This window comes from Mesoplodon mirus (genome assembly GCF_964341445.2).
Source record: "Mesoplodon mirus genome assembly, chromosome: 3".
Taxonomy (NCBI): Eukaryota; Metazoa; Chordata; class Mammalia; order Artiodactyla; family Ziphiidae; genus Mesoplodon; species Mesoplodon mirus.
Genome location: NC_138978.1, coordinates 105965451 through 106072306, shown reverse-complemented (window position 1 = coordinate 106072306; position 106856 = coordinate 105965451). Strand labels below are relative to the sequence as shown.

General features: G+C 41.2%; 1 protein-coding gene, 1 long non-coding RNA gene and 1 pseudogene across 3 annotated transcripts; 1 reads left to right on the top strand and 2 right to left on the bottom strand.

Moving 5' to 3' along the window:
- Positions 1 to 28809: 28809 nt before the first annotated feature.
- On the bottom strand, positions 28810 to 32132 carry LOC309799183 (ribosomal protein eL22-like 1; annotated as a pseudogene). The gene is made up of 2 exons: positions 32012 to 32132; positions 28810 to 29179 (listed from the first exon to the last, which is right to left on the bottom strand). The product of its transcript is annotated as a ribosomal protein eL22-like 1 (transcript).
- A 170-nt stretch (positions 32133 to 32302) lies between these two features.
- LOC309800497 lies at positions 32303 to 69336 on the bottom strand. The gene is made up of 6 exons (XR_014293465.1): positions 69194 to 69336; positions 58149 to 58198; positions 57080 to 57262; positions 56075 to 56150; positions 32810 to 32930; positions 32303 to 32583 (listed from the first exon to the last, which is right to left on the bottom strand). It is a non-coding gene; the product is annotated as an uncharacterized lncRNA (long non-coding RNA).
- Positions 69337 to 69568: 232 nt separating this feature from the next.
- Positions 69569 to 106503, top strand: LOC309800304 (monocarboxylate transporter 1-like). Its single transcript, XM_082614367.1, has 5 exons — positions 69569 to 69604; positions 96220 to 96480; positions 97508 to 97651; positions 100931 to 101797; positions 105333 to 106503. The coding sequence occupies exons 2-5, from the start codon at positions 96264 to 96266 to the stop codon at positions 105584 to 105586; spliced, it is 1482 nt and encodes a 493-aa protein (XP_082470493.1). The 5' UTR covers positions 69569 to 69604; positions 96220 to 96263; the 3' UTR covers positions 105587 to 106503.
- Positions 106504 to 106856: the final 353 nt, after the last annotated feature.

Genomic DNA, 106856 nt, shown 5'->3' with positions numbered 1-106856 from the left:
CCTCCACGTACCTCATCGGTTGCCCGAATATATAGATTGAACTGCTGTACATACTGTTTCTCCTTGCAATGCTTTTTCTTTTTCCCTGCCATAGGCTTGGTTTTTAACATCCTCCCTGTCTTTTCTCACCACCTCCAATCCAGCCTCAACACTGCTTCTAAAATGATTTTTCTAAAAAGGCCAGATTTTCAGCTGCTTTTATAACTTCAAATAAAGGCAATAAAGATAAAAATAATAAAACTCATCTAATCACTCACTCTGCTTTAAATCCTGTAGTTTGAGGATAAAGTCCAAACTCCTTAGCCTGACCCATAGGGCTCTTCTTGATTAGCTCCCACATACCTCTTCAGTCTTCTCCTGCCAATACTCAGCCACACCCTGCTCTCCAGCCCAGGTGTTTCTTTTTCTTCTTAATAAATTTATTTTATTTATTTATTTTTGGCTGTGTTCGGTCTTTGTTGCTGCGCGTGGGCTTCCTCTGGTTGCAGCGAGCAGGAGCTACTCTTTGTTGTGGTGCACGGGCTTCTCATTGCAGTGGCTTCTTGTTACGGAGCACGGGCTCTAGGTACGCAGGCTTCAGTAGTTGTGGCGCACGGGCTTAGTTGCTCCGCAGCATGTGGGATCCTCCCTGACCAGGGCTCGAACCCGTGCCCCCCAAATTGGCGGGCGGATTCTCAACCACTGCACCACCAGGGAAGCCCCAGGTGAATTTCTTAGTTCCTTAAGTGCAGGACCTTGTTTCAGACCTCCCTGCCTTCCTACATGCTGACTTCTGCCTGGAAACCCCTCCCTCCTTTCTCCTCTGTACCAACTCCTATCCACCGTTTGAAACTTGCTTCATGTCTCCTTTTACCAGGAGGACTTCTCTGATTCCCCAATTTGTTTTTTTTCCACTGATCTGTTTTGTTCTTTTAATTGAATGATTCTTTAAATTCTATAGTGCTGTACAATTTTCAAAAGTTTCACACACATGATCTCATATAATCCCATAGCAACCCTTTTTCTTCCTCCTACCCCTATATTGCCCCTCTCTCCACTGGTAGCCACTAGGTTGTTCTCTGTATCTGTGAGTCAGCTTTTTGTTTTATTCACCAGTTTGTTGTAATTTTTACATTCCACATACATAACATATGGTATGTCTTTGTCTGACATTTCACTTAGTATAATGCCCTCCAATTCCATCCATGTTGCTGCAAATGGCAAAATTTCATTCTTTTTAATGGCTGAGTAGTATTCCATTGCATATATATACACCCACTTCTTTACCCATTCATCTGTTGATGGACTCTGGTTGCTTCCATATTTTATTTATTGGCCACACCACACAGCATGGGGGATCTTAGTTCCCCGACCAGGGATCAAACGCGAGCCCCCTGCAGTGGAAGCACGGAGTCTCAACCACTGGACTGCCAGGGAAGTCCCCATATCTTGACAATTGTAAATAATGCTGCTATGAACATTGGGGTGCATGTATCTTTTCAAATTAGTGTTGTTTTTTGTTATTTATTTATTTATTTATTTTGGATATTTACCCAGGAGTGGAATTGCTGGGTCATATGGTAGTTCTATTTTTAGATTTTTGAGAAATCTCCATACTGTTTTCCACAGTGGCTGCCCCAATTTGTTTCTGAGTGCTTTCATGGTGACAGTGCAGTTAGAATATGAATCTTAGTGTCAAATCCCAGGTCTCTGGGTACAAAGTCCAGTTAGACCACTTATTAACTCTGGGTCCTTAAGCAAGTTACTTAACCTCTAGGCCTCAGTTCCTATATCTGTAAAATGGGACTAATAAATAGAACTTACCTTATAGGGTTGCTATGAGGATTAAATATGACAACTATAAAATCTTTAGCATACTTCCTGACACAGAATAAATGCTCAGTACATATTATCACTACCTCTGTCATAGTTTTTACCACTGAAACACAATTTTCAAAATGGTAAAATCATGACTCTCATACAGAAATAAAATTAACATGTTTATATAACTCATTAATTAAGGAAAGAACCAGTATAGACAACTAGTGAGAACATACTGTATAGCACAGGGAACTCTACTTAATGCACTGTGGTGACCTAAATGGGAGGCAAATCCAAAAAGGAGGGGATGTAGGAACAATTTGCATCACACATCAGGCAGGAAACATCAGCACCATCATCAGCCCTGTACAAGTTAACTTCCATCACAGCAAAGTTATAAAACAGCCCAGCGAAAGATAATCACATGTGCAGTTAGTTCCCTAGAGAATCAGACAGCTTGGACTCCTAGACAACTCAGAGCACTCCACTAAATGAACACCCAGTGGTCCTTTGCCCATTTAAAGTCTGTCAAGCACCACAGTACATTGTACACATTAGCTTGCTTTTCTAAACCCCTACCAGACTGTGAGCTTCTTGAGAGGAGAGGGAACAACATGCAAAGTTGTTGAGCACTTTGTTGTTGTTTTGGTTTTTTTGTTTGTTTTTGCAGTACGCGGGCCTCTCACTGCTGTGGCCTCTCCCGTTGCGGAGCACAGGCTCCGGACGCTCAGGCTCAGCAGCCATGGCTCACGGGCCCAGCCGCTCCGCGGCACGTGGGATCTTCCCGGACCGGGGCACGAACCCGTGTCCCCTGCATCGGCAGGCGGACTCTCAACCACTGTGCCACCAGGGAAGCCCTGTTGAGCCCTTTTGATTTGAGAGACTGGGGAAGCTTCTGCAGGAGGTGACTTCTGAGTTGGGTAGAGAAAGGGAAGGCTACATTTCTCCCAGAGAAGAGCATCCAGAGAGCTGTGTGGAGGCATGGTAAAACTGACCAGCAAGCATGTGTTAAACACAGACCATGTGCCAGGCCCTGGCTTAGGCTAGGAAGATAGCAAAGTGAATGAGGGCCAGTCTCTGTTTGCAAGAAGCTCCGTCTGGTGGGGCAATAAAAGAAAATCAGTGCTTACAATACAGTGTGATAAGGACCCTAAAATCCAGAAGGTGAACTTCAGGAACTCGAGTGAGTTAGCAGCAGTGTTTCCCAAGCCCAGGTCTGATAAAGGGACAAACACAGGAGATCCCTGTGAACCTATGGGCAGCCTCGGAGCAATGAATGAAAAAGTGTCTGCGTTCTGTACCCTTTGTCACACTCCCTCCCCTCCCTTCCTACCTTTTGGCTGAACTTCTGCCGGCAGACCTGTGGTGGTGGAGAATTAATGTCCCAGGTACCTCAGATGTCGAGGAACGTTAAGTCCTCATTACAGGGCCGGGCAACCCTGCAGTATTACCCACGTCTCACAGGCAACTAGCACACTTAGAGTCGTTGACAAGAAAATGGTTTGCACCTGTGGAAAGGCAGGATGTTGAAAGGCACTAATCAACAAGGAAACTCAGAAGACATGTTTTCCCTTGGAACATCTCTGTGAGGCAGGGAGGATCTGTTGATGCTTCTTATGTGATAGCACTCATTTACTGAGTCTGTATAAGAAAGAAAGAATGGATACATGAGTGAAGACACCAGAGGAAGATCTGTCCAGGAAGAGGGGCTGGCCCACTGGCTGCCTTGCTCCCTGCCTTCAGATGTAGTCAGCCAAAGACTGGTGTCCTTTAAATACTTGAAGCATCAACCAACTCCTTTGATTTACTTTTCTCCTCACTGGACAACCTTTTGCCCTCCCCTATACTTTTAGCTGTCTAATAGGAGAGAGTATGCTGGCAGGAACATTCAATCTGAGTGTCTACCATGTTCTCCCTATGAATTCTGGTACATACATGAGCCTCAAATCTGTCAGACCCTCAGGCTCCATTCAACCCTGGGGGACTGACAAGAACAAACCACTACAAGTTCACCAAGGTGGTGCCACCCAAGACGGCCTCTGGGCCTGGTGACACCTCCACCTCACCATCCCCCTAATTTGATTTTGCACTGGTCACTTAAGTGTTTCTCCAGACACTGCTGATGGGCTCCAACACTGGGAACTGACTGACGTGGTGCCCAGACGGCTTGGCTTTCAGCAGCCTCCTTGCCCCACACATCCCACAGCCCCAGCCTCGGGGTCAGTCCCCAGGAACCTGAGCCGCTTGTGCTTCTCAGGAAGGAACAGACACCTTGGGGACCTGCTCAGGACCTGCCATGGGTGTCAGCCCAGCCCACCACCTAAAAGCTCACCGGGCCTCCTCCCACATCTGGCAACACCAGCACATATTCACCAGGCAAGACGGTGCAGTGGGCTCGGGGCTCAGAAAGACCTGGGTCTGGAGCCTGGCCCTACCACCCACTGGCTGTGTGGCTCTGGGAAGATCACTTTGCTTCTCTGTGCCTCGGTTTCCCATCTGTAAAATAAGGATAACAACAGTCGTATCAACCGGAGTTTAGCACAGGAAACAGGAACCACTCAAGGTATCTTGAGCAGAGAGTGACTTGATACGGGGGGGTTAGGTGCTAATGGGATGGTTGGATGGCTGGACGGGGGAGGGGAGGAGGTAAGGCTGAGTCTGCAGATCTGCTCCCTCGTCCTCGGCAGGATAGGAGGGTGGGCATCTGGACGTTATCACTGGCAACCAGAGTTCTGAGTTCAAGATACACTGTCATGGCTGTGATCCAGGGAGCAGGCAGGGGCCTCCACTGCTGCTGCCGGGGGTGGGGACCACACACTGGACACCACTGCAGAAAAAGGCACACATCTGTATGACCCTGTTTGCCAAAAGGGAACAGCCAAAGTGGTAAGAAGGTGGCCTCTGGCTTCCTTCCACCTTCCAAATCCTACATGAGGGTCTCAGCATTGGATCACCATGTGCACCCACCACTCCCGAAGGAGTAGGTCTGGGAGATGAGGCTTTAGCTTTCCACCTCTAAAGGACAGGAAACAGGTGGGAATGGACCCTGTGTGCCATTCAGGCATGTGAGGATTAACCACATTTATGGCTGGAGGCACCCTCCCGGGGCCTGGCATGCAGCGTGTGCTGAATGAAGGTGGGCTCTGGCGAACGTTACAGTGGTCATGGCTACACGCCTGCCAAGTGCCAGCACTGGGCCAGGCCCTGGAGATAAAGCAGTGAACCAGGCAGGGCCACACCCTGAAGAAGTGAGGAGACTCACTCCTCCTGAGGGGGAGCAAAAACTGGGATCACAAAGGTCAATGCAAAAGTAAAGACCTGGGGGGCACTGGGAGCTGGGAGAGCAGAGAGGGACACCCAGGCCAGCACTGACAGGGTGCAGAGGGAAGGGGGTAAGTGACAGCTTCTCAGTCATAGCGGAGTCTAACATGGGGCTTGAAGGAGAACTAGAAATTAATCAGACTAAGCAGGAGGAAACAAAGTGTGTGTGTATATGTGAGACAAATTTCCACCTCAAGGAAGCATATACATACACAAAACCCTGGAAGATAAAGGGTGCTTGGCATTCTCCACGAGTGGACAGTTCAGTCTGACCCGTGCCCAGAGTGGCAGTGGGGGTAGTGGGTAAGAAGGGAAACTGGAGAGGAAAGCAGGCGCATGGGGCTTTACATGGCATTTTTTGAAGAATTTGAGCTTTATCCTGTAGGCAATGGGGACACATAGCAGTGTTTAAGCAGGGAGAGGGATCATCACCATTCTGGTCTCAGTAATATCACTTTGATGCGGTTTGCGCAATAGGTTGGAAGCGAGGATTCCAGGTATGATACGGCAGTGGTCTGGGCTGGAAATATGGTTGCTGAGAGGAGGACAAGGAAAACAGCATAGCAGATTCAAACGAGTTTAGGAAGAGGCAGAGTGAACTGAGCAGGGTGGGAGTGGGAGCAGGGAGAAACCTAGGGTGGCTGCCAGGTTTCAACATCAGTCACACCCAGAAGGGTGTGGCCCCTATCAACTCCTGGCACTCGATCCTGGGTGGTGCCCACCTACAGGCTCCTGCCTCTGGACTGAATTCACATAAAGTCCCTTCGCTCCCAAAAACCTTATTGTCTGCATGCAATATAATTCCAGCAACATTTATTAAGCAGCTATTATGTGCCATGAACCAGGGAGGCTTCTCCTTGCCTCACCTAAGGGAGTTTTAACTGGATGCCTGAGAGGCTCCAGAGCGAGAAGGGAAAAGCTGTACACACATAGTTTAAGTTCAGGCCCTTTCTCTTCCCCCAATGCTGGAGGAACTTGAACCCTGAGCTCTCACCCCCATGATACGAAAGTTACAAGGGACATCAGCACAGCCTTACACTGAGCTCCTGGGCCCCAGCTTCTATTGGGGTAGGCAATAGAGACAAGCACCACCCCTGGTCTCTTTCTGCTCTGAAAGTTCTGTATGACTTCTGCTGTGAGATCCCTGATGAAAGGAGAGGCCCACCAACCAACAGACTAAGTCTTTGGAATCAAGGCATTTTCCCAGAGGCTCCCGTCAACAGAGAGACATTAGCCCATTCCTGTCTGGGTAACATAATAACTTCTTAGTGATTCACTATCACAGTACAGTAGTACAGGCAAATTATAGGATTGCTTTGTCGGAGCCTGGAAGAGAGGCCTGGAGCCATCCTACATGGGTCTGGGCATTGGAAAATAATGATAGCGTTACCAAACCAAACTTGGGTCTGCTTGCTCATGGCACACAGCAAAGCCAACTTACACCAGGTTGTGGTGAAGGCACGTACAGCATCTACTGCAGGGTCCAGCAAGGAATACAGGTGGCTTGTGCTCAAAGGATCCAAACTCCCAGATGGCTTTCAAGGAAGGGTTTTTTTTTTTTTTTTAATAAATTTATTGATTTATTTATTTTTGGCTGCGTTGGGTCTTCGTTGCTGCACACGGGCTTTCTCTAGCTGTGGCGAGCAGGGGCTACTCTTCGTTGTGGTGCGCGGGCTTCTCATTGCAGTGGCTTCTCTTTTTGTGGAGCATGGGCTCTAAGCACACAGGCTTCAGCAGTTGCAGTGTATGGGCTCAGTAGTTGTGGCTTGTGGGCTCTAGAGCGCAGGCTCAGTAGTTGCGGCACACAGCCTTAGTTGCTCTATGGCATGTGGGATCTTCCGGGACCAGGGCTCGAACCCGTGTCCCCTGCATTGGCACGTGGATTCTTAACCACTGTGCCACAAGGGAAGTCCCCAGGGAAGGGTTTTTTTTTTTTTTTTTTTTTTTGCGGTACGCGGGTCTCTCACTGCTGTGGCCTCTCCCGTTGCGGAGCACAGGCTCCGGACGCGCAGGCTCAGGGGCCATGGCTCACGGGCCTAGCCGCTCCGCAGCATGTGGGATCTTCCCAGACCAGGGCACAAACCCGTGTCCCCTGCATCGGCAGGCGGACTCTCACGCACTGCGCCACCAGGGAAGCCCCCCAGGGAAGGGTTTTTAAAGGCAACATTTGGGGTGAGGGCTGCAGGGGGCACGACTTTCTTCTGATTGGTTGGTGGTGAAGTAACAGGGTGATATTTCAGGAATCTTAATCACCAACCTTCTGGTTCCAACCAGTCTGGGTTGTACCTGCTTGTGCTCAGCTTGACCTCCACCTGGATAAGGGTCTTATTACTTCCTGCAGAACAATTCAGATACCTGTCAAAAAAAAAAAAAAAAAGATATCTGTCAGATTGTTATATATATCCTTAGGACTCTGTTTTATCACTGAAGTATTGTTTCTTGGCTGCTTTTCCTTTATTTCTGCCATTTCCTCACTTCCCTAATTAGTAACTGCTTGAATCTGCTCTTTGGAACTCAGGCCTAGGAGACTAAAGCTTTTTCCTACAAACGAAAAACGGAGAAATGGAAAGGCTTTTTGTACCTGGGAGATCTCTGCAGGGTCCTGCTAGGTTTCAATCTCCCTTTTTCTTTGATAATCCTCAATCCTGTGGGGAACAGATATGCAACAAGAAAGGGAATAAAATTTTGCATAGAGAGGTTAATCATAAACTCAGCAGAGGTTTTAGGTGAAGTCGGTTTCAATAGTAACAGCATTTACTGTTGACCGAGCATTCTACATTCCTAATTTCTAAAGCTTCATAATTTTGCAAGGTAATTATCGTTCCCATATTTTGCAGATGATGAAACTGAAGTTAAGTAATTTGCTCATTTAAGTTCACATGGCTCCTAGGTGGCTGAACTGGAAACTTAACCAACCCAGGACTGATGCTGATGCCTTCTTCTTAACGACTACATGGTCATTAAGCCTTGCTCCCCGGACCCCCGCTCCCCACCAGGTCCTGCTACTCCCCAGAGTGGCCCCATCCCAGAAGGATGTTGTTCTCTCACATCTTCCTCACGGTTGTTTGGCTGGACCTAGGAATGAAGCTCCTGGAAAGATGGGGTGTACAGAGCCAAGGCCAGGCCACTGGGGAGAAGTCTGGACAAGGACGGAGCGATCAGCCAGAGCCCTCTGAGGCTTGTCTTGTTCCCCCTCCCGCGCAGGGCATCTCGCGGGCACTGCAACGTCCTGCTCTCATCCCCAGGACGCCTGTGGCTTGCTATTCCTCCTCTTCCCCTGAGAAGCTGCAGGACTTTCTCTTCCCCCTGTTCTGGGACACTGTACAGGGCCTCAGCCTACTGGCCAGAGGCTCCCACCCTGGGTTTGATTTCTACCAACCCTAATGCTCTCAAATTCTGGGCTGAGACGCCAGACCAGGAGATAGCCTGCAAAGCGCATTCACGTGCAATAGCCGACCAGAGACTGGTGGGAAGGGGAGAAGCCTCTGGGTCCTCGAAGCTGTCCCCGCTGTAGGAGAGGAAAAGTAACTCTCCCCTACCCTTCTGAGTCTCAACTGAGACCTCTGTAAACAGAAGACAGATTAACAAGAAGAAAACAGAAGTTTATTCACATATACTTGTACACCAGGGACATACCTAGGGAAAAGGAGTTAACTATCAAGGTGGCCTAAACCAGCGGTTTAAATACCACCTTCAGGCAAAAACAGAAGAAACAAAGCTGAGGGTGGGGAGGAAGTCAGTTCTGAAGGGTTACCAGGAAAAGCAGAGTAAACAAGGGTAGAGTTTGTTATGCAGATTTAAGTCACTGCCTTCTTCAGGGATTTTTAAGATTCTCTGTGATCCAAAGTCAACTTCTCCACCCAGTGAGGGAGATACCCTTACAAATGGAGATTTTCTTTATAAATGTAAATTTCTCTTTCAAAAAAGTAATTTCTACTCTGTTTTTCAGAACTCCTCCTTTGTCTGTAGTTTCTCAAAATAATCAGCTCAGAATAATCCTTCTGCTCTAGAGGCGTATTTTGAGGCGGCATATTCTCCCACCCTTCCTACCCTCCTCAAACCTGGGCTCCCTGCCACTGCTTTTAGGAGAAAAAAAAAATGTTCTGGTCTAAAGTGAGATCAGCGGTGTTTTTCAGGTCACAGACCTCTGTTGGGCTATGCCCTTGGGCACCAGTTAGCAACACCAGGTCCCTGAGCAGCAGCACCAGGCAGGATCCAGGGCCTGGCAGCCGCTGTGGCATCCTAGATTTTGCTGGGTGCTGAACCACCACTAGAAGGCTTGGGGCGGGGGGCGCGTTGTCTGCAGGCCCCAGAGGAAGCCCCCAATATACAGTCCTGCTGGGCCAGACTGAGGGAGGTGCCCTCCACCGCCGGCAGCCAGGCTCATCCCTCCTCTTTCAGACCTGGGGGTCCTCTGAGAGGGAAGAAGTTCTGAGTCCTCACGGTCTGGATCTTGCTGCAGGTTCTCCTCCTTGTTAGTACCAGCCCCAGGCCGGGGGAAGCAGCAACTGCCCCTCTCCTCGCCCTGCTCCCACCCTCCACTATATTCCTGAGGAAACACACACACCCACACCCGCTAACCTACAGAGTCACTCAGGACACAGCACAGGCACACCACCCACGCCTCAATAAATAACAAATACCCACCCACCCCCGCAGGCAGCCCTGATGGACCCTCCCATGGATTCCTCAGGGCCTGAAAGCCGGCTCTGTTTCCAGTTGAACCTCACACTGACCTTCTTCAAGGCTTGACCACACGGTAAACCTGAACACAGGGGCCAGTCTGGGCGGACTGGAGGCTCTCCCTCCACCCCACCCTCCCCAGAAGGCCTCTCCCCGGCTTCCCTCCTTTCCTGCCGCCCCCCACCGTTCCCCCGCCGCCGCCTGGATGTGGCGGTGTGGGGCGCCCTCGTGTGGTCGAGAGCGGCCCTGCAGCCCCGCCACCAGGATCCCAGGCTGCCCTCCTTCTCCTCCTCCTGCACCCGTGCTGCCCTCCTGCCGGAGCCCCGGGCCCCGCTGTCCCACGCACTTCATGGCTGTGCCACCGCCCACGCCCACCACTCCAACTGGCCCGCCTCCAAGCTACACTCCCTCCTTTTACCTCTGAATGTTTTCTCACTTATATTTTAAAATTCAATGTTCTGTGCATTTTAAAAGGCATATTTAACAAAATATTACCTATAAAACATAATATGGTTAACACCCATGAGCCTGCCACCCGAAAAGAGAGCTGAAACATCAGTAATAACTTGCATCTTCCTTTGTGTTGCTCTTCACCCCACTCCCTCCTGTCTCCCTCAACAAGAAGTAAACACTGTCCTAAAGTTCATGTTTTCTTGTCTTTTTCTCCCCCAATTTTTCTTATTGTGGTAAAATACACATAAAACTTACCAGGTTAGTCATTTTAAAGTGTACAGTTCGGTGGTATTAAATACATTCATAATGTTGTACAACCATCACCACCAGCCGTCTCCACAACTCTTTTCATCTTGTAAAACTGAAACTCTGTACCTATTAACAACAACCCTCCATTCCACACTTCCCCTAGCCCCAGGCAACTGACATTCTACTTTTTGTCTTAAATTACTCTTAAGTATCTTACATAAGCAGAATCATGCAGTTTTTATCCTTTTGGGACTGGCTTATTTCACTTAGCATAATGCCCACAAGTTTCATCCATGTTGTAGCATGTGACAGGATTTTCTTCCTTTTTAAGGTTGAATAACATTCCATTGTGTGTATACACCACATTTGCTTAGCCATTCATCCATCAATGGACACTTGGGTTGCTTCAGCGTTTTTAGCTACTGTGAATAATGCTGCTATCAACATGGGTATACAAGTATCTCTTTGAAACCCTGTTACCAATTCTTCTGGGTATGTACCAAGAAGTGGAATTGCTGGATCATATGATCATTCTATTTTTAATTTTTTGAAGCACCGCCGTACTGTTTTCCACAATGGCTGTATCATTTTACAATCCTACCAATAGTGCACAAAGATTCCAATTTTTCTCCTCGCCAACACTTGTTTTCTGTTTTTTTTTTTTTTGATGATAGCCATCCTAATTGATGTGAGCTGGTATTTCATTGTAGTTTTGATTTACATTTCCCCAGTGATTAGTGATATTGAGCATCTTTTCATGTGCTTATTGAATATTTGTATATCTTCTTTAGAAAAATGTCTACTCAAGTCCTTTGCCCACTTTTTATTCAGGTTGTTTTTTTGTTGTTGTTGTTGAGTTTTAGTTTTCTATATATTCTGGATAGTAATCCCTTTGCAAATATGATTTGCAAGTATTTTCTCCCATCTGTGGGTTGCCTTTTTCTCTATTGATAGTGTCTTTTGGTGAACAAAATTTTAAAATTTTCTTGAAGTCCAGTTTGTCTATTTTTTCTTTTGTTACCTGTGCCTTTGGTGTCATATGCAAGAAATTATTGCCAAATCCAACATTGTGAAGATTTTGTCCTACGTCTTCTTCGAAGTGATTCATTGTTTTAGTTCTTGCATTTAGGCCCTTGATCCATTTTCAGCTGGCACCCTGTTAGGTTCTGCTAATAGGGGGCGCTGAAGAAAAATTGGAGGGTGGAGGAGGGGAGAAGGGACTACCTTCTTTTTATCTCTGTATATCCCTGGTTCCTTCCAGTGATTCTCTAGTGGTGGCACTTACCCCAGGCTCCAGCCCTTTCTTCACTCCCCGAAAACCTCTTGCTTCCTCTCAGAGGCAGTGGTGGGTTTTGTCCTCAGAGGTCAGGGGCCAGATTCCTTAAAGCCCCTCCTCCAAGCTTCTGGGAGGTCTGTAAAACCCTCCCTTCCTTTTTGTTTCTCCACCCTGGAGTGGGTAGCTGCTTCCTGACTTCTTATTCAGGGATTAGCTTAGCACTCCCTCTTTCTTCTTTCAGCCCTCCAGTGCCTCTGCTAACAATATCCTGTATTAAATCCTTTCTGATTGAAAGTATGGCTTCTGGGCTTCCCTGGTGGTACAGTGGTTAAGAATCTGCCTGCCAATGCAGGGGACAGGGTTTGAGCCCTGGTCCAGGAAGATCCCACATTGCCATGGAGCAACTAAGCCCATGAGCCACAACTACTGAGCCTGCGCTCTAGAGCCCGCGAGCCACAACTACTAAGCCCACATGTCACAGCTACTGAAGCCCACACGCCTAGAGCCCGTGCTCCGCAACAAGAGAAGCCCGCACACTTCAATGAAGAGTAGCCCCCGCTTGCCACAACTAGAGAAATGCCACACGCAGCCACGAGGACACAATGCAGCCAAAAATAAATAAATAAAATAAATAAAAATTTTTTAAAAAAAGAGAAAGAAAGTGTGGCTTCTGCTTTCCAGACTGGATCTCAACTGATACAGTGTGAATATGCCATAATTTATTTACCCATTCTCCTTTTGATAGATGCTGAGACTGTTTCTACTCCTTTGCCATTTGAACAATGATACCAAGCATTGAATACGTTTTGTACATGTGTCCTGGTACACAGTTCTAAAATTTCTCTATGTATGCGTAAGAAATAAGATACTAGGTGTTAGGGTACACAAATGTTCCATTTAACAAGAGACTGTCAAATTGTTTCCAGTTTATATTCTTACCTGCATTGTATACAATATCCTGTTTATTCACATCTCCGAATTCCACATATGCCTCCCTGAGGCATGTGTGTGGAGGGGCCCAGGGCCTGGGAGGTGAAAGAGGCTTAGGGCACAGAGATAGGCAGTGGGAAAACCCACATGTCCATGTCCATGGATCCCAGCCCAGCTAGATAAATTTTTGTGCCCTGGGGAAGCATGAGGCCAGCCTCACCTGAGGCAGGTTCACTGGTGCTCTGAATGGAGATAGCTACCTTGGCACTGAGATCTTGTGTTGGTCAAAAGCAAATCATATGTTCTCCCTATATGTAAGATGGGGCAACAGGCACTGTTCAATTGGTAACAATTTCATGAGAACCCTTGACAAGGAATCCTGCTGCATTTAACAGATACTCACTAAACATTAGTTTCCTTTTTTCTTGTTCCTCTCCTGCACTAAAGCCACTTCTCAGAGAAAGTTGAAAAAAATTAGAAAAACAAACTCCCAAACAAATCACAATTCTGATCTCCATCATTATTAACAGACCATTCACTAACTGCTGACCCACAAAAAAAAAGGAAATAGGATTTTAAGTTTTACTTAAGGCCTCTGCATGGTGAGAATTGGAATGAGCTGGTTTCTCCTGGAACTTTTGGATGATAATAGAAGATCGAGTATCTGACTCAGGATTCCCCTCCCTTACTCACCCCTTCTACAGGCCTCTCAGAGGAGGGCAGAGAAGACGGGGTAGAGGAAACAGATCAATCCCACCAGGACTCTGGCAGGCCCAGCTGTCTTGGGGATTGAGCCCTGAGCAGGAACTCCAGTCCTGGGGACCCAGCTGAGCTGGACCATAACCTGCATGTCTTGGCTTTCCTACGGGTCAGATGGAGACTCAAGCTTCTGCAGCCCTGAGAGACGGACTTGCAAGTGAGCACACGGAGGTCCAGGGGAGCCACTCCAGGAGAGCAGAGGACAGAGCTGAGAACTGAGCTCAGGACTCCTCTCCTGGTCTCAGCCGCGTAGGGCCCAGGGATCCCCAGAGGCTTCACCGGCTTCCCTGGGGCAGCAAGGGGAACAAGAGATGGATGATGATGCGGCATCTGGGAAAGCAAGACACGCCTCACACAGCGTGGGCTCTGTCCTCTTCTGGGAGGGGCTCAGCAGGCTGTGCTGGGAGTGAGAGGAGGCTCGGCTCAGATCACGAGCTGTGACAAAGCAAATAGGAGGCTGCATTTGCTGGGAAGAAACTCTTTTGTGGAGAAAGAGAGAAGGGTGCAGATTTAAGCTGCACCAGGAGAGATTCAGGCCAGACCCCTGAAAGAACATCCTGGCTGAGGGTGGTGAGAAAGGAAGGGCACGGAGGTGTCCACCAACTTGGCGGTGCCATCTCCAGCTCCCAGGACAAGAAATGGTGAAGCCAATTCCCTAATTAGGACCCAGTCAGAGCCAATGACATGGAGCCACAGCTGAGGGGAAAAATCAGTCAGGGCAGAGATGAGCTTTCTCCAAGACCTTTCTGGCTTTGGGCAGAGGAGAGTGTGGCAGGGATGAAAGAGAAATGTAGTTTCCCAAGCTGAAGCCCAGGCCTATTTAAAGGCTTAACATTTTAAAAGGTCTGGCGTTGGGATGAAGGCAAAGGAGGCCTAAATAATCTAGAATCAAGTGAAAAGTGGCTGATTCTGATGGATTTGTGCCTTGTCTGTTTCAAAGCAGCACCCTTGGCCTCCTGCGAGAAAGAGGGAGTAAGCACAAAGCCAGCCTTTACTGCAACTCGATGGGCTTTGCTTCTCAAGGCATTTGTATTAGCTATCTACTGCTGCAGAGCAAAGATCCTAAAGCTTAGCAGCTTAAAACGACAAGCATTTATATCTCACATAGTGTCTGAGGGTCGGAAATTTGGGAGCCAAGTCTCTGGATTGTTGTGGCTCAGAGTCTCTCGAATTTTCAAAGTTCTTTTGGGACTACAGTCGCCTGAGGCTTGACTGGGATTAAAGAATCTGCTTCTAAGACTGACATGGTTACATAATGAGGCAAAGATGGTCCCTCACAGCCAACTGGGACCGTTGGCTCCAAAGCATGCTGGTGCAAACTCAAAGTTTTACACACCCAGGGACTTCCCTGGTGGTCCAGTGGTTAGGAATCTGCCTTACAATGCAGGGGACGCGGGATCAATCCCTGGTCAGGGAACTGAGATCCCACAGGCCAGGTGGAGCGGGGGTCACTAAGCCCACGTGCTGCAATTACTGAGCCCGTGTGCTCTGGAGCCCACGTGCTGCAACTACTGAGCCCGCGTGCCACAACTAGAGAGAAGCCTGCATGCCGCGACAAAGAGCCCACAAGCTGCGGCGGAGGATCCCACATGCCGCAACGAAGATCCTGCGTGCCACAGCTGGGACCCAACACAGCCAAATAAATAAATAAAATAAAAATAAATATTAAAAAAATTTATTTTACACACCCAGTTGTTTTAAATACATCTTTAGCCATTTGGACCCTGCCTGCTTTGCATTCCCCAGGATACTGTGTGCCAAATCTGCTAGCCATTAGTACAATAAACTCTGGTGCTACTGAATATCCCAAGCCGCCGCTGCCCCTTGGAGCTCTCTCACCTCAAGACTCCCCATCATGTTGCTGGACAACATCATCTAGGTATGAAGGACCCTCTCCATCTGCCTCTCCTTGCCCTCCTCCTCTTCTGGGTGGTGGCCCCAAGCGATCGCCTGTGGAAGGTCTCATGTTGTAAAGGGCTTCCCCTGCATGCAGCCTGTGAAAGCCCAAATAAAGCTCACTGTTTGCTATTGCCAACCTCCTAGTCATCTTTTTCCTTGATCAGCCCTGAAATCTCTCAAACTCACTACAGGTGGCTCTTGGCTGGAGGGCTCCGTTCCTCACGAGGGCCTCTCCACAGGGCTGTCTGAGTATTCTCAAGACAGGGCGGCTGGCTTTCTGCCAGATAAATCTGAGAGAGAGTGTAGTCAAGTGGAAGCCACCATGCTGTTTCATGACCTAGTCACACACAAAACACACCTTTACTTCTGCTTTATTCTGTTAGAAGTGAGTCACTTCTAACAAAATCCAGCCCATATGCAAGCAAGGGGAATGAGGCTCCACCTCTTGAAGAGAGGAGTATCAAAGAATATGAAAGTACATTTTAAAAATCACCAGAGCTCTTTCTCAAGTATCCTCCCTCACCTCACCTCCTCTTCCCCAGGGCCCTGTGAGGTAAGCAGGGCAGGTCATGAGACTGAGGGAAGCCAAGTGACCTGACTGTGCTCACACGCCTAGTATGTGGGGCTGGAACCCAGGACCCAATGAGCCTCCTCTCCCCATCCCCACCCCCGACACAAGAACCCCTCACCTCTCACTTTTTACACCACTTTCTCTTCTCTCTTCTACCTTCTGGTCCTTGTGACAATCCTGTGATGCACGTCAGGGATTACTAAACATACAACAGTCAAAAAAGAACCTGGGGGCTTCCCTGGTGGCACAGCGGTTGAGAGTCCGCCTGCCGATGCAGGGGACACAGGTTCGTGCCCCGGTCCAGGAAGATCCCACATGCCGCGGAGCAGCTGGGCCCGTGAGCCATGGCCGCTGAGCCTGCGCGTCTGGAGCCTGTGCTCTGCAACGGGAGAGGCCACAACAGTGAAAGGCCCGTGTACTGCAATTAGGAAAGTCCCATCCCCTCTCTGGACCTCCTTATCCTTCTCTGTAAGATGTTAAAGGATTAATGTGCGACAACTTACTCAGATATAAAATGCACCTGTGCCAAAAACTTAACTCATTAATTAATGAGGAAACCCTGGGTTATTACGACCAAGTCGAAAAAATCTCAAAGAACCACAGGTTTATAGCCAGATAAGGAATGTCGAAATGAATTAATGAACAGTTGCAAACTGGAAGAACTGGCAAAATTGGTCAATACCCATAGGAATCAGTTGCATCCATTGTGAAATGGCCACAGGTTGCATTTCTTAGGAAGGAATTAATTGCCCTACTATGAGTAGTTAGACTTTTACCTCTACAAGTTGTAGAATAGCCTAGTCAAAGACAAAGCAGGCAACAGATGAACCGTTTTGCAAGGCAGAAATAGACACAGATGTAGAGAACAAACGTATGGACACGAAGGAGGGAAAGCGGGGGCGGTGGTGGTGGGATGAACTGGGAGATTGGGATTGACATGTATATACTAATACGTGTAAAATAGATAACTAATAAGAACCAGCTGTATAAAAAATAAATAAATTAAAAAAGACAAATCAGGCAGAGATTACCTGGATCTATGAGCCATCCAGGTCAGGACTCCCACTTAATTTCAAAGTCTTACTATTTTTCCTTACATGGATAAAAGTGTGGGCATTAATCCCTGATGCATTCCCCGGTTGTAAGCCTCATTAGCAGATAAGAAAACTGAGGCTCAGCCTGTGGGTGTTGTCCCTTCCAGTTGTCCCCTCAAGGGTCTGCCTCCTGCTTTTCCCCTTCCCCCAGGAGCACAACGACAAAGCTCCCTCTGTCTTCTCTGGACACCAAGGACTCCTTATGAGAGAACTTGAGTTTTCTGTCTCCTTCTCTTGTCTTGGCCCAGAAGCAGGGCCCTTATCCACACTGACTGAAGTAGTTAATAAATAGCACATGAGTCAAAACCAACCTAATTATCAAAGGTACTTGTGTTAATAAATGCCTTTCAATCCATACAGGGAGCTAACACACTCAAAATTAAAAAGGAAGAAAAACCATTACCTGGAAATGCCTGGGCTCCTACCTGAGCTGAGCCCTGTGAAGTCATTATGGGTAATTATGGGCTATTAGTTGCTATCATCCTAGCAAGACTAGTCCCAAATGTTAAGGCCTAGGGCAGCATGTGGCCCCTCTGAGGCAGAGAAGTTAAAGGTAACTTTCTGTTTTTAGTTCCCTTCCATGCCACTTCTTGTGAGTGACCCTACCAAACCCCTCCATTCTATTGTTCAAATTTCACCCCAACAGGCTTGTTATCCCAAATTTTCTTTTGTGACTGGGAATTCCAAGAAGCCTCAAAGAGCTTTCCTAATTCTCCACTCAACTCACTCTGAGCTGACTTCTCTGTGAGAGGAAGGTGAGGAGGCCTACAGGGCATGAGGTGGGGAGAAGAATGGGTATCTGAGTTGGGAGGGCCAGAGAGGAAAAGTGACATGCCCAAGATCATAGAGCTTGGCTGTAGCTCAGCTACAGAGCAGAGAGAGGTTGCGAGAAGGTGGAGAGCGGAGAGATGCTGGGAGCTTGGGGTGAAAATCTGAGGCTTTTGCAGATCTCCTGCTAAAGCGGGCAGAGCGGTAGGGAGGGAGGTTTATGGCTCCTTCAAGACTCCAGCTCAGTAAGACACAGGGTGATTTGCCTTCACCTACCCCATATTCCAGTCAAACGCTTTGTGGAAGATTAAGTATGGCCACAGATTCTTTGCTCTTCCTTCCTCAGAGGTAGGATCTATTTCTGCAATCTTTGAGTCTGGCCTGTTTTTGTGTCTTGCTTTGACCAGTAGAATGTAGTGGAATGGATACTGTATTGAAACCGCACAGCATGTCTCAGGACTTAACGAAGCTCAGGTTCTTTATGTCTCGGTGCAGAAAGAATTTGGTGAGAGGCAAAGTGATAGGTAAGGAGTAGATTTATTAATATAGGATGCTTGTGAAGGATAGAAGCGGGCAGGCAAAAGGGCTCTGCCCTGAGAACTAAGGTGGCTACATTTTTATAGTCAAAGGAAAAGTGAGGAGGGGAGAAGACCACCTTCTTCCTCTTCCTTTGTAAAGATGTTACAGGAAAATGGGGCGCAATTGGATGGTCATGTCCTATGTCTCGAGCGAGTTGCTGGGATGGGCCACCAAGTGAGAGTCCTTGGCTTCGCACAGGAGAGAATCAAGAGCGAGCCACAGCAAAGTGAAAGCAGGTTTACTGAGAGAGATGCACATTCCATAGGCAGAATGCGGTCCATCTCAGGAGAGAGCGGCCCTGAAATATGGGGTGGGAAGTTTTTATGGGCTGGGTAATTTCATAGGCTAATGAGTGAGAGGATTATTCCAACTATTTTTTTGGGGGGAAGGGGCAGGGATTTCTAGGAATTGGGCCAACGCCCACTTTTTGGCCTTTTATGGTGGGCCTCAGAACTGTCATGGCACAAGCGGGTGTGTCATGTAGCATGTGCTAATGTATTTCAGTGAGCACATAATAAGGCTCAGTGTCCACTGGAAGTCGAATCTTCTGCCGTCTTGGGACTAATCAGTTCTAACCAGTTTTTGTCATATCCAGTCTTTCTCAACAGCTGTGTCATTCTTTAAGGGTTGTGCCCTGCCCCCTTGCCTCCAGTCTCAGTATGTGTTCCAGAGTCTAGGTCTCAAGACATTTGCAGCTTCTGCTTTCTTTCAGAACACAGCCTGCAGAGTGCCAAATAAGAAAGCCAGTCTAGCCTCCTGGAGGGTGAGAGGTGTGGTGACCCACTGGAACTCCCAGAATTGGTAAAGTTAACATTTTAAGCTACAGAAGATACAGAAAGAAATCTTATCTGAACTTCACTTATCTGAGTAGAGGAGAGCCTCCTGAAAATACCCCTTCTTCCCAGGGAGTTTCCTGCAAATTCAGCTACCACTGCCTATTTCCATTAGCATCAGAAAGCCCAGTAGAACTTTCCCTACTTTCCCATTGAGGGTCATGGGGGAAGTTTTTGGATTAATAGGACTGTTCTCTTATCTTTATTGTGGTGTTAGTTACATGACTTTATATGTTTGTCAAAACTTGCAGTACTATACCCACAAAAGGGTAAATTTTCCTGTGTATGGATCATAACTTAATAAAGAAAATGGAAAAATACGGTCATGTAACAGGGAAGAGCTAAATCGGACTCCACGTTGGATCTGTTTCTCTGACTTTAACCTTTGCTTTTCGTTGCTTTTGTTATTATAATCATACAAAATGGCCTGCCTCAGGGAACCCTGCCCACCTCTGAATGTCTGCAAGAAAAAAAAAACTAACACATCCCCTCACCGAGGCTGGTCATTCCAGGAGATGTTTTGCAAGACTGATGGCCCTTTTACTTGACTTCTCCCCGCCTCTCCCTCTCTAATTCTATAAAATAAATTGGCATCCAGACCCAGATAAGATGGTTTATCGGAGACACGAGTCTGCCATCTTCTCGGTCTGCCGGCTTTCCCAGTGAAGTCGTATTCCTTGCCTCAGCACCTCGTCTCCAATTCACTGGCCTGTGGTGCGGCGAGCAGAGCGAGCTTGGACTCGGTAACAGTCAGATTTGAGATATATTTTGAATGTAGAGCAACAGGACCTGCTGATGGTTTGAACTATGATGGGTAATAACAGTAACATCCCATGGCTTAAGTACAATATGTCCACAAATTTTTGATATGCTTTTCTTCAAAGGTGGAGCCTAATTCGTCTCCCTTTAGGTTGTGGGCTAAATCTCACAACTCACTTCCGTTGAACAGAATGTGGCAGAAAGGATGGTGTGTGAGAGATTAGGACATAAAAAGAATAGGGGGCTCCTTCTTGCTCTCTCTCTCTGACATCCTTTTCTCCACAGAAGTCAGCTGCGACATCATGAGCACATTCAAGCAGCGCTCTAGAGAGGTCTTACAGCAAAGGGCAGGGGTTTCCTGTCAACAGCCCGCACTGACTTGCCAGGAGAGGAGGTGAGAAGATAAGGGAAGTAGGTGGAAAGTAGGGGAGTGATGAGCAGGGAACTTTGAGGAAGGCTCTCTGCAAAATTGTAACTGTCATATTTGGAACACCCAGGTTATCCTTTAGAAGCCTCTTTAACTCAAGGTACCCAAGGCCTCAAACTCTACCAAAATCGATTCTCATCTCCTTTATTCATACAAGGCTTGCTTGATGACAGATTAAAGTATTTGCCTTCCCAGGGGTATTTGCATTCTTATCAAGAGGTATACATCTGAGAAGTAAAATAGGAATTATTTGATAGGAGGTGGGAAGATTTCTTGGGATCCCACACTTGGTTGTTTGCCAACTGCCTAAGATCACTCTGAGTGGTAAAGCTTTTTCTCTCACCCTAGGAGGCACCTGAGAGTTGTCCTAGAGCCAAGAGGTGGCTGAGTAAAGCAAAGATTAAGGGAAGAGGGTAGCTGCCAGATTGGAGAAAGTGGATCAATTTATTAGCTCCGAGACCAGAATGGAGCAGCCTAGAGCTGACAGTGAAGGGGAACCCTTAGTGAAAGCACTTGAGTGGCGTAAACTGATGCAAGGATGGGACGAGAGGCAAGAGTGAGGGGAGGTCAGAATTAGAATAAGAGGGAATTCCCTGGCTGTCCAGTGATTGGGATTCCGGGCTTTCACTGTCTAGGGCGAAGTTTCGATCCCTGGTCCCCTGGTTGGGGAACTAAGATCCTGCAAGCTGTGTGCTGCAGCAAAAAAAAATTAGAATGAGAAACCATTTTGGTGTTCAGCTGGGCTTGGATTCAGGGAGTGGAGATGAGGAAGATATGTCCATCTCGGAAATCACTTTCCCCATATCCATCTTTGGTCCAGGCAGGGGAGAATACAGGGAGGCTTTAATGGAACTAACTGGCACTGCCCTTAATTTCAAATCTAATTTAAGATTAGATTATTATGGTACTGTCCCTGGGGTGGGCAGTGAGGGAAAATTCAGAGACCTGGGAAATAGGAGAAAAGGACAGGGGGACACGAGTGATGGGGGAGCCTAGGCTATTTAGTTGTCTGAAGATTTCCCTACCAGGGCCAGGATAACCTCGAGGCAAGGAGGCATGAAATTTAAGGAGATACTCACTCTCAAGGTCATACAGATGTAGAGCTGGTCCCAGAGGGTGAGTACCTCCTTAAGTTTTGTGCCCTAGGGGCCTCATTTGCATCACCCTAGTCCCAACCCTAATCCCTTTACCAACTCTTCTTTGGCTCTAACCATGTCCTAAAAATGAACAAAAGTTAGAGAAAACCTGAAAGGTCTCATTTCTCTTGCTGGACTGCTGTTTTCATCATGTTGAGTCTCTGACACTGCTCTCTTTGGTTTGTGCTCTCAAACCCATTCATCACTGGGCTCTGTGCAGGAAACAAACCACTCTCCACATGCCAGACACAAAGTCCCAGATTCACTCCTTCCTGTCAATTCACCCTTCATACTTCCCACATCCACCACCTGCCAGTCAGGACCACAGCTCCTCAGACATGACTTACAAACATGCTAACCATCTCTATTAGTGACCGGATATCTGAACTGAGCCTTCCCAAATCTCCAGGCATCCAGAGTTTCCTACACAGGATGGCATGCCTGGTAATTTGAGCTCCAATCCCAGCTATGTTCATATAGATTTCCTCCACTCTATCGTCTCCTTATATGACCACAAAAGACTGGAAACATTTTAAATGCTTACAGTAAAAAACTAGGGAACACATCCTAAAATGCCCCTATCTGGCTGGCTTCCCATGACCAGATGAGCCTCTCAGCAGAGCCAGTGTCAGGCTAGGGATAGGAATAGCCAAATGGAGGGCTCTGGCCATTCCTCCCATCACATATTCCTGCACCGCATAGGTCCCCACCTTCCGTGTGGGGTGGGCCAATTGGTGCTTCTCCTGGAACTCTTCAGTTTGTGCTCCACATCTAGCCTGTGAAAAAACATAATAAAACCTGAACTTACCACTGAACTGGACTAAAGCCCTAGTGACCATTTAAACTGAAAGGCATTTTTAGCTCTGAATATTTTATGACAGGTGATCAGAGTAGAACAACAGCATGACTTATTAATGGCTGATCACCCATTGTGTGTATTAGTATACTTTGCAGCACAGTGTCAACTAGATGGACATTAGCATCAAGGGACAAGTCTAATGTGGCCAAGTGTATTATCCAACTGCACAAAACTTATCCCAGGGACTCATCATGAGGGCCTGTCAATCACCATTCCGTGGGGTAGGGAGGGCCATGTCCATGTCCCAGGCACAGTCAGTCTGGCCTCAGATGCACCTTTCTCTAGCAGAAATGTTAATTTCTGACACCTGAATTGGAGCTCAACATTGTAGCTATTCAACAAGGGATTGACAAGAAGTAAATAGGCTTTTCAGCATTAGGAGAGATTTAGGTGGCCATGAGAGAAGCTCACAGTAATAAGCAGTTCTAGTCTCTCATGTTGGAATGCTGTTTTCATCCTCTTGAGTCTCTTAACACTGCTCCTTTGGGCAATGTTGTCAAACCCATTCAGTGCTTAGTGTTCTGCACAAGGAACTGAAACCCCTCTGGGTGTTCAAGGTGCTTTAAGTAGAAAGGGATTTATTACAGGCCACTCAAATTGGTTGGAAAAGCTGGAGCAGTAAGATAACTCAGAACTGGATTCCACAGAACTGACTACCTCAAAAAGACTGTAAGCCCAACCTGGACCTTTCTGTAGTTTGTTATCATGTACATATTAATTTACTATTAAGGAAATTAAACTATTAAACATATTGGGTTGGCCAAAAACTTCGTTTGGGTCTTTCCATACATCTTACGGAAAAACCCGAATAAATTTTTTGACCAATCCAATATATTCTGAGAGTAATATAATACAAAACCTACTCTATTCTGCATTATTTTTTTCATGAAATTGTGGCTTTTCAAGCCTATTTTGTATCAACTTGAGCTGCTGCAGCCCTACATGAGTATGCGTATTTCACCCCACCTTCATCAGAATTGGGCATTTTCATTAAACATTTTTTCTAAATTTTTTATAATTGAGACATTTTTATATAAAAAATTATTCTTAGATCATCTTAGATGACACCCTGCCCAAGAAAATCCCAACAGAATGGTGGGTCCCAGGAGCACAGACCAAGGTGGGAAATGTAATTTTTTTTCATTAATTAAATGCTGTCCCACTTGAAAAAAATTCTTAAAGATTAACATTTTCCTTTCCACTTGTGTGTAGTAGTCTACTCTTTTCATTTTCTGTTTGTGAGTTATCTCTTCTTATTCATTGCCTATCTACTGAGGGCCTATTATTATTATTATTATTATTTATTTATTTTTGGCTGTGTTGGGTCTTCGTTGCTGCACGTGGGCTTTCTCTGGTTGCGATCAGCAGGGTTACTCTCTGTTGCAGTGCGCGGGCTTCTCATTGCAGTGGCTTCTCTTGTTGTAGAGCACGGGCTTTAGGTGTGCGAGCTTCAGTAGTTGCAGCACGTGGGCTCAGTAGTTGTGGCTCGCGGGCTCTAGAGTGTAGCCTCAGTAGTTGTGGCGCACGGGCTTAGTTGCTCCACGGCATGTGGGATCTTCCTGGACCAGAGCTCGAACTCGTGTCCCCTGCATTGGCAGGTGGAGTCTTAACCACTGTGCCACCAGGGAAGCCCAAGAACCTATTTTAAGCATAATTTTATTTACTTATTTTTTCTACACATCTGGGTACTTAATTAGTGGCATGTTTCAAGTGTCAGTGCTGTTTGTCTATTAATAGAAAAGAGCTTGGAATTTGAATTCTAGAGGTACTTACGTGGCCTTGACTAGCTCCTTTATGATGTCCAGTCTTCACAGCTGCCTAGGAGAAGCAAGGAGCCAGGTCTCTGGGGATGGCTCCGAAATTAGCCATGTCAGTGGAATATGTAGAGCTGACACAGTCAAATAACCAGATGTGGCTAACCTCTGAGTCGTGCTGCAGTGTCCATCTTAGCGGGGCCCAGGAAGACTGGCCACAGGCACCGCTGCTCAGTGATGATGATGGAACTACAAACAAATCCTATAGTTTCTCATTGCAATAGCAGGACAAAAAAATACTTGGATCCAGTCAGTCTGGGCCTTTGTGCAAAAACTAAAAGCATATGAAATTTAAACGTGTTTAAAATATTAAAAATCTATTAAAGTCAAAACTACAGAAGCTTATAAAGTAATATACAGGTGGTTATTTGAAATATTCTGTCCAGGGCTGGCTGATCACCCACCAACCCCATCACTGATTTCATCCCAGCCCCACACCGCATTCCAGGCAGCAGCTGGGCAAACAAGCTCGGAGAATGGTTCCTTCAAGATAAGCCAAATAGAGCTTAGGTTAAATGTACTTCCCATGAAATTACACAGAGACGTTTTGATGGAATTCTGTACACATCAAAACTCAACGTAATTAAATATAAAATTGATACTATAGCATGCTTAGGAAACAGTATAATTTTGATTTGTGTGCCTTTTATTGTTTCCATGATTCTCATACCCAAATGTAGTTGACATGAAACATTTTACAGACGAGTTGCTTGGGAGACAGAAGTACTGTTTGCTGTGAATTCAAAAAGCACTCATGGGCTTCCCTGGTGGTGCAGCGGTTAAGAATCCGCCTGCCAATGCAGGGGACACGGGTTCGAGCCCTGGTCCAAGAAGATCCCACATGCCACGGAGCAACTAAGCCCGTGCACCACAACTACTGAGCCTGCGCTCTAGAGCCTGTGCACCATAACTACTGAGCCCACGCACCACAACTACTGAAACCCTCATGCCCACAGTCCATGCTCTACAAGAGAAGCCACCGCGATGAGAGGCCCGAGCACTGCAATGAAGAGTAGACCCTGCTTGCCGCAACTAGAGAAAGCCCACACACAGCAACAAAGACCCAACACAGCCAAAAAAAAAAAAAAAAAACACTCGTATAGGGCCCTTACAACCCCATCTCATCTCATCTCATCTCATTGTCTCGTCTCTCGATTTCTTGTTATTAATTTTGTGTGATTTTCCTTTTTCTTTTCCTTTTTTGATTAAAAAATGTATGTGTTTATTTATTATTTTTTTATAAATAAAATTTTAAAAATGAATAAAATAAAGCATAATATTAAATAATGTATTTATGTAGTATAGATTTTAACCCTTTGGGACTTCTTAATAATACAAGTATTAGTTCATCTGTTTTCCCAAACAGGTCCTTTCTTTCTATGTCTTCCACTAGTATAGTACTTTTAAAGATATATATATATATATCCTATGTAATGTTGTTAATAACAGTTATCATGTATTGAGCCCCTATTCTGTGCTAGACAGCAGGTTATTGATAAGCAGTCTCTCCTTTAATCTTCTAAACAACTCATTTTACAAAAGAAGAAACAGTCTCTGAAGAGATAAGCAACTTGCAAGAAGTTTTATGACATGATCGTAATTTGAATGCAGATCTTTCTGACTCTAAATTCTATGTTCAATTCACCCATGATCTACTCTCTCTTTCTAATTAAATACTCCTTTAATTACCTTTTTGTCAATATTTTTCTCTGCATTTATTGAGCTGGTCATAATGATTTCTCTCCTATAGGGTTAGGGCTAGGTAAGTTACACTGATTTTTTAAGACAGTTTAAAATTTCATATTAATATTTTTAAGAGATTTATAGTGAATATGAATATAATAGAAAAATAAAAATTACAAAATTAAATTAAAACAATTATGATTTAATCAATCAGCATAAATGGGCTATACGGCAGAAGAAAGTATTCAACAGAATTTTAATGACTTACAAAAACCAAAATTTAAATTCTCTGATGTGCGACTTGCCTGGTGACTCAGTGGTTAAGAATCTGCCTGCCAATGCAGGGGACACAGGTTCAAGCCCTGATCCGGGAAGATCCCACACGTTGTGGAGCAACTAAGCCTGTCTGCCACAACTACTGAGCCTGTGTTCTAGAGCCCGCGAGCCACAACTACTGAGCCCACGTGTCACAACTACAGAAGCCCGTACGCCTAGAGCCCATGCTCTGCAACGAGAGAAGCCACTACAATGAGAAGCCCGCACACCGCAATGAAGAGTAACCCCCGCTCGCCACAACTAGAGAAAGGCTGCGAGCAGCAACGAAGACCCAACGCAGCCAAAAGTAAATAAATAAAATAAATTTATAAATAAATAAATAAATGCTCTGCTGTGGGTTGGTGGGAGCTCTCTCCATCTAGCACTTCTAAGTATTCTCTTTTTTTTTGCAGTACGCGGGCCTCTCACTGTTGTGGCTTCTCCTGTTGCGGAGTACAGGCTCCTGATGCACAGGTCCAGCGGCCATGGCTCACGGGCCCAGCCGCTCTGCGGCATGTGGGATCCTCCTGGACTGGGGCACGAACCCGCGTCCCCTGCATCGGCAGGCGGACTCTCAACCACTGCGCCACCAGGGAAGCCCCAAAGTATTCTTTATCTCAATATGTTGCTATTATACTTTTAATCTTTCTGTCGTACTTTCTTCCTTCCTGATGTTCTTCCTTACAAGATTTCTTCTTCTTTTTTTTTTTTTTTCATGGTACGTGGGCCTCTCACTGTTGTGGCCTCTCCCGTTGCGGAGCACAGGCTCCAGACGCGCAGGCTCAGCGGTCATGGCTCACAGGCCCAGTCACTCCGCGGCATGTGGGATCCTCCCGGACCAGGGCACGAACCCACATCCCCTGCATCGGCAGGCAGACTTTCAACCACTGCGCCACCAGGGAAGCCCTCTTCTTCTTTTTTTAAAAACATTAATTAATTAATTTATATTTTGGCTGTGCTGGGTCTTTGTTGCTGCACATGGGCTTTCTCTAGTTGCGGTGAGCGGGGGTTACTCTTCGTTGTGGTGCGCGGGCTTCTCATTGCGGTGGCCTCTCTTGTTGCGGAGCACAGGCTCTAGGTGTGCGGGCTTCAGTAGTGTGGCACGCGGGCTCAGTACTTGTGGTGCACAGGCTTAGTTGCCCTGCGGCATGTGGGATCCTACCAGACCAGGGCTCGAACCCATGTCCCCTGCATTGGCAGGCGGATTCTTAACCACTGTGCCACGAAGGAAGTCCAAGATTTCTTCTTTTATCATTTTCTTTCTATTTAGAGAGTTTCCTTTAGCCATTCTTTTAGGATAGGTCTGCTGGACAAATTCTCCTAATTTTCCTCCCTCTGAGAAAGTCTAGATTTTTCCTTCATTCCTGAAGGATATGTTTGCTGGATATAGAATTCTGGGTTGACACTTCTTTTCTTTCAGCACATGAAAAATGTGCCACCTCCTTCTGGCCTCCATGGATTTTGATAAGAAAACCTGCTGTCATTCGAAGTGTTTATCCCCTACAAATAATGCATCTTTTCTCTTTTGCTGCTTTCAAGATTTTTTCTTTGTTTTTAGTTTTCAGATGTTTGACTATGATGTGTTCTGACATAGATTTTGAGGGTTTGTGCTATTTGGGGTTCACTCAGTTTCCTGAATTTGTAAGCTTATGTCGTTTGGACAAATTTTCAGGAAATTTAGGAAATTTTTCAGCCATTATTTCTTTGAATACTTTTTAATCTCTGCCCCCTTTCTTGCTCTTTCTAAGACTCTGGTGACACAACCACTAGATTTTTTTGTATAGCTCCACAAGTCCCTGATTCTATGTTCATTTTATTTTTCTGTCTATTTTATCTCTGTTGTTCAGATTGAGTTATTTCTATTGTTCTATTTTCAAGTCCATGGATTGTTTCCTCTGTTCCCTCATTTCTGCTATTGAGCCCATCCACTGACTTTTAGTTTGGTTACTGTATTTTATACAGTATTTTATTTAAGTTCTAAAATTTCCATTTACCCCTTTCTTATCTTCTATTTCTTTACTGAGACTTTCTGTTTTCATTGGTTTCAAATCTGTTCATAATGGCTCACTGATACATTATTATGATGGCTTCTTCAAAACCTTTCTTTGACAGATCATTCTAACATCTATATCATTTGGATATGGGTATCTGATTATTGCCTTCTCTCATTCATATTGAGAGATTTTCCTGATTCTTGGTATGAGTGATTTTTGATCAAAGCATAAACATTTTGGGCATTATGCTATAAAACTTTGGGTTTTATTTAAATTCTATGTTTTAGCAGACCTCCTCTGACACTGCTATGGTGCCACCTTGTTCATCTCCACAGAGAAGGCTTTGCATGGGGTCTAGGATTTTCAGTATGGTTTGCAAAGCTCTTGCTGATTTTTCAAAGTATTGTTATGTGCAATAATAAAACTACTGGTGGAGGGGATGGGAAAGCACAGGTAAATCAGCCCAGGTGTGCCGATCTGGCTGACTCATTTTTTTTTTAACAGATTACAATGTTTTATTCACTAATAAACTAAAAGTCCTTTTCTAGATGTTTATTTCTCCTGCATGCCTCACTTGTTTTCAAAGCCCTATAAGGGGCAGCTTCACCTAGTCCTCAGACTCAGATCCGTCTTCATCTTGACTAATCTGGAAGTAACAAACTTCATAAGTCTCCTAGTCAGATGCAACCACATAAAGTCAAACATGAAGACTGTTCTCCTTAAGATATTTTGTGGTAAGGTATTTCAAATACCTTTTAGAGAGCTATTTCTCAGGAACAATTGTGATTTTATTCTTGAAGCATTCAATGTGAATGACATTCCCAAGATCTCCAGTTTTTCCATTGACTTTAAACTTCTCTCATGGAAACTGTTCAAAATTTCCAGAATCAAAGTTCTATCTTCTACTGGATGAGTAAGGTCCAAATTAAACTTCCAGGTTGACTTCTTAGGCTTCTTGTGGCGGCACCACCTGAAGACTGGTCGGGCAATTAGAGAGAGACTGGCTGACTCATTTAAGAGAGAATTAGCCGATAGCCAATGAGAACAGGCTCTGCCATGGTCTGAATGTCTGTGAACCCCACACATTCATGTTGAAATCTTAACCCCAAAGGTGGTGGTATTAGTAGGTGGTGGCTTTGGGAGGTGCTTCAACTGTGGTGGGGATCCTCATAAATGGTATTAGTGCCTTATAAAAGAGGATCCAGGAGATCCCTAGCCATGTGAGGACACAATGAGACATCTCTGACCCAGAAAAAAGCCCTCACCAGACCGTGCTAGCATCCTGATCTTGGACATCAAACTTCTAGAACTGTGAGAAATAAATTTCTGTTGTTTATAAGCTATCCAGTCTGTGTATTTTGTTATAGCAGCTTGAAAGGACTAAGACAGGTCCCCAATGAAAGGGAGGCCCGGCCAGGGTGAATGGGAGGACAAGAAGGGGCATTTTGCAATCCACCAGGGTTTGAATGGCAGCCAATTTAAAAAATCAACATTAAAAAAGTTATTATAAAGCTATAGTTAGAGGAGGCTGTGGTAAGCAATTGGTCTCCATGCTTTTGAGTCAGAACTGAATCAGATTCCTATAAAATTGAGTCACAACACCAAGGGCCTGTCCAGGTTGCTCATGTACAAACAAAAAAAAGATTTATTATAATAATTAGTTAGTTCCAGATTGAAGGAGGTGGTTGGAGAGCTATTATATCACACAATGCCTGGTCATGTTTAGGTTTTCATAGAAGAGGGTGAGTTACTGAGAACTTCATTAAATAGCAATTTCAGAAAAGTTGGGGATCCATTGCTGGCAATAACTAGGAGTCCTAGCCAAGAATCCTCTTGTTTGATAGTGAGCCTGGAAAATGAATGGTTTGCAGATAGTCTGCAAGTGAGAGCTTTGCCTTCTTGGTATAAATCATGCCCTAGGCAATGAACTTTGGTTTGACAAAAACTTTTCTTTGGAAACTTATGATATTCTAGCTAAAAAATTAAATGGATTGATACCAGTCCTAGAGCTCACTTCATCTTTAGAATGAAGCAAAATGTTAACTATGTATTGGATGAACATAAAATAACAAGGTAATCTAAGGTCTTTAAAGTCCTAGTAAGAAGTTGTGAAAAGTAGGTGGGTGCTTAAGTAAACCCCCGAGTGACCTCTGTGGAGATCTTCAGTTTGGGCTTTATTAGGACACAAGAATATAGGTAAGTCTGGGTCCAAATGAACTATAACCTCATTATGAACTGAAGAATCCTCATGAATTTCAAGGAAGTAGTGATCAGAAGAGTGTTTATTCTGGCAATGCCATTTGCACTATTAAGTTAGTGGATCATGTCACAAGAGAAAAGAATATTTTATGGTGTGAGGTCTACTTTTTTATTATCCCGAACAGAAAATATGTATCCATTAAAAAATAACTCCCCATTCCTTCCTCCTTCCAGCCCCTGGTAACCTCTATTCTATTCTCTCTGTCTATGAATTTGCCTATTCTGGATACCTCACATAGGTGGAATCCAAGGGATATGCTCTGGCAAGACAGGGTGACAGATAAACTACCTTCTCAGGCTCATGGACTAGTGATTACCTGCAGGACTAGTGTAACCTAGTGTTAAGAGCACATATTGTCATCAGATGACTTGGATTTGAATCCTAGCTCCACTACTTCTTTTTCTCTTTTTAAAGTTTTATATCACAGTAAAATGCACATAACATTAAATTTACCATCTTAATCATTTTTAAGTGTACAGTTCAATAGTGTTAAGTACATTCACATTGTGCAACCAATCTGTGAGACTCTTTTCATCTTGCAAAACTGAAACTCTATACCTATTAAAAACAACTTCCTACTCCCTCCTCTCCCCAGTCCCTGGCAGCCACCATTCTGCTTTGCGTCTTTCTAAATTTGACTGCTCTAGGTATCTCATATAGGTGGAGTAATACATAATTTTTCCTTTTGTGACTGGCTTATTTCACTTAGCAAAATGCTTTCAAATTTCACCCATGTTGTGGCATGTATCAGAATTTCATTATTTTTTAAGGCTGAATAATATTCCATTGTATGTATATACCACATTTTGCTTATTCATCTGTTGATGAACATTTGGGTTGTTTCCACCTTTTGGGTATTGTAAATAATGCTGCTATGAACATAAGTATACAAATACCTGAGTCCCTGCTTTCAGTTATTTTGTGTATATAACCAGCAGTGGAATTGCTGGATCACATGTTTCAAATGCCAAACTATTTTTAATTCCCACCAGCAACGCACCGGGTTCCAATTTTTCCACATCCTTGTCACAGCTTGTTCTTTTCTTTCTTTCTTTCTTTTTTCTTTGTTTGATATAGACATCTTAATGGATGGGCCATGTGAAATGGTATCTCACTGTGGTTTTGATTTGCATTTTCTCTAGTGGCTAGTGACACAGTGACACTGAGCATCTTTTCATGAGCTTATTGGCCATTTGTATATCTTCTTTGGAGAACTGTGAAGTCTTTTGCTCATTTTTGTTTTGTTTTGTTTTCTTTGTTTTTGGCCACATGTGTGGCTTGTGGGACCTTAGTTCCCTGACCAGGGATTGAACCAGGGCCCACTGCAGTGGAAGTGCAGAGTCCTAACCACTGGACCTCCAGGGAATTCCCTTTTGTTCATTTTTTTAACACTTTTATTAGAGTATAAATGCTTTACCTTTTGCTCATTTTTGAATTGGGTTGTTTGTTTTTTGTCGTTGAGTTGTAGGAGTACTTTATAGTAATCCCTTTTCACATATATGATTTGTGAATATCTTTTCCAATTCCATGGGAGAGAATTCCTACTCACTTTTGCCTTCTCTAAACTCTATTTGCAAGTTGAAGTGTTCAGATACCTGCCCCCTTTTGGGACTGTCTCTGTTGTTATCAAGTAGTTCTGTTTGTGCCTGTCCTGACTTTTCAGCTGGCATATAGACTATAGTTTTGATCTCCACTTCCCCCCTCCCCACCCGCTCCCCACCCCATCACCATAACAGCACTTAGCACGGTTCTGGGATAGGTGGTATCCAGAGACACAGTCTCTTATAACTAGGAGGGATCCTACACACATCTTTTTTTTTTAAATACATTTATTTATTTTTATTTTTGGTTGTGTTGGGTTTTTGTTGCTGTGCATGGGCTTTCTCTGGTTGCGGTGAGCAGGAGCTACTCTTCGTTGGGGTGCACAGGCTTCTCGTTGCAGTGGCTTCTCTTGTTGTGGAGCACAGGCTCTAGGCACACAGACTTCAGTAGTTGTGGCACGCAGGCTCAGTAGTTGTGGCATGTGAGCTCTAGAGCGCAGGCTCAGTAGTTGTGGTGCACGGGCTTAGTTGCTCTGCGGCATGTGGGATCTTCCCAGACCAGGGCTCTAACCCGTGTTCCCTGCATTGGCAGGCAAATTCTTAACCACTGTGCCACCAGGGAAGCCCTGTACACACATCTTGATACAACTTCCTCTCTGAAGTTCAGAGACCAACAGTTAGTTGGAGATAGAAACAAGACCCAGTTCCAGAATGCAGGGTCCACTCACCTGTTTCTTCTCTTGTCTCTCCATGCTCATATTCCACCCTTCAGACACACTGAATTATGGGACGTTCTACATACTCACCATGTCAGTTCTCTCAGTGGGGCCGATGTAGATTGTGGAGATCCAATCCCAGTTCTGCCTCTTCCTGAGCTGTGTGATCTTGGGCAAGGTACCAGATCTCTCTGTGCCTCAGTTTCCACATCTATAAAATTGGTACTGTATTAATACCTCCCTCATGTAATTGTGAAGATTCATGAAGAGAGTACATATGCACAATCCCTGGTCCATAGTAAGTACACAATACACGTTAGAAATACCATTATTGCCTTTCAGACTTTGAACTTGCTGTTCTCCCTGCTTATATTAAATTCCCTTACTCTACATGTCACCTCCCACCCTAAATGCTTTCAACTATGTTGTCTCCTCTAGGAAGTCTTCCCTGATTCCTGTAGAGTGAGATGGATTAAGGGTACCTTCTCTGTATTCTTAATATCTCTTACAAAAATATTCATTCTTACTGTATATTAGGTATTGCTGTAGGCACTGCAGTTAAAATAATGGACAGCAGAGAAAAAATATTCCTATCCTCAGGGAGCTAAAGTTCTACTGATAAGTTCACTGGAAAAAAATAAAGCAGGAAAGGAGATCCAAATAGTCAGGGGTTGCAATTTTAAATGGGATTGCCAAGGACTCCCTCACTAGAGAAGGTCATACTTGAGTGAGGACCTGAGGGGGTTGAACTCTCTTTGACTAGAGTTCAACCAGAGAAACTCCTAGTTATTGCTTGATTGAATAACTCAGGACAATATCCTAGCCAAGTTGACATATAAAACTGACCTACACAGGAGGTAAATGAGCTAGGCATGGAAATATCTGGGGGAAGAGTACTCTAGATAGAGGGAACACTCATGTAAAGTCCTGAGTTGGAAGCACTTGAGGAATATTCCAGGAACAGTAAATAAGCCAGTGTGTGTAGAATGCAGAAAGCAAAGAAGAGAGTAGCAGGATATGGAGTCAGAGAGATAATTATGAGCCAGATCATGTGTGGCTTGGTAAGCCATTATGATGAATCTTCCAATCCATGTAGGCCTTTGGAAACACTGGCCAGTGGTGGTTTTAATTTTTTCAACAGCTTTATTGAAATATGATGGACAATAAACTGTGCATATTTAAAGTGTACAATATAAGTTTTGACATATGTATACTCCAATGGAACCATCACCATATTCAAGATAATGAACATGTCTATCGTAACCAAAAGTTTCCTTGTGCCCTTCTGTAATCCCTTCTCCTGCTCACCATCACCCTTCTCCTCTTCCCTCGGGCAATTACTGACCTACTTTCTGTCACCGTAGATTAGTTATATTTTCTAGAATTTATGTAACTGGAATCATACAGATATGCTTTTACTCAGCATAATTAAGATTCATGCATGTTGTTGTTTCTATCAGTAGTTTGTTCCTTTTTATTGCTGAGTAGCATTCCATTGTACTGCTATACCACAATTTGTTTATACATTCACATGTTGATGGAAATTTGTGTTTGTGGTGGTTAATTTTACATGCCAACTTGACTGGGCTAAGGGATGCCCCGATAGCTGGTAAAACATTATTTCTGACTGTGTTTGTGAGTGTGTCTCCAGAAGAGATTACCATTTGAATCAGTAGACTGAGTAAAGAAGATCACCCCTTACCCAAATGGTTGGGTACCATCCAATCCATTGAGGGACTTAATAGAACAAAAAGGTAGAGGAAGGGTGAATTCACTTGCTCTTGCTTGAGCTGAGATACCCATCTTCTACCCTTGGACATCAGCACTCCTGATCTTGGGTTTTGGGACTCAGACTGGAACTTACATCACTGGCTCTCCCCTCACCCCCCATCTCTCCCCATTCTGAGGACTTTGGGCTCAGACTGAATTACATTAGCACCTTCTGGTTCCTGGTTCTCCAGCTTGTCCACTTGTTATGACCATAAGAGGGTCATAATTCCACCTAACATGATACAAAATCTTGCCAAAAAAATTAATTGTATGAATATATTTCCAGACTCTCTTTTCTGTTCCATTGATTGGTTTAGCTACCTTTATACTAATGCCACCCATCCCAATTACCATAGCTTTATAAGTTTTAAAATCAGGTTCCTTCCCCCTCCCCGTGTCCTCAAGTCCGTTCTCTATGTCTACGTCTTTATTCCTGTCCTGCCACTACATTCTTCAGAACCTTTTTTTTTTTATATTCCATATATATGTGTTAGTATACAGTATTTGTTTCTCTCTTTCTGACTTACTTCACTCTGTATGACAGACTCTAGGTCCATGCACCTCACTAAAAATAACTCAGTTTCATTTCTTTTTATGGCTGAGTAAAATTCCATTGTGTATATGTGCCACATCTTCTTTACTCATTCATCTGTCAATGGACACTTAGTTGCTTCCATGTCCTGGCTATTGTAAATAGTGCTGCAATGAACATTGTGGTACATGACTCTTTTTGAATTATGGTCTTCTCAGGGTATATGCCCAGTAGTGGGATTGCTGAGTCATATGGTAGTTCTATTTTTAGTTTTTTAAGGAACCTCCATACTGTTCTTCATAGTGGCTGTATCAATTTACATTCCTACCAACAGTGCAAGAGGGTTTCCTTTTCTCCACACCCCCTCCAGCATTTATTCTTTGTAGATTTTTTTTGATGATGGCCATTCTGACCAGTGTGAGGTGATACCACATTTTAGTTTTTTTCAAAATAAATTTATTTATTTATTTATTTATTTTTGGCTGTGTTGGGCCTTTGTTGCTGTGCGTGGGCTTTCTCTAGTCGTGGCAAGTGGGGGCTACTCTTTCGTTGTGGTGCCCAGGTTTCTCATTGTGGTGGCTTCTCGTTGAGGAGCACAGTCTCTAGGCATGTGGGCTTCAGTAGTTGTGGCACGCAGGCTCAGTACTTGTGGCACATGGGCTTAGTTGCTCTGTGGCATGTGGGCTCTTCCTGGACCAGGGCTCGAACCTGTGTCCCCTGCACTGGCAGATGGATTCTTAACCACTGCACCACCAGGGAAGCCCCCCTTACTGTAGCTTTGATTTGAATTTCTCTAATGATTAGTGATGTTGAGCATCCTTTCATGTGTTTGTTGGCAATCCATATATCTTCTTTGGAGAAATGTCTATTTAGGTCTTCTGCCTATTTTTGGATTCGGTTGTTTGTTTTTTTGATATTGAGCTGTACTGCTTGTATATTTTGGAGATTAATCCTTTGTCAGTTGCTTCATCTGCAAATATTTTCTCCCATTCTGAGGTTGTCTTTTCATCTTGTTTATGGTTTCCTTTGCTGTTCAAAAGCTTTTAAGTTTCATTAGGTCCCATTTGTTTATTTTGATTTTTTTTCTTTCTCTTTCTTTCTTTCTTTCTTTTTCTTTCTTTTTGTGGCACACAGGCCTCTCACTGTTGTGGCCTCTCCCGTTGCGGAGCACAGGCTCCAGATGCGCAGGCTCAGCGGCCATGGCTCATGGGCCCAGCTGCTCCGCGGCATGCGGGATCCTCCCAGCCCGGGGCACGAACCCGTGTCCCCTGCATCGGCAGGTGGACTCCCAACCACTGCGCCACCAGGGAAGCCCTTTATTTTGATTTTGTTTCCATTTCTCTAGGGGGTGGGTCAAAAAGGATCTTGCTGTGATTTATGTCATAGAGTGTTCTGCCTATGTTTTCCTCTAAGAGTTTCATAGTGTCTGGCCTTACGTTTAGGTTTTTAATCCATTTTGAATTCATTTTTGTGTGTAGTGTTAGGGAGTGTTCTAATTTCATTCTTTTACATGTAGCTGTACAGTTTTCCCAGCACCACTTATTGAACAGGCTGTCTTTTCTCCATTGTATATCCTTGCCTCCTTTATGAAAAATAAGGTGACCATATGTGGGTGGGTTTATCTCTGGGCTTTCTATCCTGTTCCATTGGTCTATATTTCTGTTTTTCTACCAGTACCATACTGTCTTGATTACGGTAGCTTTGTAGTATAGTCTGAAGTCAGGGAGCCTGATTCCTCCAGCTCCATTTTTCTTTCTCAAGACTGCTTTGGCTATTTGGGGTCTTTTTTGTTGATATACAAATTGTGAAATTTTTTGTTCTAGTTCTGTGAAAAATGCCATTGGTAGTTTGATAGGGATTGCACTGAATCTGTAGATTGCTTTGGGTAGTATAGTCATTTTCACAGTTGATTCTTCCAATCCAAGAACATGGTATATCTCTCCATCTGTTTTTATCATCTTTAATTTCTTTCATCACTATCTTATAGTTTTCTGCCTACAGGTCTTTTGTCTCCTTAAGTAGGTTTATCCCTAGGTATTTTATTCTTTTTCTTGCAATGGTAAATGGGAGTGTTTCCTTAAATTCTCCTTTAGATTTTTCATCATTAGTGTATAGGAATGCAAGAGTTTTCTGTGCATTAATTTTGTATCCTGCTACTTTACCAAATTCATTGATTAGCTCTACTATTTTTCTGGTAGCATCTTTATGATTCTGTATGTATAGTATCACGTCATCTGCAAATAGTGACCGTTTTACTTCTTCTTTTCCAATTTGGATTCCTTTTATTTCTTTTCCTTCTCTGATTGCTGTGGCTAAAACTTTCAAAACTACATTGAATAATAGCTGTGAGATTGGGCAGCCTTGTCTTGTTCCTGATCTTAGAGGAAATGGTTTCAGTTTTTCACCATTGAGAACAAAGTTGGCTGTGTGTTTGTCATATATGGCCTTTATTAACTTGAGGTAAGTTCCCTCTGTGCCTACTTTCTGGGGAGCTTTTATCATAAATGGGTGTTGAATTTTGTCAAAAGCTTTTTATGCATCTATTGAGATGATCATATGGTTTTTTGTCTTCAATTTGTTAATATGGTGTATTACATTGATTGATTTGCATATATTAGAGAATCCTTTCATTCCTGGGATAAACCCCACTTGATCATGGTGTATGATCCTTTTAATGTGCTGCTGGATTCTGTTTGCTAGTATTTTGTTGAAAAGTTTTGCATCTATGTTCATCAGTGATATTGGCCTGTAGTTTTCTTTTTTTGTGACACCTTTGTCTGGTTTTGGTATCAGGGTGATGGTGGCCTCGTAGAATGAGTTTGGGAGTGTTCCTCCCTCTGGTGTATTTTGGAAGAGTTTAAGAAGGACAGGTGTTAGCTTTTCTCTAAATGTTTGATAGAATTTGCCTGTGAAGCCGTCTGCTCCTGGGCTTTTGTTTGTTGGAAGATTTTTAATCACAGTCTCAGTTTCAGTGCTTGTGATTGGTCTGTTTATATTTTCTATTTCTCCCTGGTTCAGTCTTGGAAGGTTGTGCCTTTCTAAGAATTTGTCCATTTCTTCCAGGTTGTCCATTTTACTGGCATATAGTTGCTTGCAGTAATGTCTCATGATCCTTTGTATTTCTGCAGTGTCAGTTGTTACTTCTCCTTTTTCATTTCTACTTCTGTTGATTTGAGTCTTCTCCCTTTTTTTCTTGATGAGCCTAGCTAATGGCTTATCAATTCTGTTTATCTTCTTAAAGAAGCAGCTTTTAGTTTTATTGATCTTTGCTTTTGTTTCCTTCATTTATTTTTCATTTATTTCTGATCTGATCTTTATGATTTCTTTCCTTCTGCTAACCTTCGATTTTTTTTGTTCTTCTTTCTCTAATTGCATTAGGTGTAAGGTTAGGTTGTTTGAGATTTTTCTTGTTTTTTGAGATAGGATTGAATTGCTGTAAACTTCCCTCTTAGAACTGCTTTTGCTGCATCCCATAGGTTTTGGGTCGTCGTGTTTTCATTGTCATTTGTTTCTAGGTATTTTTTGATTTCCTCTTTGACTTCTTCAGTGATCTCTTGGTTGTTTAGTAGCATACTGTTTGCCTCCATGTGTTTGTATTTTTTAGGTTTTTTTCCTGTAATTGATATCTAGTCTCATAGCATTGTGGTCGGAAAAGATACTTGATATGATTTCAATTTTCTTAAATTTTCCAAGGCTTGATTTGTAACCCAAGATATGATCTATCCTGGAGAATGTTCCATGAGCACTTGAGAAGAAAGTGTATTCTGTTGTTTTTGGATGGAATGTCCTCTAAATATCAATTAAGTCCATCTTGTCTAATGTGTCATTTAAAGCTTGTGTTTCCTCATTTATTTTCATTTTGGTTGATCTGTCCATTGATGAAAGTGGGGTGTTAAAGTCCCCTACTATGATTGTGTTGCTGTCAATTTCCCCTTTTATGGCTGTTAGCATTTGCCTTATGTATTGAGGTGCTCCTATGTTGGGTGCATAAATATTTACAATTGTTATATTTTCTTCTTGGATTAATTCTTTGCTCATTATGTAGTGTCCTTAGTTGTCTCTTGTAATAGTCTTTATTTTAAAGTTGAATTTATCTGATATTAGAATTGCTATTCCAGATTTCTTTTGATTTCCATTTGCGTGGAATATCTTTTTCTATACCCTCATTTTAAGTCGGTATGTGTCCCTAGGTCTGAAGTGGGTCTCTTGTAGACAGCATATGTATGGGTCTTGTTTTTGTATCCATTCAGCCAGTCTATGTCTTTTGGTTGGAGCATTTAATCCATTTACATTTATGGTAATTATTGATATGTATGTTCTTATTACCATTTTCTTAATTGTTTGGGGTTTGTTTTTGTAGGTCTTTTCCTTCTCTTGTGTTTCCTGCCTAGAGAAGTCCCTTTAGCATTTGTTGTAAAGCTGGTTTGGTGGTGCTGAATTCTTTTAACTTTTGTTTGTCTGTAAAGGTTTTAATTTCTCCGTTGACTCTGAATGAGATCCTTTCTGGGGAGAGTAATCTTGGTTGTAGGTTTTTCCCTTTCAGCACTTTAAATATGTCCTGCCACTCCCTTCTGGCTTGCAGAGTTTCTGCTGAAAGATCAGCTGTTAACCTTATGGGGATTCCCTTGTACACTATTTGTTGCTTTTCCCTTGCTGCTTTTAATATTTCTTCTTAGTATTTAATTTTTGATAGTTTGATTAATATGTGCCTTGGTGTGTTTCTCCTTGGATTTATCCTGTATGGGACTCTCTGCGCTTCCTGGAGTTGATCAACTATTTCCTTTCCCATATTAGGGAAGTTTTCAACTATAATCTCTTCAAATATTTTCTCAGACCCTTTCTTTTTCTCGTCTCCTTCTGGGACCCCTATAATTCGAATGTTGGTGTGTTTAATATTGTCCCAGGCATCTCTGAGATTGTCTTCAATTCTTTTCATTCTTTTTTCTTTGTTCTGCTCTGCAGTAATTATTTCCACTATTTTATCTTCCAGGGCACTTATCTGTTCTTCTGCCTCAGTTATTCTGCTATTGATTCCTTCTAGAGAATTTTTAATTTCATTTATTGTGTTATTCCTCATTGTTTGTTTGCTCTTTAGTTCTTCTACGTTCTTGTTAAAGGTTTCTTGTATTTTCTCCATTTTATTTCCAAGATTTTGGATCATCTTTACTATCATTACTCTGAATTCTTTTTCAGGTAGACTGCTTATTTCCTCTTCATTTGTTTAGTCCCATGGGTTTTTACCTTGCTCCCTCAATATTACCTTGCTGCATATTTTTCTGTCTTCTCATTTTGCTTAACTTACTGTGTTTGGGGTGTCCTTTTTCACAGGCTGCAGGTTCGTAGTTCCTGTTGTTTTGGTGTCTGCCCTCAGTGGGTGAGGATGGTTTAGTGGCTTGTGTAGCCTTCTTGGTGGAGGGGACTGGTGCCTGTGTTCTGGCAGATGAGGCTGGATCTTGTCTTTCTGGTGGGCAGGGCCGTGTCTGTTGGTGTGTTTTGGGGTGTCTGTGCACTTAGTATGATTTTAGGCAGTCTCTCTGCTAATGGGTGGGGTTGTGTTCTTGTCTTACTAGTTGTTTGGCATGGGGCATCCAGCACTGGAGCTTGCTGGCCATTGGGTGGACCTGGGTCTTAGTGTTGAGATGGAGATCTCTGGGAGAGCTCTCACTGATTGATATTATGTGGGGCTGGGAGGTCTCTGGTGATCCAATGTCCTGAACTTGGCTCTCCCACCTCAGAGGCTCAGGCCTGACACCAGGCCTGAGCACCAAGACTCTGTCAGCCACCTGGCTCAGAAGAAAAGGGAGATAAAAAGAAAGAAAATTAAAAATGAAATTATTAACATAAAAAAATAATAATTAAAAAAAAAGAAGAGAGCAACGAAACCGAAAAACAAATCCACCAATGATAACAAGTGGTAAAAACTAAACTAAGATTAACATAAATATCAGAAAGAAATCAATCGCAGACAGCAAACCCCAAGTTTATAGTTGTTCCTGAAGTCCACCACCTCAATTTTGGGACAATTTGTTGTCTATTGAGGTATTCCACAGATGCAGGGTACATCAAGTTGATTGTGGGGATTTAGTCTGCTGCTCCTGAGGCCACACCAAGAAATTTCCCTTTCTCTTCTTTGTTCACACAGCTCCTGGGGTTCAGCTTTGATTTTGGCCCGACCTCTGTGTGTAGGTCACCCGCAGGCATCTGTTCCCTGCCCAGACAGGAGCGGGTTAAAGCAGCGGCTGATTAAGGGGCTTGGCTCACTCATGCCGGGGGCGGGGAGGGAGGGGTACGGTAGTCATAACTGGAATGTGGTGGGAGCCTGTAGCAGCAGAGCCCGGCATGACATTGCAACAGTCTGAGGCTCGCTGTTTGTTCTTCTGGGAAAGTTATCCCTGGATCACGGGACCCTGGCAGTGGTAGGCTATACAGGCTCCTGCAGGGGGCGGCGTGCGGATAGTGACCTGTGCTTGAGCACAGGATTCTTGGTGGCAGCAGCAGCAGCCTTAGCATTTCATGCCCGTCTCTGGGGTCCAAGCTGATAACCACAGCTCACGCCCACCTCTGGAGCTCGTTTAGGCGGTGCTCTGAATCCTCTCTCCTCACGCACCCTGAAACAATGGTCTCTTGCCTCTTCGGCAGGTCCAGACTTTTTCCTGGACTCTCTCCCAGCTAGCTGTGGTGCATTAGCCCCCTCAGGCTGTGTTCACGTTGCCAACTCCAGTCCTCTCACTGGCGTGTGATCTCCAAATCCTAGTCTCAGCTTGCAGCCACCACCCGCCCCCGGCAGGTGAGCAGACAAGCCTCTCAGGCTGGTGAGTGCCAGTCAGCACCAATCCTCTGTGCGGGAATCTCTCCACTTTGCCCTCTGCACCCCTGTTGCTGTGCTCTCCTCCGTGGCTCCGAAGCTTCTCCCCCTGCCCAGCCCCTGTCTCCACCAGTGAAGGGGCTTCCTAGTGTGTGGAAACTTTTCCTCCTTCACAGCTCCCTCCCAGAGGTGCAGGTCCCATCCCTATTCTTTTGTCTATGTTTTTACTTTTCTCTTTTGCCCTACCCAGGTATGTGGGGATTTTCTTGCCTTTGAGGAAGTCTGAGGTCTTCTGCCAGCATTCAGTAGGTGTTCTGTAGGAGTTCCACTTGTAAAAGTATTTCTGATGTATTTGTGGGGAGGAAGGTGATCTCCACATCTTACTCCTCTGCCATCTTGAAGGTCTACCTATTTATTTTTGAGTGAGCTTTGATATTTTATTTTTTTAAAAGAATGTAAAATTGCTTTTATATTAGACAGTGGTCAAGATAATTTACCACTTAACAAATAATAGCAAAAAATCATAGGACTATCTTATAGATGCAGGAAAATAAATTAATAGAAGTTGGCAGTTTTTATAATAAAAAATTAGCAAAGCAGGAATAGGTGAGAACTTCCTTAATGTAATAAAGGATAAGTACCAATAGTGACAGGAGCAAAACAAATACTACAACCAACATCATGAGCTGAAGGATTTTCCTCTGAAATCACGCTTTTCTTCTGACTAGATTTTTGCTGTTATCCCATATATTCAACATTTGATCATCATTTCCAGTCACACAAGCTTTGATTCTCTCATTCAAGAGATATATCTATTTTATCTAAGTTGTCAAATGCATTGGCATAAAATTATTCATAATATTCTCTTATTATCCTTTTTATATGTATAGGATCTGTAATGATGTCCTCTCTCATTACTGATATTGGTAACTTATGACATCTCTTTTTATCTGATCAGTCTGGAGAGAGATTTACCAATTTTATTTATCTTCTCACATTGCAGGGTGTTGAACAGAGGAGTGACATGACATGATTTACATTTAGTACTACTTGATCTAAAATAGAATGCAGAAAAACAGCACGGTATTGGCACAGAAACAGACACACAGATCAATGGAACAGAACAGAGAGCCCAGAAATAAGCCCACGTACCTACTGTCAATTAATCTATGACAAAGGAGGCAAGAACATAAAATGGAGAAAAGACAGTCTCCTCAACAGTGGTGCTGGAAAATCTGGATAGCCACATGTAAAACAATGAAATTAGAACATTCCCTTACACCACATAAAAAAATAAACTCAAAATGCTTTAAAGACCTAAATGTAAGACGTGAGGCCATAAAACTCCTAGAAGAGAACATAGGCATAACACTGTTTGACACAAATCATAGCAATATTTTCTTGGATTAGTCTCCCAAGGCAAAAGAAATAAAAGCAAAAGTAAACAAATGGGACCTAATTAAACTTAAAAGCTTTTGCACAGCAAAGGAAACCATCAACAAAATGAAAAGACAACCTACTGAGTGGGAGAAAATATTTGCAAATGATGTGACCAACAAGAGGTTAATATCCAAACTATACAAACAGCTCATACAACTCAATACCAAAGAGATAAACAATACAATAAAAAAATGAGCAGAAAGGCTTCCCTTTTGGCACAGTGGTTAAGAATCTGCCTGCCGGGCTTCCCTGGTGGCGCAGTGGTTGAGAGTCCACCTGCCGATGCAGGGGACATGGGTTTGTGCCCCGGTCCGGGAAGATCCCATATGCCGTGGAGCGGCTAGGCCTGTGAGCCATGGCCGCTGAACCTGCGCGTCCGGCGCCTGTGCTCCGCAACGGGAGAGGCCACAACAGTGAGAGGTCCGTGTACCAAAAAAAAAAAAAAAAAAAAAAAGAATCTGCCTGCCAACGCAGGGGACACAGGTTCGAGCCCTGGTCTGGGAAGATCCCACATGCCACAGAGCAAATAAGCCCGTGTGCCACAACTACTGAGACTGTGCTCTAGAGCCCGTGAACCACAACTACTAAGCCCACATGCCACAACTACTGAAGCCCACGCGGCTAGAGCCCATGCTCCACAACAAGAGAAGCCACTGCAAAGAGAAGCCCGCACACCTCAATGAAGAGTAGCCCCCGCTTGCCACAACTACAGAAAGTTCACATGCAGCAACGAACACACAACGCAGTCAAAAATAAAATAAAATAAAATAAATAAATTTATTTTTTAAAAAATTGGGCAGAAGACTTGAATAGACATTTTTCCAAAGAAGACATACAGATGGCTAACAGACACATGAAAATATGCTCAATATTGCTAATTATTAGAGAAATGCAAATCAAAACCACAATGGGGTATCACCTAATACTTGTCAGAATGACTGTCACCAAAAAGTCTACAAATAACAAATGCCGGAGAAGATTTGGAGGAAAGGGAACCCTTGTACACTGTTGGTGGGAATGTAAATTGGTGCAGCCACTATGGAAAACAGTATGGAGGTTCCTCAAAAAGCTAAAGATAGAACTACCATATGATCCAGCAATTCCACTCCTGGGTATATATCCAGAAAGAATGAAAATACTAATTTGAAAAGATACACACACTCCAATGTTTACACTATTTACAATAGCCAAGACATGGAAGCAACCCAAGTGCCCAACAATAAACAGTTGAATTAAGAAGATGTGGTATATATATACAATGGAATATTACTCAGCCATAAAAAGAATGAAATACTGCCATTTGCAGCAATGTGGATGGACTTAGAGAGTATTATGCTTAGTGAAATAAGTTATACAGAAAAACAAATGCTATATGATATCACTTATATACTGAATCTAAAAAATAATACAAATTAATGTATACACGAAACAGAAACAGACTCACAGACATAGAAAACAAACTTGTGGTTATCAAAGGGGAGAGGGAAGTGGGGAGGGGCAAATTAGGGGTATGGGATTAACAGATACAAACTACTATATATAAAATAGATAAGCAACAAGAATTTACTGTATAGCACAGGGAATTATAACCATTATCTTACAATAACCTAAAATGGAATATCATCTGCAAAAATACTGAATTACTATGCTGTACACCTGAAACTAATATAATATTGTAAATCAATTATTCTTCAAGAAAAAATAATCTGTATTTTGACATACAAACAATAAAAAATAAATTAAATAGAATGTAAAAGAGGAAGAGAAAAGAAGGGAGTTCAATTAGAAAGGCATTAAAATAATCCAAAGAAGAGATAATGGTGGTGTAGGTCAGGCTGTTAGTAGTGGAAATGATAAGTGGGGTTTTTTAATTAATTAATTATTTTTGGCGGTGTTGGGTCTCTGTTGCTGCACGCAGGCTTTCTCTAGCTGCAGTGAGCAGGGGCTACTCTTTGTTGCAGTGTGTGGGCTTCTCATTGCAGTGGCTTCTCTTGTTGTGGACCACAGGCTCTAGGCAAGCGGGCTCAGTAGTTGTGGCTCGTGGGCTCTAGAGCACAGGCTCAGTAGTTGTGGCACACAGGCTTAGTTGCTCCATGGCATGTGGGATCTTCCCGGACCAGGGCTCGAACCCATGTCCCCTGCATTGGCAGGCAGATTCTTAACCTCTGTGCCACCAGGGAAGTCTGGATAAGAGGTTTTTGATATATTTTGATAGTAGGATAGATAGGATTTGCTGATAGTGGGAATTAAGGTATGAAGTAAAGAGAAGAATCAAGTATTGCTCCAGGTTTTTGGCCTGAACAACTGAAAGAATTGTCATTTACTGAGAGGAGAAGAAGAAAGGTTTTGGAAATGGAAAGGTTAAGACCACAGTTTTACAATTCAATCAAAAAAATGGGCAGAAGACCTAAACAGACATTTCTCTGAAGAAGACACTCAGAGGGCCAACAGGCACATGAAAAGATGTTCAACGTTGCTAATTATTAAAGAAATGCAAATCAAAACCTGACACCAGTCAGAATGGCCATCATCAGAAAGTCTACAGGGACTTCCCTGGTGGCTCAGTGGTTAAGAATCTGCCTGCCAATGCAGGGGACACGGGTTCAATCCCTGGTCCAGGAAGATCCCACATGCCGTGGAGCAACTAAACCCAAGTGCCACAACTATTGAGCCTGCACTCTAGAGCCCGTGAGGCACAACTACTGAGCCTATGTGCCAGAACTACAGAAGCCCGCACGCCTAGAGCCTGTGCTCCGCAGCAAAATAAGCCACCGCAATAAGAAGCCTGTGCACCGCAACGAAGAGTAGTCCCCGCTCACCGCAACTAGAGAAAGCCAACGTGCAACAACAAAGACCCAACACAGCCAAAACTTAATGAATTAATTAATTAATTTTAAAAAAAGTCTACAAATAATAAATGCTGGAGAGGGTGTGGAGAAAAGGGAACTTTCCTACATTGTTGGTAGGAATGTAAACTGGTCCAGCCACTATAGAGAATGGTATGGAGGTTCCTTAAAAAACTGAAAATAGAGTTACTATATGATCCAGCAATCCCACTCCTGGGCATATCCAGAAAAGATGAAAACTCTAATTCGAAAAGATACATGCACCCCAATATTCACAGCAGCACTATTTACAGTAGCCAAGACATGGAAACAACCTAAATGTCCATCAACAGAAAAATGGATAAAGAAGATGTGGTGTATACACACACACACACACACACACACACACAATGGAATATTACTCAGCCATAAAACAGAGCAAAATAATTCTATTTGCAGCAACATGGATGGACCTAGAGATTATCACACTAAGTGAAGTAAGTCAGACAGAGAAAGACAAATATGATATCACTTATCTGTGGAATCTAAAAACAATGATACAAATGAACTTATTTACAAAACAGAAATAGACTCACAGACATAGTAAACAAACTTGTGGTTACCAAAGGGGAAGAGGGGGGAGGGATAAATTAGGAATTTGGGATTAACGCATACACACTACTATCTATAAAATAATAAGGACCTTCTGTATAACACAGGGAACTATATTCAATATCTTGTAATAACCTATAATGGAAAAGAATCTGAAAAAGAACATGTCTATTTTTATATATTTATAAATACATGTATTTATATATATGAGTAAAACAGAATCACTTTGCTGTACACCTGAAACATTGTGAATCAACTATACTTCAATAAAAAAATAAATTAAAAAAAGAGCCCAGTTTTAGGTACATTAAATTTGTGATGTCTGTTAAATTTCCAAGCAGGCAGTTGACTATACAATTTGGAGCTCAGAGAAGATTACACTGTTGATATAAAATTTGAGAGTCATCAACATATAAATAGCATCAAAATTTGGGTTTTTTGGGAAGCAGATTCTGAGGCAGACTTCAGTGTTTAGGATGTTTCCCAGAGAATGTCCTTGGAATCAACATCTCTGGAAGGCAGGTGGAAGAAGCAGGATTGGGCAGAGGGAGTTGAGCTATGATGCAGGCCTGACAACCCAAGTTGATTCCCTGAGAAGCTCTGGAGCTGAAATGGCCTGGCAGAGTTGTCCTATGTGAGGTTGAAATAGTAAGCCTTTATACTCGTGCCTCAACCAGTTATCGAATGTCGACCACCTCCAGAAAGACATGGCCTCAGGTAGGAAGGCTCTGTGCAGCTGAGGTTATCCCTGAAAGGGCTGACAGATGAAGGCTGTCCACTGATGGTAGCCTTAGCAGCTGGGGCACAAATCCTTCCTTGAAGGGGTATGTGGATGGTACATAATAGTGTCCACTGCTGATAGTATTTAAAATCGTAACACTGGACGAGCTCACTAAGAGAGTGATGCATTTAAAGAGGTACAGTGACAGGGATCTGGGGCAGCTTTATGGATCAGGGGACTAAGAAGGAAGCAGCAAAAGAGATTAGGAGTAGCTAGCGAAGTAAGAAAAAAGATGAGTGAGTGTGAGATCCTGGAAGCCAACTCAAGAAAGCATATTACTACTACTACCAACTGCTACCAACTACCACCAACTACTACTACTATTATTCTTAGTACAACTTAATCTTTGCAACACTATGAATTAGATGATATTATTATCATTCCCATGTTATAGATGACATACTTGAGGCACAGAGTTTAAAGGTCTCTCTCAAGGTTACACAGCTCGTGGTGGTGAAGCTCTAATTTTGAACTTTTGCTGGCTCAAGAGTCTACACTCCTGACTGCCTCACTACCTGGACTCCAAGGAACTGTGTAAAATGCTGCCAACAGGTGAAGTAAAAAGACCAAGAATTAACCATCAAATTTGGCAGTGTGAACTTATCAGCAAAGGCAGTTTTGGTGGAATATGGGAGTGAAAGCCTGAAGAGAGTAAATTCAAACACAGTACTTATTGAGAGTTCCCTGGTGGTCCAGTGGTTAGGACTCCCCTGACAATGGACCAGACTATTGCTATCCCTTGGCCTTGAAAACTGGTTTGTTGCTATCAACTGGATTCAACCATCATTTTATTTTGATTATCAGACAATGCTTTCCAGCAAACATAATACGGAAGACTATGAGAAGAAAAGAAAAATCGCTTGAGAAACATAGTGATCTCTATTTTTTTTGGCCACGCTGCATGGCAACCTGGGCCCCCTGCAATGGAAGTGTAGAGTCTTAACCACTGGATGACCAGGGAATTCCCTCTTTTTATATTTACTGTATGACTTTGATAGTAAGGGGAAAAAAAGTTGAAACAATTTAATTGTAATAAACCAAATTATCCTTCCACCCAGCAACTCCCTCTAGTCTCCCCTTTCCTACCTCTCTGAACAGCCTCTTCATGAATTTCAGTCAGAGAGGAAACACGTGTACTGTGCTTCCCTGTGCTGGAAAGTCTCTCCTAAAATGTGTGGGATCTTTCATCTCCTCTCACCCAGAGCAGAAGCCTCTCCTTGTGGGTGGACCCACAAAAGTATCAACAGAGAAGCTGAGGGAGGAAGGGACTCACTAAAAACGGGTAAATATTAAGCCCTGCTCTTACGTACTTGAGGCAGTGCAGGCAGGAGAAAATATGGACTAGAAGCAGCACCGGTAATATGTTGCCAAGTATTAGTCAGGTTATGATACAGAAACCTCATATCTCAGACAAGCTTGAGCCAAAAAGGGATTTATTGGCTCCTGTATTTTAAAAGTCCAGAGGCACCCTCCCTTTAGGCAAATCTGGATCAGGGACTCAAAGGATATCATCATAACTCACTCTCTCTCCCTGTCTCATCTGTGTCTTCTCTGTACTGGCTTCATTCTCATACTGGCTGATCCCAAGTTGGAGCAAGTTGGCTGCCAGCAGTTCTAGGCTTGTATCTTTTTACTTTCAGGTCTACAGATAGAGAACTTCTTATTCTAATAGTCCATTGAAATTCCTAAAACTGAGTCTCATTGGTTCTGATTGGTCTAACTTGAGCACATGGCCATCCTTGAATCAATCAGTACAGCCAAGGAGATATTTTATCAGTTAGAGATGCCTTCAATTGCAGACAACAGAGTACATGATAAAACAAAATGAAGTTCATGTTCCTTATATTAAAAGATGTGGGACTTCCCTGGTGGCACAGTGGTTAAGAATCCGTCTGCCAATGCAGGGGACACGGGTTCAAGCCCTGGTCCAGGAAGATCCCACATGCTGTGGAGCAACTAAGCCCATGTGCCACAACTACTGAGCACTCTAGAGCCCACGAGCCACAACTACTGAGCCTGCTTGCCTAGAGCCCGTGGTCCGCAAGTTCTTTGGCTTTTTAGTTCTTTGGCTTTTTCTTCATTATTGCAAGATGGAAGCTGCAGCTCCAAAAAATCACATCCAGGTTCTAGGCAGGAAAAAGGATGCTACGGGCAGCAAACGTCCCTTGTTGAAGAAAGCGAAAGTTTTCCCAAAATCACCTAGCAGACTTCTGCTCATGACTCACTGATCATAACTGGGTCACAAGGATACCCTTACCCTCAAGCAAGGCTGGAGAGCCAAGTATTTTGCTCTTCCAGACTCTCCAGTTGAGTTAGGCTGGGAAGAAGGGGGTTGAGAATGGGGATTAGGTTAGCCAGTCAATGGGATCTGCCATAAATGTAATGCTCTGATTGGAAAGGTCTGGCTTACAAGTCCACTTCTGGAGCTGGTGTGGACTCTTCTCCCCCCAGGAACAATGAACTGAGCATGATAGAGGAAAACTAGGTGCTATAACATAAAAGGAGGAATGGATGCTACTCAGGCAAGAATAAAAGCTGTCCATTATATATGTTTAAGGCCAACTTGTGATCTGGCCTCCCCAGAAGTGCACAGTATCTATCATCAGACATAAGAAAGCAAAAGTTACATATATTTACCTCAGCATTATCTTAGGTGATGTATCACTTTCCTTTTGATTCTAAAAGGTGAAGTAATAATAGCTACAATTACATGAGCACCTCCAACTTATTTAATAACAGTTCAATTAAAAACTTCCTCCTTTCTTCCCTCCCTCACTCAGAGCATCTGTTGGTGTGTTAAGGAATATCTGTTTTACTTAGGAGACTGTATTCAGATTAAGTAATGTATTCTGAGCATTAGTGTCAGGTGCTTCCACGTGGATTATTTTATGAAGTTCTTACCACAACAATCCATTTACTGATGAGGAAAACTGAGGTTAGTTGACTTGTTCAAGGTCTTGTGATCCATACGTTCCAAGCTAAGTGTGTCCTTACTCCAAAAATAGTATTCTTCTTGCCATACCACAACTGCAGCACAACTTCTCAGAACAGACTGGGTCCATGCCAATGAAATCAGGTCACCGGGGCAGTTTCTGAATATTCCAGAAACTTTTTTTTTCCTCCATGTAGAAGTGAATGAAGTGCCAATCACTCCTGGACTGAATGTCCTGAGCCTCTTCAAGAGGCAATCCTCTACCTTAATTTAAGCATGGTCGGGGCTTCCCTGGTGGCGCAGTGGTTGAGAGTCCGCCTGCCGATGCAGGTGCCCTGGTCCTGGAGGATCCTACATGCCGTGGAGCGGCTGGGCCCGTGAGCCATGGCCACTGGGCCTGCGCATCCGGAGCCTGTGCTCCGCAACGGGAGAGGCCGTGGCAGTAAGAGGTTCGCGTACCACAAATAAATAAATAAATAAATAAATAAATAAATAAAAATTTAAGCGTGGTTATTTAGGATGCCTTGCATGGGTTTTGTGACTTTTTCCAGCTGGATTCTCCAAGGGGTTCCAACCAGCCTAGTGCCCTGAAGCAAAAAAAGTCTACCCAAGCACTGGCTCCCCTGGCTTCTGACAATCCTCAGGGTGGTGGTACCCTCCATTATTCACAGAGAAGCAGAATTAGTTTCCTGCCACCACAGCAGACAGTATTGAGCAGCGTGTTCCCAGGTAGGCATTAGAAAGACTAACCTGTCAAGCCTGCTGGGCCTGGCTGCCAGAGACCTCCTTTGATTCCTAAGTGTGGCATTCTAGGGTGGGGGTACGAGTGCATTTTCCTAATTCCTCCCTTGGCAGAAACCTAGCTCTTTGAATAGAGATTCTTCTCCCATTGCTGTGCACTTAATATGAACTTTTTCTTAATGTGTGGTTGACAAGGTAGATGGTAGCTCCTTTTTAAAAATCCAGGTTGTAAAATCATACACATGAGTAGATAACATAGCACACTCAATAAATGTGTAAGTTTCATCTTTTTGGAACAAATTTTCTTCACATTGCAATGATCAGTTGTACGATAACCAGTGAACACTTATAGACACTTCTAGCATTTATTGTTAGTTGGGGTAAGTTATGCCCTACTATTACATATATGAAAAAAGTACCTGAACTCTTATTAGATACTATTCTGATTACAATTTAAAAAGAAAAATGTCTAATATACTTCCTTCCAGCTTTAGAATTAATGTCATTGAAGTGTGACCTAAATTATAAAATTTAGGCCTAATTTCCTAAAATTCCATGAGCTATTTAAAAAATCTGCTACCATTTGTGACTACTTATTTTGATCAATCATCAATCATTTCGGTACTGTGCAAACAAAATAAAATGGAGAAATAAATTATTATGTAATATTCCAGTTTCAAAATTTCCTATTTATAATGATCAAAAATTTGCTGTGGTAAAGTCACTGACCTTAATAAGTTAATATTACAAATTACAACTATAAAATATATTCATTCAAATTTTCCTGAAAGGAAAAAATACTGAACTCTAGTTATTGCTATGTATGAACTATTGAGAGGGAAATTTATTTATGTTTGCAATTTCCTTTGAAAGATACATGCACACTGATATTCACTGCAACACTATTTACCATAGCCGAGATATGGAAGCAACCAAAATGTCCATCAACAGATGAATTAACAAGAAGACACACACACACACACACACAATAGAATATTACTCAGCCAGAAAAAAAAAAAGAAATCTTGCCACTTGCAACAACATGGATGGATACAGAGGGTATTACATTAAGTGAAATAAGTCAGACAGACAGACAAAGACAAATACTGTATGTTGTCACTTATATGTGAAATCTAAAAAATAAAACAAGTGAATGAATATAACAAAAGAGAAACAGACTCACAGGTATAGAGATCAAACTAGTTGTTACCACTGGGGAGAGTGAAGGGGGTGGGGAGTTATAGGGGTACGGGATCAAGAGGTACAAACTACCATGTATAAAGTGAATAATCTACAAGGATATATTGTAGAGCACAGGGAATATAGCGAATATTTTATAATAACCTTAAATGGAGTATAATCTATAAAAATATTGAATCACAGTATTATATACCTGAAACTAAAATATTATTGTACCTCAGCTATATTTCAATTTTTAAAAAGAATACGTATATGGGCCTCCCTGGTGGCGCAGTGGTTGAGAGTCCGCCTGCCGATGCAGGGGATGCGGGTTCGTGCCCCGGTCTGGGAGGATCCCATATGCCGCGGAGCGGCTGGGCCCGTGAGCCATGGCCGCTGGGCCTGTGCGTCCGGAGCCTGTGCTCCGCAACGGGAGAGGCCACAACAGTGAGAGGCCCGCGTACAGAAAAAAAAAAAAAAAAGAATACGTATGATGTCAAATAAGCACATGAAAAGGTACTAAACATCACGAGTCATCAAGAAAATGTAAATTAAAACCACAATAAGGTACTATTTCCTATGCATCAGAATGGCCACAGTAAAAAAACCTCTAACAATGTTAAATGTTAACAAGAATATGGAGCAACTTGACCTGTAACACATTGCTGGTAAAATAGTACAAACACTTTGGAGGACTTAGTAGTTTCTAATGAACTTTTTGTTTTTGGCCATGCTGCACGGCATGTGGTGTCCTAGTTCCCCGACCAGGGATGGAACCCGCGCCCCCTGAGGTGGAAGCACGGAGTCCTAACCACTGGACTGCCAGGGAAGTCCCCTCTAATGAACTTAAACATACCTTTACCCTATGACCTAATAATTCTACTTTTAGGTATCTACCAAAGAGAGAGAAAAGCATGTGTCTATACAAATAGTCACAGCAGTGTTTGTTATAAAGTTCCCAAATTGGAAACAAACCATAAGTATATAAACAGAAGAATGGGTTTAAAAAATTCTGGTGTAATCCATGAAGGAAATAATTGATAAGCTTTACTTCATTAAAATTAAAAAACTTGGCTCTGAGAAACACAGTTACCAAGAGAATTAGAAGAGAAACCACAGACTGGGAGAAAATATTTGCAAAAGACACATCTGACAAAGGACTATTAATCAAAACACACAAAGAACTCTGAAAACTGAACAATAAGAAAACCAGATTTTAAAACGGGCCAAAAACCTTAACACCAAAGAAGATATACAAATGGCAAATAATCACATGAAAAGATGCTCCACATCATATATCATCAGGGAAATGCAAATTAAAACAATATGATACTACTGCACACCTATTAGACTGGCCAAAATCCAGAACACTGAAAACCCCAAACACTGGTGAGGAGGTGAAGCAACAGGAACTTTTAAAAGTAATTTATTTATTTATTTATTTATTTATTTTTGGCTGCATTGGGCCTTCGTTGCTGTGCACGGGCTTTCTCTAGTTGCGGCGAGTGGGGGCTACTCTATGTTGTGGTGCGCCTGCTTCCCACTGCGGTGGCTTCTCGTTGCAGAGCACGGGCTCTAGGCACGTGGGTTTCAGTAGTTGTTGCATGCGGGCTCAGTAGTCGTGGCTCACGGGCTCTAGAGCGCAGGCTCAGTAGTTGTGGCACACGGCTTAGTTGCTCCGTGGCATGTGGGATCTTCCCAGATTAGGGCTCGAACCCGTATCCCCTGCATTGGCAGGCAGATTCTTAACCATTGGGCCACCAGGAAGTCCCGGAACTTTTATTCATTGCTGGTGGGAATGCAAAATGGTACAGCCACTTTGGAAGACAGTTTGGTGATTCCTTACAGACAAAATATACTTGTACCAAACAATCAAGCAATCATGTTCCTTGGTATTTACCCAATAGAATTGAAAACTTATATCCACCTAAAAACCTGCAGAAGGAGGTTCAGAGCAGCTTTATTCATAATTGCTAAAACTTGGAAGCAACCAAGATGTCCTACAGTAGATGAATGGATACATTAACATAACCCAGATAATTAAATATTATTTAGCACTAAAAAGAAATGAACTATCAAGCCATGCAAAGACATGGAGGAATTTTAAATGCATATGCCTAAGTGAAAGAAGCCATTCTGAAAAGGCTACATACTATGTGATTCCAACTATATGACATCATGGAAAAGGTAAAACTATAGAGACAGTGAAAAGATCAATGGTTGCCAGGGATTTGAAGGGGGAGTTGGGGGGTGGAGAAGATGAATAGACAGAGGACAACGAATTTTTAGGGCAGTGAAAATATTGTGTATGATATTATATAAAGATAGATACACGTCATTATACATTTGTCCAAAACCATAGAATGTACAACACCAGGAATAAACCCTTAGGTAAACTATGAACTTTGGGGATTATGATGTATCAATGTAGGGTCATCCTTGGTAGGAAAATGTACCATTTTGGTGAGTGATGTTGTAATGGGGAAGGCTGTGCATGTATGGGGGCAGCGGGTGTATGGAAAATCTTTTTACCTTCCTCTCAATTTTATTGTAAACCTAAAACTGTTCTAAAAAATAAAGTCTTAAAAAATGTGGTATATTCATATAATGAAATACTACTCAGCAACTAAAAGGAACATGCTACTGAAATTAGCAGCAACATGGATAATCTTAGAAATATGCTGAGTGAAAGTGTCCAGGCATAAAATAGTATATTACTGTATGATTCCATATATGAAGTCCAGGAAAATGCTAAACAAGGCTATGGGGACAGAAATCAGATGTGTGTTTCCTCGGAAAGAGGGGGAACAGACTGGGAAGGGCATGAAGAAACCTCCTGGGGTGACAGAATGTTCTATATCTTTTTTTTTCAGCTGGTGGTTAGAGAGGAATATAAGATTGTCAAAACTCATTAAATTGATCACTTAAGATCTACACACGTAATTTTACCTTTATTACCTCAATTTAAAATGGACAGGGGAGGGGGGCTGGAGGAGAGGAAATGTGATTACTGTGCTCTAGCAGCTCCTACCTTCAGCCTCACCTCCACCTTCTCTCTGGTAGCTCCCTAATTAGGGGATTTGTTTTTTTATTTTTTATTTGGGGGTAGAGGGGAAAGAAGAACAAATGAATGTGTTTTTATTGGATGTGGAGTCTGGCTATGGGAGCAGTACATGTTTATGTGATGGATGATTTCTGTGGAAGTATTGTTTAAAATGGTGTGTATTACTGACACCTGCAAATGAGTGTTTGGAGGAATTTGGTTGTAAGGGTAGGGCTAATGCAATCTTGTCCCAGAAAAACAAATTTTAATTCTCTAAAAGTTTTTCCAAGCAATTTTCAGAGCTGGAATAGCATAAGAATGTTTAGAACTATCCTTAGAGTTTTAATATGAAAAATATAGCTACATGATAAATGTGATTTTCTAATTTCTTATACAATGTGACAATATCTTCAAATCAACACTTTTTCTTTTGATGAAATAATCACTGCTTCTCAAGAGCACCCAGATAATGAAAATATTAAGTTTCATTTCATTTCACACATTTCACTTCATTAGCTATTCTACATGACTTCTATTAGTAAAATTTATTCCTCTTTTAAAGTAAGATGGGAATGTAAGTTAGATTCATTATCCTGTTTCTTCCAGCTATATTTTGCCATTAAAATTTTCTAAATTTTGCCAAAATAAGCATAGGTTTGAAGATATTCTTTCATATAACATCCAAATTACCTTACTTTTTTTTCTCACAAGCTTCACAACAAGCTGATTTCTCATTTCTTTTTTCATTCTATCCTCTTCAGATGGTAAAACCTGCAACAACAGCAACGAAAAACAACCATATAAACCTCAAAATTTTCATTTAACTTGCATGGGCCCTAAGTCAAAAAAGTATAAAATACTTAAAGGTTATCTTTTTGGCCCTGTATTATTCCTATTTTCCACCATATATCACAACTTGTTAAGCATAGCCATAAGCAGTGCATTTTCAGATTATTTACCCAAAACAGCAAAATGATAAAGTGCTCTAACTTGTCTTAGAAAGGAAAGAGACATGAAGCAAGGTGACGGCCCACCCAGGAGGGGTGCTGGCTGAGATGCAGGCCGCAGCTGAGCCTGGTGAGAAGCCCTCCTCCAGGGGCCAGCCTGTCGGGATCCCCTTGCTGGAGCAGGAATCCGAGGAGGCGCTAGAGCAGGAATCTGAGGAGGCGCTGGGCCCGAACCAACTTCCAGCTGAGCTGCTTCTAATGTTGCTGAGCCACGTGACCCAACACATGCTGCTCAGGCACCGGCGCCAGGTGTACAGGCACTGGCGCGACCTGGTGGACTGCCAGGCCCTGTGGCTGAGCATCCTGCCCCGGAAACACGCTGCCCTGTGGCCCATCGTCAGCACCTGCCTGCCCGCCACCGCCGACCTCAGGCCCTGCATCCTGGGCCGCTTCTGAGAGTGCAGACCCATAGGGCGCAACCTCCTCCTGAACCCCACGGGCCTAGATGGCTTCCCAGAACAGCCTATGCTGAGTGGTGGGGACAGCTGGACAAAGGAGGGAAAATGTAAGGGCATGCCTGCAGCTCCTTGTGATGTCCACTTCCTACCTGCCTACTACCTACCTGGTTACAGGTGGTTTCGAAGGAAGGAAGTTTTGGACCTGGAGAAGGAGGGTTTCTGGCAAGAACTCCTGGATAGTGGAAAGACTGAGATTTGTGTCTCTGCCTGCTGGATGGAACGAAGAGGCACTAACCGTATATGTATACATCGGCTAATTGTCCAAACTCTAGATGTCAACCAGGCTGTCCTGCGTCATTTCTCTTCGAATCCTTTTCGCATCCAGCGGTGGAGGAGAGTCCCCTTTGAGGCCAGCCATGTGTCCTCCAACCTCAAGAACGGTGTTCACTTTGTGTCTTTTGAACAATGGGTGTCAAACCTGGAGTTAGGGAATGAGCAATATGGAGTCCCTTTTACCAACTCCAGTGTGTTTGCATGGGTCTGTCTGTCCTAGTCGTGGGCTGTCCTTGGAAAACTACCTGACCGTGCCTTCCAGGAGCTGGGCCCATTGGCTGGACCACCTCAATAATCAAGGGCCTGTAGCTCCCTAGCATCCTGGGATCTCCTGGGTCCAGTCAAAATTCCTGCTGGGCCCTGTCTTCAGGTTTTGGAAGCTACTAGGAGAAAGTTTCTGCTGCTTTCTTTCTTTTTTTTTTTTTTCAGTACGCGGGACTCTCACTGTTGTGGCCTCTCCTGTTGCGGAGCACAGGCTCCGGACGTGCAGGCTCAGTGGCCATGGCTCACAGGCCCAGCTGCTCCACGGCATGTGGGATCTTCCCGGACCGAGGCACGAACCCGTGTCCCCTGCATCGGCAGGCGGACTCTCAACCACTGCACCACCAGGGAAGCCCTCTGCTGCTTTCTAAGGTAGACCCTGTTCTACTGAATGGAAACCCACGGTTGAGCACAGGGAAATGCTGGATCCTGAGAGCTCCACCATCCCCCAGAGGCTCTCTGGTTCAGCCCCGTGCCTTCTGCCCTTGTCTCCTCCTGTTTCTGCTGCAGAGGCTTTATTGGTCCCTTCCAAGAAGCCCTCTTTCACCTCTGAACTAGAAGCTCATCCCTATGGCTGGGAAAATTCCAGACCCCTTGGGTGGTGAACTTAACCTCATGGGGTTTCAAGCAAGACTGGGACCAGGACTCACAGCAGAAAGTCAAACTAGCTCAAAAAATGTTTGGAGACAGAGGGTTCTGCCCACCCTGTGAACCATGAAGTGGTCCCCTGAGCCCAACTCTGCTCTGAATTGTATGGTGTATAAAATTACTTTATTTTGAAATTCTTTTCAAACATGGAGCGAATAAATGAGCAATATATCTGCCGGAAAAAAAAAGAAAGGAAAAGTAAGAAGTCTCTGTAATTAACTAAGTTCCAGTTAATACACTTACGTATTTTAGACTACATTGATGGAATTTATAATCATGACTAATGTGAAACATTTCAGTGCTTGACAAAAATTCTGGTAGTATTCTAATAGATTAAATAGTATACAGAAAGCTTTGTTAATTTGAATTGTATGAAAGGGGGTGCAAGAAAAGAATTTCATTGAATTCATTTATCTTTATTAAATAATAATAAGGAATTTGTCAACTTTACCAGAAAAAGAGGAAGATGAGGAGGATGAAGGGAAGAGAGGAGAAGAGGAGGAAAAGAGGAAGAGAACGAAGCAAGGGGGAGTAATAAGGAAGGAAAGAGGCAGAAGGAGGAGAAGGACAAGGTATGAGGAGAAAGGGAACGTAGAAGAGGGAGAAAATGGGGAAGGAAAAGAATTAGAGAGAAAGTGACAAATAGAAAAGATCCAAAGCAAAAAACCTGAATGAACTTTTAAGTGTGGGGATTTGATGAGGGTACAAATGGTATAAGAAGTTAGGTGATGGGTAACCTGGGAGTTTATTATACTATTCTATTTACTTTTTATGTGTTTGAAACTTTCCATAATAAAAGGTATTTTTAAAAAAGAAATCAAATAGTATAATTTACCATAGTAACAGAATTAAGGAGAAAAAACATGTAATTATCTCAGTAAATATACAGACTGCATTTCGTAAAATTTAACACCTGTTCATGATAAAAACTCTTAGCAGGGACTTCCCTGGTGGTCCAGTGGGTAAGACTCCGCACTTCCAATGCAGAGGCCCCAGGTTCGATCCCTAGTCGGGGAACTAGATCCCGCATGCATGCTTCAACTAAGAGTTCTCATGGGCTTCCCTGGTGGCGCAGTAGTTGAGAGTCCGCCTGCCGATGCAGGGGACACGGGTTTGTGCCCCGGTCCGGGAAGATCCCACATGCCGCGGAGCGGCTGGGCCCGTGAGCCATGGCCGCTGAGCCTGCACGTCCGGAGCCTGTGCTCCGCAACGGGAGAGGCCACAACAGTGAGAGGCCCGCGTACCACAAAAAAAAAAAAAAAAAAAAAAAAAAAAAAGAGTCCTCATGCCACAGCTAAGGAGCCCGCATGCCACAATATCCCGCGTGCCACAGTGAAGATCCCATGTGCCGCAATGAAGATCCAGCACAGCCAAAATAAATAAATAAATAAATAAATAAATAAATAAATATTTAAAAAACTCTTAAACTAAAAATTGAAAGGAAATTCATTAATCTGATAAGGCTGTATATAAAATCTTATAGCTGACATCAAACTTAAAGGTGAAATATTTAACACTTCCCTCTAAAATTAAAACAAAGCAAAGATGTCTATTCTTAGGTCTACTATTTACCATTGTACTGGTGGGCTTAGCCAGTACAGTAAGGCAAGGAAAAGGAAAAGGGATAAAGATTGTAAGAAAAAAGTAAAACTTTCTTTTTTGCAGATGACGTGATTGTGTATGTAGAAAATCCAAGGAAATCTACAAATTACTAGAAATAATAAGTGAATTTGGCAAGGTTACAGATACAAATTCAATATGCAAGATAAATTTTATTTCTACTAGCAATGAGCAATTCAAAAGTTAAAATAAAACAATGCTATTTTAAAATAACCAAAAATACCTAGAATAATTTTAATGAAACTGTGCAAAACTTCTACATTAAAACAAGACATTACTGAGAGAGCCTAAAGGAGACCTAATCAGATGAAGAGATATAATACCATGTTCACGGATTAGAAGACTTAATATTGTTAAGATGAGAATTCTCACCATATGTTCTATAGATTCAATGCAATCCCAATAAAAACCCGAAATGGGCTTTTTTGGTTGAGATTGACAACTTATTTTAAAATTTATACAGAAGTGGATAGGACTCAGAATAACTAAAACAATATTGAAAAAGAAGGGCAAAGCTCTAGGGCAAACTACCTAATTTCAAGACTTATTAAAATAAAAAGCTGTATTAATGAAAGATAAGGTAGTAATGGCATTAGAATGGACAAATAGATCAGCAATACAGAACAGAGAGTCCAAAAATAGACCTACACATATATACCATATATTTTTTTTATTTATTTATTTTTTTTTTTGTGGTACGCGGGCCTCTCACTGTTGTGGCCTCTCCCGTTGCGGAGCACAGGCTCCAGACGCGCAGGCTCAGTGGCCATGGCTCACGGGCCTAGCCGCTCCGCAGCATGTGGGATCTTCCCGGACCGGGGCACGAACCCATGTCCCCTGCATCGTCAGGCGGACTCTCAACCACTGTGCCACCAAGGAAGCCCTCATATATTAATTTTAACAAAATAACCAAAGCAATTCATGAGGGATGAAAAAGTTTCCCAATAAACAGTGCTGGAACAACTGGATAACTGTGGGAGAAAAAAAAAAAACCAACCACCCCTCAACTTCACCGCATATTAAACAAAAATGAATTTGATATGCATCATAGGTCTAAATGTGAAAGCTAAAATTCTAAATCTTTCAGAAGAAAATATAGGAACATATCTTTGCAACCTGGTGGGAGAGGAACGGGAGGTCAGAAAACATTTTTCATATAGAACACAAAAAGCACTAACTGTAAAAAACAACAACAGCCCCCTCCCCCAAAAACAGTGGACAAATTGGACTTCATCAAAATTTAAAATTTAGCAATAAAAAAGTATCAACTGAATATATACAATAACACAGATGAATCTCACACATATAATGTTGAGTAAAAGAAGCCAGACACAAGTAGTACATATTACACAATTTGTTTTATGAATTTCAGAAACATGGAAAACTAATTTCTATTGACAGAAATAAAAATCATCATTGCATTGGGCAGAGAGGAATGGGCAACTGCACGGAAAGGGTCCCAAGGGAATTATCTGGGGTGACAAAAATATTTTTTAACTTGCCCTGGATGAAAGTTACAGGTATGTATAAATTTATCAAACTTCATTCAGCTGTACACTTAAGATCTGTATATTTTACTCTATGTAAAGTATACCTCAATAGAGGACAGTTTAAAATAAATCCTTTTGCAAACCATGTATCTTGATAAAAAGGATTTGTATCCAGAATATATAAAGAACTCATCCAACTCAACAATAAAAAGACAATCCAATTAAAAAATGGGTAAAGGATTTGTAATACATTTCTCCAAGGATACACAAATAGCCAACAAACACATAAAAAGATGCTCACCATCATTAGTCATTAGAGAAATGGAAATCAAAACCACAGTGAGATGCTACCTCACACCAATTGAACGGCTATTATCAAAAAAACAGAAAATAACAAGTGTTGGAGGATATGGAAAAATTGGAGCCCTTGTGCACTGTTGATAGGAATATAAAATAGCACAGCCACTATGGAAAACAGTATGGCAGTTTCTCAAGAAATTAAAAACAGATTTATATATGAGGCAGCAACTCCATTTCTAGGCATACACCAAAAGAATTGAAAAGAGGGTCTCGAAGAAATATTTGTACACACATGTTCATAGCAGTGTTATTCATAAAGCTAAATGGTAGAGGCAACCCAAACGTCCATCGACAAGTGAATGGATAAATAAAATGTGGTGTATATATACAATGGAATATTATTATTATTATTTGGCCGCACCACATGGTATGCGGGATCAACCAGGGATCAAGCCTGTGCCCCCTGCAGTGGAAGCACAGTCTTAACCACTGGAGTGCCGGGGAAGTCCTACAATGGAATATTATTCAACTTTAAAAAGAAAGGAAATTCTGACACATGCTACAACATGGATGAACTTTTGAGGACATTATGTTAAGTGAAATAAGCCAGTCCCAAAAAGACAAATACTATTCCATTAATATGAGATACCCTAGAGTCATCAAATTCATAGAGACAGAAAGTAGAATGGTGGTTGAGGGGAGAGGAGAATGGGGAGTTGCTTAACGGGCATAGTTTCAGTTTTGCAAGGTGGAGTTTTGGAAATTGGTTGCACCAAAATGTGAATATACTTAACATTAATGAACTATATACCTAAAATAGTTATAAAGGTAAATTCTATGTTTTGTGTGTTTTACCACAAATAAAAACAAAAATAAAGAGAAAAAATTGATTTCAAAATTTAAAACAAATCACATGAGATACTTCTTTATACCCATTAGAATGGCAATATTAATATTAATAATAAAATGGAAAAAACAAATGTTGGAAAATACGAGACAGTTGGAACATACATTGCTTTGTAGTTCTTCAAAAAGTTAAACATAGAGGGACTTCCCTGGTGGCACAGTGGTTAAGAATCTGCCTGCCAACACAGGGGACACGGGTTCAAGCCCTGGTCCGGGAAGATCCCACATGCCGCGGAGCAACTAATCCCATGCGCCACAACTACTAAGCCTGTGCTCTAGAGCCCGTGAGCCACAACTACTGAGCCCGAGTGCCACAACTACTGAAGCCAGTGTGCCTAGAGCTCATGCTCCACAACAAGAGAAGCCACTGCAATGAGAAGCCCACGCACCACAAGAGTAGCCCGCACTCGCCGCAACTAGAGAAAGCCCACAAGCCCGCGCACAGCAACGAAGACCCAACACAGCCAAAAATAAATAAACAAATTTTTTAAAAAAGTGTAAACAACTCAATACCCATCAATTGATGAACAAATAAATACAATGTGATATATCCATATACAACAGAATATTATTCAGCCATAAAAAGGAACTAAGTACTGATACATGCTATAATATGGGTGAACCTTGAAAACACTATGCTAAGTGAAAGAAGCCAGACATGAAAGTTCACATTCCATTTATATAAAATATCCAGAATAGACAAATATATAGAGACAGAAAGTACATTAGCTGTTGCCAGGGGATGGGGTGGGTGTGGAATTGGAATCAACTGCTAATCGTTTGGGGTTTTTTGGGGTGTGGGGGGAGATGGAAATATTCTGCAATTTGATAGTGGTGATGGTTGCACAACATGGTGAATATACTGAAAACTACTTAAGCTTACACTTTTAAATGGTGGATTTTATGTTATGAGAACTGTATCTCAATAAAATGAAAAGTGAACCTTTTTGATTTCACTGAGTTTGTCAGTGGAAACACAACAAAAACGTATTTTTCTTATTTTCCAGATTAAATATTTGAGCAGTGTATTCAGCACAAATTTCCAATTTTGCATTTACAAATTCCCCACCCCTTTTCCTTTAATGGTGTTTCTCATCCTAGCCCCTAATTTTTCAAGTTAGAACTTTCTTGAAACCTTGAAATCTGAGTTTGCAAATAACTGTAAGGTCCTTTTCTAAGGCAGCCTAGCTCTTGCATCATCTCCTTCTCAACCTTTAAAACAGAAATGTGAAGTAATGGGGATTTGTATAATAAAATAAAAAGCCACTAGAGGGCACTGTATCCCCTCTGGTGTGCAGTAAAGAAACACTTTTTATCTTAAAGGTTATGCTTTAGACAGTAAAGTCCAGAAAACTTGTCTATTCACCTGGTCAAACCATTCATTAGCTGAGTGGTTTGAAGAAAGTCTTCCAGCTTCTGGATTTCAGCTTCCACATCTGCATAAGGTTGGGCAATGGTTACATGATTTCCAGGCTTCTGCCAACTCTAAAATTCCTATCTTATACTGGCTTAAAACAAGGATGACATCTGGAAAAATAGTAAGAATTGTACCTGCTTTATCATTTTCTCCAGTTCACTCAAACTGTTTCCACTTCCCACGTTCTCTATTTCTATATTTCCAGCTAAAATATTAGAGTAACTCTGGACCTTTCCCCCTTAAGCACCCTTTACTGATAATTTATATTAAAAAAAAAAAAAAACACTCTCAGAGCACTTTCCCAGTTTTACCAATAATTTTCTCTTTTGAAACTCATGACAGATCAGGTTTGTAGGTATTATCTCCAACGTTCCTGGTGAGAAAACTGAAGCCTAGAAGAGTTCAGTGAATTGCCCACAGAAACATAGCTAGCAAGTTATAGCACCTGGCCTTCCAACTCCAAAGCCTGTACTCTTCATAAAAATATTCACTGTCAGTAGGAAGATACAAGTTTTGTGGGGCCTGAAGTATACACATTTATGCTGTCTGTATTAGTTTTCCATCATGGCTGTAACAAATTATCACAAAGTTAGTGGCTTAAAACAACATAGATTTAGGGGACTTCCCTGGAGGTGCAGTGGTTAAGACTCCATGCTCCTTGGGAGCGTGCAGGGGGCCCTGGTTCAATCCCTCGTCTGGGAACTAGATCCCATATGCATGCTGCAACTAGGAGTTCACATGCCACAACTAAGGAGCCCACCTGCTGCAACTAAGACCCAACGCAACCAAATAAATAAATATTTAAAAAACAACAACAGCAACCTAGATGTATTGTTCTACAGGTCAAAGTCCAACACAGGCCCCACTGGGCTAAAATCAATGTGTCAAGCCTTCTGGAGGCTCTAGAGGAGAGTCTGTTTCTTTGCCCTCCCCAGACTCTAGAGGCCACCTGCATTCCTTGGCTGGTGCCCCCCTTCCTCCATCTTAAAAGCCAATAACAGCAGGTCAAGTCCTCACACTGCATCACTCTGACCTGTCTGCCTACTCTCTCCCACTTTTAAGGACTCTTAATTATATTGGGCCCAGACAATCCAGGATGATCTCCCTATTTCAAGGTCAGCTGACTAGCAAATTTAATTCCATCTGCAACCCTAATTTCCCTTTGTCATGTAAATAACGTATTCACAGACTCCAAGGATTAGGACATGGACATCTTGGGGGAGGAGGGTGGCTTCTGACTATCACATTGGCCCTCTTTAAGATATATAAAGTTTAAATTATAAACTTAGACATGATTCTCTTAACACAAAGAAGAAACTTCAGTAAATTCATGGAAAATCTGTTTCTCCATTTATTTATTTGGTTTATTTATTGAGGTAAATTCATATAACATAAAGTTAACCATTTTAAAGTATACATTTCAGTGGTATTTAGTACATTCACAATGTTGTACAACCACCAACCAACACCTATATCAAGTTCCAAATCATTTTCATTACCCTAAAAGAAAACTCCGTATCCATTAAAAAGTCATTCTCCCAGCCCCTGGCAACATTAATCTGCTTTCTGTCTCTCTAGATTTACCAATTCTGGATATTTAATAAAATGGAATCATACAATTTCTGACCTTTTGTGTCTGGATATTCACAATTTGAGACCGTTTGTGACTGGCTACTCTCACTTAACATCTTTTTGAGGCTCATCCGTGTTGTAGCATGTACCAGTACTCCAATCCTTCTGTGACCAAATAATATTCCATTGTACGGCTATATCACATTTGTTTATCCATACATTTAATGATGCACATTGGGTTGTTTCCAACTTTTGGCTATTGTGAACAGTGCTATGAAACTCCTGTACAAGTATTTGTTTGAATACCTGTTTTCAATTTTGGGGGTATATACTTAGAATTGCTGGGTCTTGTTGTAATCTTATGTTTAACTTTTGAGGAACTTCCAAACTGTTCCACAGTGGCTATACCATTTTATACCCCAATGAACAATGTGCAAGTTTTCAAATTTCTCCACATTCTTGCCAATACATACTTTCCTTAAAAAATTATTATTATAGCCATCCTGGTGGGCATAGAGTGGCACCTTGTGTTTCTGATTTGCGTTTCTCTAATGACTAATAAAGTTGAGTACCTTGTCATGTGCTTGTTGGTCACTTACACATCGTTTTTGGAAAACACCTATTCAAATCCTTTGCTCATTTTTTAATTGGGTTGTCTTTTTGTTGTTGAGTTGTAAGAGTTCTTTACATATTCTGGACATTAGACCCTGATTTGCAAATATTTTCTCCCATTGTGTAGGTTGTCTTTTCACTTTCTTGATAACGTCCTTTGATGCACAAAAGCTTCTCATTTTGATGAAACCCGATTTATCTTTTCCTTTTGTTGCTCTTCTTTTGGTATTGTATCTAAAAATCCATTGCCAAATCCAAGGTCATTAAGATTTACCCCTCATCTTTTCTTCTAAGAGTTTTATAGTTTAATTCTTACATTTAGGTTATTGGTTAATCCATTTTGAGTTTATGTTTGTATATGGCATAAGGTAAGGGTGCAACTTCATTCTTTTGCATATGGATATTCAGGTGTCCCAGCACCACTTGTTGAAGAGACATTTCTTTTCCCATTGAATGGTCTTGGCATTCTTTTCAAAAATCAATTGGCCATAGATTTGTACATTTGTTTCTGGACTTTCTATTCTCTTGGTCTATACAGCTATCCCTATGCTAGTACCACACTGTTTTGATCACTGTAGCTTTGTAATAAGTTTTGTAATAAGGAAATGTGAGTCCTCCAACTTTGTTCTTCTTCAATATTATTTTAAGTATTCAACGTCCTGCACAATTCCATGAGTTTACCACTTTTCCCAAAAGGGCTATTGCAATTTTAATAGGTATTACATTGAATCTGTAGATCACGCTGGGTAGTGTTGCCATCTTAACAATATTAAGTCTTCCAATACGTGAACATGGATGTTTTTCCACTTATTTAGGTCTTTAGTATCTTTCAGCAACATTTTACAGTTTTCAGTGTGTCTTCTACTTTTGTGTAGTAAGGAATCTGGTCTTGTCTAAAGAGAGGTCTGGCCTTTGTCCCAGCTCCTGGGAGATGACTGCCACACCCTTGCAATTTCCCAAGTGATAGGAGTGTCTCTGTAATTCATAGTGGGTCCATCAGACCAACTCTGACAGTTTATGCTAATGAGGTGTCTAAGGGTGGGCCTCTTCTCAGTTCAGGCTAATGAAATGACTCAGGGTAGGGCTGGCAATGTCAGAAAGACCAACAATGTGATTGGAGAGTTAGGGTTTTGTGTCACATGGTAACAGCCCAAACTTCAGGGAGGCAGGTGACTGGAGATTTTAGTTTGATCACATGGACTATGATTCATGCCAAGTAATGAAGCCTCACAAAGCAATGGATACCAGGGCTTGAGTGATATCCTAGGTTGGCAATACTCTTAGAGCATTGTCACACATCATAGCTGAGAGGAGATAACTCCCCTCAGGACCTCACCTGGAGAGGACAATCAGAACTGTGAGTTTGGACCCCTCCCAGATTCTGCCCTATGCTACTCTTCCCTTGCTTGATTTCAATGTATCCTTTTTCTGTAATAAATGTGACTGTGAATATAACAGCTTTCAGGGTGTTCTGTGAGCCTTTCTAGCAAATTATTGATCCTAAGTAAGGTTATGAGAACCCCCAAATTTGTGGCCAGATGGTGTGAAGTGAGGGTGACCCTGGAGACCCCCAATCTTGCAGACAGTGTCTGAAGTAAGGGCAGTTTTGTGGGCAGTGTTTCTTCAGAAAGTAGAGTTGCCTAAAATCTTTGCAACCTCCTTAGTTAAACCTATCCCTAGGTGTTTTTATTCTTTTGGATGCTATTGTAAATGAAATTATTTCCTTAATTTCCTATTTATTCATTTTTTAAAATACTTATTGAGCACTTGCTATATGCTAGGCTCTGTTCCAAGTGCTTCACAAACACTAATTTTATTCCCCTAGCAACCTTAATTAGGTACTTTGTTGGAAACTGGGCAGTCTGCCTCCTGAGTCCATATTCTGAACCCACTATACTGTTGCTTTAAGTGCCTTCTTTGAGAAGTTTCCTGGGGTGCCTTCTTTGAGAAGTTTCCTGGGAATCTCTTATCTACCTCTTCGCACTGCCATTCCATAGTACAGGCCCTTATAAATTTACACCCGAGCCACAGTCTCCCACTGTCTCCCTAACTCAACTATCTACCATCTACTCTGAATGCTGCTGACACTAACAATCCTGAAGCACTGCTGATCTAAGTCCTGGCCACTCCAGTGACCTTAAGTGCCTTTCTTCTCTCCATTTACAAAGGTAAAAAACAATTACTGCTCACAAGCAGTACTTGACCATAGATTCTGCAATGTCTTCTACTAAATATTGAACTGTTACTGAAAACTTTGCTGTGAAACAGGCAGAGTGGTTGAGAGGAGGGCGCAAGGCCTGACCCCACAAACCCCACTCCTCCTTAACCTCAGGTTATTCATTTGCAAAACAGAAACTATAAGGCCTACCCTTAAGTGTTGTGGGAATGAAGTGTGTGTGTGAGACAAAAGGTGGAGTGGTAGGACAGGTCCTGGCATGAGCAAATGCTCAAGAAATGTGGGCTGATTTGTATCTCAGTTGCCCCAAAGAACTTGTAAATTCTTTGAAGGCAAGGGCCTTAACATACTTTTTTGGTATTTCTCAAATCAAGATTATTTAATCACTTTAACAGATACACTTTGGTATCTGGACTTGCTCAAGAACCATGGCTCTTATGACAAAAACCAGGCTCTGAAGTCTGACTTCAAATGTTGGCCACTACTAGGTCACTGGCCTCTGTAAAGTTACTCAACCCCTCTGAACCTCAGGTCCTTTATTTGTAAACTGTCAATAGTACCTACTCCACAGGGTCATGAGGATTCAGGTGAAGTGTTTAGTATATAATCAATTCCCCCAAAACTGCCAGCCATAATTACATCCTGTCCCAAACATTCAGTGTCCACAAAAATTTGGCCTCTCTGCAATCTTCATTTCTCCATCTTTCACACACACACACACACACACACACACACACACACACACACACACTCCCCCTCTTGGACCAATCTTTCCATCCTCTTACCGGCTCTTCTTTCCCGACTTCTGTGTACCTCAAAGACCATGGAAATCTCCTAAATGAGGTCGCTTCTACTACTGTTGTTATTTTAGGGAGCAGAAAACAGGCCCTGAGGGGTGGAGTAACTTCCCCGAGGTCACGGAACTCAAGCAGCGAGCCCACAGCCCACGCTCTTAACCTCTAGCCCACGGCCTCTTCCCGGGTCGGAGGTGCACCCGCGTCCACTCAAACCCCGCCCAGTCCCCCACTTCCAGTCACTTCCCCGCTCTTCCGCGCGCCCATCTCCCCTCCACACCTGAGTCAGAAGCCGGGGGCCACGCCCCATCCGTCCTTAGCGGTTTCCCCTTTTCTCCGCCAGAGACTGAGGGTGAGGCCGACATTGGCGTCCCGCACGCGTGGTGGTGTACGCGACGTTGCGGGGGAACACCCGGCGGGACCGGGAGCGCCGGCGGCCGAGGGGGAACTACATCGAAGTCAGCGCTGTGAAGGCGGGCGGAGGGGGCGGGAGCCCGTAGGGCCAACTCCGCCCCCTGCGTGCATGCTCCGGCCCCCGCGGCGTGGTATAAAGCGGTGGCGCCCACCCCTCCCCACAGTGTCTGGCGAACTCCCACGGCGTGGGGGGCGCCTGGCGCGGAGAGGAGCTCCTCCCCTAGCCGCCCCGTCACGTCACGTCAGCCTCACGAGGCGCCGCGACCCGCGCACAACGGTTAGCTGGGTAACGGCGGGTGGCGCGCTGGGAGCCCTGGCTGCTTGGGCGGGGTGGGAGGGAGCCTCGGGGAACGGAGAGCTTGGTTTCCGGGGGACTGGGGGCGGCCCTGCGAGGGCTTCGTGTCTGCAGTGCCGCGGAGCAGGGAGCGGTTGGTGAAGGAGGTGCGGACAGGTGTCCCGGGCACCGGCGCGGGGAGATGAGTGAGATCGTGGTGCCCTGGGGGAAATCTCTTCACCCCCACTGGGGATGCTTTCCATCTGGAAGAGTAATGACCTGAGGCTATAAAATCTGATAGCGTTGATTAACCTCTTGCCTCCAGGATCTCTTGGCCAAGTTGTGCCTGAGCGAGGGGTGGGGGGGTGATATGGGGTGGGAGGTTGTTTGGGCGTTGTGGCATGCCACCTGTAACCTTTTATTTTTTTTACATCTTTATGGGAGTATAATTGCTTTACATTGTGTCAGTTTCCGCTGAATAACAAAGTGAATCAGCTATACATATACATATATCCCCATATCTCCTCCCTCTTGTGTCTCCCTCCCACCCTCCCTATCCCACCCCTCTAGGTGGGCACAAAGCACCAAGCTGATCTCCCTGTGCCATGCGGCTGCTTCCCACTAGCTATCTATTTTACATTTGGTAGTGTATATATGTCCATGCCACTCTGTCACTTCGTCCCAGCTTACCCTTCCTCCTCCCGGTGTTTTCAAGTCCATTCTCTGCGTCTGCGTCTGCGTCTTTATTCCTGTCCTGCCCCTAGGTTCTTAAGAACTTTTTTTTTTTTAGATTTCGTATACATATGTTAGCATACGGTATTTGTTTTTCTTTTTCTGACTTACTTCACTCTGTATGACAGACTCTAGGTCCATCCACCTCACTACAAATAATTCAATTTTGTTTCTTTTTATGGCTGGGTAATATTCCATTGTACATATGTGTCACATCTTCTTTATCCATTCATCTGTCAGTGGACACTTAGGTTGTTTCCATGTCCTGGCTATTGTAAATAGTGCTGCAGTGAACATTGTGGTACATGAGTCTCTTTGAATTATGGTTTTCTCAGGGTGTATGCCCAGTATTGGGATTGCTGGGTCATATGGAAATTCTATTTTTAGTTCTTTAAGATGTTCTCCAGAGTGGCTGTATCAATTTACATTCCTACCAACAGTGCAAGAGGGTTCCCTTTTCTCCACACCCTCTCCAGCATTTATTGTTTGTAGATTTTTTTTTAAAGAATTTTATTTATTTATTTATTTATGGCTGTGTTGGGTCTTCGTTTCTGTGCGAGGGCTTTCTCTAGTTGTGGCAAGCGGGGGCCACTCTTCATCACGGTGCGCCGGCCTCTCACTACCGCGACCTCTCTTGTTGCGGAGCATAGGCTCCTGACGCGCAGGCTCAGTAATTGTGGCTCACGGGCCCAGTCGCTCCGGGGCATGTGGGATCTTCGTGGACTGGGGCACGAACCCGTGTCCCCTGCATTGGCAAGCGGACTCCCAACCACTGCGCCACCAGGGAAGCCCCTATAGATTTTTTTGATGATGGCCATTCTGACCTGTGTGAGGTGATACCTCATTGTAGTTTTGATTTGCATTTCTCTAATGATTAGTGATGTTGAGCATCCTTTCATGTGTTTGTTGGCAATCTGTATATCTTCTTTGGAGAAATGTCTATTTAGGTCTTGTGCTTATTTTTGGATTGGGTTGTTTGTTTTTTTGATATTGAGCTGCATGAGCTGCTTGTAAATTTTGGAGATTAATCCTTTGTCCATTGATTCGTTTGCAAATATTTTCTCCCATTCTAAGGGTTGTCCTTTCGTGTTGTTTATGGTTTCCTTTGCTGTGCAAAAGCTTTTAAGTTTCATTAGGTCCCATTTGTTTATTTTTGTTTTTATTTCCATTTCTCTAGGAGGTGGGTCAAAAAGGATCTTGCTGTGATTTATGTCATAGAGTGTTCTGCCTATGTTTTCCTCTAAGAGTTTGATAGTATCTGACCTTACATTTAGGTCTTTAATCCATTTTGAGTTTATTTTTGTGTATGGTGTTAGGGAGTGTTCTAATTTCATTCTTTTACATGTAGCTGTCCAGTTTTCCCAGCACCACTTATTGAAGAGGCTGTCTTTTCTCCATTGTATATCCTTGCCTTCTTTATCAAAGATAAGGTGACCATATGTGTGTGGGTTTATCTCTGGGCTTTCTATCCTGTTCCATTGATCTACATTTCTGTTTTTGTGCGAGTACCATACTGTCTTGATTACTGTAGCTTTGTAGTATAGTCTGAAGTCACGGATCCTAATTCCTCCAGCTCTGTTTTTCTTTCTCAAGATTACTTTGGCTATTTTGTCTTTTGTGTTTCCATACAAATTGTGAAGTTTTTTGTTCTAGTTCTGTGAAAAATGCCATTGGTAATTTGATAGGGATTGCACTGAATCTGTAGATTGCTTTGGGTAGTATAGTCATTTTCACAATGTTGATTCTTCCAATCCAAGAACATAGTATATCTCTCCATCTGTTTGTATCGTCTTTAATTCATCACTCTCTTATAGTCTTCTGCCTACAGGTCTTTTTGTCTGCTTAGGTAGGTTTATCCCTAGGTATTTTATTCTTGTTGTTGCAGTGGTAAATGGGAGTGTTTCCTTAATTTCTCTTTCAGATTTTTCATCATTAGTGTATAAGAATGCAAGAGATTTCTGTGCATTAATTTTGTATCCTGCTACTTTACCAAATTCATTGATTAGCTCTACTATTTTTCTGGTAGCATCTTTAGGATTCTCTGTGTATAGTATCATGTCATCTGCAAACAGTGACAATTATACTTCTTCTTTTCTGATTTGGATTCCTATTATTTCTTTTTCGTCTCTGATTGCTGTGGCTAAAACTTCCAAAACTATGTTGAATAATATTGATGAGAGTGGGCAACCTTGTCATGTTCCTGATCTTAGTGGAAATGGTTTCAGTTTTTCACCATTGAGAATAATGTTGGCTGTGGGTTTGTCATATATGACCTTTATTATGTTGAGGTAAGTTCCCTCTATGCCTACTTTCTGGAGGTTTTTTTTTTTTTTTATCATAAGTCGGTGTTGAATTTTGTCAAAAGCTTTTTCTGCATCTATTGAGATGCTCATATGGTTTTTCTCCTCAATTTGTTAATATGGTGTATCACATTGATTGATTTACATATATTGAAGAATCCTTGCCTTCCTGGGACAAAACCCACTTCATCATGATGTATGATCCTTTTAATGTGCTGCTGGATTTTGTTTGCTAGTATTTTGTTGAAGAGTTTTGCATCTATGTTCATCAGTGATATTGGCCTGTAGTTTTCTTTTTTTGTGATATCCTTGTCTAGTTTTGGTATCAGGGTGATGGTGGCCTTGTAGAATGAGTTTGGGAGTGTTCCTCCCTCTGCTATATTTTGGAAGAGTTTGAGAAGGATAGGTGTTAGCTCTTCTCTAAATGTTTGATAGAATTTGCCTGTGAAGCCATCTGGTCCTGAGCTTTTGTTTGTTGGAAGATTTTTAATCACAGTTTCAATTTCAGTGCTTGTGATTGGTCTGTTTATATTTTCTATTTCTTCCTGATTCAGTCTTGGAAGGTTGTGCTTTTCTAAGAATTTGTCCATTTCCTCCAGGTTGTCCATTTTATTGGCATATAGCTGCTTGTAGTAATCTCTCATGATCCCTTGTATTTCTGCAGTGTCAGTTGTTACTTCTCCTTTTTCATTTCTACTTCTGTTGATTTGAGTCTTCTCCCTTTTTTTCTTGATGAGTCTAGCTAATGGTTTATCAATTTTGTTTATGTTTTCAAAGAACCAACTTTTAGCTTTACTGATCTTTGCTATCGTTTTCTTCATTTCTTTTTCATTTATTTCTGATCTGATCTTTATGATTTCTTTCCTTCTGCTAACTTTGGATTTTTTTTTGTTCTTCTTCCTCTCATTGCTTTAGGTGTAAGTGTAGGTTGTTTATTTGAGATTTTTCTGGTTTCTTGAGGTAGGACTGTATTGCTATAAACTTCCCTCTTAGAACTGCTTTTGCTGTATCCCATAGGTTTTGGGTAGTCGTGTTTTCACTGTCATTTGTTTCTAGGTATTTTTTGATTTCCTGTTTGATTTCTTCAGTGATCTCTTGGTTATTTAGTAGCGTATTGTTTAGCCTCCATTTGTTTGTATTTCTTACAGATTTTTTCCTCTAATTGATATCTAGTCTCATAGCGTTGTGGCTGGCAAAGATACTTGATACGATTTCAATTTTCTTAAATTTACCAAGGCTTGATTTGTGTCCCAAGATATGATCTATCCTGGAGAAAATTCCATGAGCACTTGAGAAGAAAGTGTATTCTGTTGGTTTTGGATGGAATGTCCTCTAAATATCAATTAAGTCCATCTTGTTTAATGTATCATTTAAAGTTTGTGTTTCCTTATTTATTTTCATTTTGGATGATCTGTCCATTGGTGAAAGTGGGGTGTTAAAGTCCCCTACTATGATTGTGTTACTGTTGATTTCCCCATTTATGGCTGTTACACTTGCCTTATGTATTGAGGTACACCTATGTTGGGTGCATAAATCTTTCCAATTGTTATATTTTCTTCTTGGATTGATCCCTTGATCATTATGTAGTGTCCTTCTTTGTCTCTTGTAATAGTCTTTATTTTAAAGTCTGTTTTATCTGATATGAGAATTGCTACTCCAGCTTTCTTTTGATTTCCATTTGCATGAAATATCTTTTTCCATCCCCTCACTTTCAGTCTGTATGTGTCCCTAGGTCTGAAGTGGGTCTCTTGTAGACAGCACATATATGGGTCCTGTTTTTGTATCCATTCAGCCCTTCTGTGTCTTTTGGTTGGAGCATTTAATCCATTTACATTCAAGGTAATTATCGATATGTATGTTCCTATTACCATTTTCTTAATTGTTTTGGGTTTGTTATTGTAGGTCTTTTTCTTCTCTTGTGTTTCTCACTTAGAGAAGTACCTTTAGCATTCATTGTAAAGCTGGTTTGGTGGTGCTGAATTTTCTTAGCTTTTGCTTGTCTGTAAAAGTTTTAATTTCTCCATCGACTCTGAATGAGATCCTTGCTGGGTAGAGTAATCTTGGTTGTAGTTTTTTCCCTTTCAACACTTTAAATATGTCCTGCCACTCCCTTCTGGCTTGCAGAGTTTCTGCTGAAAGATCAGCTGTTAACCTTATGGGGATTCCCTTGTATGTTATTTGTTGCTTTTCCCTTGCTGCTTTTTATATTTTTTCTTTGTATTTAATTTTTGAGAGTTTGATTAATATGTGTCTTGGCGTGTTTCTCTTTGGGTTTTTCCTGTATGGGACTCTCTGTGCTTCCTGGACTGGATTATTTCCTTTCCCATATTAGGGAAGTTTTCAACTATAATCTCTTCAAATATTTTCTCAGTCCCTTTCTTTTTCTCTTCTTCTGGGACCCCTATAATTCAAATGTTGGTGTGTTTAATGTTGTCCCAGAGGTCTCTTAGAGTGTCCTCAATTTTTTTCATTCTTTTTTCTTTATTCTGCTCTGCAGTAATTATTTCCACTATTTTATCTTGCAGGTCGCTTATCCGTTCTTCTGCCTCAGTTATTTTGCTATTGATTCCTTCTAGAGAATTTTTAATTTCATTTATTGTGTTATTCTTCATTGTTTGTTTCCTCTTTAGTTCTTTTAGGTCCTTGTTAAACGTTTCTTGTATTTTCTCCATTCTGTTTCCAAAATTTTGGGTCATCTTTACTATCATAACTGAATTCTTTTTCAGGTAGACTGCGTATTTCCTCTTCATTTGTTTGGTCTGGTGGGTTTTTACCTTGCTCCTTCATCTGCTGCATATTTTTCTGTCGTCTCATTTTGCTTAACTTATTGTGTTTGGGGTCTCCTTTTCGCAAGCTGCAGGTTCGCAGTTCCCTGTTGTTTTTGGTGTCTGCTTCCAGTGCGTAAGTTTGGTTCAGTGGGTTGTGTAGGCTTCCTGGTGGAGGGAACTAGTGCCTGTGTTCTGGTGGATGAGGCTGGATCTTTTCTTTCAGTTGGGCAGGGCTGCATCCGGTGGTGTGTTTTGGGGTGTCTGTGACCTTATTATGATTTTAGGCAGCCTCTCTGCTAATGGGAGGGGTTGTGTTCCTGTCTTGCTATTTGTTTGGCATGGGGTGTCCAGCACTGGAGGTTGCTGGTTGTTGAGTGGAGCTGGGTCTTAGTGTTGAGACGGAGATCTCTGAGATCTCTCACCAATTGATATTATGTGGGGCCGGGAGGTCTCTGGTGGTCCAATGTCCTGAACTCGGCTCTCCCACCTCAGATGTTCAGGCCTGACACCCAGCCAGAGCACCAAGATCCTTCCTCATGTTTAGACTTCCATCACCCATCCGGCAGGGAGTGAGCCTCCTCAAAGCCCACGCAGCTGTCTTCCGGGAGGAAACACCAATCCCAACAGAAGCCTGCAAGACAAAAGCAACTCAGCGAGATCCCCCGGCAGCTGAGAGCACGTTTTCTTCCTCTTTTTCTTTGATCTGTTGCTATACGCACTCTGCCCGAGACAACATCAAGTTTCTCAAGCTTGCTTCCCAGCCTATGAAAAGTTGGGCACAGGGCCACCTGTAACCTTCTAATCTTTAAGCTCTTTTAAACTTTTTTCCCTCTTCCTTTGACTCATCCTGAGTTCTACCCCATTCTTGATTCTCCGTGACTTTGTCCATAGAAATTCCATTTTCTCCTCAAATCCTACCTATCCCTCTTCTCCATTGTATTTTTTTTTTTAATTATTTATTTAGGCTGCGCCAGGTCTTAGTTGCGGCACATGGGATCTTTTAGTTGCGGCATGTGGACTCTTAGTTGTGGCATGCAGACTTCTTACTTGCGGCATGGATGCGGGATCTAGTTCCCCAACCAGGGATCAAACCCAGGGCCCCTGCATTGGGAGCATGGAGTCTTACCCACTGGACCAGCAGGGAAGTCCCTCCACTGTATTTTTTTTTTTTTTTTTTTTTGCGGTACGCGGACCTCTCACTGTTGTGGCCTCTCCCATTGTGGAGCACAGGCTCTGGACGTGCAAGCTCAGTGGCCATGGCTCACGGGCCTAGCTGCTCCGTGGCATGTGGGATCTTCCTGGACCGGGGCACGAACCCGTGTCCCCTGCATTGGCAGACTCTCAACCACTGTGCCACCAGGGAAGCCCTCCACTGTATTTTTTGTATTATGTGAATCTTTACACTTGTAGTATTTTTGCTTACTTCCTCTCCTCTATTGTAAGTTTCTAAGGTAGTAGCTGTCTTTGAAGTTCCCATAATGCATAGTTAAATGGAACAGTGTGTCTTGTACCGTGACCCATGGAATTCTCTCTTCTTGTGGATCCAGTAATATCAGTTACATTATTTAAATTAGCCCCAAACCTTGTCTTCAGTAATTTCCTCTAAGGTGTAGGCCTTTGTCATGCCAATTGCCAGTAACCCCTCTCGAGGTTGATGATTCAGATTTAGGATGCAAATTAGAAATGTACAATTTTACCTCACTCTGTTGTGATTGCACCTTTCTGATGTTTGTCATTTTTCATATAGAAAACAGCCCCCTAAGGGGAACAGATTAACAATTTACTGTATTTTTTTAGGAAAGTGAAATAGATTGTTGAAATTATTTTAAGTGTATTATAAAGTGATTTTTGTTTTACTGACAGTATATTCTAGGACTTACATCGTCAGCATTTAAAGACTTAAGTTTAACCTAAAATTGTATTTTGAGGTAACAAAATTTCATATTTGATACTTTTTTAGTGTCCAGAAATGCCCTTTAAAACAACTTTGCAAATAACTATCTATCTGTGCTTAGTGTAAGTAATGCTTATGTTAGACAAACAATACTTAATTTATTAGTCTTTTGTGGATTATCAGGTACTTTACAAAAACAACTTTGTTACTTCTTTGAAGTAGTGGGCTCAGATGTAGTAGTAATAATGATGTTCAGACTCAGTGATGGACATTAAACGATTATGTATGCAGGAAAGAACTAAAAGGAGACAAATGTAATTGTCTTGAATTTAGGATGAAAAAACAATTTTTAACATCTTTATTGGAGTATAATTGCTTTACAATGGTGTGTTAGTTTCTGCTTTATAACAAAGTGAATCAGCTATACGTATACATATACCCCCATATCTCCTCCCTCTTGCTTCTCCCTCCCACCCTCCTATCCCACAAAAATATGGAATGCTTCACGAATTTGTGTGTCATCCTTGCACCGGGGCCATGCTAATCTTCTCTGTATCATTCCAGTTTTAGTATATGTGCTGCTGAAGCAAGCATTGGGATGAAAACTTGTAAGAATGATGAGTAAATCATAGAGGTAGAATTTTAATCTTTATTCATAAAAACCTATGAGATACTTTTACATAAAACCAACTATAAAACTATTAAAAATTATGAAGCTGATTATAATGTTAAATATTTCAGTGAGCAGTTCAAGTCATACTTTTTCTTTTTTCAAGAAAAGGAAGAACAACTTTCTCTGCTGTCTTCCTCCTTGTGACTACTTATTTTCCCAAATTGGCCTCAAAGAACTAGGTGTGAAGTAGATACCAGCAGTGGTATACTAGCATTTCTATTCAAAAGGAGTAATGTAGATGACCATAACCCTAACTCCATACCTGTTTATTTATTATTTTAAAGTAGTCAGTACATTTGTGCTTCAAACCCTGAGACAAAATCAGTCATATATTAATAAATAAAAATAGTGTATTTAGGTTTTGGAGAGTCTACTTTGGATTGCAGGAAACAATGTTTATAGATTATAGTCTAGATTATAATCTGGAATTCTACTGAGCAACACTCTCCTGTATAGTAAAGGACTTCAAAGGACACAGTCTGTAACTTCCCTTTCTTCACTATTACTTCAGTTTTTATGTCCTTTCTAAAATGTGAAGAAAATTGGTATTTAGAAATCATGCCAAAATAAAAAATTTCAAGTAACAAGGACAGGAATTTGGTAATTTGGCAGAATTGTGTTGAGTCCACCTTTGGGTTTTGAATTTTTTTATCCATAATTTTTCTTTTGAATGCTCGTATTTTATTCCCTTTCTTCTTCTCTCTGAATCTTTTTCTTCCTGAAGACACTTGCAGTTTTAAATTTAATTTTGACACTGTGGAATAAAGTTTTTAATATAAGACAGTGTTATTATTAAAACTGATGTAACAGTTCTTGGTGACCAAAAATTGTGACCTTAAAAAGCAAATTGTGGGAGTTCCCTGGTGGTCTAGTGGTTAGGACTCAGCGCTTTCACTGCTGTGGCCCAGGTTCAATCACTGGTCGGGGAACTGAGATCCCGTAAGCCAAGTGGCATGGCCAAAAATATATAAATAAACAAACAAATAAATAAATAAAAGAAATTGTGAGAAATCATAACCGGCAACTAAGCTCAAAGTTTAATCACATTCAATAAGTATTATATTAGCTCTTCCAACTGAACCTTACTGCATCAAACAGCTCTACTATCATGGAGTATGTATGTAAATTTAAGTGTAAATATTCTGAGATTAATTAACCTTTAATGTTTTTTTTACTCTTAATTCAAAAAAGATATGTGAAATTCATGCCATGGAGCATTTCTATTTAACCTCAGAACCCAGATTGTTTCTTTTGAACTGAGATGTTACAGCTTCTATTAACTCAAATGGAAATTTTAGAAATCTTGGAGATATTTTTATTATCCTACCTTCAGCATACATAGGTGAAATGCTCTGGGACAGGTAATCTTCATTTTCAAATGGTGGTATAGTTTTATGGAATTATTTTGCAAATCCTCAGTTTCATATGTACCCTGAATTTAGAATGAGCTCTCCTAAAATGAGACTGGATTCCTCAGGACTTCTTTAACTGACTCATTTTATGCAAATCCCCTTCTCCATCATTTTTCAAAAATTTCTTATTGAAGTATAGTTGATTTTCAATATTGTGTTTCAGGTCTATAGCAAAGTGATTCATATACTGTGTGTATGTGGGTATGTATATATATATATGTGTATGTATATATATATATATATATATATATATATATATACACATACTTTTTCAGATTCTTTTCCATTATAGCTTATTACAAGATACTGAATATAGTTCCCTATGCTATACAGTAAGTCCTTGTTTACCTATTCCCTTCTCCTTCTTTACAAAAGAAAGACTACCTCACTCATCCCTGTTCTTACTCTGTGTGCTGTTCCATGCTATAAAAATCTTTGGGGAACAATCCAAACAAAGGGAAAAACCCAGAATGCATAGCTCCAGAAAGAGAATTTTGAAGGAGACAGGAATAGGTTGTAACAGGAATGCTTTTCAACTCACTGCTTTGAATTTGTAGGGAAGAAAAACTTTTCCCTTCTTACCTTCTAAGCTCTGTGGTTGGTCTAATAATTAAATTGACATAAGGCAGATTAACAGCAGAAAAACATTTAATTTCGTACATATGTGAGCCCATAAAAATATAACACTTGAGACTTCCCTGGTGGCGCAGTGGTTAAGAATCTGCCTCACAATGCAGGGGACACAGGTTTGATCCCTAGTCCAGGAAGATCCCACATGCCGTGGAGCAGCTAAGCCCGTGCACCACAACTACTGAGCCTGTGCTCTAGAGCCTGCGAGCCACAGCTACTGAGCCCATGTGCCACAACTAATGAAGCCTGCTTGCCTAGAGCCTGTGCTCTGCAACAAGAGAAGCCACCACAACAAAGAGTAGCTCCCACTTGGAGCAACTAGAGAAAGCCTGTGTGCAGCAATGAAGACCCAATGCAGTCAAAAATAAAAAAGATAAATAAATAAATTTATTGAAAAAAATATGATACTCAAAGAAGTAACCTAAGCAGGCAGCTTTTATACCTTTTAGACAAGGAAACAATCCATTTGTGAAGAACTGACAAGACAAAGCATTTGGGCTTGGGTGGCATATTAGGGAAGAAGTAACAAGGTTTGTTTATATAGCCTTCTCAGCCCTAAACTCACTATCTCTGATAATAAGGATGCCTGCTATCCTCCTGGTACGGGGAGGGTGACTTTTGAATGGGAGATTTATTTCCTGCTGTTGGGGACAAAGGAGGTCAGAGTGTCCATCTTGTACCGGCTGTTTCTTAAGTTACTTTAATTCAAAATAAACAATATGCCAAATGGCATATTTTGGGGTGGCATATTCTATTCCCTTTCAAATTCAAATGAGGTCACACCTTTTCTGATAGTGAGGACTGGCCAGTTATATAGTGGCCATTTTCCGTAAACTGAATGAGCCGAAGTGCCAATGTTTTGACAATGATATATTTAATGCACATATAACACAATATACAATATGCCAGAAATTACATATTTGCAACTATCAAACTTATACAGTTTAGTAGTCAATGTGTAAGGAAGTACAGTTTCCAAAGTTCATTTTGGGGCAAAATGATTGAAGACCACAGGCTTGGGAGTCACTTGTACACACACTTAGTTCCTTTCAAAGTAAATCTAAGAGATTAAGAGAGGATATAATGGTATAATTCAGGACATTATATCAGCAAAGAATTTTGCTTGATTTTTTTTCTTTCTTACACCAAATGTGATTCTTATAAAAAGCCTGTAGTTGTGGAAGAGAATTAATTTGGTAGCTCTATATCTAAAAGACCCCAGGCAAAGGACACTATGGGATGTGACAGTATTTTCCAGAGCAAAAACAGAAACTAAGCTAGGGACCAAATTCCTGCGTCAGAACCAACCAGGACCAACAGAGACCTTTACCAAGGATGAGTCATGCTTTGGGAGATGAGGGCCCAGTGGCATTGGGGAAACTTTGAAATGGCTCTTACATCAATCATATCTCTTCTTCAGGTGAAATGTACTATATGTCCTATACTCACTTGAAGACTTTCACTTATCCTTGTTTGTCTCCGTCAGTGAATGGGAATGGGTAGAAAATTGTATTTCTAATAATTTCATGGTATAATCTTACCCATTCTGATGAATAGTCAAAATAAATGGAAATCTCTGAAGGAGATGAATCTGTAATTGCTACCAGGCCATAGAATAATGGTGCTTTTATGTTCTGATTTGATTCCATCAATTTCTGGCCTTGAGCAGCTACTTAGAAAGTTGTAAATGTTAGGAGGAGATATCTGGGCTATTTGTGCCAAATCACTTTAAAGGACTTGAAACAATCTGATTGTGTCTGAGCTCCTGTAAACAGAACTATCCTAGTGGAACTTGCTGGGCCTGGTCATATCCCAGTCCTGTTTATCTGACCAGGAGACCCTGGGGAAGTTTGGAACAAGGCCAGAGTCTCTTAAGGAACATTGTTGAAGTCTCAGATCCTTCTGGAGGAAGAGGAGGAGTCTGAAAAGTTTGCCCAGGCTCCTGCTTTTTTGTGGTGGCATTGCCTTGGGGTGTGTGTGTGTGTGTGTGTGTATGTATCTGTTTAAATCAGATTACAAAATATGTCTTAGATATTTGTGTTCATGTGTACATATTATTAGGGATAACTAGTTCTGTAGGAGAATTTTTCGTATCTTGTGTTTGTTTTTAATTGACAATTTAAAATAGATAAAGTATTTTCTGGATATTGTGGATGACCATTGTTTTTAAAAGGAAAGTACTTTGCATTTATATTTGATTAAAATTAATACAGGTACCAAATAGTATGGATTTAATGATGCAGGCTAGTGAAGAATATGGATGAATACTTAATATTTAAATGATAGGTTTATACAAATGTGGACCAGATGATTTTATGGCATACTCTAAACTATGTAAAAACAAATTCAATATTAGTTTAAATAGAGAAAAAGTATATAATAGGATAAGCGTATTCACTATGACAGCACTAATCTGATCACAGCATTAATTTATAATTAATTATAAATTACAATTATATAATTATAAATTAATGTTTGTAGTGCTTTTGTTTAGTGTTACTATATCTAATATGTACATATGTAAGTAGCATTACAAATAAAATAATTTTATGAACCCAGCGATCCAGAAGAATTTTTATCTTTCCTCTTTTAAAAAGGGTCTGTACATTAAAGTACATGTGTTTTGGAACCAGACTCACTTGAATTTGGATATGGGCTCTACTGTTTAACAACTTTAGGCACATCTTCACCAATTAAATGGGGCTTCATTTAATTTTCCAGATAATATATTTGCCTGGTATCTGCCAGAACCTATTCTAGATAATGGAAGTATATCATTGAACACAATAGATATGGTGTCTGCTCACAAGAGCAGACACAGTTTAATGGGAGAGCCGGGAAAACAAATTATACTACAATGTAGGTGTTATGATAGAAGTAAGACTGGGGTCCTATGGGTCCACATAGCAGAGATGACAAGCCTGCCCCTGGCAGTTCAGGAAAAATGAGACCTGAAAGACAAATAGCAGTTAGCCAAGTGATGGGAGAGCCAGAACTAGGCACAAGGAACAGAAACGTGCAAGAGGCAGAGGATGAGAGAGGATGGCACTTTGAAGAAGTTCAAGCACTCCATTAAGGCTGGGGCATAGTGTATGATGGAAATCAGGAAGAGATAAAGTTGAAGAGGCAAACAATGGTGAGATTAGAACAGGTTTTGAATGCTTTGATAAATTATTCTGAGGGTGCTATATCTGGAGCCATAGAAGAATTTTAAGAAAAAGAGCAAAATGACCAGGCTTTACTTTCAGAAGACCACTTGGACTGCAGTGTGGAGAATGAGAAAGGGAGATCAAAAGGTGGGAAGTAGGGAAACCAGTTAGGAGGCTATTGCATTAACCCATGGGAGATTGGGGACCTGATCTAATGTACAGTGGCTGTGAGGGTGGAGAGGAGGACAAATACAGAGCTATTCACATTGATTAGATATGGGACATGAGGGCAAATGAGAGAAGGATGACGCCCAGATTCTGGACTGGCTAGCTGGAACTATGCGGTTGAGTCATCACATAGACGATAAGGAAACCACTGGAACAGATAAGCTCTCAGTTTGCAGTGTTAATTTAGGGCAGCCTGTGTGTAGTACATGTTTAAGGATCCATTTTCCCTTCTGGCTATATCGGCATCCTCTTTTATTTGTTCATCAAGTATTTGTTGAGTATCTATTATTACATGCCAAAGGGCTAGAGATATATCACTATAAGAAGTCCCTGTTTTCATGCAGCTTATTTTTTGGTGTGGAGAGACTGACAACAATAAGAGGTAATGTGGTCTAGTAATTAAAAGCACAAACTTGGGAGCCATTCTGATTACGTTTGAATCCCAGCTCTGCCATGTCCTGAATAAGTTACTTAACCTTTCTGTTCTCAGCTTGCTCAACTCTAAATTGGGAGTAGTAATAATACTTACTTCATAGGGTTGTTAGAGCATTAAATTAATCAAGTAAAGTGCTTAATCTAATGCCTGCTGCATAGAAAGCACTATATAAGTATTTGCTGTTATTTTATATATTCTTTTAGCTAGGTACCATGGAGAAAAACAAAGCAAGGTAAGGAGTAGGAAGTGGGAGGTTGATCTAGGATTGATCTAGGATGGTCCAGAAAAGGCTCCCTGATATGGGAACATTTGAACAAAGATTTAATTGAAGTGATATCTGGGTTAACAAAATTCTAGGCAGTGATAACTGTAAATTCAGAAACCCTGAAGGGCAAGTGTGCTTGACATCCTTAAAGATAGTAAGAAGGCCAGTATAGCTGGAGTGGTATAAGCCAGGAGGGACAAAGGTAGGAGATGAAGTTAGGATAAATTATATAGGCCTTTGTAGCATTTAAAAACTCTGGCTTTCCATTCTATCTGTTCTGTGACTGGACCCCAGGCTTCAGAATTAGGCATATGAAATAGATCCAGCCAGTCAAGGCTCACACAGTGATCTGACCAAACCAAGTATTTACTTAAAACTAATTATGTTGCCAAAGTGAACATTCTAGGAATTCTGTTGCCTGGAAAGAAGCTGGGATTTTATGGAAAGTATGTAGGCTTGGAGTTACTGGCAGTCTTCTTGCCTCAATGAGTTGAGGACCTGCTTGAAAGTGAAATCAACACAGAAGAAAGTAGAACCACAAATAGGGAAATATCCCTGACCAGATCATTTGGTCCTTGGATCAGGCTGTGCCTAAAGCCAGAACCACTGCCTTAGCTTTCTTGGTTGCATGAGCCAAAAACATTTTCTTTTTGGTCAAGTCAGATTGAGTTAAGTTTTTAGTCACTTGCCAACCTGATTAACATAAAATAGGCAGAAGAAATGGAGTAACTGAATCAAACTGAAAAGGAGTGAATGGCCTGCAAGAAAGGAAGACAATCCAGAGAGAAGATAAAAAAGAAAGCACTTGGGCTTCCCTGGTGGTGCAGTGGTTGAGAGTCCACCTGCCGATGCAGGGGACACGAGTTCGTGCCCCTGTCCAGGAAGATCCCACGTGCCGCAGAGCGGCTGGGCCCGTGAGCCATGGCCACTGAGCCTGCGCGTCCGGAGCCTGTGCTCCGCAACAGGAGAGGCCACAACAGTGAGAGGCCCGTGTACCGCAAAAAAAAAAAAAAAAAAAAAAGCACTTGAGAGTGCATTTTCAACAATTTGAACAATGAATGAAGAAATTAATGTCCAGGCAAGGACACAAGAAGCTTGTCATATAAGCCTGGTGAAAGTATCTAGCACAAAATAGATAATTAAAAAATAGTATCTATAATGGTAATAGCTTCCTTATCTGCCACTAAATTATACATTCTTTGGGAGCAGGAAACATATTTCAATTTTTATTGCTTTTAGTAAACTAAAGTCGTCACTCAGATATTTGAATTGAATTTACTTTGTGCTATGCCTTGCATACTCGGGCCAGTAATTGGGAGGTAAGCCTGGGATCAGCAGCAAAGGAAAACTAACTTTAGGTCCCACATTAAGCCAGGATTCCTGGCTAAAATCATCCAGGTCCATAGCATTCCTAGCTTCTGGGAGATGCAAATTTTTTTTCTGGAAGAAAGTGCCCTCAGTTTAGGCCTTCAAGTTTCTCAGAGATTAAGATCAACCACCTAAGTTCATAAGCATTACCAAAGAACGACATGGAAAAATTGAGAAACACATCGTCATTAGGAGATTTCAACATACTTCTCTTCAATTATTGATAGATGAAGCAGAAAATAGAAAACTAGTAAAGATTTAGAAGAGTTGAAAAAACAAAAGTTTGATTCAACAAATAAATAATTCAACCCAACAGCTAGAAAATGTATATTCTTTTCAAGCATACATGAAATATTTTCAAAAATTAATGTACCAGCCCATAAATGCCAGTCTTATAAAATATCAAAAAATTGAATTGTACCAACCTTGTCATCTTACCACAGTGTTGTTAAGTATAAGTCAATAAAGCCAAACAAAAGATTTCCTTTGGAGAGTTAAAAACCCCTGAATAACTCTGGGTCAAAGAAGAAGGCACAGTGGAAATTTGTAAAACACTTGAAACAAACAATAGTAAAAATACTGTATATAAAACTACATAGAATGCAGTAAAGGTGATAAATAGAGGGAAATTGTAGTCTTAAATGCTCATATTAGAAAAAAATTAGGGCTAAAAATTAATCAGCTAAGTAGCCATCTTATGTTTGAAAAGGAATAGAATAAATTCCAAATATGTAGGAATACAAATGATGATAAAAAATAGTAACAGAAATCAATGAAATAAGGGGATAGTATAATAAAATATAGATAAAACTGAGAATGTTCTTTTTTATGGGTATGCTATTAAAATGTTCTTTTTTATGGGTATGCTATTACGGGTATGCTATTTAAATTTTACCATCAATCAAGTATATGCTGGCCATATGTTCACATTTTTGAAATAAAGATAAATGGACAGCTTTAAGGGTCCAATGTATTAAACACTGAACAATATATTCAACAATTAGGAAACATCTAGGGGGTGATAAAACTAAATATACTAGCACAAGTATAGGTCCCAGCCCTGCAATTGGAGGAAAAATCTGTTCAGGACAGAGAGGTTCTTGTGAAAATGTTCTTTGAAGAAAACTTATAAAATAGATAAATTCCTGAGATTAAAGGGGGAAAAAGAAGGCACAAATATCAATGATAAAGAGGATATACCTATACCCATAAAGAGATTAAAATATAAAAATTCTATGCCAGTAATTTGAAAACTTTGACAAAATGGAAGAAGCTATAGAAAAATACCCTAAAAAGACAGACTCAAAATGCAATAGAAGGAATGAATAGACCTATAATTGTTAAGAAAATTGAAGGCGGTGATATGAAATCTTCCAAAAAGAAAATAAAGTGCCCAAATAGTATTACCAGTAAATTCTACCAAACTTACAAAGACTAGATCATTCTAGTCTTATATAATCTCTCCCTGAGAGGAGGAAAAAAGAGAACATCTCCTAACTCACTTTATGACTCTAATGTAAAACTGATATTGAGGGACTTCCCTGGTGGCTCAGTGGTTAAGAATCTGCCTGCCAATGCAGGGGACATGGGTTCAAGCCCTGGTCTGGGAAGATCCCACATGCCGTGGAGCAACTAAGCCCATGTGCCACAACTACTGAGCCTGCACTCTAGAGCTCTCAAACCACAACTACTGAGCCTGTGTGCCACAACTATTGAAGCCCACGTGCCTAGAGCACATGCTCCACAACAAGAGAAGCCACCGCGTGAGAAACCCATGCACCGCAATGAAGAGTAGCCCTCGCTCACCGCAACTAGAGAAAGCCTGCATGCAGCAACAAAGACCCAACACAGCCAAAAAAAATAAATAAATAAATTTAATTAATTAAAAAAAACCTGATATTGAAATCAGAAAAGGACAATATGAGAAGGGAAAATTATATTTCCAAATACTTTATGGACACATTTCAAAAAATCCAAACAATATTAACAAATTTAACTTAGAAATGTATTAAAAAGATGTATATTGTGACCAAGTTGGGCATATTCTTCAAGGATGAATTCATCCTTGAATTCATAGGAATTCAAGGGTGGTTTAATATTTAAAAGATCTATCAATGTTACTCACTACTTGTATAGATGAAAGAAGAAATGCCTTGTGAAGGTATTATGAAAAAAAAACAAACCTGAATTCAATGGTCAATGGATTTAAAATAAATTCTTAATGAACTAGGAATAAAACTTCCTAAATCCGATAATGTATCCGCCAAACTCTGGAGTAAATACTTTTCTTGATGATGAAACACTATATACATTATTTTACTTATTAAGTAAAATGAGGGTTATTTCAGCACAAGCACTGCGATACCATGAAAATCGATCTGAAAACTGAGACAACTACTAAGTGACTAATGAGCTGGTAGCATGTACAACGTGGATACGCTGGCCCAGGAATGATGCACGTCCCAGGCAGGAAGGAGTGGGGTGGTGTGAGATTTATCATGCTTCTCAGCACAGCATGCAATTTAAAACTTATAAATTGTTTATTTCTGGAATTTTCCACTTAATATTTTCAAACCACAGTTGACCATGGGTAACTGAAACTGCAGAAAGCAAAACTGCAGATAAAGGGGGACTACTGAATACAAAAATCAATTGTAGTGGTACTTCTGGAATGGTGGAGTAAGGTCCTCTGAAATTCTGCTCTTTCATAAGAGCAATAAGAACATTGGCAAAAAAAAAATCAACTTTTCAAAACTCAAAATTAACCAGAGGCTTGCAATAATCCAAAGAGAACGTATTCAAGAAACAACTGAATCTCAGAACAGCAAGATTTGTGGTGGGTTTTTTTAAAATTAATTTATATTTTATTTTAGGCTGCATTGGGTCTTTGTTGCTGCACACAGGCTTTCTCTAGTTGCAGTGAGTGGGGGCTACTTTTCGTTGCAGAGCATGGGCTCTAGGCACGTGGGCTCAGTAGTTGTGGCTCAAGGACTCTGTAGAGCACAGGCTCAGTAGTTGTGGTGCATGGGCTTAGTTGCCCCAGAGCATGTGAGATCTTCCTGGACCAGGGCTCGAACCTGTGTCCCCTGCATTGGCAGGTGGATTCTTAACCACTGTGCCACCAGGGGTGTCTGATTTATGGTGTTTTAACATGATCTATTCCAGTTCTCATCTCCCCAACTCTAGTAGAATTGAAACAAAAAAACCTCACAATAATAGTAGCCATGAAAATCAGCAGTGTAGTGACCACTGGTGGGGGCAGAATTGTCTGGAACCTTCAAAAAACCTCATTCTTAGAGAATTATCATTATTCAACATGTCTGACAGTTTCCTCGAAACCCCCACTCACAGGGCTTGTCTTTCTCTGACCTGATTCAGAGCTTGCTCAGTGCAAACAGCTTTTTCCCCAGGACATTTGTTGAAAACAATCAGGGGCAATTATTTAAAATCTCAGCTGCCTGAGTTGGAAAAACAACTGGGGCAAACAAAAAGCTGACCAAACACTTCAAAGCAAAAACTGGGAAGTGAGATGTCCATAGAGGGCTTTGAAAAGCTCTGACATATTCCCAGGATGCTAGAAGGTCATGCACGTGTGCACACTGTGCCCATGCTCAGGAAATACCTGAGAAGGCCTGAATCTCCCTCCTCTGACTGAACTTGAAGCTCTATACAAGCAGGAATTGAAAGCTAAGGCAGAAGTGTAAGCTGCCTGCTGGAGAATTGAAAGCATGCCTGAACATACACATAATACCCTTTGGTGAAGTCTGGGAGATATACTGATTCAAGGCATTTTAAGGAAATTTTTGTCCAATCATTGGCTGATCACTAAGCTAACCAAGCAAGATTTCAATAGCCACATATGACAAAAACTACAAACTTCACAGAATTTATTTAGGAAATTCATTAAACAAACAAAAGGCAATAGGAGTAGTATCAACATGAACAACCAATAGCAATAACAACTAGCCCTGCAGAGAGAGAGAGCCTGATTTCCACAGTTGCCACATCATTTTATTTTATATTTTTAAATTAATTTTTATTGGAGTATAGTTGCTTTACAATGTTGTGTTAGTTTGTACTGTACAGCAAAGTGAATCAGCTGTATGTATACATATATCTGCTCCTTTTTGGATTTCCTTCCCTTTTAGGTCACCACAGAGCACTGAGTAGAGTTCCCTGAGCTATACAGTAGGTTCTCACGAGTTACCTATTTTATACATAGTTTCAATAGTGTATATATGTCAATCCCAATCTCCCAATTCATCCCACCCCTGCTTCCTCCCTTGGTGTCCATACATTTGTTCTCTACGTCTGTGTCTCTATTTCTGTTTTGCAAATAAGATCATCTATACCATTTTTCTAGATTCCACATATATGCATTAATATATGATATTTGTTTTTCTCTTCTGACTTACTCTGTATGACAGTCTCTAGGTCCATCCACGTCTCTACAAATGACCCAATTTCGTTCCTTCTTATGGCTGAGTAATATTCCATTGCATATATGTACCACATCTTCTTTATCCATTCCTCTGTTGATGGACATTTAGGTTGCTTCTGTGTCCTGGCTATTGTAAACAATGCTGCAGTGAACATTGGGGTGCAGCCACATCATATTATTTTAAATGTCCAGTTTTAAACAACAAAAACAACAAAAACAAAAACAACAAAATATGTGATGCACAAAGAAACTGGAAAGTATGGTCTATACACAGAGAGAAAAGTCATTTAATAGAAACTATCCCCAAGGAAGCCTAGACATTGGACTTACTAGACAGAGGCTTTAATTTAGGTATTATAAATTTTTTCAAAGAATTAAAGAAAACTATGTCTAAAGAACTAAAAGAAACTATGAGAACAAAATCTCACCAAATAGGGAATATTTATAAGAGATAGTTATTACAAAAAAAGAAAAGAGCCAAATAGAAATTCTGGAGATGAAAAGTACAATAACTGAATGAAAAATTTGTAAGAGGGGCTCAAAAGCAGACTTGAGCTGGCAGAAGAATCAGTAAACCTGAATACAAGTCAATTGAGGTTATCAAATCTAAGGGAAAAAAAGAAAAAAGAATGAAAAATAAATAGAACTTCAGAGACAAAGACAAAGAAAGCATTTTGAAAGCAACAAGAGAGAAGCAACTCATCACAAACCAAGTATATTCAATAAGAGTAATAGCCGATTTTTCTTTAGAGACCATAGAAGCCAGAAAGCAATGGGACAAAATACCCAAAGTGCTGAAAGAAAGACTGTCAACCCAGAATTCTATATCCAGCAAAATTATCCTTCAAAATGAAGGGGAGATTAAGACATTCCCAGATAAAAACTGAGAGAATTTGTTGCCAGCAGGCCTTCCCTACAAGAAATACCTAAGAGTGTCCTTCAGGCTGAATTGAAAGGACACTACACAGTAACTTGAATCCACATGGAAAAAAATAAAGAACACCAGTAAAGGTAACTACATAGGTAAATATACAATAAGACAGTATGAATGTATTTTTTTCTTTTTTCTACACAGTAACTTGACTCCACGTGGAAAAAAATAAAGAACACCAGTAAAGGTAACTACATAGGTAAACATACAATAAGACAGTATGATGTACTTTTTTCTTTGTAAACACTTTTTTTCCCCTTCTACCCGATTTAAAAGAAATAATTATACAATTTTTAATGGGCTTATAGTGTATAAAGATGAATTTGTAAGACAATAGTGTGAAGGAGGAAACTGTACAGGAGCAAAGTTTTTGTATACTATTGCAATTAAATTGGTATTAAACTATACTAGACTGTTTTAAGTTAAGATGTTAATTGTAATCCACAGGACAACCACTAAGAAAATAACAAAAAACATAGTAAAAGAAACAGCGAGGTAATTAAAGGGGCACACCAAAAATATCTATTTAACATAAAAGAAGGCAGTGATGGAGGAATAGAAAACAAAAAAGACATAAGACAGAGAAAACAAATAGTAAAACAGCAGACCTAAGTCCTACCTTATCGGTAATTAAATTAAATCTAAATAGATTAAGCACTTCAATCAAAAAGCAGTGATTGGCAAATTGGATCCAACCCTATGCTGTCTACAAGAGGCACATTATAGATTCAAAGACACAAACTGCTTTAGAGTATACAGATGAAGAAAAAATATGCCATGCAGACAGTAACCAAAGAAACCTAGGCAAAATAGACTTTAAGACAAAATTGTTTTAGACACAAAGACATTTTATAATAATAAAAGTTCAATCCATTACGAAGACATAACAATTATAAACATATATACACCTAACCACAGAGCCCCAAAATAGATGAAGCCCAAACTGATGGAAATAAAAAGAGAAATAGACAATTCAATAACAATAGTTGAAGATTTCAACAGAACTTCAATAGAATAACTAGGCAGAAAATCAACCAGGAAATAGAAGACTTGAACAACCAAGTATGTACCAAGTATAAAGCAAATAAATCTAACAAATATCTGTAGAACATTTTACTCAACAACAACAGAATACACATTCTTCTTAAGTACACATGGAACATTTTCCAGGATAGACCATCTATTAGGCCATAAAACAAGTCTCAGTACAGTTGAAAAGACTGAGTATGTTCTCTGATCATAATGAAATAAAATCAGAAATGAACAACAAAAGAAAATTTGGCAAATGAGCAAATATGTGGAAATTAACAACACATTCCTAAATAACCAATGGTTCAAAGAATAAATTACAAAGGAAATTAGAAAACACATTGAGATGAATGAAAACAAATTACAAAATACCAAAATTTCTGTAATACAGCTAAAACAGTGCCTAGCAGGAAATTTATAGCTGTATACATCTATATTTAAAAAGAAAAAAATCTCAAATCAATAACTGAAACTTTGGGGACTTCTCTGGCAGCACAGTGGTTAAGAATCCACCTGCCAATGCAGGGGACACAGGTTTGATCCCTGGTCTGGGAAGATCCCACATGCTGCGGAGCAACTAAGCCTGTGTGCTACAACTACTGAGCCTGCTCTCTAGAGCCCGCGTGCCACAACTACTGAGCACACGTGCCACAACTACTGAAGCCTGCATGCCTACAGCCCATGCTCCGCAACAAGAGAAGCCCCTGCTCGATGCAACTAGAGAAGGCCCACGCTCACCAACGAAGACCCAGCACAACCAAAAGTAAATAAATTAAAATAAAATAAAATTTAATTTAATTTCCATCCTGTTGGGAAGAAGTCTCTAAAAAAAATAATAACTGAAGCTTTTACCATAAGAAACAAGAAAAAAAGGGTAAATTAAATGCAAAGTTAATAGAGGGAAGGAAATAACGAAGATTAGAACAGAAATAAATGAACTAGAAAGTACAAAAACAGTAGAGAAAATCAATAAAACCAAAAGTTTGGTTCTTTGAAAAAATCAATAAAATTGACAAACTTTTAGCTGCACTAACCAAGAAAAGAGATAGAGAACTCAAATTACTAAAATCAGAACTGGAAGAGGATACATTATGTATAGTGAAGAATTAACCTTACCAATAGAGAGGTTTGGCCTTTGTCCTTGGCTACTGGAATATGATCTCTAGGTCTCTGAAGAGTCCTGCCTGATAAAGAGTGTCTTTGTTTGCTGGGCCCTTTAGCTACATTGTCTTATTTCCAATCTCTGAAAGAACTGGACACTAAAGTATTAGCCCCTGGTAAGGGCTCTAGTAAGGGCTGGATACTAAAGGTCAGTACTCACGTGAGCAGTATGTGATCAAGCCCTACTAAATTCTAGACACCAAAAGCTTAGGTGAGTTTCCCCGGTTGGTGGTACTCTATATTGTCACACATTGTAAGTGGGAGAAGGTAATGCTATCCATGACTCCATGGAAAGAGTATGATCCAAAGCTCCACACTTGAACCTCTCCCAGACTCTGCCCTGTGCATCTCTTCCTGTGGCTGATTTCAACCTGTGTCCTTTCCCTGTAATAAATCATGAATAAAATAGCTTTCAGTGAATTCTGTGAGTCCTGTTGAATTGCCAAAACTGTTTTGGAAACCACCCCACTCCGCACCGCCTGACCCCCGCTGCCTAAATTTGCAATTGGAGTTAGAAGTGAGGTCAATTTTGTGGGGCCTGCTCCCTCTAATAGTACTGTTGGTTAAACTCTTCATGTATCACTACTAACCTTATAGAAATAAAAAGGGATTACAAGGGCTTCCCTGGTGGCGCAGTGGTTGGGAGTCTGCCTGCCGATGCGGGGGACACGGGTTCGTGCCCCGGTCCAGGAGGATCCCACGTGCCGCGGAGCAGCTGGGCCCGTGAGCCATGGACGCTGGGCCTGTGCGTCCGGAGCCTGTGCTCCGCAACGGGAGAGGCCACAGCAGTGAGAGGCCCACGTACCAGAAAAAAAAAAAAAAAGGGATTACAAAGGAATACTATGAACAATTGCAGACCAACAAATTAGATAACCTAAATGAAATGAACACATTTCTAGAAAGGCACAAACTATCAAATGACTCAAGAAGATATAATAGACAAGCTGAATATACCTATAGCAAGTAAACATAATCATCAACAAACTACCCACAAAGAAAACCTGAAGCCCAGATGGCTTCACTGGTGAATTCTATGAAATATTTAAAGAACTAAAACCACTCTTTTACAAGCTCTTCCAAAAAACAGAAGAGGAGGGAACACTTCCCAGCTTGTTCTTTGAAGCCAGTATTACCCTGTTACCAAAACCAGACAGACGTCACGAGAAGAAAACTGCAAACCATTATCCCTGGTAAATATGGACGTAAAAATCCTCAACAAAATATGAGCAAATAGAGTCCAACAACATAAAATGGGTTATATATCATGACAAATTGGGACTTACCTCAGGAGTGAAGGAATTCATAAATGGTTCAACATATAAAGATCAGTCAAACCATACCATATTAATAGAATAAAGGCCCCAAACTACAAGATTATCTTCATAGACACATAACAAACAATTTGCTACAATCCAATATCCTTCGCGATAAAAATACTCAACAACTAGGAATAGAAGGAAGCTTCTCAAACTTAATAAAGGGCATCTACAAAAACCCACAGGTAACATCATACTTAATGGTAAAATACTGAAAACTTCCCTGTAAGGTCAGAAATAAGACAAGGATGTCCGCTTTCACCACATGCACTGGAGGTTTTATCCAAGGAAATTAGGCAATGAAAGGAAGATGTAAAACTATCACAGATGACATGATTTTGTAAATAGAAGATCCTAAGGAATCTACACACACACATATATATATATACGTAAGTCTATTAGAACTGATAAATGAGTTTAGCAAATTTGCAGGCTGCAAAATTAACATACAAAAATCAATTGTATTTCTAGACACGAGCAATGAAAAATCCAAAAGTAAAATTAAGAAAACAGTTCAATTTACAATATCATCAAAAATCATATTCAGGAATAAAATTAATTGCTAATGGGTACAGGGTTTCTTTCTGGGGTGATGAAAATGTTCTGATATTAGTGATGATAGTTGTACAGTTTTGTGAATATACTGAAAACCACTGAAATACAAACTTTAAAAGGGTGAATTTTATATGTGAATTATATCTCAGTAAAGCTATTATTTAAGCAAATCAATCGTGTCTTTATAAACCAGCAACTAACAGAAAATGATTTTTTTAAATTACCATCTACAAGAGTAATAAAAGCTACCTTGGAATAAATCTAACAAAAGTTGTGCAAACCCTGGGAATTTTATAATTTTACAAAGCTTTTAGAAACTTTACTTCTATAAAAGTTTTATTTAAAAAACCTAGTCTTGTAGCTTCTTAAGCAGAACTCTTCCTAAGAGTTGTTTTTTTTTTTTTAAAAATCACTACAGGATCACTTTCTAAATTATATTTGAAATGTTTCGATTAGTTAGAAGGTGAGCTATTTAAAAGTTGATTTCTATGGATAGGAAGGTAGGATTTGTATTAAAGAGTAAGGAATAATAAAATATGATATTGTCATTGTTGACCTGTACAGTATTAATACTGTACTACATCATTCCAGGTAATGTTAGGGTGGCCAGAATGAGTATGATAACATATTGTTGGAAGGTTTATTTTGACATAAAATAGAAGCTGTTTTAAGTAAATCAAAGGAGAACTTAATTTCTCTAAAGTAGACTGGTAAACCTTTTGGCTCTCAACTTCTCCCACCTGCTAGTAATTCATAATCACATTGTATTTCTTTTTCTAACTATGTTTTTCACTAATGCTGGGGCTTAAGAAGAAAAGGGGAAATCTTTGGTTTAAAACTACTAGTCTCTGATATCAGGGTTCATTTTTTAAAAAAATATTTTATTTATTTATTTATTTGGTTGCGCCCTGTCAGTTGCAGCAGCCGGGCTCCTTAGTTGTGGCATGTATGTGGGATCTAGCTCCCTGACCAGGGATTGAACCCAGGCCCCCTGCATTGGGAGCATGGAGCCTTAACTACTGCGTTGCCAGGGAAGTCCCTCAGGGTTCATTTTGCAGGTTTAAACAGTATTGGTCAGCCATCATTTAGGAATCTTTCTAGTCACGTATTAGTAAAAGAATACCTTAAATCTAAGCAGCTAGATGAAAACCCAACTTTACTGAGCTAACTTTCCAGCCTGTTAAATGAGAATCTAATGCTTGAAATGACCTTTTATTTAGAGAATTGCTATATGCCTTTATTTATTTATTTAATAAATGTAAGGGATTTTATGGGAGTGCTTTGTTACTGACCTACTTGTTATGTACTATTTTAATTTCATACCCTTTAGATATTTGGATTTGAACTGCATTTTAGAATTCATCTTTACTTACAATGCCACCATCAAACGGAGGTCCAGTTGGATACACGCCCCCAGATGGAGGCTGGGGGTGGGCAGTGGTTGTTGGAGCTTTCATTTCCATTGGCTTCTCTTGTGCTTTTGGCAAATCTATTACTGTATTTTACAAAGAAATTGAAGAAATATTTAAAGCCAGCACCAGCGAAGTGTCATGGTTATCTTCCATCGCGTTTGCTGTCATGTATGGTGGAGGTAAGTACTCATGACCTGCTCTTTTAACTTTCAATGGGTAGACAAAAGCTCCGTAGTAAGTGCTTTTTGTTCTTGATGGCTTTATCAGTGAGATATTTGAAATGTTAGTTCTTGGAGTTATGTGATTACAGTCATGTTTTTCATTGTCTTTTAACAATAAAAGCTACATAGCAGCTGTGTGCTCTGTTAGGTCAGTTATAAAATGGTGTCATTATAAAGGATAACTTTCTTTAAAAATGTGTTTTGTGTTGACTGCTGGGTATAGAAAGGTAATTGATGTTTGTATTTTAATCATATACCCTGTAAGCTTGCTAAACTCTTGTTATTTCCAATAGTTTATTGGTAGATTTTTTTTCAAACATTTTTGATAGACAAATCTTCTGCAAATACTGATAGTTTGGTTTCTCCATTTCCTGACACCTTTTTCCCCCCTGTCTTACTGCTGGCTCGGACCTCCAGTATAACGTTGAAGAAAAGAGGTGATGGTAGGCATTCTTGTTTTGTAGTTCTGTTTTGGTTGTGTTGTTGTTTTCTGTGAGAAATAATACATTTTAGCTAGTTTGTAAATATGCCCTTAAGTCAGAAGTTTGATCAGACTTGCTCATAAATCTCATTGTTCATGTGTGTTTGCTCTAGATGACCATCTAAAAATTTAAAACAAGCAAACTTGCTACGTATATGTGGATAATCCTAGATACATGAAGAATCCTATAAACACTTATAATCAGGGTATTTGCAGCCTCTTCTGCCTTAAAATAATTAGATTATTGTCTTGCATACTTTAGTTAAAACCCACCTAATATGTCCTAGATATATAGAAAATGTACAATCAATACTATATGTATTCCATTACACAGACCTGTGACTCTGAAATAAAGATAGAAAGTAATATTCCTTACCACTGTCTTTTGTTTTATCTGTTTATTTTCTGGGGTGGCATCCTGTCATGTTGGTAATGTCATATGCAGGTGTGGATGTGAGGGCTGGGCTTCTCCTCTATATGACTAAGCTGTTTGTTCTCTCCTAGGTCCTATCAGCAGTATCCTGGTGAATAAATATGGCAGTCGTCCAGTTATGATTGTTGGCGGCTGCTTGTCAGGCTGTGGCTTGATTGCGGCTTCTTTCTGTTCCACTGTGCAGGAACTTTACTTGTGTGTCGGAGTCATTGCAGGTGAGTTGCTACTGATGTATTTTCAAGCATTAATTTTTGTGTGGACTATTTATAGCATTAATTTGCCAATTCTTTTGAAAAATGAAAGTTGTTTGTTAGAAAAATGACTAGGTCACTATTTTTGAGAGCTGTTGATATGTTAATTTAAAAAACCCAAGTCTTTAAAGAAAGTTCTGGCACTTAATGGGTGATTATTTTTATTGAATGAATAAATTGAAAGAGATTCTTTCCTTTCTTCCTTTTTCTTCCCTTCCTCCCTCTCTTTCTTTCTTTTCTTTTCTTTCTTTTTTTGTTTTAAGAAAGAAGATAGTGGTGATAGGTAAAAAGTTGTTGAAAGGGGGGCCATTAGCTATTCCCACTCATTTCCCATTCTACCCAAGAAGGAATTGGCTCAAATTTGAGAAAGAGAGAATGTCAGATACAAAGCAGTTTCTGATAGAAAAGACAGATACATTTTCAAGGGATAAAGTACATGCATGAGGAAACCCCCTTTCTAATAACTAAATTAAGAAAATAAAATTGCTGAATATAAATACAATCGACACCCATAGCTCTACAGTTCAGATTAAACTACCATTAATATTTTGATGCCATATCCACTCACTTTTCTATGCACACATAGAATTTTTAGAACAAAAAGGGATGAGATTAGTGAAGTCAAACAGAAAGACAAATATCATATGATATCACTCATATGTGGAATCTAATTTTTTTAAATGATACAAATGAACTTATTTACTAAACAGAAACAGACTTACAGATATTGAAAACAAACTTATGGTTACCAAAGGGGAAAAGTGTGGGTGGTATAAATCAGGAGCTTGGGATGAACATACGCACACTACTATATATAAGATAGATAACCAATGAGCACCTACTTATAGCACAGGGAACTCTATACTCAATATTCTGTGATAACCTATAAGAGAAAAGAGTCTAAAGCAGAATGAATGTATGTATATGTATGACTGAATCACTTTGCTGTATACCTGAAACTAACACAGCACTGTAAATCAACTATACTCCAATAAAGTTAAAAATTTTTTTAAAAGGGTGAGATTATGTATAATGTTTGTAACCAATTTTTTCACTTAATAATACATCATGTATTATACATAGTTTCTCCATCTCAGTAAATATACTTTAGCAGCGATTATTTTTTCATGGGATAGATGGATATACCATAATTTATTTCACCATTCTCTAATTGAAGGACATTTAGATTGTTTATATTTTCACTCTTTTTTTTTTTTTTTTTTTTTTTTTTGTGGTACGCGGGCCTCTCACTGCTGTGGCCTCTCCCGTTGCGGGGCACAGGCTCCGGACGCTCAGGCTCAGCGGCCATGGCTCACGGGCCCAGCCGCTCCGCGGCATGTGGGATCTTCCCAGACCGGGGCACAAACCCGGGTCCCCTGCATCGGCAGGCGGACTCTCAACCACTGCGCCACCAGGGAAGCCCCTATTTTCACTCTTAATAAGCAGTATTTGCATGATAGTGCTTCTGTATGCATCTTTGTGAAAATGATAATTTCCTTTGGATAAATTTGTAGAAGAGCAATTACTGGGGAAAAAGCGTTTTGATATCATTGGCCAAATACTCTTTTGGAAAGGTTATAATAATTTACAGTCCCACCTGCAGGACCTGAGATAATGCCAATAATGGGTATTATCTTTTTGGATCTATACTTTTACTACATTAATTAAATTTTTAAACATTTAACTATTTTAACTCATCTGGATTATTTGAATAACATAAGGAAGGAATAGAACTTTACTTTTTCCCATGTGATTATTCAGCCTGTTCATTATTTCATTTATTAATTCACTCAACAAATATTTATTGAGTCCCTAACTATATGCCAGGCACTGGTCCAAGCTCTGTGGGGAGAGCCAACATGACAGGCAAGATTCCTGCTGTTTAGTGGAGGGAAGCAGACAATAAGCAGACCAACAAATAAATGAATAAATAAGAAAAATATTGGGTAGTAATAACTGCTTTGCAAAGACTTAAAACAGAATTTTGATAGAGAAGGATTGAACAGTCCCTTAAGGGAAGGCTTCTCAGAGGTGGTGATTTTAAGTTGAGATCTGAATGAAAGCTAGGAGAAGGCTTTGTGAAAATCTAGAACAGTTACACTTAGCACAAGTAAGAATAGACTGAGATGAGGGCAGGGAGGTAGGTTAGGGCCAAATCATGGGACCTCTAAATCCAGAGTGAAAAGTTATGGACAGGCAGTCATTAGAGAGATTGAAATGTGCATGCATCCTAACCTGGTTTACCTATTAGGGAAGCAAGATTGGGAGACCATTTAAGAGGTTATTGGGATAGTTACTGTCCCAGCCCCATTAGCTGAAAAATCCATTCTTTCCCTATTAATTTAAATGTATCTTTTGGTTCTGTTTCTGGACTTTCTGCCCATAGTAATCAGTTTTTCTAATTTTGAATAAGTGCCACACTATTCTAATTACTGTAGCTGTACAATATATTTATATCTCTGTTAGGGTAGGCCCACCAGTTATTTATCCTTTTCCAATAGTTCTAATGCATTTGTTCTTCAGGTGTATTTTAGAGTCATTTTACCCCATTAGAAAAATAAAACACATTGAAATTTTCATAGAAATTTCATTCAATTAATGGGTTTACTAAGGTAGTGTTAGCATCTTGACAATGTTGTGTTTTACTATCCAAAAACTGTTTCTCTCTCTCCCTCCCCCTCCCTCTCTCTTGCTTCCCTTCCTTCTGCCCCTTCTCCTATCTTGCTTTCTGAATTTATAAGATTTATCCTCTCTCCTTTTTGCTTTCAATTCCCTATTCCTCAGGAAAGCTAAAATTATGAAATAAGACAAAGGATCTTACATTTATTGTTCTTTTTGTTACTAAAGGAAAAAGAATTATGTTTTAAAATATACATTTTTTAGGGACTCCCTGGTGACCCAGGGTTAAGACTCTGTACTTCCACTGCAAGGGGCCTGGGTTTGATCCCTGGTCGGGGAACTAAGATCCTGCATGCCACATGGTGCGGCCAAAAAATATATACATATATATATATACACATATATACATATATATACATTTTTTATATTATAAATCTAGTATTTGCTGCATAAAGACTTTATGTCTGTATTTATTTGATAACAGTCCACTTAATGACCTACTAGTTATAATAGCCTCTCCTGATTTTGACCTCTTTCCACTTCATTTCTTTGCCTAGTTAATTAATTCCAAATATGTTTCTGACATTTACTGGAGTATGTGATTCTTTTTTCCTCTCTCGCCAGGTCTTGGGCTTGCCTTCAACTTTAATCCATCTCTGACCATGATTGGCAAGTATTTCTACAAGAGGCGACCATTAGCAAATGGACTGGCCATGGCAGGCAGCCCTGTGTTCCTCTCTGCCCTGGCCCCCCTCAACCAGGCTCTTTTTGCTGTCTTTGGCTGGAGAGGAAGCTTCCTAATTCTTGGAGGCATCCTACTAAACTGCTGTGTGGCTGGAGCCCTGATGAGACCAATAGGGCCCAAGCCAACAACTGCAGGGAAAGAGAAGTCTAAAGAATCCCTTCAGGAAGCTGGCAAATCTGATGCAAACAAGGGGGCAGGTGATGCAAATACAGAAGTTAATGGCAGAAACCCCCCAAAGGAGAAACAGTCCGTTTTCCAAACAGTTAACAAACTTCTGGACTTATCCCTATTCAAACACAGAGGCTTTATGCTGTACCTCTCTGGGAATGTGATAATGTCTTTTGCGCTGGCTACACCTTTAGTCTTTCTTAGTAATTATGCCAAGAGTCAACATCACTCTAGTGAGAAGTCTGCCTTCCTTCTTTCCATTCTGGCTTTTGTTGACATGGTAGCCAGACCTTCTATGGGATTTGTAGCCAACACAAAGTGGATAAGACCTGGAATTCAGTATTTTTTTGCTGCTTCTATTATTGCAAATGGAGTGTGTCATATGCTAGTACCCTTATCCTCTAGCTATATAGGGTTCTGTCTTTATGCGGGATTCCTTGGATTTGCTTTTGGGTGGTTTGGCGCTGTATTGTTTGAAACGCTGATGGACCTGGTTGGATCCCAGAGGTTCTCCAGTGCTGTGGGATTGGTGACCATTGTGGAATGCTGTCCTATTCTCCTGGGGCCACCGATTTTAGGTATAGTATGTCTCCCTATTTCTATGGTTCTATTAACATAAAACAGGCAGAGAAGATTAGGAAGGTGACAGAAAGCAGAAATCAGCGAGCTGCTTGATAGTCTTTCTTCGCTTCTGTACCCTCAGTGCTGGCACAATGCTTGGTACAGCGTAATTTCTCAAATACTTAATAGAACTGAATTAAAGTGAATCATCAAGCTGAAAGAGGAATAAAAAACTATTACACACTTAAGTATGTATAATAATTTTTCCTGATAAAAAACCTAACATGTTTATTGTAGAAAAATGTATAACCACCTTTAACATACTGTTGGTGATTTCTTTTTAATTGTGGAGTTTATCTCAGCAGTAATATTTAAAATACTAACAATAGGTACCAGGTGAGGGCTAACAGTATACCAGGGACTGTCCTAGTCATTTTCTATATTCTGTCATATATTATAAGTCTGTGATGTAGGACAATTATTGTTCCCGCTTTATAAATAAAGAAGTAGAGGCTTCTAAAAGTGAAATAACTTGTCCAAGATCACACAGCTAGTAAGTGACTATAGAACTTGATGTATTATTCTCTTAAGAATGCTAAATGATGAATGGATAAAGAAGATGTGGCACATGTATACAATGGAATATTACTCAGCCATAAAAAGAAATGAAATTGAGTTATTTGTAGTGAGGTGGATGGACCTAGAGTCTGTCATACAAAGTGAAGTAAGTCAGAAAGAGAAAAAAAAATACTGTATGCTAACGCATATATATGGAATCTAAAAAAAAAAAAAAGGTTCTGAAGAACCTAGGGGCAGAACAGGAATAAAGACACAGACGTAGAGAATGGACTTGAGGACACAGGGAGGGGGAAGGGTAAGCTGGGACGAAGTGAGAGAGAGGCATGGACATATATACACTACCAAATGTAAAATAGATAGCTAGTGGGAAGCAGCTGCATAGCACAGGGAGATCAGCTCAGCGCTTTGCGACCACCTAGAGGGGTGGGATAGGGACAGTGGGAGGGACATGCAAGAGGGAGGGGATATGGGGATATACGTATGCATATAGCTGATTCACTTTGTTATACAGCAGAAACTTAACACAACACTGTAAAGCAATTATACTCCAATAAAGATGTTAAAAAAAAGAATGCTAAATGGTTTACATTTTAAAATTATTATTAATACAAAACACAACAATAATTGGGACTTCTGGATGTGACTCATGCTTTTGAGATTATGTACTATAAAGGAAGGAAGGATACATAACTGAAGATCCACTACTGACCTGTCCACCCTCACTCCTCCCTATATATACCCAAGGAGATTCCAAATCCTGTCCATTTTTGCTTCCTAAATCTCTTTCTAATCTGCCCGTTTTCTCTCCATCACAACTGCCACTCATCCAAATCTCCTATCTTCTATCAGTAGCCTTCTAATTTTACCCATATCCACTCCAGCTGTTCTTCATCTCTTAGAACACTCCAGTTGCTTCCCACGTTCTCAGGGTGAAGATCAAATTCCCTGCTGTGGCCTACTAGGTCCTGCGTGGCCTGGCCCACCTGTGTCTCCAGCCTCATTTCCCACCACTCAGTTTGCTCTGTGCTTCTCCTCTCACACCCTGTGCTTCCTCCTACCACCTGCCTTTGCACTCGCTGTTCTCTGCCCTGAGCCTTTTCCCATCTCCCTTCTCCTTGATAACTCCTATCCTCCTGTAAGTCTTGGCTAAGTTTACACTTTAAGAAAAGCCTTCCTGGGCTTCCCTGGTGGCACAGTGGTTAAGAGTCCACCTTCCAATGCAAGGGACACAGGTTCGGGCCCTGGTCTGGGAAGATCCCACGTGCCACAGAGCAACTAAGCCCGTGCTCCACAGCTACTGATCCTGCACTCTAGAGCCCACGAGCCACAACTACTGAGCCTGCGTGCCGCAACTAATGAAGTCCACATGCCTAGAGCTCGTGCTCCACAACAAGAGAAGCCACCTCAATGAGAAGCCCAAGCACTGCAGCCAAGAGTAGCCCCTGCTCGCTGCAACTAGAGAAAGCCCGCGCACAGCAACAAAGAACCAACCCAGCCAAAAATAAAAAATTTTTTAAATTAAAAAAAAAGAAAAGCCTTTCTGACCCTACTTGCTGGTCTTAAAACCCCTATTTTCTGCCTTCAAACCTTCCTTGTAGCACTTGTCACAGTCTGTGTAGTTATTGGATTAACATTTCTCTTCTCCACTGAGCTGTGGATGTTACCTCCTTTGCTCACCCTTAACTCAGGGCCTAGCAGACCCAGGGCCGTGTGTATATTTAGAGAATCAATAAGTATTGCTGAGTGCATGATGCCCTGCATTGGAAAACCATATAGAGTCATATTTGAATTGGTTATTATGTCCTTTATATGGGTAGTATTTTCCAAAGTTTATTTCTTTTATTTATTTATTTGGCTGCGTTGGGTCTTAGTTGTGGCACACGGGATCTTCATTGTGGTGCTTGGGCACCCTAGTTGTGGGGCATGGGCTCCAGAGCATGTGGGCTCAGTGGTTGCAGCACGCGGGCCCTCTAGTGGTGGCTCGCGGGCTCTAGAGCGTGCAGGCTCAGTAGTTGTGGCGCGCAGACTTAGTTGCCCTGCGGCATGTGGGATCTTAGTTCCCTCACCAGGGATCGAACCCACATCTCCTGCATTGGAAGGTGGATTCTTAACCACTGGACCACCAGGGAAGTCCCTCCAAAGTTTATTTCTTAATACTAGTTTGAGATACTAATAAATTTTACTATTACAAGGATTTCATGGCCAAAAAAAGATTGGAAACACCAAAGTAAATAAGTTTCTTTACCTCATAAATAAGTAAATAAGTTTCTTTACCTCATAAAGCCTTTAAGAGAAAAGACTGTGTCATTTCCAAATTTACTTGACTTTGGAAACACTAGGGAGTATCCTGTAGCACAGAAGTTATGGTGCAGGCCTCAGAGTCAGACTTGCTGGGTTGAAAGCCAACCTGTTTCATTTACAAGCTTTGTGACCTTGGATGAGTTACTGAAGGTTTCTGTCCTTCGGTTTTTCTGTTATACAATGGGGATGATGCTGGAACCTTCCTGTTGTGAGGATTAAGCACTTAGAATGGTGGAAAGGTGTTGCTGTTAGTTAATGTTTTAGCAGAGGATGAGTGTTCACAGGAACGCCCTTTGGGAAATGCTGATGTCAGAGAAAGTGCATTGGCCTGGGAGACTGGAATTAGCTCTATGGCCTTGGGCAAGACTACTAAACCTCTTTTGAGCAACAAATTTTTCCATTGAGTATTGAGAGGACTGACTCTAGGTGGTCTCTAGGACTTTCCCAATTCAAATTTGCCAAGATTTAATTATTTTCAAGTTGCTAAAGATAACAGAATACACAGGGCCATCCAAAATCAGTTGACATCATAAACAAAAGATCAAATAATTTTGAGCAGTTTCTGTTTAGACTTTTATGAGCTCTTTGAGTGGATCCTTAAGCTTTATTTGGGAAAGGTATAATTGTTTACCCACATAACTTTTTTTTTTTTTTTTTTTTGGACATCCTTAGGTCGTCTCAGTGACATATACGGAGACTACAAATATACATACTGGGCATGCGGCATAATCCTTATTGTCTCAGGCATCTATCTCTGCATTGGCATGGGCATCCATTATCAACTTGAGGCAAAAGAACAGAAGGCAGAGGCGAAGCAGAAAAAGGAAAGTAAAGAGATGGAACCAAAAGAAGTTATTAAAGCTGCAGAATCTCCAGAACTAAAAGGCACAGAAGGAGGACCCAAAGAGGAGAAACTTTCAGGCTGAAGTCAGGGATAAACAGAAGCTTTGGACCAAAGATACTTGAAAAATTCTACTGAATCATGTTCTACTCTTGGTGCTTACAGTGGATAGTGGACATTTTTGTGGAAGTCATACCAGGTGTTCATTGATAGAACTTTTATTTCCTTCCTTTACAACAGTCATAATAAATATGTCACGTCCTTTAGGGGCAGGGGATTTGCAAAAGGTGACAGAAGGAAATAGCTTTTATTTGAAGTCATATTTATTAAGGTATACCTTAAATACTGTACAAATCCCTTTTATAAGAGTAAAGTTTAATGAATTTTGACACAGGTATTTTGTCAAATAACTACCACACTAATATAGAATATTTCAAACAGCCAAAATGATTCCCTTCTGCTCCTTTGCAGTTAATCCCCTCCCCTTAACTATAGCCCCTGGCAGCCACTGATCAGATTTCTGTCCCCTATAGTTTTATCTTTTCCAGAATGGAATAAATGGAATCACATAGTATGTAACTATGGCACAATAGTATATATATGGTCTTTATCCTCAGTTCCTGGTATACAGCTCCTAGAAGCCTTGGAATCTCTGGAGTGATAAGAGTATCTTTTGCATGCTAATTAGGTGACTGGTGGCTGGAGACCCCTTTCTTAACTTCTAGGAGCTAGTCTCCAGAAAGGCCAAAGCATGATTAGAGGGTTGGAACTTTCAGCCCCATTCCCTGACCTCTGAGAAGGGGAGAGGGGCTGGAAGTTGGGTTCAATTATTAATGTCCAATGATATAATCAATCATGCCTATGTAATAAAACCCCCTAAACTACAGAAAGCTTCCTGGCTGGTGAATACTTTGAGGTACTGGGAGAGTAGTGTGCCCAGAGAGGGCATGGAAGCTCCCTACCTCCCCTCCCCATCATATTGTACCCTATGCATCTCTTCCATCTGGCTGTTCTGAATTGTATCCTTTATAATAAATCAGTGAACGTAAGCAAAGTGTTCCCTGAGTTCTGTGATCCATTCTAGTAATTTATCAAACTTGATGAAGGAGTCATGGGAACTCCCGATTTATAGCTGATAGGTCACAAGTACAGGTGGCAACCTGGGACTTGAGACTGGAATCTGAAGTGAGGGCAGTCTTGTGAGACTAAGCCTTTAAATCTGAGGAATCTGACACTAACTCTGGGTACTTTATGTCAGAACTGAATTGAATTGTAGGAAACCTAGTTGGTGTCTGGAGAGTTGGCGAAATGGTTGTTGGTATGGAAATAACCCACACATTTGGTGTCAGAAGTGT

Coding starts and splice junctions, on each gene's coding strand:
- LOC309800304 (XM_082614367.1), top strand. CDS start 96,264: ATGCCACCATCAAACGGAGGTCCAGTTGGATACACGCCCCCAGATGGA. Junction 97,652..100,930: donor GTGTGTCGGAGTCATTGCAG/GTGAGTTGCTAC, acceptor CTCTCTCGCCAG/GTCTTGGGCTTGCCTTCAAC. Junction 101,798..105,332: donor CCTGGGGCCACCGATTTTAG/GTATAGTATGTC, acceptor GGACATCCTTAG/GTCGTCTCAGTGACATATAC.